The following is a 141,943-nucleotide window of genomic DNA, read 5'->3' on the forward strand; positions in this document are numbered from 1 at the left end:
GGTGGGTAGGCCATGGGCTCCCCGGCACCCCCTCCCCTAAGAAAGGGAAGACACGAAACCTGGCACTCACACGGCCTGCCCCTGCTAGCCACTTAATCAATCCACTGTAAAATGGGGGAATGAGCTGGAACAGAGAGCATGGGGGACAGGCAGGGACAAGAACCAGGAAGCAGAGAAGCTAGCAGAAGCTGGCAAGTCCGGTCACCTCGGAGCTGGGAAAGCAGGCAGTGCAGACACCCCTCTCACTTGCCCCCACATCGTCACCACCCCCTGCACCTACATTGGGGAAGTCCAGGCCCAGCTTGAATTTTTCATTCAGCCACTGGCTTCTGTCATAGTCCGGAGCTGTGGTGGAGAAGATGGAGTGAAACAAATCCCCAGAGCCACTCTCATTGGGCCTGGGGAGGGGTTGGGGGTTGGGGGGTGCCCACCAAGGATCAGTGGCCAAGCTTTCCAAGAGGGGGATCTGGAATCGGGAACACTAAGTCTCACAGTCCAGGTGTGGGGGCAATGAACACTCATAATGTTCTGGAACCTGCATGAATAGGTTTACAAAATGTTTATGCAAGCCCTAAGGGGAACCCATCCCAAACCCCATACAGCACTGCCCTCTCATGTCCTGCCTCCTAAGGCCAGCTGCACCTGGAAGGAGTTAGGGAAGGGCAGGCCCTGCTCCAGCTGGGGGCAGGCGGCAGAGGGAGCTGCACGTGGCTAGGGCATGGGGTGCTGGGTACCAGATCAGCAGGAATAGGGCAAAAGTCAGACTGCGAGGTGGATGCCATTACCAGCCCCCATGGTGTACTTCTTCTCCTCATAGGGTGAGTCTGTGTACTCCAGGAGCAGGCGGATCGCGTGAGCAAGCTGCCAGAGACGCCGAGGGAGGAGGTCAAAGGAAGAAGTCCTGCCTTGCTGCCTCCCGCTGCACCAGGTAACCTCACAGACCCAGCCCCCGCCACCCGCGCGCGCGCGCACACACACACACACACAGGAACGTGCCCACAGGCTGACAGATTGCTATAAAGGACTGAGCTGCAGGGAGCTCCAAAGGAGCCTTCTGGTAAAAAGGGTCCTCAGGGCGCAGCACTTCCTGCCCCCTTGCGCCTCCATCCCACCCAGCACGGCAGCCCCTTTGCTCACCCCGCGAATGTCCCAATAACCCAAGATCATGACCATGGTGCTGGCGTTTGAGCTGAGTGTAAAGACTTCGCAGAGCTGTGCTCCCAACCAGCGGAGGAAGGGTGGGCGTGGCCGAAAGGGACCGCCCCTCTCTCGGCCCCGCCCCCACGACGCGCCGGAGGCCGGGTCACCCGCGGGACGCAGACCTAAGGAGGCTCCCTCTATCTGTCCGCAGCCGCTGGGGGTAGGGCCGCCTCTGAATGCCACTGGCCTCTGGCGCCCCTGGTTCCCCGCCGCCCCCTGGCTCACCGCGGCAATCCAGAGCTCTCTTTCTAGATCTGGAACCAGAGAGGGCGCTTGGAGATGCGCCTAAATCACAAAAAAACAAAAACAACAACAACAACACAGGTCTGCTCTTCCCCGCTAAACATCTCTCCCCTTCGCCCTTGGTCGGCCCAGATTCTGCCAGCTCGGGGAGTCTGCCAAAGTTAAGGCCAAAGAGCTATATCCCTCAATTCCGGAGTTCAGGCCAGTCTGAAAATTCCTCCCAGGACAAGCCCCAGAGAACACACCATCGGTGGGTGGGAACTACCGCCCAGGACAAGGGCCAGAGAAAAGGAACCCTGGTCTCAGTGTTTCCTTCAGGGCCTGGGGAGCCCCAGCCCTTCAGTCCCCTGGCTGAGACCCCTGAGCTCAAGTGGAAATGAATCAATGACCCTTAGGACCCAAATTGTGAATGGAAACCCAGCCAAGGGCAGGGTTAGGAGGTGCAGTCCCAGAGATGCCCTGCCAGTCAGCGAGATGTCCCCACGTGGCCAGGACAATGACAGGGAGTTGATGGTGTCACACACAGAATGTGACTGAAAGAGGGAGGGGAGTCCTCTGCCTGGCCAGGCACCCGTCCTGCCACAGAGGGGAGACAGAGGGGGTGGCCTGCAGGAGGGTGGAGGTCTCCCCACAGGATCACAGTCCGGCTGGCCCCCAGCAGACCCTCAGCCCTTTAGTCCACACATTCTGGCCTGACCCTGGCTTCCCACCCATGTGTGCTTTTCTGTGGCTCAGGGAGGCTCAGGTGGCCTCTCAGGTTCTTCTGTGATCTGTGATCTGTGACAACAATGTCCTACTGGCCACCTTTCTCCGAAGGCAGGAGACTATTTCAAACTAGGTGAGTAGGACAGAGCTTGGCCCATGGCTCATTTCCCTTTGTATAAAGGGTATTGCAAGGCTGCAGGGTTGTGTGAAAATGGAAGAAGGGAACTTTAAAAAACAAATGGGTTTACAGTTAAAGCACAGAAAAATGCATTACCGAAGCTTAAAATAGGTAACACTATGTTAGGACAGCAAAGAGTGAACCCAATCTTGGCATAAGGATTTCCAAGCACCGTGATCGACAGACAGTGCAGTGGGGAAAGAGGACACAGAGGCTTCAGCTGATCGCTATTCAATCTCCGAAGTCAAAGGTCTGTCCATCTGTGCCACGCTGGGGAGCTGTGGGGGTGTCACCTGAGCCCAGCAGAGCTCAGCCCCTGCTGCATGTGCTCCCCACAATTCACCCCTGCCAGTCCCCAGTGTTCCAGGTCTGGGTCCAGGCTCAGGAAGTAACCTTTGGGGTCAAGGTGAATTCCAGGTAGGTTTGGCCGCAGGGAGGAGATGGGGGCCAAGTACCTACACACATGAGCTGGCCTCTAGGTGGGTCTGTTTTCATAATACATTAAGGAGTTGTCACTTTGACTTCTATACATCTTGAGCCTGGAACAGCAAACATTACTAGATTCCACTGAGACATTACATTTTTGAAGCTAAACAAGAAGCAGGGTAAGAACATGTAAAATAGTAGAACATTGTTCCCCTGGCTTTCATCCATGCCGTAGCTCCTGGATTGACAAGGAATCACGGAGATGCTGTCGCCCAGTAGGCACGTCAAAGAAGACAATCCTGGCCGTGAATGATTGGAAGGCTCAGGGGAAGTGCCAAGAAAGATGCCTTCAATTATGGGACACATTTCCTGTGGAAATACCCAGATCACTGAGAGGCAGAGAGGAGGAATATGGGGGAAAGAAACGATATCTGTCAGGGAAGGACCCTGAGGAGACGGGAGATGCGCCCAGAGCTCCCAAGGCCCCTTCCAAAGAAAGAGGACGGTTCTGCAGGAGGAGGAGGAGGGCTCACCTGGGGGCACAGGACCCAAAGGATCAGAGCAGTGAATGCTGGCGGTGGTGCAAGGCAACGGGGAGCAGTGGGGAGCAGGGAAGCTGGAGAGTGGCTTGAAGGGAGGGAATGTGGCCAATGGTTGCCTGGAGAAAGTCGGTCTCAGTGTTGTCAGGTCTTCTGGACATATATGTGTTCTCCTGATTTAAATTATTGAAAATTCGAATATTTTTAAGAACACATCCAGTTTGGAAGTCTGGTCTCTGGTATGACTTCTGAACAGCAGTCTGCAATTCCTTCAGGTTCCGCTGCTGACATTTTGTCCTCTCAAGGTAAAGGAGCAGAAGTCCTACATAAAATAGCCTCAGGATTCATAACTACATATTAGTAATCAATGCCAAGCTAACTAGAATTTAAATAAAAATTTGGAAGAAAAAGAAATAAATCCAAAGGAAAAAAAGACAGAAATGCCAAAGTACAGTGAAAATACCGTACACCATGGTAATATTTTTAAGTCATTAATATTATATGTAAATTTAGGCAATCCAGGACGCAAGAATACTACTTAAACTGAAAATAAGAGAATAAAGAGAACCATTTACAAGATGATGTCACACTGGAATTTAGAAAGAAAATATTCTACGGGCTTATCTTATTTTGTATAAGGAAAGACAACTAGGGCCTCCAAAATTTAGGAAAGGAACGGCATTCGAGGTGAAACATTTAGAGCAAGACCCAGAAGAAAAACACTGAAGTAGAAATCATTCCACTCGTGAAACCTTCAGTTAATTCTCTGATACCGTGGAGCAAACACAAATACAGCAAACAAATACAGCAAATACAGCAAAAAAAGAAAGAAAAGCTCTGAATCATGTAGTAAGAACCTAAGGAAGAAAAATAATAACCCAGAGGACACTTGGTTGTCAGGAATTTTCTGAGGAACTTTTCAAGCTTTCATAAAGGACATGGGTTCCAGAGCTTGTCATAAGCCGCACTCAGGTATGGCATGAGAACTTTAACTTGGAAAGGACACAGGTGGGGCGGACTCTGCCTCACAGTCATTTGGCGCCTAAATTCTACTACTAGGGACCACAGCTTGGAGAACAGAATATCAAGTTTTTGGTACAAATGCCTTTGTGCTCCTGCAGAACTGACTGAAAAAGGGAGAGAGGAGGGAGGAGAGGGAAGTAAGGGGAGAGGGACGAGAGAGCAAATGTGGAAAAGTTAACCTCTGGGGTACACAGGACTCTTTTGCACTATTCTCCTTTTCTAGAAGTCTGATGTATCCATACTTAAAAAACAACACATTGACAGCATTATCCAGGACACACAGATCTACATATATTCTTTTTTTTTTTTTAAGATTTTATTTATTCATTTGAGACAGAGAGTACAGAGAGAGAGAGAGCGCGCGCGCATGAGCAGGGGGAGAGGCAGAGGGAGAGGGAGAAGAAGCAGGCACCCTGCTGAACCAGGAGCCCAAGAGGTGGGGCTCAATCCCAGGATCCAGAGATCATGACCTGAGCTGAAGGCAGACAGATGCTTAACCCGCTGGGCCACCCAGGCACTCCTGGATCTACATATATTCTTTGCCAAAATAGAAGTTTCATCAAGGAAGACCTACCCTAACTACTGGTAGCACTCTGATGTCTTAAGATTTTTTTTTTTTTAATGCCAGTCTCCATCCCCTAATGACTTGTGTTCAACCAAAGGTGATTTCACCCCTTGGAGGACATTTAGTAATGTCTGTAGACATAGCTGACGGTCACGACCAGGGCAGGCTGCTGCCATCTAGCGGGGTATGGTTTGGGAACGCTGGCAAACTCCAGGCTATGCACAGCACGATGACATTGACGAAAAACTCTGCACTCAACATGTCAAAAGTGCTGAGGGGAAGAAACCCTAGCTTGATCCTGGGTTGAAAGCCACAATTGAACAAACACTGTCCCAGCAACGCCAGCAACCGAAAGGAGACCAGCTGGCAGAGAGGGCTGTCTCCAACAGGACATGCAAACAGTCCTACCCTGGGGGCAGGCACAGCAGGCCCCAGGGTCAGAAGGATGACAGGTGACAGACAGGAAGACAGGGACTGCACTGGGCAGCCTGGGTCCGGGGTCTGCAGGGCGTAACTCTGGCTATCAGACAGCAAGCCCCTCCGAGCTCTCTGCCCATTGTTCAGGGTCAGGCAGCCCTGAGTCCTGGGCCAGGATAGTAATTCTTCAGGAGTTTGGGGGCAAGCTGGGACATGAAGAACTGAATTTATTTTTCAAATGCATCCACCATGACTGAGAAGGTTGTACACACAGTTCCTACAATTAATGTCCGGCTCTCAGTGTCTATACTGGGACCGACTCTGGTTCTCACGGCTCGATGGCGTGGCCAAATGTGGAGTCTAGAAGCACGCCATGGACTGCCTTAGACATGGACATCCGGGAAGGAGTCCTTGTGCAAACAGATCTGTTCCCCCAGTTTCCCTACCATGCTGGCCTCCCAGGGACACTCATGCACCTCAGATGGGCAAAATGTACAGGCAGAAGAAGGCCCCTTAAAGCCATAATATGGTGAAATGGTCAAGGAGCTGTACCAATGAGAAAGGTGGTCTCTTCCCTCCAGCCCTCCTCTCAGCCTGTCCCGTGGAACACAGCACGGGCCCTCCTAACACGTTAGGCTTTCACTTTTTGTGTTCCTTAGGTGTTGCCAACATCTTCATTGAGAATTGTGATGATATTGTGTATTTTTTTGGTTACATGGTAGGAAGCCGATAACGGAAACACCATTAAGTAATTATGTGCATTAAAAAAAGGTGCTCTCGGCCACCACCTCAGTTTTCACTGTGACCCGGGAATTGAATCAGCCGTGGGTGGATACTGGTCCCACAGAGTTCTCCACAGGGACACTCACAGTGGTTCATCAGGCAGAAACCTGCATGGCCAATACACGATTAGCAAATGTAACAGGGGAAATCCTCAAGGGATTTTTAGGAACCTGCAAAGCCAGCCTACTCTGACCCTGGGGAGCCCCAGGGGCCTGCGGTATTGGAGAAAGATCCACTTGCCTTCCGGGGGCACCGCAAATCAGAGACCCTCTCTGTGGACCAGTAAAACATCCCTGACCGAAGCATAACACTCTTCTTGCCTTTTCCTTCTAGTGTCTGCTCCGGGCTCTCCCCGAGTCCCAGCAACAAAATAGAGGAAAACATCACCTTCTAGAGCATCAGAGTAGTGTGAAGAAATGTAAAAATTCAGAGCAAGCCACAGGATTCCTGCTCTAATGGTGTCAGAAAGAGGGAGAGGAGGTCTCCAAACAGCCACCGCCCTCACGGGACCCCACGGGGCAGCCACGGCCCGGGTCACCAGGCAGCGTAGGCAGTGGCAGGGCCTGAAGACAGTCCCGGTGCCCGGGAGGGGAGAAGACAGGACATAGCAGTTGGGATGAAGGCTTTACTGGGGATCAGGCAGGGCCGGGAAGAGACCCCGCTGGGGGAGCCAGGCCTGAACCCCCGTCCTCAGGCAGCACCTGGGGGAACTCAGGCAGAGCCCGAGGGCCAGGGATGCGGTCGGACTCCACACACAGAACCACCACTCAGGGAAGAAAAGTGTGCAGGAAGGATCATGTCTGGGGGGCACTTGGGTGAAGAAAAGTGGGGTGCTGTTCACCTTTAAAGGTCCTGGACAAATTTGCATTGGGGAAGGTAAAGGGGCCCAATAAGGCTGAATACAAGTTACCAGAAAGAACAGGAGGGGAAGAAGCAAGACGGCTGGTTCCGGGGATTCAGGGCGGTCCAGCTGTGCTCCGGGGCCCCGGCACAAAAACCCAGCACTGCTTCTTGCCAGCATCTACCCTCACGCAGTCCTACTTGCTGCCCCACACAGCCCTACTTGCTGCCCCACACAGCAAGCTTTGAGTATACCGGGTGTGGGAGGAAGCGGCTGGACTTCATGTAGGCAGAGATCTTCTTCAGGCCCTGAGGGTGGAAAAAGAAGGTCATATCTCTGGTCTGCTACCCCACAGAGGCAACCTTAGGTTGAGACCCTTCCTTGTGAGGTCAGCGCTGACACACAGCACAGTCTGCCTGCGGTCCCCTGCTCTGGGACGTCACCCCTTCCAGTTCTCTGTAACTAATGGGACACCTGACTAAGATACAAGACTCCACCCGGAGCCTTAGATCCCCCCCCCCGAGACGATGATGGGTGTGGAACCCCCACCAACCGCCCTACAAGACAGGGCCCACTATCACAATCCAGCAGAAGGGAAGTAGAGGCCCAGGTGGCTTCAGTGGCCACCTCAGGCTCCTGGGCTCCCAGGTGGGAAGGGCTGGAGGGCAGCTGGCTCTCTTGCCAGGGCCCGGCTCCTCCTGCTGGCCTCTTTCCTCCCCTGTCCTCCAGGAGACCCTGTCCCTTCCGGATCACAGACATCCCCCAATTGCAGAGGGAGCTTCCTGGCTTCTCAGGGTTTGCCACACAGGGAATCCCAGCAGAACAGGGGCCTCAGAATGCACCCATAGAGCCTGCAGGGGAGGCCAGACCACGCCCAGTGACTCAGCAAAACCTGCATGAAGGGGGAGACGCTGGGAGCATGGAAGTCAGGCCAGGCCACACTCTTAATTACTCCTCTTAAAGGTGAAGGTCCAAACGATTGGCCTGACTGAACCCAATGTCATGGGCACCAACTACCTCATCCCCAGTCCTGCTGCAGCCAGGGGGGCATGTGGCTCTCAGGGGTGTCTGAGCACCATCTCCCCAACACACCGAGGGCCCAGGGAATTCTAAAGCATTTGAAGCTCTTGACACTGCCTGACCCAGGGGCCACAGAGTGCAGCCCACAGCCGTCCTCTGTCCCTCCTGCTAGCTAGTCCCTGGAGCTCTGGCATCAAGCCCAAGGCCAGTCACCCAGAGAAGAACCAGCCCAAAAAGCACATCTCTTGCTGAGGAATGCGAAAGACAAACACACTGCAGGCTGAAACTCCCGTTGGACAAATGCCTCTGGCCCCACATCGCTCACAAAGCACAGTCTGCTGCCCTCCAACGAGGAATGAGGGGACCAGAGCCATCAGCTGAGGTCCAGCCCCTGCTCCTCCAGCACTCACCTGGCCACATACACTGCACATGGCTGGGTGTTCCTCGAGTTCCCTGAATGCTCTGAGCCCTGGGACAGTGGCTCCAGCCCCGGGTTGCCCTGGCATCCCCACTGTGCCTGACACAGAGCCTCACACCTGGGAAATGATCCGATCAGCCAACAGGACTGGCTGATGCCTGCCCCATCCCTGACCCAGGATCTCCGTTGATGGGAAAGAAGAAGGGCATGGACACGGGGAGGTAAGGAAGGGGCCCAGCACAGAAGCCTCAAGACAGACTCCCTCCACAGGGGCCCCACCTAGGCACTCACAGCCCAGGACCAACAACGTTCCTGGGAATGTCAGGGCAGCCCCAGACGGGGATCAGACTGCTGAAAGCTGCCTGGGGATACCTAGGAAATGCCTTCTGTGCCCCTCTATGTACTGTCATCCCTACCACGGCTCTGCTCTCCTAACGCCAGCTCCATGCACACTCCTGAGCCTTGGCTACGTCCCTGGGGTCCTGATCTCTGTGACCCAGACCTGAATGGACCCACGGTGTACTGGTCCAGGAAAGGGAGAGCCACTCTCTGGCGTCTACAGCAAGCAGCCGCTACCAGGGAGCCCAGGACAGCCGGCCCTGCCTCCGTGACCCGGACACATGACTTCTCCTTTCTGCCTCAGTGCTCTAATCTGTACTGTACGGCAGGTAATGCATTTTCCATGTAAGAATGCCATCAAGATTTCATTTCACACACTCTACATCAGATGTGAGCCCAGATCCTGGTGTAAGCAAACCCTCAGTAAATGCTACTCAGTGTGGGGCACCTGGGAGCTCAGGAGGCTGGGCGTCCAGACTCTGCTTCACTGGAGGGTCTGCTTGAGGCTTTAATATCCCTCTCTCTCAGCCCCTCCGTGCCCCTCTATCTCTCTCAAATAAATAAACACATCTTCTTTAACGTGCTACTTATTCTTTGTTTTCACTGTAAGGTAGGAAAGTATTAGAGAAAAGAGAGGATGGAAGACCTATCATCAGTGAGGAGGCTCAGGGAATCACCTCAACTCGGGCCATGAACTCCTTCAGGTTCGGGAATGCTTCCAGAGACTTCGGCTCAAATATGCGGTGCAGGTCAAGGATGTCATAAGCCAGGAAATCCACATAAGTGAGCTAAAGAAAGGCAAAGGCCAGTGAGCACCTAACTCTGAACCTGGGGAAAACCATAGCTTCCCACCCCCCCCAAAGCCATCCCCTTACCTTCTCCCCAGCAAACCAAGGCCTCGTCCCCAGAAACTGTGAGTAGAGCTTCATCTTGTCAGGGAGGCCCTCCAGGTACCCAGGCTTCAGTTTCTCCTGAGGCACAGAACAGCCATCACCACCCTCAGACTCAGACTCCCATGGCAGAGAGGCAGGTGTCCCCCCGGGCTGTGCCTGTCCCCCAGCTGCCAGAGGTGAGTGGCCCTGGCCCCTCACTGGACGGGGCATCATTGCCCAGGTGATGATTTCTCCAAGCCGTGTTCAGCAGATTCTACTGGGTCCCACCTCCCATCTGTGGGAGGCTGTGGGAAGGCAGAGAACCCGAATTGTCACCACTCATCTCCAAGAGGCAATGAAGTAATCAATTGAAATGGCCTGGGGAAACAAGTTCCCAGTTCTGCCTGCTGGGGGGCAGATAGGAGTGGCCCTTGAGCAGTCCCTGGAAAGGTGTGGAATTTGAGAGACGGAGGAGAGGGAGGTACAAAGCCATATCTCCCTGCTCTGCTTGTTGGCCAGTTGTGCTCAAGCCTGGGGCTGTCAGGAAGACAGTGCTGAGAGAACAAGCAACTGTCCAGTAACTGAATTTCCAACCAAGCTGGAACACTTCCAGAGATTTGGGCTCCAATACAGGGAGCAGTTGGACTCTTCTTAAGATTAGCAAGAACTGAGGCAGAATTTCATCCCATGCATTGCCACTGCAGTGACAGTATAGGGATGGCTTGGGGGAACAGTAGCTGCACAGGGTTCAAATGGCAAATAGATACAAAGTTGAGGGGACACAAGAGTCCAGTGTCCTGTCCAAAGCCTGCCCATCTCAGCTCCCAGGGACGGGACTCACAAAGTCAGGGCTGTAGCAGACCCTGGCCAGCTCATTGGAGGTGTCCATAGCTTGGTTCTCCAAAATGTCCACGCGAATCTTCTCCTCTTCTGTCTCCCCACCTACAGCCAACACAACAGTCACTCACCCTCAGCATCCCACCCAGGCAGGCCAAGGGGCACCCCACCGTTCCCCGCATCCTGACCCCAGCCCACTCACATAGGTTGTGTTTGCGGGCAATGTAGCGAAGGATGGCATTGCTCTGGGTGATCTTGTGAGCCCCATCAATTAAGTAGGGCAGCTGTTAAGGACAACACGGGCAGGTGGGTAGGCCATGGGCTCCCCGGCACCCCCTCCCCTAAGAAAGGGAAGACACAAAACCTGGCACTCACACGGCCTGCCCCTGCTAGCCACTTAATCAATCCACTGTAAAATGGGGGAATGAGCTGGAACAGAGAGCATGGGGGACAGGCAGGGACAAGAACCAGGAAGCAGAGAAGCTAGCAGAAGCTGGCAAGTCCGGTCACCTCGGAGCTGGGAAAGCAGGCAGTGCAGACACCCCTCTCACTTGCCCCCACATCGTCACCACCCCCTGCACCTACATTGGGGAAGTCCAGGCCCAGCTTGAATTTTTCATTCAGCCACTGGCTTCTGTCATAGTCCGGAGCTGTGGTGGAGAAGATGGAGTGAAACAAACCCCCAGAGCCCACTCTCATTGGGCCTGGGGAGGGGTTGGGGGTTGGGGGGTAGCCACCAAGGATCAGTGGCCAAGCTTTCCAAGAGGAGGATCTGGAATCGGGAACACTAAGTCTCACATTCCAGGTGTGGGGGCAATGAACACTCATAATGTTCTGGAACCTGCATGAATAGGTTTACAAAATGTTTATGCAAGCCCTAAGGGGAACCCATCCCAAACCCCATACAGGGGGTCCAGCAGTGTCCTCTCATGTCCTGCCTCCTAAGGCCAGCTGCACCTGGAAGGAGTTAGGGAAGGGCAGGTCCTGCTCCAGCTGGGGGCAGGCGGCAGAGGGAGCTGCACGTGGCTAGGGCATGGGGTGCCGGGTACCAGATCAGCAGGAATAGGGCAAAAGTCAGACTGCGAGGTGGATGCTATTACCGTCCCCCATGGTGTACTTCTTCTCCTCATAGGGTGAGTCTGTGTACTCCAGGAGCAGGCGGATCGCGTGAGCCAGCTGCGAGAGACGCCCAAGGTCAGAGATGGAAGTCCTGACTTGGTGCCTTTAACAGCTGCAGGTACCCTCACAGACGCCAGGGCCCCCACCCGCGAGCACGTGCACATACATGCTTCGGCACCCCCTCCTCATCTCCCCGCTGCCCGCTCCCCTCGCCACACACACACAGGGGATTCAGAAACGCGCCCACCTGAGAAAGACAGACCGCTGGAAAGGACTGAACTGCAGCCAGTCCTGAGCAGGAACATTCTGGTTGTATTGGGGTCTACCGCACAGCATTTCCTGCCCCCGTTCATCTCCTTCCCACCCAGCCCGGCGGCCCCCTCGCTCACCCCGCGGATGTCCCAATAACCCAAGATCACGGCCATGGTCTGCAAGCGCTTCTCGGTCTTAGCGTAACGCCTAGGCCGAACTAGGCTGGAATTTCATCCGGTGGGGGCGGGGCCTAGTTGCACCCCTAGGCTCCGCCTGTGCCGTGCCCCGCCCCGGCCAGCCTCCACCACCGGAGGCTCCCGGCGCAGGCGCTTTGTGGGGAGACGCGCTCTGTCTGCCGCCGCCGGGCAGATGCAGGAGGGGTCTGGTGGGGAATGGCCTCCTGGCCTCTGGCGCCCCGGGTTCCCCGACAGCCCGCAGCTCCCTGTCCAGTGCAGAGCTCTCTCTCCAGGTCTGGGAGCTGGCGGGGCGCTCGGAGGGGAGCCTGAATCACAGAAAGCTCACACCCTTCTCCCTCTTCTCCCTGGGCATCACTCCGCCTCGCCCCTATGCCGCTCCTATGCTGCCCAGATCTCAGGGATGAGGGGAGCCTCTGGCTGCCAAGATAAAGCCAAAGAGCGGTGTCCTTCAAACTGGGAGTGTAAAGCAGCGCCTGTCCCGGGAAGCCCAGGACGCAGGCCAGTCTGAAAATTCCTCCCAGGACGAGCCCCGGAGAACACACTATCAGTGGGTGGTAACTACCGCCCAGGACGAGGGCCAGAGAAACACTGGTCTCAGTGTTTCCTTCAGGGCCTGGGGAGGCTCAGCCCTTCGGTCAAGTGGCTGAGACCCCTGAGCTCAAGTGGAAATGAATCAATGACTCTTGAGACTGAAGTTGTGAATGGAAATCCAGAACCAGTCCCAGCCAAGGGCAGGATTAGGAGGTGCAGTCCCAGAGATGCCCTGCCAGTCAGCGAGATGTCCCCACGTGGCCAGGACAATGACAGGGAGTTGATGGTGTCACACACAGAATGTGACTGAAAGAGGGAGGGGAGTCCTCTGCCTGGCCAGGCACCCGTCCTGCCACAGAGGGGAGACAGAGGGGGTGGCCTGCAGGAGGGTGGAGGTCTCCCCACAGGATCACAGTCCGGCTGGCCCCCAGCAGACCCTCAGCCCTTTAGTCCACACATTCTGGCCTGACCCTGGCTTCCCACCCATGTGTGCTTTTCTGTGGCTCAGGGAGGCTCAGGTGGCCTCTCAGGTTCTTCTGTGATCTGTGATCTGTGACAACAATGTCCTACTGGCCACCTTTCTCCGAAGGCAGGAGACTATTTCAAACTAGGTGAGTAGGACAGAGCTTGGCCCGTGGCTCATTTCCCTTTGTATAAAGGGTATCGCAAGGCTGTGGGGATGTGTGAAAACATCCACACAGGGTTGGATGGGAAGGTTCTCTAGAATCTTAAAAGGATTTAGGTGAGGGAGGTCTATCCCAGAGAAGTTGGGCTACACAGATCCAGGCCCCTCCTATTCTGTAAACATGTTGCTATGCTCTTGATTTGTCCCTTTGTTGAAAGTCCTAACCCTGCTAGCTCTTCACTCAACAAACATTTCAGTACCTCTACGTGCTGGACTCTATGTTTGATTCTGAGAATGAAAGAAAAAATCCCAACCCTCAAGAACCTGTGCTTTAGAACCATGCTGGGCATGCGGTATCTACCAACCACATGTGGGCCACTGGTGCAACTGACAAACTCAGCTTTTCATTTCATTTCATTTTAATGAGTTTAATTTTTAAAACTGATACTCTGGGGCACCTAGGTGGCTCAGAGGGTTAAGCCTCTGCCTTCGGCTCAGGTCATGATCTCAGGGTCCTAGGATCGAGGTCCTCATCGGGCTCTCTGCTCAGCAGGGAACCTGCTCCCCCACCCCACCACACCCTCTGCCTGCCTCTCTGCCTACTTGTGATCTGTCACATAAATAAATAAAATCTTTTAAAATAAAATAAAATAAAACTGATACTCCATTTGGTTATAAAAAGCATTAAGGTGTGTTTGAGACATGCTGGGTGTGTGAATCAATTTTTTTCAACTGTAAATATTTTGAAATCTAGACACAGGTCAAATATTTCCAGTGAAAATTTAGGGTCCAATTTGAGATATGCTCTAAGTATGAAGTAGACATAACATTTCAAAGACTTAAGGGTGGGGGAGGGGAGAAGCTTGTAAAATATTTCATTAATGATTTTTAAATTGATTTACATGTAGAAATTATATTTTGGATATATAGGGTTAAATAAAATATATTTACTAAAGTTACTTTTTTTTTTCTCTTTGTACTTGTTAATGTGGCTACTAGAACACTTAAAATTACACAGATGGCCAGAATATTTCCACTAGATGGTGTTGGTCTAGAGCAAGAGGAGGTCGACAAGGAGCCACCTGGTATGGCAGTGCTGGGAGGTGGTCCTGGATCCCACAAAGAGAATTTTCGTCAGGGTCTCCTGACACAGCAGGCAGGTGTCAAATGCCAAAGCTCAGCTCTGTTAAAGCCATCCTCTGAGGGGCCCCAAAAGTGTAGTCTGGGTTCAGAAGGAGAATCTTAAGTCATGTGTACCTTACCACAATTTTTTAAGTGTGGTCTGAAGACTCGCTCTCTGAAAGGCAGTTTTTTTTTTTTTTAATATATCTTCTTTTTTTTTAATTTAAGATTATTTATTTATTTATTTGACAGAGAAAGAGAGATCACAAGTAGATAGAGAGGCAGGCAGAGAGAGAGGCGGAAGCAGGCTCCCTTTTGTGGGACTTGACCCTTGAGGCTCTCGGACATCTCTACTAACTGAACGAGCAGAAGGGATTAAGAGTCCCTGGCTTGGGGTGCCTGGGTGGCTTGGTTGGTTGAGTGGCTCAGGTCATGGTCCCAGGGTCCTGGGATCGAGCCCTATAAAGGGCTGCCTGCTCAACGGAGAGCCTGCTTCTCCCTCTCCCTCTGCCTGCCACTCTGCCTGCTTGTGCTCTCTATCTCTCTGTCAAATGGATAGATAAAAATCTTAAAAAAAAAAAAAAAAAAAGACCTCCTGGCTACTGCTGATGGCTCTTACAAAAGGTACTCAAATACCTGTGTGTCCCTTCCCAGAGTATTTATTATAGATCTTTGACAAAGAAAGAACCTCAGGTATTTTCAGTCCCCTTGCTTTTGGGGAGCTCCCATCAGAGAGCCGGAGAAAGCTATGGCTCTGGGGCCAGGAAGAAGGAAGGGAATCTTGACTGGCTGTCACCTGCAGGTGACACAGGGCCCATCCTGAGGAAGGGACTAGGTCCTCCACCTCAGCCAGCTGCCCACGGGGTTCCAGGGAGGCCTGGAAAGAGATAACTGGCATTTCTCAAAACCCCGTGGATGGATGGAGCCAGCCCGGGATTGCCCATGCGCAGGAAGAATGGCTTCTTGGCAGGGTGAGGTGTCAGCAGGGCAGAGCAGCCAGTGAAGGGGGGCAGTCCTTATTGCAGTGGATCCTAAAACACTTCCTTAGAAGGATGTTGCAAAGGATAGTGCCTTGAAACATGTCATTGGATTTTTCCCTTGTGAATATGTTTGGTATTCGTTACATTTTGTGGGATCCTGCAGGAAACGTTCTTCTAAGGGGTTATTCCTGGAACAGGTGGCTTTCCCCAAGCCACTGGTTCACTTTCTCACTTTTATTTTTTACAGGCACAGAATTACCTAACAAATTGTACTTCATTCTCACCTTGAGTTCTAGGCAAGTCATTGCCAAATTCTGTCATCTGGAAAGAATACAGGATCTCATGATGTTCATTCTGGGTAAATTTGGGCCCTGACTCACTGCTGTTTCTTGTCTCTTTATTTCATTTTTCCCCCGATTCACTCACTTTCTACAATTTTGTATATCTTTTTATAAGACTCTTGGGGAAAAAAAAAAAAAAAAGAATGAGAGAGAGGAAGACCAGAGTAGGAGAGAGACAGTCATGGACATCTGAGAAGTGTAATTATTGTAAAAGAAAGCAACGGTCTGAACAGTCACCATCAGACACAGCATTGCTTTACTATCTGGGCCGAGAATTTTATTTTTTATTTTTTGTAAAGATTTTATTTATTTATTTATTTGACAGACAGAGATCACAAGTAGGCAGAGAGACAGGCAGAGAGAGAGGAGGAAGCAGGCTCCCTGCTGAGCAGAGAGCCCCATTCGGGGGGCTGGATCCCAGGACCCCAGGATCATGACCTGAGTGGAAGGCAGAGGCTTAACCCACTGAGCCACCCAGGTGCCCCAAGGGCTGAGAATTTTAAATGACTGTGATGGACACTGTCACTGCCCTCCAACCAAAGACCATGAGAAATGCAGAGAAGTAGGAAGTTGGGTTTATTGGTCCTTGAAGCCAAGGAGAATGCGCTGAAAACCAGAGTGTCTCAGGAAGAGAGTGTGAGAACCTCAGCAGAAGATCCGGGTTCTGCTTGGGTGATGTGAGGAAGGGTCCCAGGAAGCGGGGTGGTGGGGGGCTGTCAGAGAGTTGGGGGGAGTTCTATGGTTGGGTATCTTGTCACAGTGCCCTTTTGTTTGTGATTAGGTAAAATCATAAAGTGGTCTTGTTTTGTTTTTTCATGGTCTCAGAGTAACTGGGATGACCTGTCCAGTAGGGGAATAGAATGAAGAGGTACAAATTCCAGTTATCAAATAAATATGTCACGGAAATAAAAAGTACAGTATAGGGAATATGGTCAGGAACATTGTAATAACGTATGGTGACAGTTGGTACCTATGCTTCTCATGGTGAGCATTTCCTGATGTATATTAAATGTCAGGTCACTATGTTGTATGACTGAGAGTAATGTAATCTTGTATGTGGACTATACTTTAAGTTTTAAAAATAAATAAGCAAACAAGAGAAGAACAGGGTCCTATTGGATCTGAGCAGCTTGCAACGACACTGAGGTCTACACTCCATGCACACTCTTCTGAGATAGCAAGGGCTACTTTCTTTGTTTCTCAGTCCTCCACCCCACCTTTGGGCCAATGACAAAGTCAGACCCCAAGACATTTATTTATGAAACCCAGATTTCTCCCAATGCTGACATTTTCCTAAGGTCAGAAGAGTGTGCATGGAGCATGGTTTATAGTTAAACCAGAGCTCATTTTTTTCTTCTCCCTCAATTATAGGATGAGTGGTTGAACTGTCAGTGTGACAGTGGTTGTGCAGTAGCATTGAAGAGCATGAGGCATTGGACAACTGTAAAATCGGCTATTAACGGAAACAAAATGACTGTTGGTCCTAGCAATAGGTCTCCAAGCCAAAAGGCACAGTGCTAATTTCCTTTTCAAGGAAGCAAAGGAATTAAGTTATCCTCTTTCTAATAGGATTGATGTGATTCGGTTTTGAATTGACATAATGTTAATCTCGATCCAAAGTCTTGAGCAGAAGCTGTCCACTTCCAAAGCAGCATCTTCTAGAAGGTTCCTAAGAATCTCAGTTTAAGATTTCCAATAGAATGGACATGCAGTCCTCAGGAAGAAGTGTTGTATATCTTTTGAGCTGGTAAATATTAACCTGAGGATCAATACTTTGCAATTCTAATGTTGGGTCAGTTAATAGGATACTAAGATCCTCGAAGCTCTAGGGCAGTTTAACTCGGGTGTCTTTTCCAGAACAGGAAATCTCCTGCTGTTGATCACAGGTGAGTGGTTTGGAAAGGTAGCTCAGACCTGTTAATGATAAAGCTAGAGTTATTGTCTGAGTCCCTTGTAGAACGGAATCGTATTTCTTTCTTTTTTTTTTTTTTAAAGATTTTTTATTTATTTATTTGACAGACAGAGATCACAAGTAGGCAGAGAGGCAGGCAGAGAAGAGAAGAGGAAGCAGGCTCCCTGTCAAGCAGAGAGCCCGATGCGGGACTCGATCCCAGGACCCTGGGATCACGACCTGAGCCGAAAGCAGACGCTTTAACCCACTGAGCCACCCAGGTTCCCCAGAATCGTATTTCAATCATATCCTGTAATAGACTAGAATCTAAGATTGGGGGGGCGGGATTTTCAAACACATGAACCAACCTTTTATTGATTTATAAGAATATAACCTTTGAGTCCCAGTGGGGGTTGATCTTATACACATTAAAACTAATGGTAGTATTTTAGGCCGTGGAGTTTAAGGAAACTTTGTTAAGTTCAGCTTTTAGGATTCCATTAGTTCTATTTTCCCTAAGGACTATGGATGACAAGAATAGCAAAAGTTTTGAGATAAAAGGCAAACTTTATAGAGTTCCTTAATACCAGTACCAGTAAAATGAGTGTTTGTCATTATTAGAGAGACAAGTGGAAATTTCCCGGGGTGGGAGACAAAATCAAGCAAAAAAAAAAAAAATTTTTTTTTCTCCAGTTAGTATCATAGCTCCCTGGCAAGAAAAATCTTTAATCTTCTGTGAGAAGAAAACAGAAAATAACCCAAACATATTTATAATCCATTGCTAGAGGAACTATATAAAGTTCATCTGCAAGTATGAAGTGCTCTCAAGACTTTGGTTCTTGTCCACATCCTACCTTGACATGATATTTTAAGACATCGTCAGCAGTGTGACATGTCTTTAAAATATCCTTGGCAATACTTTATAGTACGCCACGGATGTTGGTTTAATATTGTTGCTGGTGTATTTCCACTATTATGAATAATACTGTGAAGCATCTTTACAAAACTCCATTTAAAAGCATTTGGTTTGGGATGCTGAGGTGGCTCAGTTGTTAAGCATCTGCCTTTGGCTCAGGTCATGATCCCAGGGTCCTGAGATCAAGCCCTGCATCAGACTCCCCTCAGCAGGAAGACTGCTTCTCCCTCTCCCACTCCCCCTGCTTCTGTTCCCTCTCTTGCTGTGTCTCTCTCTGTCAAATAAATAAATGACATCTTAAAAAAATATATATTTGGTGCTACACATCAGCCATTCCAAGAGCACAAAATTCATCCCTATGCAACTTTTCCCACTTCTAAATTTTTCCATTTTCCAATTTTCCAAATCAGGGATTTATCTATGACAGTAAAAAAAATAGCCCCTTTGTTGGGGCGTCTGTGTGGTTCAGTCAGTGGAACATTTGACTCTTGATCTCAGCTCAAGTCTTGATCTCAGGGTTGTGAGTTCAAGCCCCACACTGGGTTCCATGCTGGGTGTGGAACCTACTTGAATAAATAAATAAACTTTTTTTTTTTTAATCGCTAAGAGAGTGGATCTTAAATGTCACCAGGGGACACCTAGGTGCCTCAGTCAGTTAAGTGTCTGACTCTTGATTTGGGCTCGGGTCATGATCTCAGGGTCATGAGATTAAGCCCCATGTCAGGCTCCACACTCAGCATGAAGACTGCTTCTCCTTCTCCTTCCCATCCTCCCCTTCTCTCTCTTGCTCGCTCACTCTCAAATTTTAAAAAAAGTTCTCAGCACACACAGAAGAAATGGTAACTCTGTGAGATGATGGAGGTGTTCATTCCCCTTATTGTGGCAACCGTTTCACAATCTATATCTGTATCAAACCGTCACGTTGTACACCTTAAAGTTCCACAGTGTTATACACCAGTTTTATCTCAGTGAAGCTGGAGGGAAGGATCACAAGAAGGTCTCAGAACCATGGGCAGGAGGAAGAGGGGGAATCTGGAAGCAGCTTCTCGCTGTGGCCTGAGTTCGAATCCTGACTTTGCCCTTTACCATCTGGGGCATCTGGGGCGAGTTACTAAATCTCTGTGCACCTGCATCTCCTCTTCGGATTACCGTAGTACATGCATGCCTCATACAGTTTGTTCATTCTCCAGATTTTTACCAGGCATCTAATTAATGTGCTCGGCACTCTTGTAAAATTCAGCAGTGACCAAAACAGACAAAAGTTCAGACTTGACAGAGCTTTCATTCAGTGGGAGTTGTTCGGGAGATTAAATCTGCTAAGACACGAGAAGCCCTTAGAAGCAGGGCCTTGTACACAGTAAATGTTCAATAAATGGGCACCATCTTCGCCCATGCCTGGCTCTGCTGGCCTCTAGCTACGGGGCTCCCAGCATATTTGGTTGTATGGGTTCCCACCCAAGGTCCCTTGAGGCTCTGTTGTTCTTTGAGAATTGATCCCATATTTGGCTGTGGACCTTCCACCTAATACCTCTGAGAACAACACAGCCTCTGCCCTGACCGAGGGGTCAGCTCCTCAAACCCACAGAGGCTGGAAATGGTCTTGTTCCTGCTTTTTGCCTGAGGGCACAGAAACCTAGCACAAAAAGGCAGCCCCCCGCTCCCCAGCACCCTGGGACATCCCTTTCCCCTGGCCTCTGCTCCTGGACACCTTGAGGAGTGATAACTGCCCTGCCAATTTAAGTGTGGCCAAGTTGTTTAGGAAAGGGCACTGTCCCTCTTGAAACAAGGGGCCCGTTTGCATTTACTAATAATCCCAGCCGACGGTTCTTGATTGCCCGTCACATGTCTACTATACACACTTTCTCACTGAACTCTCAAAACGTCTCTTTGAATGACATATTTCTTCCCCCATTTTATGGATGAGGAAGCTGAGGCCCAGAGAAATGAACTAACCTGCCCAAGGACACACAGAAAGTCACCAAGGAACTTTTTGGACTGACTTTACCCAGGACATCACACTGCCTACAAAAGGTTGCAGGGTGAAACCACAGGACGGAGCATCCAACAACGATCCAAGGCTGCTTCCAAACCCAGTGGGAGCTGACACTAGGCAGCCTTGGCAAATAAACTAAGAGGCCCTCATATGCCCAGCACAGCGGATGTTTCTTAGATGGCTTTGTGCCTTTATATTCATTATCGGCAAGAATCTCAACTTCTCCAGGGTGCCTGGGTGGCTCGGTTAAACCTCTGCTTTCGGCTCTGGTCATGATCTCAGGGTCCTGGGATCGAGCCCCACATCAGGCTACCTGCTCAGCAAGGAGCCTGCTTCCCCTTCTCTCTCTGTCTGCCTCTCTGCCTACTTGTGATCTCTGTCTCTGTCAATAAATAAATAAAATCTTTAAGAAAAAAAAAAGAAACTCAACTTCCCAAGGCCAGAATATTTCAATGTTATGTAGATCTTATAAACACTTCAAGAGGTGTAAGCATGACAACAGATGTGTCAGAGAGAGAGACCATAAGTCAGAAAGAATGTGCTGGAAAGCTTCAGAGCAGTGAACCGGGGGTCAAAAACTTAACTGAGTTGCAAGAGGCCCCTTGTAATAAACCTCTGGGCTTTTGGATAACATGAGATCAGTGGCGTTTTGAATACAAACAAATACAAAGCAAGTATGCAGAGGAAGGGTGGAAACAGGCGCTCAAGGCAAGAGCTGGGTCTGGCAGGAGCACAAAGCAGGGTATAGGCTGGGCCCCAGGAAGCTGGCCATGTTCTTGCGTGCATTTGGGAGGTCTGACCTGGAGCAGGGGAGAAGCGGGGGTCTCCAGGCAGCAGTACTGGTTGTGATGCTGGTGGTGTGGTTCAGGATGCTCTGTCCCTGGTGGAGCATCAGGGGTTGGGGACCACGCCAGAGGAGGGGCCGAGAGAGCTGGGGTCTCACTGGGCAATGTGAGACTCCAGGCAGACCCCAGCCTGGCTGAGAAGAGCCCTATAAACATGCGGGCTTATGCCAAAGAGGTTGGGAGGGAAGGAAAAGCTGTGGCTTCCTGGCATGGAGGGGTCAGGACACCCCTCCCACCCCCAGGTCCCTGAACCTTCAGCTAGGAGGCCAACCCCCACCCACCACCTGCTGGGTGGGAACCTTCTCAGGCGGGGGCCTGCCTCTCGCACTGGCGGGGTCTGAAGGCAGAGGCAAGGCTACTGAGTGCCGTAGCTGGTGGTGGCTGGGCCCAGAAATGTCTGCTCTCCCCTCTGAGCTCACCCCCTTCACCACAGAAGGTGCAGTAACCCCTTTACTCTGGAGGGGGCGCAGGCTAGAGAAGGACGGGAGAAGAGCCGGGGTGGGGGGGGATTGTCTGGCTTCGGGCAAGCCACGCAAGAAGGCTGGGGAAGCCCGACACATCCCACGTTTAGTAGGCGGTGCGGTTACCCGGAGGATGCAAGTTTAAGTCAGTCCTCTGGAAGGCCTAAATCGTCGCCCCTTTCCTGGGCAGGACGGCTCCCAGCAAGCGCCCCCTGGTGGCCGAACGTGCAGCTCCCCGGCGGGGAAAGGCCCCACTTCAGCCCTGCAGGCCGGGAACCCGGCAGGCCCAGCACTGACAGCCCGGCCGCTCTGTTCTCCGCGCCCCGACCTGCGGCACCGCTCTGGGGAGGAGCGCGCCTGGGTCCGCACGACGGGGACAGCCCTTTAGGCGTCACCTTGAAACTGCCACTCTTTAGGTTTTCGGGTTCTCTGCTCAGGTCCGTAAGCCTCACCACCGCCCCCCAACCCCGCACCCCGGGGTTGGTTCAGAGACGCGGCCTCCCTGGTGAGACCCTAGTAAGTGGCATTCGGAAGACAGTGGCTGTCCTTTATTGACTAGCTGAAGGCGAGCCCCTCCACACATGTTTAGCTCCCATGAGGCGGAGAGTAGTACTAGCCTTTTTTCACCAGTAAGAAAACAGAGACTGCTTGTTTGTCCTGGCTTGTTTTCTGTTGAGGTGAAATTCTAATAAGGTCACATTAAACATTGCAAAGCGAGCAATTCAGTGGCTGTCAGTGCATGCACTGTGTTGTGCAAACATCTCTAGTTCCACAACATTGTTATCACCCCAAAAGGAACCCCACACCCATTAAGCAGTGAGTCGTCCCCCATCATTCCCCTTCCTCAGACCCTGGCAGCCCCCAGCCTGTACTTTGTCTCTTTGAATTTACGCATTCTGGCAATTTTGCATAAACAGAATCCTCTCGCTGACCTTTTGTGTCCAGCTTCTTGCCCTTGGTGTTAACCCATGGTGTGGTCTGTGTCAGACCCTCCTTTTGTGGCTCCCTGCTGAGCAGAGAGCTCGACACAGGGCTTGATCACAGGACCCTGGGATCATGATCTGAGCTGAAGGCAGAGGCTTTAACCCACTGAGCCAAACAGGTGCCTCAAATCGACTTAATATTTAAAGAAAACTATTGGGGCACCTGGGTGGCTCAGTCGGTTAAGCATCTGCCTTTGGCTCAGGTCATGGTCCCAGGGTCCTGGGATCAAGCCCCACATCAGCTCCCTGCTCAGCAAGGAGTCTGCTTCGTGCTCTGCCCCTCCCCCCTGACTTGTGCTCTCTCTCTCTCATTCACTCTCTTTCTCTCAAATAAGTAAATATTTTTTGTTAAAAAGAGCCTTTAAAAAATAAAATAAAACAAAGGAAACTATTAAGAAAATAATAGCATGGCGTTTGTGGATAGGGCAGCTAAGACTGGCAAACACAAAGCCTGTGGTTTGGAGGTAGAAAAACAAATGCACGCCAGTGTGTCACTCTTCTGTGGCCCACATTGCCTCCCCTCCAGCAACCCAAACCAGACCCAACCCTGATTCTGCAAGAGGCCAGCTAAAGCTCCTCTATCTCCTGCATCAAGGTGAGCAGGTTGAGGCAAATCTCTTCTAGATCAGAGAGCCTTCCTTGTGTCTCCCATCCTAACCCCACCAAGCCCAAACTACCTCTGCAGGCCCTGCTATGGTCCTGTGCACCAGAACGCCCAAATTTGGGTCCCTGGCACTCCCAGGTCAGGTCGTGGGCTAGCCCCACCCTGACCTCTCCCCACAATTTTGGTTTCTAATGTCTTACTAGAATAGAGAGTACAGAAGTTCAAAGTCTGCAATTCGATATATTTTCACAAATTCAACACTCTGGACAGCCACCTCCCAGACAGAAACAGAACATTATCAATCCCCCTCCTCCCCCAGACATCCCCAGAGGTTTGTACTAGGCTTAACCCACTGAGCCACCCAGGCGCCCCTGATCTGAGGATTAAATCAGGTCTTATCTGCATATGTAAATTCTCAATAAATGTTAGCAGTTGCTACCCTTGATGGCTCAATTCAGGGCCCCAAACTCCCTGCCAGGGCCATTCCCTGACCACCCATGGGGAGCAAAGTGGAGCGGGGCTCAGGATCTTGAGTAGTAAAACCAAAGGGCCAGAGTGTATGTCTCCAGCCTTGTCCAGAGGAAACCACGTCCACATCAGCTGGCCCCTGAGCAGCTCTCCTGCAGGAGTCCTGGCTTAGCCCAAGCCGTAGCTCTCACTAGGAAGATCCACACGTGAGCCAACCTGTCTACTGGGTTGGCAGAGGGGGGCCCCACAGGTGCCCACTGCATGAGTTAGTGGGTGTGGGTGTCTGGAGAGGGTCCCCCAGCCCAGCCAGAGACCCAGAAGCTTCAGAATGCAGAAGCCAAAGCTGTCCTCACGAAGGTCTCAGTACCGCCACCCAATGGACAAGTTGATACTGCAAAGGGCTACCGGTCAGGAGCAAGTTCAAGAAGCTGAAATCCAGCCTATATTCTGCTCACCAAGGATCTGGCCCTGGCATGGTTACAACCACCGGAGGGAAGGATGACCTTTTCCCTATCCAAAGATGCCAGCAGTTCTGTGAGCTGTCAGGGTATGTCTACCCAGAGGGCCCACGGTTTCCTAACTCAAAGGCAACACTTGGGTGGGCATCTACCCTGGATTTCTGCATGACCCTGGTGCCCAAGCAGTCACGCAAGCTGCCTGGTGCACAGGGACAGGACATGGCAGAGGGGGAGGGAGAGAGCCATGCACCTGGATTATTCATGGCGGGGGCTCCAACGCCCGGCAGGCCGCCCTGGGGGAGCCTTGGCATGATACGTCCACTCCCATAGCAGCGCTGAGCCCCTGACAACTCTGTGGGCCCTGAGCCCAGTTCCACTACAGAACAGGATTAGGGGTGATGCAGAGGGGACTGTAGCTTCTCCTAATGTATAAGCTTCTGCAGGATGCTGCTGGGAATCCCAGGCCCAGGTCGGGGACCTCCTCTACGGGCAGGGGCAAGCGCCAGTGGCCTCAGTGGAAACATAGCTGCACGCACAGCCTCAGGCTGCTGGTGCCCAGGGACTTGAGGACCAGGCTGCCACCTCTGTCAGGCAGGATATGCACTGATAAGAGCCCCTGGGTGATCAGGGAGCGAAAGTAGACTGTTCTCTGCTCACCGAGCTGTGCTGCCCAGCATGAGGCTGTGTTGACCCAAGGAAGGGGCATCTTGTTCTAAACACACAAAGGCACCCTATAAGCCAGCATGTCTCTCCCTGGGGCACAAGGAGGGGGCGCAGCGCAGACCAGGGTGTTCAAAACCCTGGTTCCAAGTCACTGCTTGCCAAGCCACTGCTCACTGACCTTTGGAAAAAAAGTCCTATGCTCAGTGCTTTGATTCCCCTATCACAAGCTGGAAAGTAGCTTTCTTGGTCTGGGGTACATCTTCTGTGAGCTGAGTTAGTGGAAGTCTGTTCCTGGGGACTGGTTTATCTCTGGGTGCTGTGACAGATTCAGCGTCTGAGCTGCAGGACCACCCGCCCCCGGCAGTCTCTTGAACCCCATCTCCATCTCCATCTTGACCTCTGCTATCCTCCCACAGCCCTTGGTGAGGACTGCAAAGGAGTCTCCCCTCCCTTCTCCTCCCCTCTTCCCACCCTGCCTGGGCACCAGCCACCCTCCCAAGCAAATGTCTTTCCGGACTCTGCGATGTGAGGGTAATGGATAATCTCCATTATCCACCATGGATATCTAACTTTTTTAAAATTTCTGCTTGGACTCCATTTATTTCAAAATAATTTTGGGCTGCTGGCAGGAGTAAGCACACCCCTGTCTAACTCATAAGACTCTTGCAAAAATTAAACATGGGAAATAATCAAACACAATAAAGGTGGGATGTTGTTGCTGTTTCTCTCCAAAAGGACTTAGCCCACCCTTCTCTGGCGCCCCAGTGGTGACTCTTTAACTTTCCAAGTCCTCTGGGCTGAACTCAGGTATGATGTATGATTGTCTCCTCCCCCACTGGCTTCCACTGTGGCTTTGAAAGTTCCACCAATGCACGGAGGGTTTTCTATGTGCTGGTCAAGTCTGCTAAGAGTTTTAAATGCAGTATTGAATATCAACTCAGTAGACCCTCATGTCCCTATTTTTTTTAAAGATTTTATTTATTTGAGAGAGAGTATGTGTGCATGAGTGGGGGGAAGGGCAGAGGGAGAGATCAGACTCCCCACTGAGCAGGGGGCTCCATCCCAGGACCCCTAGATCATGACCTGAGCCACCCAGGAGCCCCACCCCCATTGTGTAGATAAGAGAACTGAAGCTCAGAATTCCTATAATTTATCCAAGATCTCACAGGTAACGAGTGAAAGAGTCGTACCCCGAAATGGTGATTTTTATCCCAGGGAACACGGACTCAGAGGCCTCGCTGGCAGTGTGTGGATTGGGTCAGGGGTAAGGCTTGTGGCAACTGGAGAGCACCCCACCACCTGGGGGCATTCATGTTCCCAAGTTTCTGCCACCCTTGGATCAAGCACTAGTCCTAACTGCCTCCCTGCAAAAGCTGCTCTCCAGGCCCACTGCCACCGCTCAGGGCCTCATCACCCACACCTGGGAGGTTGCAGGAGCCTCCTCCGTGGCCTTTCTGCCTCCAGCCTCTGCTCCCCAGAGCCAGACCCCATCCTTTCCCGGAGACCCTAATCCTACAGAGTCCCAGCCCCGCAGACACTCAGCACTCTCAGGCCCACCACACAGACCATCATAGAGTGGGAGGAACAAGGACTTTGCACCCAGACAGTTCTGGGTTCAGATGTCAGCTCTGCTATTTGCTAGTTGGGTCCGCTGGGGCAAGGCGCTTCACCTCCTCGGCCCTGGGTCTTCTCTAGGAGGAGCACCATGATGAGGGCCAGCACGTGGCCCGCAGGCACACTAAATGCATGTGTAACCGTGAAGATCTCAGCCCCCTGGCAGCCCAGCAACTGTTTGCCTCACTGGTGGACACACAAAGTGGCAGACAGCTTGGTACTCTCTCCCCTTCCTATGTCACTGCCAAACCTGGGAAGTGAGGGAGGACTGGGGGACCTGCCCAGCTCGTAAATGGAACACTCAGGTTCCAAACCCAGGGCGGTTTCTTGTCTGCAAGATGCAGACGGAAACTCCAGCTGCACGTGGTCTGGCGTCTGCCTGGAGAAGACAGGCGGCGGGAGCAGGTGCTGGGACACGATGCGGCCTACCTGGGAGGCAGGAGGGCCGAGGGGCCTCCAGTGGAAGCCGAGCGCCTCCCCAGACCCCAAGCAGGCCTTCAGGATAGGGCTGTTCTCAGCCCTTTACAGACCCTGCATCTGATTCTCAGACCCACCCCCAGATCACAGCAAACTAAAATGCACCCGAATCCCTCATCAGATAGAATACTTCTTTGCTTTAAATGTAAAAGGGCTTTTATAAATTTACTTTTGAAAATACTTGACTATGAGTAAGTCATTTAATTTACTCTTGGCTGTGATTTCTCTTCAATCATCCTGCATCTCCTGGAACTCTTGCCAAAAATCCAACTTACAGATTGTTTTCAAATATAATGACATATGTATGGGTACCAAACTTAAGGGATATTAGAATTGACATGCTACTTTCTGAAAGCATTTGAGTAAACCTTCACCATGCAGTCTATTTAATATTTTGTAGCCCCCAAATCTTTTCTTTCAGGGCTCTAGACATTTCCCAGGCCTTGGCAAGCCCACCCCAGGCCCTGGGGAGGACCGCTTTGTTTTCCGAGCAGAGCCAGCACAGTTGGAGCCCTCCAGACCAGCAGGCCGCCCCCGCAGGAATACCCACCCCGGACTGTTCAGGGCATCCTAATCTGGACAACCTTATTCTCATCTTGATAACAAAATAATTAGCCAAACGTTGGGTTAAATGTGATTTAATACTTAAACCGTCATTGGAGTTTCAGAGAAATGAATTTACAAATGAGGCAATACTTTGATAGGGCAAATGATGTGATGTTGTTGTTGGAAATTAGGATGACTGTCATCCTAACCAAATCCTACCACCCCCCTCTCCTGTGGGGGGTATAGCCAGCACCCGTCCCTCCTCCCACAACCTCCCCCACCCACCCAGAAAGGGCCACTTGGAAGGTGAAAGTTTTGTGACTGACCAGGAACAGCCCCCCAGTGTAGACTTCATGGAGGACTGGCCCTGCAAGGCAGACTGGATGAATGGTTATTGCACTCTGGGACTTTTATTATTATCATCATCATCATGACTTTGGTGGGGGCCTTTTAAAGCAGACCAGTTTTTTAGTTTTGTTTTTTATATGCCCATCATGGGGCTCAAACTCATGACCCCAAGACCAAGAGTTGCATGGTCTACCGGCTTAGCCAGCCAGGGGCACCTAAAGCAGGTCAGTTGTTTGTTTGTTTCAAGATTTATTTATTTATTTATTTATTTATTTGAGAGCAAGAGAGTGTGCCTGCACCTATGCATGCACAGGTGGTGGGGGAGGGGTGGAGGGGGAGACAGAATCTCAATCAGATTCTCCTCCTCAGAGAATGTTCTCTGACTGTGGAGGAGCAGCGGGTGCCTCCCTCACAGAAACGTCCGCACACACCTGTGAAGCAGAGCCTGAGGACGGGCAGGACATGACTCCAAGAAAAGGGAAGAGGGGAAGGAGGTGGCAGGACCACATGGGAGGCTTTGGGGAGGTAGAGGGCAAGGAAAGGACTTTAAGCTCGGTTTATATATTTTCATTCATTTCTATTGATAAGCAATAAAAAATATATATATATATATATACATATATATATATATATATATCTCGGACATGGTCATTTCATTCATGGGCATCTAGACTGGGGGAATATCCATAAAGCCTGTAAAGATAATACTAGCTACTACGTATTGAGCACTTATTATCTTATATCCAGAAATAGGATTGACTGAATGAATCCAAAATCATCCCATGAGGACAGTGCTATTATTATCCCCATGAAATGGGTGAGGACCTAGAGAGAGGCACAGAGAGGGGAAGTAGCTCACCCAACGTCACACAGCCAGATAGCAGTGAAGCCAAAATGCAACCCCTGGCAGTCTGATTCCAGAGCAAACACCATTAGCCATGACATTAGGCCAAGGTCATTCTTAACAAAGAGTCATGATGGTAAATGATGGTGAGGCTTACCATGGGACAGCATACAGTAATTAAAACGTATACAGGCACACCTCATTTTATTGTGTTTTGCTTTATCACACATGTAAAAATACTGTTTTTTTTACAAACTGAAGGTTTGTGGTGACCCTGCCTCAAGCAAGTCTATCTGTGCCGTTTTTCCAAAAGCTTTTGCTCACGTGTGTCTCTGTATCACACTTTTGTACCTCTCACAAATTTTCAAACTTTTTTTTTTGAGAGAGAGAGAGAGAAGCACAGCAGTTTGGCCGGGGGGCGGGGGGGTAGAGGGGTAGGGTGGGAGAATCTTAAGCAGGCTCTACGCTCACTACGGAGCCCAACACGGGGCTCCATCTCATGACCCCGAGATCACGACCTGAGCTGAAATCAAGAGTTGGACACTTACCCGACTGCACCACCCAGGTGCCCCTAAATTTTTTCATTGTTATTTGTCACAGCACTCTGTGACCAGGGATCTTTTCTGTCACTGTTGTAACTACTTGGGGGCATCCCAAACCATGCCCATAGAAGATGGCAAAGTTAATGTGTGTGTTCGGACTCCTCCAACCACCGGGCTTTCCCATTGCTCTCCCTTTCCCTGAGACACAACAATAGTGAAATCAGCCAGTTAACACCCCTACAAGGGCCTCTATGTGTTCAAGTGAAAGGAAGAGCTGCACGTCTCACACTTAAAATCAAAAAGCTAGAAATGATTAAGCTTAGTGAGCAGGCGTGTCCAAAGCCAAGATAGGCTGAAAGCTAGGCCTCCTAGGCCAACTAGCAAGTTGTGTGTGCAAAGGAAAGTTCCTGAAGGAAATAAAGAGTGCTGCTACAGCGAGCCCATGAATGATAAGAAGGCAAAGTGGCCTTAAGGCAAAAAAAAGGAAGCGAGCAAGCAAAACAGGCTTATTGCCAATATGGAGAAAGTTTTAGTGATCTGGATAGAAAGATCAAACCAACCACAACATTCCCTTCAGCCAAAGGGTCTTCTTTGGGGCTCATGCAGCTGGTGACTTCCCATGGAAGCCAGGGCTCATTTCTCATTCCAAAGGCCCTAGGGCCCTTGAGAATAAGGCTTTATCCACTCTGCCTGTGCTCTATCAGTGGAACAACAAAGCCTGGATGATAGCACATCTGTTTACAACATGGTTTACAGAATATTTTAAGCCCACTGTTGAGACCTGCTGCTCAGGGGGAAAAAAAGGGGGATTCCTTTCATATGACTGCTCACTGACAATGCACTTGCTCACCCAGGAGCTCTGATGGAGACGAGCACAGAGATTCAAGCAGTCTTCACACCTGCTGACACAACATGCCTTCTGCAGCCCAGGGACCGGGCAGTCATTTCCATCATCAAATCCTATTATTTAAGAATTGCATCTCATAAGGCTGTAGCTGCCGTAGCCAGCGATTCCCCTGACGGACCTGAGCAAAGTACACTGAGAAGCTTCTGGAAAGGACTCCCTCTTCTAGAGGCCGTGAAGACTGTTTGTGACTTATGGGAAGAGGTCAAAATAACCACATGAACAGGAGTCTGGAAGAAGCTGAATACAGCCCTCATGGACGACTTTGAGGGGTCCCGGACTTCAGTGGGGGAAGCAACAGCAGATGCGGTGGAAACAGCAAGAGGGCTGTTATCAGAAGCGGAGCCCGAAGATCAGCCTGAACGGCTGCGATCTCTTGATTAGACATGAAGAGATGGGGAGCTGCTGCTTAGGAATGAGCAAAGAAAGTGGTTTCTTGAGATGGACTCTATACTCTGGTGAAGATGCTGTGAAGACTGTTGAACTGACAACAGAGGATTTAGAATAGCACAATAACTTAGTTGATAAAGGAGCAGCAGGAGAGGGGGGCCTGGGTGGCTCAGCTAAACGACCAATTCTTGGTCTTGGCTCAGGTCGTGATTTCAAGGTTGTGAGATCAAGCCTTGCATGGAGCTCCAGGCTCTGTGTGGAATTGCCTGGAGATTCTCTCCCTCTCTGCCCCTTCCCCTGCTCGCACTCTTTCTCTCTCTCTCAATGAATAAATAAATAAAATCTTTTTTAGGGGTACCTAGGTGGCTCAGTCAGTTAAGCTCTGCCTCCAGCTCAGGTTGTGATCCCAGGGTCCTGGGATGGAGTCCCGCATCAGCTCCCTGCTCAGCAGGGCGTCTGCTTCTCCCTTTCCCTCTCCCTCTCTCCCTGCTTGTGCTTTCTCTGTCAAATAAATAAAATCTTTAAAAGAAATAAAATATTTTTTTTAAAAGCAGCAAGGGGTGCCTGGGTGGCTCAGTGGATTAGGCCTCTGACTTTAGCTCAGGTCATGATCTCGGGGTCCTGAGATCAAGCCCCACATCGGGCTCTCTGCTTAGCAGGGAGCCTGCTTTCCCCTCAATCTCTGCCTGCCTGTCTGCCTACTTATGATCTCTCTCTCAGTCAAATAAATAAATACAATCTTAAAAAAATTTTTTAAAAATACAAAATAAAAAATCAGCAGGGTTTCAGAGGACTGACTCCCAATTCTGAAAGATGTTCACCTAGGGTGTAATGCTATCAAACAGTACCGCTTGCTACAAAGAAATGGGAGAAACTGGGGCGCCTGGGTGGCTCAGTGGGTTAAAGCCCCTGCCTTCAGTTCAGGTCATGATCCCAGGGTCCTGGGATCAAGCCCCACATCAGGCTCTCTGCTCAGCGGGGAGCCAGCTTTCTCCTCTCTCTGCCTCCCTCTCTGCCTCCCTGTGATCTCTGTCAAATACATAAATGAAGGGCGCCTGGGTGGCTCAGTGGGTTGGGCCTCTGCCTTCGGCTCAGGTCATGATCTCGGGGTCCTGGGATCGAGTCCCGCATCGGGCTCTCTGCTCGGCAGGGAGCCTGCTTCCCCCTCTCTCTCTGCCTGCCTCTCCACGTGCTTGTGATCTCTCTGTCAAATAAACAAATAAAATATTTTTTTAAAAATACATAAATAAAATCTTAAAAAAAATGGGAGAAATTGTTTGTGAAAGGGTGTCAATTAATGTGGCAAACTTCATTGCTCTTAGCCAAAGAAATTGCCACAGCCACCCAAACCTACAGCGGCTACCATCCTGATGGGTCAGCAGCCATCACGTCCAGGCAAGACCCTCCACATGTCCAGGCAACACCCTCCACCAACAAAAAGATTACAACTTGCTGAGAAGTTCAGGTGATGGTAAGCATTTTTTTAGCAATAAAGGTTTCTTTTTTTAATTAAGGTATGCATTGTTTTTAATATATACACCATTTTATTTTTTACATATTTTATACATAGGCTACATTTTAGAGAGAATGCTATTGCACACTGAAGAGACTGTGGTATAGTGTAAACATAAGTTTTATACATACTGGGAAACCAAAAATTAATTCGACTCACATTATTGTGATATTTGCTTCCTTGCAGTGGTCTGGAACCCAGCCTGCAAATCTCCCTGAGGTATGCCTGTATTTATAAAGCATATATATTTTTAAAAGATTTTATTTATTTATTTGACAGAGATCACTAGTAGGTAGAGAGGCAGGCAGAGGGGGTGGGGGGAAGCAGGCTCCCCGTTGAGCAGAAAGCCCAATGCAGGGCTCAATCCTGGGACCCTGAGATCATGACCTGAGCCAAAGGCAGAGGCTTAATCCACTGAGCCACCCAGGCGACCCTATAAAGGATATTTTAATGAAATGTGGAAGGACTTACGTTAAAATATCTTAGGAACATGAAGTTATACATATATGATCTCAACTCAAAAATGCTCTCTTAGAAAAGAGCTGAAAGGAATATATACATATGTATTTAAGATATATAAAGGGGCACCTGGGTGGCTTAGTCAGAAAGCTCTTGATTTCAGCTCAGGTCAGGATCTCAGGGTCCTGAGACCGAGCCCGTCAGGCTCCACACCAGGCATGGAGCCTGCTTAACATTCTCTCCCTTTCCCACTCTGACAGGATCCCTACCCCTGCCCCCACACATGTGCTCTTTCTCTAAAGAAAAAAATATATAAATAAAAATAAAATAAAATATGTAAACATATCGCAGACATGCCAATGATCAGCAAATAGTTGTTGAAACTGGTAGACTGTAAGCGGGCTTTTTTCTTCTTCCCATTTTTCTATAGTTTCCAAATTCCTCTAAATGAAAGTCATTTTCTTTTCAGACAGGAAAAACTATTATGGCTTACTGTTGTAAAATTATTTGCTCTCAGTAAATGTTTAAAAGCAATTCTTGGGAATCTAAAAAACCAGAAACAAGTCATTTTTTAAGAAGAGGGAGAGGTTGCTAAGGAACTCTTCAAAACTGGTCCTATTCTGAGGGCTAGGCCTCAGCACACACTGAGAATGTTACAATGAATGAGAACATGTTATATGGAAAAGTCACATTCCTTGGGCAGACGAGGCCTGGGGTTGGGGTGGGGAGCCCAGGGCCCTGAGCCCCCACCTTCCGATCCAGGACAGCCAGCGTGGGACAATCTCTGGCTAGGCATTCTGCTCTCGTGCGGCTTTAGCATCTGGAAATGGCTAGAACGAATTCGTGAATGAGGCCTTCTGGAGCAGGCTGGAGCCCCGGTTCTGGCCAGGCACAAGCCTGGTGGCTGGTGGCCCTCAGGAGGCAGGGGCAGCAAGAGAGCTTCTGCCCAGAGGCGCCTGGTGAGTCTGCCAGGGAGAGACAGGGCTGGGGCCCAGCAAGCTGAAGGGAGGGGAGGAAGCCAGCCTCCTGCCCCCTCACTGGGCCCTTGGTTACTCCCGCTCCTGTCCCAGGGCTGAGTGCTTCTGAAGCGCCAGCCCTTCTAGCTCCCACTCAGCTGCTGTAGACTTCTCTGTCACCGACCCGAAACCCTGTGTGGCACAGGTCACATTCCACTTTCCCCCTTACTTGGGCAGCACATTCCAGCAACCTCTGTGCCCACGCGAGGAGGTGACCCGGAGACTGCACGTGAAACATGGACTGGAGCCAAGTCGTTTAAGCCTGGATCCCAAAGACAGAGGCCTGTCCCATCCCTGTAAGATCATGTGCCGGGGAGCCCGCAGATGGCCATGCCACACCTTCCCCATGAGGAATCAGCACCCCTGAGGGTAGGACCTGGAAACGGCATTTTAAACAAGTCCCCCAGAAGAGCCTCCTGTCCCAAGTTTGAGAACCACTGGCCTCAAGTCTGCTTTTGAGTGCGGATTCCCACATTGACCCTGTGGTCCCGAGAGGCTGGAAGTAAGGAAGTAGGAGATGGAGGGGATACCAGTCCTCCAACTGGTATGACAGGAATGTGCCCCAGACCTGGAGCCAAGTGCCCACTTCAGAGGGGGCAGGCTGGACGGGGGCCTGGGGCAGCAGCTGTGTCCCCGGTGGGCCTCGCCTGCCACCCAGCTTCCTTAGTCCGTTTCCATGGGCACACACACACACCAGCCAAGCACAGTCGCTCCCCTTGGGACCTGCTGTCTCTGGATCTGTGATGCTCCTGGATCCTCCCTCCACCGCCATCCCTAGAGTTCTCCCTCTCTGAACAGAGATCCCACCTGCCTCATTACTTAAATAATCTTTATTTCTCATGCACTAGGAAAGATGGGATTGTATGAAACACTGCATTTCACAGCAAAGGCCTCGGTCCAAAACACAATGCAGAGGGCCAGGTGGATTCAGGTCTGGTCGAAAACTCTGGGGACCGTTGTGGGACTCCCACCCCCAGGGCTGGTGACAGATGCAGGACCCTCCAGCTGCAGTGGCCCCAGACACAACACAGGGCAGCTGCCCCCTCCCACAGAGGCACAGGAAGCTGACACCAGAGGAGCATGTGGACCAGAGAAAGGACAGAGGAGACTGCTAGGCAGTGACGTGGGGGAAGCGGTGGTCCAGTGCCTCCGAGGCGAGGCCCGAGTCCAGGCTGCCAGGGCTGTGACTGAGCTCTCCGCCCCGCCATGCTTGCTAGAGCTGCCTGAGCGCCACAGATGCCCTGGCAGATCTGCAAGGGCCCCACCCACCTGGCTCTTCAGCCACACACACAGGACAACATCTGCCCAGGTGGGACCCCAAAGGCTGGAGGGGCCAGCCCCCTCAACCATCCCAAGCCCCTGTGGACACCGAGACACCCACAGGACAGCCAGGCTTCAGAAGTTCCCGGGACAGGGCCACAGGCAGGGCAGCCATCAAGTCCCGAGTCAAAACAAGGGCAAAGCAGACTCTGGGCCCCACCTTCCTGGAGATGGCACAGGGACACATACATGTTGGAGACATGCAGGACAGAACAAAAAAGAACAGACGCATGCAGACATGACGGAGGGGAGGGAGGGGAAGAGAAAACATGGTCGAGGTGCTGAGAGGCGGGGGACACAGCGGGCTGGGCTCACTGAGGCCCCGGGCTTGTTGTGACCCCGCTCTCCTCGGGGATGGTCTCCAGCATCTCACTCTGGACTGCCTGTGTGATGAGCGCCAACTCCTGGCACAGAGTCTCATAGCGGTAGCCCACTCGGATGTCCGGCACGTTGGTGCGACGGATATCATTGCCCTCGGGGCCCTCCTTGGTATAGTTGGGTCCCAGCCAGTGGCTCTTCACCTGCAGTGAGCAGGGCTGTCAGGCAGGGCTGCAGCCCCGAACCACCCCAGGGCCAGCCCCCGGGGACCTTCCCAAGTGCACAGGGGAGGAAAAGGGCCGGCACCAGGCTCCAGGTAGGGGGGTAGTACCTTGTGGGAGAAGCCGCTCATGAGCACGCTGTTACGGGCCAGCTCACACATATCGCAGGAGCTGAGCTTCCACACCTGGGTGGCGATGCTATACTCCTCCATCAGTGGCTCCTGCACAGGCCAGGGGCCCTCAGGAGGGTGCACGTGGGCCTGCCATCCAGTCCCCGCCCACCTGTCCTTGCACCACCCGCTTCTGGGCGGGATCTGCCACAAGATGTGCCACACTCCACCAGCGGGGGGCAGCACCAGCTCCGAGACCCAGGGGGCTGCATGCCCTTCGCATCCCAGGACCACCTCCCAGGCTCTGACCTTGGTGAAGTGGAACTGCAGGGGATCATCGGTGGACAGCGAGACCATGAGACCGCGGGACAGGTACTCGGGTAGCGGGTTCCGGTGGTAGCTGAGGAAGAGACTGTTGTTGCTGAGCGGAGACATGGCGATGCCAATCTGGGCCAGGTAATACAGGTACTGCAGCACTGGGGCCTGGGTGGGCAACAGTGGGGGAGGGCCCATCAGGTGGCTTCAGGTCAGGAGGACACCTGGTTCTGGAGGGTACAGGCTGCAGGAGGAGGGGGTGGGGAGCCTGGGCTGGGCCTGACGTGTAGAGGTCATTTACAGCCAAGATCCGAAAGAGGCCCACGGTGTGGAGGCTGGGGTGTGCAGGGGGCCAAACTGGGGGTTTGGTGAGGAGGAAGATCAGTTGCTCAAGAGGCTTGAAGGGCTGAAAGGAAGGTGAGTGACCAGGAGGGGAGGCTGGGGGTGCAGACCCTGACCTTTCGCAGAAGCAGCCCGTGAGAAATGTTCTCGGCCAGCATGAAGGCCGACACCAGGTGGTGGATGGGCCCAGCTTCCCCACAGTGTGGCCTCAGCACAAACGTGTGAAAGCCCCTCTGCCTGGGGGTTAGAGAGAGCGTGTCAGCGCCCGAGCCCCGGCTCCCAGGCCCTGACCCGGTGACCCTGTGGACCTGGGACAAAAGGCCAGGGGCAGATTCTTGGCTATGAGGGCTGAGCCCGGAAAGAACTTGCTGGGTCCAGGAGTGGGGGCATGGGTGGGTCAGGGCTCCGGGGAGCAGACGCCGTGCTGGCGGGACGGGCACCTGCGCAGGTGGTTCAGCGTGGCCATGTTGGCAAAGGTGTAGTACAGGTAGTAGGCGTAGGGTGGGTTGTCCTCCTCTACCCATGCTTCGGGGAGAGGGCTCTCCAGGTTGAAGACGTGATTCTCGGGCTTAGACTCATCATCCACACTGTCAAAGCCATCCACCTGGCACGGGAGCCCGGGGTCAGGCCCAGAGCTGCAGCTCCCCCAACCGAGGCAGGCCCCCTTCCTCTCCCCTGCCCCGTGCAGCGCCCTCACGTGCTCCAAGAACAGGTGCAGCTCCGGGTGGCTGGCAGGGTGCACGGTGGCCTCAAAGAGCGGCAGGAAGATGTTCTCCAGCATCTCCTGGAAGTTGGCCAGCTGACCCTTGGTACGGTACACGTCGCTGCAGGAAAGACGGACACACACAGGATGTGCGGGTCAGTCAGCATGGGAGCCTGGCCTGCACTCACAGAACCGCTTCTGCACGATGCCAGGTGGGCCAGGCTGGGCGGACCACAAGCGGAACCAGGGGGCTCCCCTTCCACTCTGATGTGGCTTGGCAGGGAGGCCCTGCCATCCCAGGTGGGCAGGAGGCAGGTGCCATCCCCTTGAACTCTGCCTCCGCATGCTCCCTCCCGCCCCAAGGGACACTCACAAGAGGCGGGGCACTTGCACGAGCCAGCGCACGTTGGGAGAGTGGACTCGGTGCTTCACAGCCCAGCACGCCAGCTTGTCCCACTCGTCCCTCGAGCGCCCATAGATGGAGAGCCGCAGCTCTGCGTTCTGGTATTTGCTCTCCTCCAGGTCTGACATCACCTCCTGAAAGACATGCGGGGGATAAGGAAAAACCATCCCGCTTATCCACTCATGACACCGGGCTCCCGTGAAGTCAGGGGAAGGGCTGCCCAAGGCTCATGCTGACCCTGCCCATGGGCCTGGGCGGTCCCTCCTCCTCACCTTGATAATGTGGGCAAAGTACTTTCCAGAAACCCTGTTGTCGGTCTTGATGAAGATCTCTCGGAGGACAGACTCCCCAATGGGGTTGTATTTGGCATTGAACTTGTCGAATCGATGGAAGGTGTTCCTGTCCTGGGGAAGAGGGGTAGGTCCAGGTCACCCATGCCCGCTGGCCACACTCTGACCCAGCCCCTCAGCCCTGGGCCACCAGGACGGACCGCGTGCATGTCCAGCGTGTCCACACTCAGGTCATATGCAGTGAGATTCATGCTCTCAAAGACCTCCCGCAGCGTCTGCTCGCGGCCCTGCTCCACGTGCACAATCTCCTCCAGGTGTCGCTTCATCGCACGCTTGATGAAACGCAGCAGGTGCTTCTGGTTCATGCAGGACGAGGCATGGATGTGTGTGTCCACCTGGGGTGCAACGGCAGGTGAATGGCCACTGGATCCCCCGGAGGCCAGTCCACCAAGGGAGGCCGGGCGGGGGTGCAGGGCCGGGCCCGGTGGGGAGGCCCCACCTTGCGGATGTTGTAGAAATCCCGGTGTGGCACCTTCTTCTGGGCGGCCAGCTCCTTCATCTCGTTGAGCAGCACATGCATCTGGAACTTGGAGCTCAGGTACTGGAGCCGGCGATAGCAGAAGGACTTTCTGGGGAGGGACAGAACACGGCTGAGGCTCTGGGCCACGTGCGGCAGGGGAGAGGGTGGGGAGAGCACTAAGGCCGCTCGTGGGGCAACAGATGGGGGGAAAGTCTGGGTTGGTAACTGTGAAAGGGTGCGAGGGGACGGCAGGTGTGTGTGGCAGGGCTGGGGCGGGATGGTCCAGGCTGGAAGGGAGCGGAGAGTCTGGGCCTGGCAGGAACTCACATGGGGCCGTTGATGATCAGAGCCATGAGCACATTGACGTCCGCCACAAATTCCTGCAGGTCAGGGTACGGCAGCTCCACCTCCAGGCAGCTGGCAGGTGCGGGGAGCTTGGGTGAGGGAGCAAGTCGTGCCCTGTGGGCCCTCCCCAGCCAGTGCAACCCCCATACAGCTCCCCCCCCACCAGCACTCCCCACACCCGCTTACTGCTCATCGGGTTCCCTGCGGGTGTAGACATGCACCACGCCCTGCACCATGCGCAGACCCAAGCCCAGGTCCCCAGGCATGGTGCTTGGCTCACAGTACTCATAGGGGTGCTGCTCCAGCGCGGGGGGGTGCACCGGGGCATCTGCGGGGCAGGGAGGGCAGAGTCAGGGCTCTTCTGGACCATCTGCTGCCCCGCCCAGAGGCCCCATAGAGGGGGAGAGCTCCTGCCCCTGCCTCCACCCACCATGAGCCAAGAGGCTTGCATGAGCCTGGTGGGAGGGCAGGGGGTGAGAAGCAGGCAGGGTGGAGGTCCCCAGGGAGTTGGGGACATAGGGGTGCTTGGAGCAGGGCAGGGAGGGGGGGTCCCACCAGCAGACACAGGGGTGTCGGGGCCCTGCTCGTAGGTCCGTGTCTCCAGAGGCTTCTCAGCCAGCTGCTGCAGGTACCGGCGAGTGGTGGGGCAGAAACTCTGCAGAGAGAGGGCCATGTACTTCTCCCGGATGAAGAGTGCCCGCACCACGCTCTTGGCTGCGTCCAGCAGGTCTGTGAATGGCACCTAGAGACAAGGACCTGGGGTCACTCTCCCTGTTCTCAGACCCAGACCAGGCTCACCCTTGCCTCCTCCCTGAAGCCTTGACCCTGGAAAGAGTGCATCCGCTAGCTCCCAGCCACAGATCCCCTCCCTCTCCTGCTTTTGGAAAGAGAAATGCCCTCTCTGAGCCACACCTAGCTCCCAGGCTGGGGGAGCCCACTGGGACACATGGGGATGACGGGGGTAGAGAGACCCAAGGCCCTGCCCACACTGACCCCACACTTCTCCTCGCCGGAGATGGTGACCCGCTGAAATTCCCGCTCTAGCACCACATCTCGCTCCCGCAGGCCCCGGTCGCCTTGCCCCTCACCCTGCTCCTTGTAGAGCCTAAAAGGGGTGAGCACAAAGGAGGGGGGCTGGAGCCCGCAGCAGGACAGGCCCCAGCCCCACATCCCCACATCCCTCCGCGCCCCTCCACCCTCCTCACTGGAGGTCTGAAGCACTGTCTGTCTTCAGGAAATCTTGCTTGGCCCGAAGCAGGATGTCTGGCTCCAGCCTAAAAGGGAGAGGCACAGGAGGTCAGGCCAATGACAAGGGATGCCCTGGCTCTCAGGTCCCTGCCCTGTGCTGGCTGCTGTGTACATGTTGTTCCTCAAGGCCCCCACGTTATGGATGAGAAAGCACACCCCGAAGCTGAGGGACATGTTCTAGGCCACACAGGTGGGTACCACACAGAACCAGGACCCAACAGCCGTACTCCAAAGCCTGTACTTCAGACCCCTGCTCTATGCTCCCTCTCTAGTGGGTCCCTCAGGGAGGACGGAGTGGGAAAGGGACAGAGACGGGGCTCTGAAGGTGTCCCAGTAGAGACAGAGGGACACTGGGCAGACTGCCCTGTGCCCCCTCCATGCCATGGCTGCCTGCTGGACTGTAGGGCTGGGGCCTTACTTGACATCCTGGCTGATCTGCCTCTCCAGGCGCTGCCTCCGCTCCTCCAGCTGCTCAATGGGGCTCTCCTCCGGAAACTCGTATGGGGCGCTGCGGAGCTCACTCTCAGCCAGGGAGCGGCTGAACAGCTCCTGGTAGGAGGGAAGGCAGGGTCAGTATGCCAGGCCCTCCCTTGCAGCATCTAGGGCTGGGGTGAGCGCAGCAGGAGCTGGAGGTACCTGGGGGAGGCTAGGGGTCAGGGCACAGCCAAGCGTGGAGTAAGGGGATGGCTGAGATGGAGGGATGTGGGGAGCAGAGACAGGACATGGGGACAGCAGTAGAGGGACACGGGGTGCGGTGCCAGGTGATACCTCGGCGATCTCCTTGCATTTGCCATCCATGGACGTGCGCAGGTCAAGTGGGAAGTGCTTGAGGCAGGGGGCAGGGCCTGGCAGGGATCGGGCCGACTGCAGCGGAGGGGCCCCCAGCCCACCCCGAGCCTCTGTGGAGACAGCGATGCCAGGGTCAAAGGGTGGAGGGCAGGGCCTGGGTGCACTAGAAGCCCGGGGCCCCCACGTGCCCCAGGCCTGTCCCAGAGAGAGGCCAGAGCCTGCAAGGTGGGCGGTGCCTCCTCAAAGGCCGAGGAGTGAGCCTGCCTGTGGCTCCCAGAGGACCTCACCTTCACCTTCTGGCACAGGGCCCCTCACCATTCCAGGCTCAGGTGTGGGGGTTCCTGAGGCAGCCTCTAGAGTTAGAGGATTCACTCACTCCAGGGGTAAGAATCCGAATTCTGCACTACGAAGTGCTGCCTCAGTGAGCAGGCGACCTCCTACTGGCAGGCACACACACACACACACACACACACACACATACCCCGGGTGCTCATGAAGGACCCAGTGGCCGAGCCAGCAATCCCCAGTCCACAGCTCCCAGAGCAGGCAGGCCGGCCCTGATCAGACCTGCTTCTGGACCCAATGACCCTCCTCCCGGAAACCCGGGGCCTGTGCCCGACATCCCAGACCTAAGGAGCACAGGCAACATACAGCTGCCACTTAGCTCTGACCTGGGCACCAGAAACCAAGAGAAGAGGACAGGAAGTGGAGGGCCTGGCTGGCAGCAGGAACCCTACCTCCTCCCCAGGGGTGTGCCCTCTCCCCCAGGACCCTGGGCTGCCAAGATGCAGCCTGGCCCCAGCTGGCCCCTCCCACTGCTGGCTGCCCCTCCAAAGGAGCTGCCACAAACAGTCTGCGCCACTCAGAGGCCCCAGGATCTGGGCCGGAGGCCCCAGGGAGGGCCCAGGGAAGGGAGGATCAGAAGCCAGGGCCTCTCCACATGGAAGGCTGAACTCCTCAGCTGCACCACCAGGACACAGGCACTAAAGGCCCTGAAGCTGCTAGTCTGGGGGGTTGCCTGAGCTCCCAGGCAACTCAGACCCTCCCTCGGCTACCAGCCCACCCTTCCTCCCCCTGCAAAGCTCTCCACACCAAACTCGGCTCTTCCAGCCCGCTCAGAAGGGGACTGCCTTCCAGCACCCTCCTTTCCCCATCTTAGGGATGGATTGGAGGCTCTGCCCAGGTAGTGTGCCTTAAAGTCTGTGGGCTCACTTCACGATCCTCCAGAGTTGGGTCCAGAGGCTGGACAAAGGGAAGCAGACGTGCCTGCCTTAGAACCAGGACCCAGCCCCCGCTCTCCCTGGTGCCAGCCTGGGTCCTACCTACAGAGTTCGGGCAGCTCCAGCCAGCAGCCCTAGGCCCCTCGCCCTCTGCTTTGCTGAGTGGAGCAGTAGCCAGTCCCCCAGGACAGCTCAGGGGCCGGCACGGGCTGTACCAAGTGCTGCTGCATGCAGGGGAGACCCTAGGATGACAGAGAGCAGGGGGCTAGGGAGGCCCAGGGGAGCCAGAAATCAAGGGAAGGAGCATCAGAGTTGGGAAATAAAAGCAAGCTCAGAAGGGAACAGCTTTAACCTATACGGTAAAAAGGCCCAGTAAAAAGGCCTGGCCTACAGGGGAGCCCCCAGGGGGGGTGGAGCAGGGTAGGCTGATACAGGGAGGGCCAGGGCTGAGCCTCCCACCCTCTGGAACAGTGAGCAGGTAGGGTCAGGGCAGCCCAGGAGTAGCGGGGGGAGAAAGGGAGGTCAGCAGCCCTCATCTCTGCACACAACAGCCCCAGGCCAGCCTTGTTTTGCTCACCAATGTCCCCTGTGTCCCTGTCTGTGGGGTCCCAGGGGACAGACAAAGCCTCTTCCAGGGAGAGAAGCTGGCAGGCAGTGAAGGAAGTGACTCAGTCCAGGTAGGGACCAGGTACTGAGCTTCTCTGCTGCCCATGGGGCCTGATCCATGGCTCCCCAGACCTCCAGTCTTCTTTTGAAGCCTATCATTGGGAACAAACTGTCCAGGAGGAAAAGTGTGGGAGATAAAGGACTAGAATCTGGAGGACTTGAGTCTGACTCAGTTTCCACTTACTAGTCTGTCTCTGCCTCCCGGAGGCTTCAAGTTCTGTCTATAAAGGGGTGATAAGCAGGGCCAGCCCTGTCTATATCCACCAACCGCCCAAGGCTCACAGAGATATGGCTCTGCAAGTGTTGTGTAAAACACCATTATCTGCGATTATGAACTCCTGGGACCCTCCAAAACACCTACCACATAGAGTCCAACCTACCAGAGAGGCCTACTGAGGCCCTGTGCGGGCCAGCACAACCAAACCGTGAAGGACAGGAAAGAGAACAAACTTGATGGGAGAAGAGACTGGGGGCAGGGAGGGGGACACTATCTAGTCCTTGGAAGAGGGCAGAGTAGGAAGAGGAAAGAAAGATGCGCACCTGCTCCATACCCAGAGTATAAGACAGAGCCCCAGGTCCTTGCCTGCCCAAGAACCCTGACCTTACACAACTCCTCCCTCCTAGCCCCCAGCAGGAGAGGCCACCCACAGAAGTCCAGGGCAGCAGGAACTGAACTGAAGGTCCTAATCTCACCCTCCCGTCTGAGCAGGGTGGCCCAGGATGTCGACAGAAACACTGGGGTGACGAGGACAGGTTCCAGCGGCCAGAGCCCTTCCTCCAGGCTGCAGGTCCCCGCACAGGGTTCACTAGAGGTGAGAGGCTCCATGCTCCCTGAGCCCAGGCCTAGAAGACCCAGCTTCCTGCCTGCTGTTCCCTTCCCCAGAGCATGCGCACTGCACCACACACACACACACACACACACTCCACCAAAAGCAAGAGGGAACTGCTCCCACCAACCAAGATCTTGCCTCCTCATCTACCTTCTGACCAGGAGTCCCTCACTCCCTGCCAGGACAGCCTCAGTCGAGAGGCAGAGACATGCCCAAGGCTTCAACCCCTAAGTCTCAGATGCTCTCACCGAGTGACCACCCAAAGATTATAGATCTAGCCCCAGGGGACAAACTCTCTGGAGGGCCCAGATCTAGGCATGGAAAACACAGACCCTCAGAACAGCCCTGACTTCTGGGCAGGATTTTCAATGGCATAAGAAAATACAGGAGATGGATGGGCAGGCTATAGGTACAGATAGCTGCTGAGGGGAGGGGGGGAATCCGCTGGCTTGACCTGGTCACCAAAATGGGGGGTGGAGGTGTCCTTCCTTAGCCACAAAGCCTGGGGGCAGCAGACGATAGGTAGATATCCCTCAGCTAGCAGACTCAGGCAGACTCAGGAGATGGACACAGCCACACCACGCTGCCTGCTCCGAATGGTGCAGAGATGCCTCCCAAAGCGGGAGCCAAACCAAAGGGTGCAGGAGCACACAAGCAGGCAGCGGCCCCAGCCCGAGCCCCCGAAACAGGCCTGGCCCAAGGACACCCCGTACTTCTGAGGAAGTCCACAGAAAAACCAGGAATGGACCAACAGCAAATGATGGATATGGTTGAGCCCCCAGCCCCCAGGATGCCCAGTAGCAACGAGTGTGCCCTAATATCAGAGCACCCTCCCCAGGAAGGGGATTCCAGATCTGGGGTCCTAGAAATAAGAACTAAGCACTAAGCCCGAGCCTGCCCATTAAAGACACAGCCGCCAGCAGTGTGGCCAGCCCACAAAAGCAGCCAGTCCCACACATCTCCCTCTCCATTCACACACGCTCCACATGCACACGGTCTTAGCACATCCGCACGCTGACACGTGTGCAAACACACCTCTTGCTGCACCCACACCTGCGCCCACTCCTTGTTACCGAGGGCAGCACCCCCAACACAGAAGCTGTCACCTTCCACCCCACCTTCCAAGCCAGCTGTCCCTGGGACGGAGGACAAGGAGGGGCATCACCCCAGAGCGGGTGCAGGTGCAGCCCCTCCCACACACACAGACAGACCAGTGGCCTGGGCTAGCGGTGGTCGGGTAGAGCCGGAGCCCTGGGCTAGGAAGCCCACACTCACCTGGTACTGCAGAGGAGGCCTGCAAGCTGACCCGCTTCTTAAAGGGATATTTGGCCTTGGGATTGCCGGGGCCAGATGGGTTGGATGCCATGGCTCCAGCCGTGGAGATGGCGGGGGGAGTCCGAGCCGCTCCAGCTGGGCCCGGCTCTGCCACATCCAACCCCTTCCTCCGCCCCGCCCCCAGCGGGAGTGACTGATGCAGGAAGCAGAAGCCCCGCAGGCGGAAGAGGCCCTGGCCACGATTTCTGATGTTGTCTAGGCAACCTCGGGGAGGGGGGCCTCCATCCCCGCCTCTTATCCCCTCCCTTCCCTCCTCAGACCCTGGAGTGACGCGACTGCTGCTAGCTGGGCCTGGGGGGCAGAGGTGGAGGGTGGAGGTTAGCAAACAAGATGGGGAAGGGCCAGCCCCCAGCACTTCACTGACCCCTTCAGAAGCCCTTGCCCCTTGCCAGGGCTCTGGGGCACAGGAGTCAAAGTCCGGGCTAGCTGGTCCAGCCGGCATGGGAGAAAAAAATAACAATAAACAGGAATCCAGCCCGAGCTCCCCCAAACTCAGAACACATTGTCTCAGAGCAAGCGTTCTCCGTGAAAACCCAGCCCCTCTGGGGCACAGTCCCTTTTTCTCTTCTCTATCAGACTCCCAGCCCCAGGGGTAGTCCAGCTCTGGGAGGATGGGGGTAGAACCGAGAATCCTGGCCCAGCAGGGAGGAGCCTGTCTTGGGAAAATTCCACTGGCCGGCAGAAGCTACCTTCTAGGACGGCAGGGAGACCAGGAGGCAGGGGCTTCTGGTGGGGGTTGGGGGGCGACGGCTAGAAAAGAGACTCCAACAACTTCAGACTTTTCTGTCTTTTCGCACTCAGGCTCTGCTCTCCCAGGCCCGCCCCAGGAGGAGACGGCCACCTTCCCTAGGTCTGCAGGCTGTGCTGAGACCCCCACCCGCTTGTCACCCTGGCCATGCACTTCTCCGTCCCAGAGACCCTCCCCCCAACAGACGCGCACATACACTCACCTGAGGTCATGCTGCCCGAGCCTGCAGGGGTACCGAGGAGGCTGCCCGCCAGGATCTGCCCAGCCGGGAAGCGGGGGTCGCAAAGGAGGGGAGGAGGGCTGGGACCCAGATCCTGGCCAAGTCCCTCGGAGGACCCCTGCCCCCGGCACGGATATGGAAGAAGGAAGGCAGTCTTTCAAAAATGCCCGAAGGCGGGAGGTGGGCCCTGGTAGACCTCGGCCGCTGCACGGACCTTTCGCGAAGACCCGGGAGTCCCGACCCCCAGCTCTCTGCTCAAGAGGCTAGTAGGCCACGTGCTTCCCAGAGAGCAGGACCCGGAACTCGTCTGAGCTTTTCTCCACACACTCTGGGTGTTCGGGATCGGACTACCGAGGCTAGACTGCGGGGGAGTCACGCAACAGGTGCGACCCCACCAAAGCCTTGCTAGAGCCAAGGAGCTTCTCCGACGCCTGAGGCCCCGCCAGATCCGAGGCCCCGCCCCCGCCGGGCAGGCCCCGCCCCCGCCGCGTTCCGCTTCCCAGCGCCACGTGGGCAGCCGCCACTCAGCAGTTGGCCGGCCCAGGTCTTGGGTAAGTCATGTGCGTCAGCTTCCTCATCCGTGAAATGGGGTGGTGTAATCGCACTCAGGGGAGTTACTGGGAGCATTGTTAAGCACCTTTTCGCGGTGCCTGGCATAAAGTCGGTGGCTAGTAAAAGATAACTAGTAGTGTCTCAAGATTAAATCACTTAAGTCCTATCCCGGCATTCTCACTCTAGGTAGACCGTTTTCTTCTGGCAGGCGTAGATAAACAGGGTGTGCCCTACAACTCTGGCTCCCCTTCCCGCATTTACTTATATATTTATTGGTTAAAAGCTTAGACTCTGAAGACAGAATGCATGGATTCAATTCCATACTCCTCCACCTACTTTGTGATTGACGTTGGTAAAGTTACTGGTCTCTGCTCTATTTCATCGGAAAATGACTGTGTGAGACCCTGCTTTGTATGGTGGTGGTGAAGATAAATGAGTTAATGTTAAGTCAAGTCCTTAGAACAGTGCCTGGCCTGTAATTACTATTCAGTTAATGTCTTATCCTGGCTATGTCCTTGGCCTTGGTTCCCTGTTGACAACCTCACACGGTAATGATCCTCCTCACAGCCTATAAAGAAGTGGAGTTTGAGGGGCGCCTGGGTGGCTCAGTGGGTTAAGCCTCTGCCTTCGGCTCAGCTCATGATCTCATGATCTCAGGGTCCTGGGATTAAGCCCTGCCTCGCATTGGGCTCTCTGCTCAGCAGGGAGTCTGCTTCCCTTCCTCTCTCTCTGCCTGCTGCTCTACCTACTTGTAATCTCTGTCAAAAAAAATAAATAAAATCTTAAAAAAAAAAAAAAAGTGGAGTTTGGGCTGTTTGGGGGTACTGCAGACACCCCACCCAGCTAGCACTCCACTTCCAAGTGACAGAGAATCCTACCTAAAGGGAACTTGAGGGGGGTGTGCCTAAGACCACTAGTATCTTCAGTGTGTTAGCAGCAATTAGTCTTTTTCCTATTTCTCCACCTTGTGGGAGCCCTTTGTCCCCCACACCCAGCTGTACTAATGCTGTTTGTCCAGCTCCTCCCAGTTCTCACCACCCCCACAGACAGATTCCTTCCCAAACTCTTGCCTCCTCCACCTCTCCCCAGGCTGGATTCTGGACCCTGAACCCTATTATCCCTGTATATCTGGTTTCACCTCTATTGATCTCTGCCTGCTGCTCCTCACCATGGACAAGCTCAAAAAACCATGGCCTCCACAGACCTGGGGGTGGGGCAGTTCACCTCACAAAGAAGCTACACAAGAAGGGAAATTCCATGTTTACCCATCAAATTAACAAAGATTAAGGGGGAAAAGTCCTAACGCAGGCAAGGGGGTCGTGAGATGGGACACACACATACTACTGGTGGGCACCACGAGCAACGTAACCTGTCTGAAGGCCATTTGGTCTTCAAGCGTCTTTAAAAAGTTCATTATTACTTGACCCTGTAATTCCACTTTCAGAAAATTGTTGTGCTGAAAAGAGCTGCCAGAAAAATATGCACAAATTTGTTCATCACTGCAATGTTTATCACATAGAAAAAAAAAAGTTGGAAACATTAAGGTCCAACAACAGGGGGGTGTTTCAATTTTGTCAGATGCACGCAATGAAATACAACCATTAAAAATTGTTCTTGGAGAAATTCTTAATGAGGTGGAAATGTTTATAATGTAAGGCTTGGTTTAAAAAAATGAACATAAAAATCTGTACATACAGTATGGCCCTAAATATGTGACATATATGCATAGAAAACAAACCACCAGAAGGTTTCCAAGTGGTTATCTGTAGGCAGTAGAATGGGGAATTATATTTATTTCCTTCTTTATACTCATCTGCATTTTAAAAATTGTCTACAATGCATATCCATTACTTTTATAATCAAGGGCATAGAAAACACAAATCTGTAATAGCCTCCACACCCCACCCCCAACAGACTCTCCTGGGTCTTAACCCCAGAATAAATTGGTCTTGGGATCTTTAGGAATTTTGAAGCCATTATGCCCTCAACAATGAGTAACAAAATAAATCTCGAAATTAAAAATCAAGCAGCAGGTAACCATGTAGAAGGTCATCTATATTCTGACAAAATGCAAATTTTTACATAGTTTTAAGGGGTGGTATCTTGTATTGGGCTAGGTCTCATTAGGATTCCCCCTTGATTCAGTCCTACCTACCTAATCAGTCCATAGGTGGCAATCCCTGCCCTCCTCCTCACCCAAGCAAACCGGTTCACTAGTCCCTTCGTGCTCCTCCCCAGTCCCACTGCAACACACCCTTCACCTGGTAACCCTCCCCTATTTCCAGGCCATTTGGTACACCATCCCTGCTTGGAAGTGTGTGCTGATTACAGCTAAGCATCGATCTCCCCACCTACACAACACCAGAAAAAAATCTCAGCGGGGTTCATGGTATACGTAGAACAGTTTGGGAAATGAAGGAGTGAGTCATCCCCCTTGGCCTCCAGCTTCTTAATGTTGTCTTTGAGCCTCTGGGATCTGCCCTAGCTCTAAACACAGCTTCCTCCCCTCCTACCCTATTCACCAGACTGGTTCCTTTTAAATGGCCCTCCCTGAGCCCTAGGCCCTCACTTAATTCTCTGGTGAACGCTTCTCTTAGACTCTGGCCTGCAGCCCACTGTGACGTCAGCTTCCCCCCAGGCCAGACCACTCTCTGCAGACACTGGGCTTGGGAGGGAATGCCTGCAGCCTCACACAGGTTAGAACTTGGCTAGAACAGTGCCTCAAAGCATCCCCTATGCCCAGATCCTTCTCAAACCAAGCTGCTCAGCTCTCATTTCTCAGCTTGCCCAGACAGACCTGTCACCCCTGACCCCATTCCCCCAACACTGTTTATAGCACCATGCAGCTGTACCCAGCTGTACTTGTTTTTGTCTTCAAATGGTTTTAGCCACGCCCTGCCCTGCCACTCCAGGCCCTCACTGGCTAGCCCCAATGCTGCCCCTTCGCCATCCTCAACTGGCCAACATATCCCATTTCATCTTTCCTGAGCACAGTTTGCACCTCAGGCCTCCATGTCTTCTCTCACGCTTTCCTCTCCCCAAAATGCCTTACCCCTATTTCTATGTTCTGCTTCTCTAATCCAAGTCTGTTCATTTAGTCACTTCCTCCTTTCTTCCACAGAATTTTTCAGTCTGACAGTTAAAAATGTTTATAATTGTCTTGCCTATCAGGGGTGGAGGTTGGGTTTTAAACAGCTCTGAATTCTCCAGCAAAGTGTTCCTTTCATTAAACTGTTTCTCTGTGGGGCGCCTGGGTGGCTCAGTGGGTTAAAGCCTCTGCCTTCGGCTCAGGTCATGATCCCAGGGTCCTGGGATTGAGCCTCAGCCCCACATCGGGCTCCCCTCAGCGGGGAGCCTGCTTCCTTCTCTCTCTCTGCCTGCCTCTCTGCCTTCTTGTGATCAAATAAATAAATAAAATCTTTAAAAAAAAACAAAACAAAACTGTTTCTATGTGAATTTACCCCTCCTCTTCCTTTGGACTGGAAGGTCCTGAAGGCAGTTCCTCATTCATGTGCCCTCAAGTCCACCCAGGACAAGGCTTTACCCACAGTCCCCACCACTGAAGGTAAGACAGATCCTGAGATCTCCCCTTAGCCCAGCAAACAGGACAAAACTTGTTGGGAAATGGTGAGTCTTTTTCCACTCATTTGGTTATCAGGCTGTGAACCAAGACTCCTGAACTCTAGCTGATTCTAGCTTGTTTATTAAGGTGAGGATCATCTTTCTGTGCTTCTAAATGCGAATAGCACCTACATGCTTTACCTACTCCACTAGGACACTGAATTCAAATTAATAAAGTAGAACAGCCACAGGAAAGGCACAGGAGCTGACGACGGGAGGCAGGAGGTCACTGGCGCCAGGATGGGTCAGCACAATTAGAGGCCAGGCATGGGTCAGGAGCTCCCTTACCAGCTTGGTAGTGGGAATGGGAACCCAGCAAACTAGGAAACAAGTAGAAGCAGCACAGAAGTTTGCAGGGGTGGTAGCTGAAAAAGGAATAGCTTGAACATTTTCCCTATGCGTGAAACAAGTTCATGGTTCTTTTCAAAATGCAATTGCTACTGTTAGCAAGCTTATGCATTTGTCTTTTATGTCCAAGTGTTCTTTTACTGGCTGCTTATATGGGGGTAGTAGAAAGATCCCCTGATGTATCTGTTTATTAAGCTTACATGACCTTGAACAAGTTACTTAACCCTCAAGCCACAGTTATCTGGTATGTAAACTAGTGACAGAGCACTTACCTTGAAGTTAGCATTAGAATGAACTGATAGGAGCCACACAACTTGTCTAGCACAGTTCCTGGCAGTCCCCTGCTCCGAACAGAGAAGATTTCAGCACAGCTCTGGCCTGGGTGTGGGTTACCAATATTGTGGGTAGGCTAGGGCAGGGCTAGGGAGGTATAATTACTGAAACTTTATAGCCAAGATTCCAAGACAGTCACAATTTCAAAGACACTCTCCTGTTTTCTCTTAAGTCAAGGAGCATTTGCCAAGTTTTGATTGGGAAAACATGATCACTATGGAAGGCACCTTGGCGGCTACCTACTTCTCCATCAGCCCTGAGTGCCTGGGCTCCAGGCCCAGAGCTTCTCATCCAGATACTCAGATATGCCGCTGAAAGGCGGTGGAAGGAGGAAGATGCTCATGCTCAGCAGTGGCTCAAGGCACCTAGTAGGTAGGAGCCCCAGGAGCTACCTCCCACTTTTTCCAGCCCAGTGGACAGGCCACTGCAGCACATTTCCACACGAAAAGGAAAGAACACGTTAAACCCTTCAAACTCAAGTTAAATCCTCAAGTCCTTGGCTGAACATTAAAATCACCTGGGGGAAATTTGGAAATCTTCATGCCTGGATTGTGTTCCAGACCAACTAGTTCAGTTTTTTCCAAACTTGCCACATGATGATAATCACCTACATTAGCTATTTTAAAATAGTTTCTCAGGCTCTGGAATCAGCACCATTACCAGAAAATAATGATTCTAAAACACACCCCTTTAAAAATATACAGGATATGTTAACATCTTTGAAATCTGAGTGATCTTCTAGGCAGCAATATCTAAGATTTGATGACACACAGAAACCAGCATCTCAGATGATCCTCATAATCAGGCAGGTTTGAGGGAAAAACAGTTCCCTAATACTTTCTAGGGCAGCACTTCCTGAATTTTAACATCCTTAGAGTCACCTGCAATTCTGTTACAACGCTGGTTCTGAATCAGGTGGGTCTAGGTTGAGGCGTGAGATCCTACATTTCTAAGAAGCTCCCAGATGAACTGTGCTAGGCCTTGTGCCACATTTTGGGGCCACATTCTTAAGTATCTCCTTCTGAGGAAGTTCCACCAGCAACTCACTTAATTAAACTGAAATAACAGGCATAAAGAAATATGACCCATGGAGGGAGTCTCTGATAGGTCTGAGAGGCAACAGCAGGACTGCACTCTATCATTTCTCCCCAGGAAGGGGCAGCAGGGATGAGGGCCAGAGGGAGGGCCATCCCAACCTTTGCAAAGCCAGAGGCTAGAGTCCAGTACCCAAAGAAGCAGACCCCCAGTCTAAACAGCAGCAAAAGCTCACTCGCTAACTGAAAGTGGCCTCAGGTGGCTTTAGTGGGTTGACAGGAAGCAGCCCCATTCTGTCTACACATACCCTTTTTCCTTCCTTCAGTCACCAAACCTTTACTGAGGGTCCGCTGATAAACTACAAAGTCAGAAGGATTCAAAGACGAATCACATCTGGTCCCTGACCTCCAGGGGAAGGAATTCAGCCCAGGGGGAACCCACGTGCAATGCAAAACACAGTATGAAGTGGTAAGCACTAGTACCAGAAGCACACAGAGAGAGGGATGAGCCAACATAAAGAACAATATGCTAATAGCTTCCTGGTGCAGCAGGCACAGGAGGAGCTGGAGGAAACATTTCTAATCTTTCCACAAAGGGCATCACCCTAAACAAAACTCCTTGCCAGGACCAGCCTGGTATGATGCTTTGATGCCTTGAAGCCCTTAAAACCAAGACTCTTACAATCTGGAGCCTCAGGATGGGCAGAGTTTCCTGAATTTATGCCTCTAATCTCTAGCACTAAGATGCAAGTGAATCCAAGGAAGTAAGAGACTTTCAGGGGATCAGCCCCTCCAAAGAATGGGGCAGCCGTGATCTCATTCCAGAGAGCTTCAGTACCTGCCACCTATCCTCCTGTGCCAGAATCCCGCAGATCATTTTCCTAGTACAGAATCCCAAGTCCTTGCCCTTTGTCATACTGAGCTCTTAATTGGCTTTGACCCATCACATTGCTAGATATAAAGGCTACAATCCCTAGACTAAGTAGATCTCCAGCTGGGTAGGGAGTCTCAGCCAAGACAGGCAGGGCACAAAAACCTAGAGCCCACTCCCTCACCTAGCCCCCTATAGGACCAGCTTTTTAGGAGGACTACAACGAAACAGATACTCAATCCCAAGTTACTTTTTCCTTATCTTCCATCTCATATAGGAAACTCTAGAGAAGAAGCACAAGGGCCGGAAGCTGCAGCCGAGAAGACAGCAGAAAGATGGGGAGTGGAGCCAGTGCTGAGGACAAAGAACTGGCCAAGAGGTCCAAGGAGCTAGAAAAGAAGCTGCAGGAGGATGCTGACAAGGAAGCCAAGACCGTCAAGCTGCTATTGCTGGGTGAGCGAGATGGGAAGCTGAGCCAGGGAAGGAGAAGGTACTGCTCCTTCCTGCTTATCCTGGATGGTTGGTGGCTTCTAGCCCACCCCATGGGGAGGAGGGGCAGCAGGTCATTTTTCTTCTCCCCAGCTGGTCTCAGGCTAGAGGATCAGGGCTCTAGGGCTGAGCACAGCCACCCCAAGGAGATGCAGAATGCCAAAGCTACCCTGGAATTGTTCTGCTCTTCCTTGAACCAGGATTGTGCAAGGGCCGGGACAGAGTCATTCATCTCCAAATCTAAATATAATACCTCACAGCTTGGCAAATACAGTGAACCCTGGGCTTGCAGACAGTTACCCAATCTGCAGTCAGAGAGCTCTGAGTCAAGGACTCAGGAGAGGACAGTGGACTCAGAAGTCCTACCATATAATCAGTGCCATGTAGTCCTGGGGACAGGCCCACTGGTGCTTGCCAAGTAAACTGGTTCCTTCTCCTTGCTTCCAGTACACAATTTGTATAAATTTTAGAACCAGGGAGCCCTGAGGGAGGAGGAACAAAATCTTTTTCTAGGGCAGTCCTTTCCTAGCTTTCTGTTCAAGAGTTGCCTTGAGAGCCCCTGCCAGATCGGAAGTTTATCAACCCGATGACCTCCTAAGCAGATCACAGGTCTGTGCTGAAAAAAGAAAAGCACTTCTGTTGGTCATTCAGAGAAGTTGGTCACAGCCATAAATAGAACCAAGACAATGAAGAGTTTGGGACACCTGGCTTAGGGGGAAAACCTCCAGTAGTAGGACAGAGGTAAGTTAGAGCAGGCAGCATCTGTGCAACAGGACATAGCTGGCTGGGTTGTTTTGAAGCCCATGAGGAGCCAGGGAACTGGAGCCCCAGGCCATGGCATCTCCCCTTCCCCGGCTGCTCTGTGAGGATACTGCTGTATGCTGGAACAAGATTCCAAGGAGCCCAAGAAGCTACAGAAGGGGAAAGAGATGACAAGGCCACTAAGAGATCTTTTAAGCCTAAGCAGCTTTCTTCCACATTCAGGATAAGCAGCTTAGAGGGAACAGGCGCAGGCTAAGTGGGAGGGGGTTAACCCATCAGGGCCACGCAAACTGGGGAAGAGGGTTGAAGGGTATATGGAGGGGGAACGGAGTGCAAATGGGAGGACATTAGGACACTAGGACATTTTAGCCAATAAAGGAAAAAGCATGATGATGAAAAAAACGGTATTTCAGTGAAGTTATAAAGCTCTCTGCAATCCTGCCCCAAGATCACTCTCCTGAGTAAAAATAGACAGAGGAGAAATGTGTTAAAGGAATTCCCCTGAATCTATCAGTGGTTCTCAATGAGATTTTGCCACCACTCCCTCTACCTCCCCCGGACACTGGGAAATGTCTGAGACATTTTTAGTTGTCACAGTGGAAGAGAAAAGTGCTATTGGCCTCTTAGCGGGTAGAGGCCGGGAATGCTGCTAAACACCCTAAAATGCACAGGACAGTCCCCACAAGAAAGAATTGCCCAGCCCAAAATGTCAGCAGCGCAGAGACTGAGAAACTCTGCTCTAAATCCAGACTGAATGACCCGAGTTCAAGGCTGGCAGAAACTGAGAGCAGCAGTCATCCCTATGTGTTCTCCCCTAACAAGACTCCCAAGCAAGTCCTAGCTTGGACTTCTCACAGGCCACCTACTGGAGGGTTGGGGAGAACCGGTAGAAAACTGAAGCATAAGCATTTCTCCCTGCAGGTGCTGGAGAGTCAGGAAAGAGCACTATCGTCAAACAGATGAAGTGAGTAGGAACAAAGCCCCAGAAGACAGAGGTAGGGTGAAGAAGTCAGCAGAGCCAACAGAGGCATGGAGGATGAAGGGCTCCTTGGCCTCAAGAAACCCATATGTAAAGGATATAAAGAACCTGATTCCCAATGCTCCTCATCTGCATGCCTTCCCCCCATCACTCTCCACTTTGGGACAGCAATAGGCATGAGATCGGGTTCTTATGACCCTTTAAATCCTTCCAGATTCCCAATCCCTTAGGTCTGGTTACTCAGGTCCAACTAAGAGCTGGGTGTCTGTCTACTCCTTGCAGGATCATCCATCAAGATGGCTATACGCCAGAGGAATGCCTGGAGTATAAGTCCATCATCTATGGGAATGTGCTGCAGTCCATCCTGGCTATCATCCGGGCCATGTCCACACTGGGTATTGACTATGCCGAACCAAGCTGTGCGGTACGTGGTTAACAATATGTGGTTAAGAGTGGGAGGAAAGGCTAATGAGAAGAAACAGCAGCCAACAAGCTATGAGGAAACATGAGTCAAAAAAGAGTTTCATGTAACTAAATCCCATCCACTGAGCTTCTGGTCTTTTTACTTCAGTCTTGGAGAAGTATGCAATCCCTACCTTTAAAATAAATTACAAAAATCTGCTCTCAGCTTTGTCTGCCTTTTTGTCTTATTTTACCATTTAAATTGTTCTCCTTGGGCTCCTTGCCCTGGCCATGGAACTTTTATAAGCTAAATCTCTAGTTCCAGTTTTTGCTTTTTCCAAGATTTGAATCATTGAAAGAAGGTGATGGTTTCCTGTCTCCCATGTTGTCTATTTCATGGTCAATCTGGTCTTTAAACGTCCAACCTCCCTGGAGCAGAGGACCCACATTTGTGGTGGTACCCTTTTGGACAAAGGCTGGAAGATAGAAACACCAGAGGAAGCTCCTGGAACCTAGGTTTTCCCATAGGCATCCCAGGATGGGATAAATTGCCACTCTTTATATTCCCGAAGCACACTCAAAATTAATTAGTGTTTTCTTAGCATCTTCACTGGATGCTGTCTCCATCTTGGGCTTTGGTAGCAAGGCAAAATGCTCTCCTTTCAGCAGTATTCCCAGAAGCCTCCTGGAAAGCCATTACTCCTGTGCCATTCTCAGCCAGGTCTCTGCCTTACAGGATACTGGGCGACAGCTCAACAACCTGGCTGACTCCACGGAGGAGGGCACCATGCCTCCAGAGCTGGTGGAGGTCATCAGGAAGTTGTGGAAGGATGGTGGGGTGCAAGCCTGCTTCGACCGAGCTGCAGAGTACCAACTCAATGATTCAGCATCTTAGTAAGACTGTGACTAGGGATGGGGGTGGGATGAGGTGTAAGCAACCAGGTCTTCCAGGAGAAATCACAGCCAGCCTAAAATTTCAGGCTGAAAGCTGGAGTCCGAAGGACTGAATTCAGCCTGGATACCTGTTTTGCTTAGGCTTGAGCAGTGTTCTACTATGCTTTGAATGTGATGCCTTTAGAGACACACCGCCGCAGTCGTCCTACTCTGTATTGTTTTACACTGGCTCACTGCAGCCTACAGAGCTGAAGACCCCCAGAATTCAAAACAAAGGTGCTCTGTTTAGTAGCCCTCAGATTGCTGTCCTCTTCATCAATTCATACACACAGCGTCTCCTTTCAAAACCATGAACGTGAAGACAGACCTGCAGTTCTGCCATGGGCTCTCCCAGGAGGCACTTGATTCATGATGGCCTTTCCTTGGTGCCATTTTCTAGCTGGTAACATTAATGTCACCTAGACTCAGGCCACTTACCAGAAGTGAATGCCTCCTTCACCCATACATAGTATCTTATGTCAGGGTGCCAGGGCATGGAACACAGAAACTTTCAGGGGCAACCAAAAGAAGTTGGTCAGGGGTTAAAAAGAACCAACGTTGCAAAGCTGGTTCCAAAATGATAAGGTACACATCAGTCATACCTCTAATGGCATGGAATCTATCATAGATGGGCATGAACTTTGCAGTCAAACAGACCTGGATTTAATACTTTTTCTGTCACCTAGTTCTGTAACACGGTTCTCATTTGCCGTTCACAGAGCACTGACTCACCAAGGCCCAGGCACTGCCGTGTGCATGACGTACACAGTCTCATTTGACCTGCACAGTAAGCCTCTGAGGTAGAGACTACTTTGTATTAGTCCCATTTATAGATGAAGAACTGAGGTTCAGAGAAGTTAATTAACTTACCCAAAGTCATATAGATAAACGGCAAAGGCTGGATTTGAATCCAGGTCTATTTCACAAAGTCGAAGGCTTTTTACAATACACCACAATGTCTCTTGACCTTGGCCCCAGTCACTTAACTCTTCTGAATTTTTCCTTCATTTGTAAAATGGGATATGAAACTTAAAGGTGCGAGGTTAAATGAGAATTTAAATGTGTGAATGCCCGGCACACAGTAAGCACTGTTAATTTTTCTTACCTTCTTCTGTTATCTCACTCCGTATTTGCCTTCTTCCTGTCTTTTAAAATTTTTTTATAATAACTGTCAAACATATCGGAAAGCAGAATAAGATAACGAATCTGGCTATCCACTGTTAACTCACAGCCACTCTTGTTTCACCTCCATCTCCTACTGGATTACTCTGAAGGGAGTCCCACATAGTCCCACATCCTAAAAATTTCATTATGCATCTCAAAAAAAAAAAAAGACTTAAAGAAATAACATAATCATCACACTTAAATATTTAATAATTCCTTAATGTCATCAAAAACCCAAGTCAGTGCTCATTTAAGTTTCCCAGTTATCTCAAAGGTTTGCTTCCCAACTTGATTCAGGATATAAATAAGGTCTCATGCTAGGCACCGAATCACATCTCTTAATGTCTCTGAAGTCCCTTTTAGTCTACTCTTGAGTCTTGATGGAACTTTTGGCACCCATTTAAACCACCAAATCTCACTGAAGGGTCTAGAAAACCTTGCAGCCAGGCAAAACTTAAGGGAATGTTATCTAACTTGACTTAAATGCGACAGAACCCCTGCCTCAACTGGGCATGCCTCTCAGCCCAACCCACACTCCCTTTTGTAAGGACACATGAAGTTTGAAGGAATGAACCTGAAGTTTAACAGTATGGATTCTAGTCCTGGTTCTATCACCAAGTTAGCTGTATAACTTTAGGTAAGACCCTTTACCTTTCTTGGCCTTGGCTGTGGAAAGTTTATGTCAATTCCAAGCTCTTTTCCCTAGCTACCTGAATCAATTAGACCGGATTACAGCCCCTGACTACCTCCCTAATGAGCAAGATGTGCTTCGATCCAGAGTCAAAACCACAGGCATCATTGAGACCAAGTTTTCTGTCAAAGACTTGAACTTCCGGTAAGTCCACAGTTCCCTGGGGTACCACAGATACAAACATGGTTCCAAGTACACCTCAGATACCAAAAAAGGGCAAAAGGACATGATTCTTGGCCTTCACTAAAGCCCCATCTGAAGGACCTCCCTATTTCTCCCCCTTTCCCATCTCATTGCCAACTGGCCCCAAAGTGGCCACCTCTCTGGGGTAAACACCAAGTCCATGTGCTGTTTTTTCCCCTCAGGATGTTTGATGTGGGAGGGCAAAGATCAGAGAGAAAGAAGTGGATCCACTGCTTCGAGGGAGTCACCTGCATCATTTTCTGTGCGGCCCTCAGTGCCTATGATATGGTGCTAGTGGAAGACGATGAAGTGGTAAGTAGCCTTTGCACAAAGCAGCTTTCATAGTTCCCCTGCGACCCTTCCTCTAAGCTTTGCATCACCAATTCTTCAACTTGGATGATTTCAAGACAGTCTAGCAGTCCTCCAGCAGCCAAATCAATGTCTCAGGCAAACAATTCTAGAAAAACCTCCTCTTTTCCAGGTTCTAGGTTAGCACTTTAGAACTCCAGATTTATTGGGAGTGAACTTGGTCTCAGATCAGCCATCCAAGAATCACTTGGACATCACACAGCTCACAAAAGGAATCGAGAATTAAAGAGACAAGGGATCACAATGGGCTTGGTAAAGCACAGGAGTTACACTTAAGACTCTCCCAGGCTGCCTATGGAAATAAAGGATAGGAGTTGAAAATGAACAAGCAGAATGACAATGTATGTTTGTATCTTTGTGCAACATGATAGAGGGGTTGGACTACTCATCTCATTTGGAAGCCTAAATATGTACTGTCAACAGGACTAAGGAGAGACTGGCAAACCAGGTTTCTCATGTGCCACTTAAATTGGCAGCTGGAAGACTACCTGAGGATGAGTCTCTTGAGCCTGCAGATTTTAACAGAGGCTCTGCAGGCCCAGCGTCTGCCCAGCCAGTTACCTCTGGAGTTTGAGACAGAGGATATCACTGCATGGAAACGCTAATGGAGGCCCACAGCTATGGATATCAGACAAAGCACCTACACTCCCATTCCTTGCTCCAGTTCTTCTCCCTTCTCCTTAGCAGAGTTCAAGTTCACATGAGAGCTCTATGAGTATCTTCTATGCAAATTCATTTTCAAGATCTCTTCCATCTTTAGCCCTGAAGTCTATGAGGTTTTAAGGGGTTCTGCAGGAGTATTAGCAATGATAAAAGGCCACAAAAAGTAGATTTGTTTTCTTTCCTCATTAGATGAAAAGACTGAGCCCAAGCCAACTAATAGCATACTTCAAATCCTAAAGACCTGCTCCCTGAAAACAGGCTGGTCTGGGGAACTGGCAACATCTAGACTGCGCAGATACACAGCACAACTTCTCAAAGTGGCACTCAGAGGAAGCAGGCAGAAGCACTGTGGTGTGGCATCGAGAAATTTTCTAGCCCTCACCATTTGACACCGAGGCAATAACCCCTATTATGTTTCTGCCCAAACTGAGATCCAGGACTCTGTAACAGAAGCCTATCAAAATCATCCTGAGGGGGGAATAAAGTCATCCTGGAGACACAACCAGGCACATGAAAACTCAGGCCTAGCTTCAATTGTGTATTCACTGCACCTACCGGCATCGAAGTCCCTGGCAATGCCCTGGCAGCCTAAGCTCAGCATAACATTGATTGTACAACTCTACGTCAGCCACTGTCATGGACACTCCATATACGATCTCATCAAACCTCCATAATAACCCTGATAGGGAAACTGAAACTCAGGAAAGCTTGGTAATCTGCCCCAAGTCACACAACTATGACAGAATGATTAGAAGGGCAGCTACATCATCTGGGCTCTATCCCACTACACCAAAAGGAGATAAGTTCTTCCTCTTAAATTTGGAGCATTAGTCTCTCCAAGGGGAACAGGAACAGGAAGGAGAAAATATACCCATTAGCTCAATCTGAAATCTCTGATGGTGTTTCCTCCTCCTAGAATCGCATGCATGAGTCATTGCACCTCTTCAACAGTATATGTAACCACAAGTTCTTTGCGGCTACTTCCATCGTCCTCTTTCTCAACAAGAAAGACCTCTTTGAGGAAAAAATCAAGAAAGTCCATCTCAGCATTTGTTTTCCAGAGTATGATGGTAAGTATCAAGGGCTGGAGACAAGGGTAATAATTTCTCGGTAATGATTGGTGAGCGCCTGGTTTCCTATACCAAGGAGACACGAAGGAACCTGTCTTTAAGGAGTACTAAGTCTAACTCCTTTGCTTTCCTGGGTTGATGATCCCTTATCCCTTTAATACTGAGTTCCTCTTATGTGCCTTGTGATATCCAAGTGATCCTTGGATGTCTAATCTGAGAAACTTGGGTATTCAGTCACAGGTTTAAATTCAGATGTCCCTGGAACAGAACAGATGTTAGATGCAGGAGAGCCGCCGACTGTTCAGATGATACCTACCAGAAATCAAGGGTGGAGACACCCTCTCCTCGATTTCATTGTCCAACTCAAGTGATAAACACTGGAGTGCAATAAAGGAGAGGACCCTCCCTCTAAAAATAGGCCCCCAACTGCAGTTGTCCAACACATTTCATGGATCAAATTGGTCACCTAAAAAAGTAAGCAGCTAAGAAGGGTTAATTTATCCCACTTCTTCACTATTTTTTCTGGGAAACCAGGAAACAACTCTTATGAAGATGCAGGGAATTACATCAAGAGTCAGTTCCTTGACCTCAACATGCGAAAAGATGTCAAAGAAATCTACAGTCACATGACCTGTGCTACAGACACGCAGAATGTCAAATTTGTATTTGATGCAGTTACAGATATTATCATCAAAGAAAACCTCAAGGACTGTGGGCTCTTCTAATCCTCATTTCTCTTCATGTACACATTCCCTAAACGGGCTTGGAATTTGGCTAATTTCAAGCAGAAAAGCATAGATCAATATACCACGGCATGAAGAGTGAATCCATTCTCCTTTAGAGATGGACTTATACGTGATCGCAACTATGTCCCGTACGTTCCTTTCAAATTGGGATAGCTAGTGCAGTTTAAAGAGCACAACGCCGGAGTCAGGAGACCCAGGTGCCAGAACTGGTTCTTTTACTACAAGGTATAAATATTTCATTTCTCTGAGCCCTGAGTCACTCATCTATAAAATAAAGATAACTTCTCCACCAGTTCACAGGGTTATTCTAATGATCACAAACATAAACTGAATGTAAAGAGCATAAAAGCTGTGTTGTTAGAATCACAGAAAGAAATCACAGAAAGAAAAGCAGTCACTTAAGAAATTCAAGGCCAAGTTTTTAGATGAACTATCCCAAGGAAAGCAGCAAACCTTCCCTACATTCTGCAAAAGAAAACAATTAAAAACAAGACCTCAATAAACATACCATTTTTTACAAACAGACTCTATGTAGCTTAGCTCAGAGATCTGAATCACTGGATTGGAGATAGGAGTTTCTAAGGCACATGTCCAAAATTAACCATCTTTATTAAGCAGATTATCCCTCCGCAACACCCCCCCTCAAAACTGCCATTATCTCTGTAATTGTCTCAGGTATACAAGACACTTTTTTTTTAAAGTAGGCTCCATGCCCAGCGTGGAGCCCAATGTGGGGCTTGAACTCATGACCCTGAGACTGAGACTTGAGCTGAGATCGAGTCAGACGCTTAACCAACTGAGCCACCAGGTGCCCCTCCGGTATACAAGACACTTTCTGAATAAACTTGGAAGACTTCAGCACACTCCCACTTAGAGTATTAATGATTTTATTGCTACCACTTATTAGTCACAGAATTTTTTGGTAAGTGTATTTATTTAAGCAATCTCTATACTGAACGTGGGGCTTGAACTCACGACCCTGAGAAGAAAAGCTGCATGCTCTTCTGAGTAGGCCAGACAGGTGCCCCTCAATCACAGAATTTAAAGTAAGCAAAGCCAAAATTCCCACTTCAACTGCTATTGTTTCAGAACCCAAAAAAAGCAGCAGATCTTGCTTTAGGCACTGAAAATCTCTGCAGCTGAATCCATGTGATGCCTGGCTGAAAACAACATCTCCCAATACAGAACAACAAGTAAATTATTTCTTTGAACCTCTCTGAGGGGAAACGAAGCTTGCATTTATCTTGACAGGAGGTGGTGAAGTCAAGTACAGATTTAGCATTTACAACTACTAGTGAGGAAAGCTCTTGGCATCCAAGATTTAGTATATAAAAGAAAGTGTCAATTAAAATGAAACTGCTCCTTGCCAGAAACACATATTCACACTTAAGCTGCTACTAGCAATATTGATACTAGAGAGCCATATGAGCTTGAAATACACTGAAGAATAAATTTGGGGCTGTTAAAATTGGATTCATTTAATAGTCTTTCTGATTCCATGAAAAGAAATCAACTTGAGAGAATTACCAGAGAAATAAGGGAAAGTGACTATTGCTGGTTAAAAAACTTCACCAAAGAAAAAACCTGGGCAAGTCTTCATGCATCCAAGAGCTGTTCGGGGACTACATTCCAAACAGTATATTTCAACTATACTAACCTGTTTGTTTTAACTCAATATAAGGGGTTATGATTCTTGTTTTGTATCATGGATCCCTCTAACAATCCAATGAAACCTATGGCCCTCTTCTCAGAGTATTTAAAAATGCAAATTCGGAGTATGAAAAGGGAAACCAACATGGTAGGAATACAGTTCTATCTTCCAAGCCCGGAAGCCCCAGGTTAATAATCCTCACTATGGCTAAGATCTTGTCTATTCAGGCCCCAAATCTAATGTATCTAGCTTATTCCATCTACAATTAGGGTAGCCCAACCTCGCCACAAATTGTACCAGACTGTTTGCCTCTTTCATTATCTTTCCTTGATCTCTGACTCCAGGCAGGACTTGGTTATAGGCCAAACTGTAAGTGCCCACCCGTCTACGTGGTTATGGATGTTCATGCAGTACCAACCCTCTAGTCCCAGCATGAAAACAGAGCCAGTGGGCCTCATCTTCTGGTATTCTACTCAGTCCGCTATCTTTATTTTTTGTTTTTGCTTCATTTTAAATTTACACTACAATGCTGAATCTTATGCATCCTCAGAAATTCTTTTTTGTAACAAGGTAGGTCAGAACCAGTTAAACCCTACTTTCCCGAACTGTGATCTTTATTCTTAAAATGAGCAAACTAGGAGGAATTTTAAAATAGTCCAGGCACTGGACTATTCACTAGCAATTTATGGGTAAGAAACTGAGGCCCAGAGATGTGGAATGTCTTCATGAAGATCAAACTGCTGGGAAGTAGAACTAGAACTCCAAAACAGGTCTTCTGAATCCCAAGCCAGTGTTCTCTATATGCACCATGCACTGAAAGCCCACCATATACTATAACATCAAAGTCAATTTTCTTATTTCCCTAAGCTCCTCCCACTCCCAACCAAATTCTTGGTTATTTTTAAATCACGCCATCCTAAATCATAGCTATTTAACAGTATCATCTCCAAACTGAATACAAATCAGCCTCAAATCTGAATGTGAATTTACCATAAAACAAGAATATAAATAGCTTTATTTGTTGAAGGTGTAATTAATTATCTGTTGATATCCTTAGAGGGCAGAGATCTGAATGCAGTTCCCTTGCAGTGCGCTGGACACTGATGTCAGTAAACCAAATGTGAATTAGGTTCCACTTCTTGTGAATCTGATGACAGTTGCTTTTCTTTTTCTACAAAAATACAGTATGATTAACTCAAAAGGACATATGTATGATTCCACTTACAAGAAGTATCATAGTAGTCAAATTTATAAAGACAAAGTAGAGTGATGGTTACCAGCGCTGGGAAGAGGGAGTATGGGGAGTTAGGTGTTTAATGGGTACAGAGCTGCAGTCTGAGACGGTGAAAAAAGTTCTAGAGATGGATGGTGGCGATGGCTGTGCCACATAGTGAATGTACTTCAGACCACTGAACTATGTACTTAAAAATGATTAAGATGGCACAGTTTATGATATGTATGATTTACCACAATAAAAAAATAGTGGGAAAAATACAATATAATTGGCAATGTGCATTTATGTTCTATAGGTAAAAGCAGCACAAAAATCCAGTCTTAAAAGCAATATAAAAGACACATTTACTTGTAACAATTCCTACTCTGATTAAAAAATTCACTTCCATGTACCCCAAACAGTCCAAATCAGGGTAGTCCCATCCCCTGGAGAAGAAATAACAGCATTCAAAACCCGCTCTACAATTGGAGATGTGCCGTAGACCAAAGTGTGCCGGCCATGCTGGGTGGAGAAGGTGGTGAAGGGTGAAGAGCTCTTACCTCCCACTGCCCTCTCTACCCGGCACAGCCCCCGGAGCACAGATTCCAGGAGGACTTCAGTGTTGGCCCAGGGCCCCAGCCTCTGGTATTCCTGCTAGGTAAAAGCATGAAGACATTTCTGTGAGGTCCAACAGACAGTGCAGACAGCAGAAGGGTACGTTTCTGCCTTTCTGGCCATGAAAAGCAAGCACTAGTATGAACAGAAATGAAGAACTGGATTTAAACACAAAACGAAATGAAGACCTTTCTTTTCACCCGGCTTGACAAATTTTAGAGCCATTTATAGTTGAACTTCATTTCAGGCATTCAAAACAAATATGGGAAAAGTGACGCTGAGAAGAAAACCGGCTACAATGAATACATCTGCTGGTATCGCCTTAAAAGATTACTTGTTTTGCAGTACAGTACATCTTGAGTGTCATTGAGAATATTTACAAAGCACTTTTAAATATATTATTTCAACTGGATCACACCCACAGTACATCATGGCTGGAAGGAATAATTTAGTCTATCTTTAGGTAACAAATGAGGATTTAAGACAAAGATTTCATAGCTGGTTGAAGCAGAGAAAAGACCAGAGCCGGGTGTGACAAACAGCTCTCTCTGTAAGATCCGAGAGGTCTCAGGACCTTTATCCTCCATAAGCAAAAATGGAAAGTTAAAAAAACAGTTAATTTCTTGTGATTTGAATTATGTCTGCTGGGAACCTTACTTAATTTAAACAAGCCTCTAGGTAAAAATGTTTGGATAACCGAAAGGAATATGGGGTGGGGGGTTAGTAGAGGATAGGTGAGAGATAAACCACATTTTACAGAGTATTCCACCTGTCAAAGGTCTTACATCTGTGTATCCCAGCAGCATATTTACTAATACTGAATTATTTCTGCTACCTTATAGATTCCCATTAGATTTCAGGGCAACATTAGCAGCAAGCATACAAAGACTTTTCTATTTGACTCCTTAATCATTCCCCTTCCCTACTCCTTCCCCAGCCTTGTCTCAAAAAGATTTCCCAGTCTATAATCTAGAGCTAAGCTTTGCTCTTTATCTACCAACTGTAAATGAATATTCATGTTATTACATATATATAGCTAGACCTCTATCATGGGATTTTATCTTTGATGTTTCTTTCAATTTTCACTGAATAAATGCAGTAACACAAATGAAACAAATGTTTGGAAACTCCAAGTCTCTTGTTTTGTCTTAATTTTGTATAAAAACTAAATACTCTGTAACAAAAGTGTAGGAATATTCTTTGACTAAACAGTTCTCTCACTAACTTTTTTGGTGACAAGCACTGCAAGTCATGTACAAAAGGTACAAAAGCTGCTTCTTACTTACTGGCAAATAAAAAATAACCTCAGTTGTTTACTAGTTGACTTTTAAGTTATATGTCTACTATTTATGTTGATCTTTAAAAAAAAATGTATTTATTCATTTTAGAGGGGCAGAAAGGAGGGAGAATCTCAAGCAGAGTCTGAGCAGGGCTTGATGTCTCAACCCTGAGACCATAACCTGAGCTGAAACCAAGAGTCAGATGCTTAACTGACTGAGCCACCCAGGGACCCCATTTGTGTTGATCTTTAACATAAGGTCCTATTCAGTTATTGGCAAATGTTGGCCCCAGTTAGCTCTATCAGAACCACACAGGAGTTTATTTAAAAATACATGTTCTCAGGACCTGTCTCCAACATCTTAATTTAGTAGAGTTTAGCCAGGGAATCTGTATATGTAAATTTTGTACTTCAGATATCTACTATTATAACCTTCTGGATTAGCTTTAATTCCTAAGAAGACTTGAGTCAAGCCAGGTATGTAAGCCTGACATAGTATCAGGAAAAAACTAGCCTGTCCTGACTTGTTCTAGAGTATGCTCTCCTAGCAGAAGTAATTCATACAAGTTATGAGAAAATGCTGGCGGGGAGGGGGGGGAGGGGAGTAGTTAAAAACGAAACAAAGATAAAAAACAAAGATCCTGACCATCCAGAAGTTTGTTTCCTGGTGCCTCACCTAAATCTTTCACTTCCTGCGGGTTGAAGCAAGACCAACTTTTAATTTCAGGCCTCAAAGCAGCCTGGTGCGCTCTTGTGCTTAGACAGCCATAAAGCTATGTGGAGAGCTGTGGCTGGTCCAGGTCAGAGCTCTACTTGTACTATGAAGCCTGAAGAACACAAAAATGACCTGGCAGTACCGGGAAACTGAAATAACTTTGTTCTTAAAGTCAGTGTAAGATATGAAGGAATTCACAAATAGTAAGAAGAAAATCAGTGCTCTTTTAGGTATGTTTAAATGAGTAGAGGACTGTGGTTTTTTCAACATCTGGAAGGGGAAAAAGATCAACCAAAGGGAGGTTTTTAATTGGAGGGAAAGACTAACTTTACCTTATATGTAACTGCTAATACAGCGACCAGCTCTTCAACAGGTTGTTCCAGAACCAGGCTAAACAAATGCATACATACATGAAGTAACTAGTCAGGCTTGGCAAGGAATTTCCAAAGAAAGTCACAGCTATGAATAGGAGAACAGTGGCCAGGATATAAGACTATAAGGTGGGCAAATGAATTAGAAGAACCAGCAGTTATTTTTAAATGCTCTAAATAATGTGCATGTAATAAAACACAAACAACACATAAGAGAGTAAGAAACAAGGCAAGAAGATAGTTTTTTAAAAATTTGGTCCATCTATTCTTAGAATGCAGCACCTGGTAAAAAAAAATAACAATCCATCACTGGAAATAATCATAAACAATACACTGAACTAGAGATTTAGAATTCAAACTATCAAGATGAAATGTCATCCCAAGATCCACTTTGAATAACTGTAAAAGTTCTTGAAAAAAAAAATTTTTTTTAAGATTTTATTTATTTATTTGAGAGAGAGAGAGAGAGAGGGAACACAAGCAGGGGGAGTGGGAGAGGGAGAAGCAGGCTTCTCACTGGCCAGGGAGCCGGATAGATGCAGGGTGCCTGATGCAATGCGGGGCTCAAGGCTGGATCCCAGAACCCTAGGACCATGACCTGAGCAAAAGGCAGACACTTAACCGACTGAGCCACTCAGGTGCCCCAAAAGTTCTTGGAATGTTCATGCCAGGAGGTGCAATCTGTTCCAAGTCTGAATTTATATGGTTGGGGAAGACTGGCCATTAAGGAGAATACTTCCTCTTTACACAGAGCCTAATGAATGGCATTTTTTTTTTATAGCCCAAGGTTTTAATCAGGTGAAGATGTGACTGTCAACAAAATAAAGCTATTGCTTGCAGTCCTTCCTACTAGAGTCTATTTACTGTTCTTTATTCATTAAAATTTAATTTTCTTGTATGTGCTGGTTTCTTAGATGGTCCAAAGCCTGGCCACATGAATACTGAAATGCGGTCCATCACAAACCTCCAGCATTCTCCACAGAAAAGATACGAGGCAACTTTTAGTTTCTTTGATTACAAGTATCAATCCTTTTTCTCCAGGCTAGTACACATGATGTTTCACCCCCGCACTCTGGCTCTGCTATTAGAAAAGATCTTTATTTCAAAATAACAACAGTGATTTGCAAAGGCAATGATCAGAATCACCTTTTAAAAATTATAGATCACTAGCCCACCAGCCAAGAGTTAATCACTGAGATGGATCCTGATGATTCTGACTTAAGGCATATTTGAAAACCACTGACTTGAACTGTGTGCCCGTGTCCTCAAGGAATGTGCATTTAAATAAGTTACATGGAATGGTAGGGTAGGAGGTGATCTTCATGTAAATATAGAACAAAGGTAAATGGTATAAAAGCAGAAAAGTGGAAAACTACCATTTTTCATGAACAGAAAAGCTAAAAAATGAACATATCAGACAGACATATTCGAATGAAAATACAAAGTGCATTTCAAAGTATAATTAACTTACTTAGATTATTGTTATTTTGGATTATCAACAATATCATCCCATTAGCTCTGACTGTAGAAAGACTACAGTTAAAACGATATTCCACCAATTCTCATTTCCAGATGATCCTATATCACAGAATACAGTGAGGAAAAGATATATTCAAAATGCACAAGGACTATCAACTTATGTGGGCATAAGTTAATCATCACCAACTGAAGCTGATCGTTTTCTTTTAGATCCAGTTTTCCCAACCCTTAAAAAAAAACTGTTTAGATAATAAAACCAGTTATACCATCTGCATAGTTATACTTTTCCAAAAAGAGTAAGAAAAAAATTCCAATAAAGGCACTGAACTGCTGTCACTTGCTTTTCTGAACCAGCTTTGATGATCACCAATCTTTCTGTTTTGTTTTAAACTAGTAAAAGATTACATCAAAAGATGACACAGAATCCAATCCAAAAAGACTGGACCCCAAAAGGCACTGCTCAAACTGCTGATTTGGAATGCTCAAAATGCATTCTCTTTATCTGCCTTCCCCCAAAGGCCCACTCAGTATTTAAGGACATTTGCTGTACATTATACAAAAGGACCTGCAGGCTGAGGTGAGTAAAGCTCTCCACAAAACCAAAATGTAAACCTGGAAAATGGATTATGACTGCATGTCACTTACACAGATAGGACATAAGACCCTCAGTCAGACCAAGCTTCAACAATACCATTACACCAAAAGACTAGCCCTTCAGAGAACCCTCTACCTAAACCCATTCTCAGACAAAGGCCAAAGCACATTCAGTGGGAACAAAAAGAAACAGAAGAAAATATTTCCAGAAAGGACTAGTTACAAACAGGAACAAACCTGGACTCTTTACTCACCATTTTAATACTGCTGCCAACTATAACAGATTAAAATCTGTACACACAACGTTGTGGAAAAAGTCCCAAAATGCAATAGTTTCGGCAAAAGAAGGTACTAAGGATTACTACAATTAACATTGCTACAATAAAAACAATGGCAAACACGGATTTGGCACCACATTTACAAAGTAAAAGCATGCATTGTTAATACACTTTAGATGTTTCCCAACAGAAAAAGCCATGGAAGATGGAAAACAAGGGGCATCTTTTTTTACAGAACTCCCTATGACTGAGACAAACAAGCAAGAACCAAACTGGTCAATTTAGTAGATCTGTAGCAGCAAAGTCACTGTTTCTTTTTGGAATTTAGCAATTCGCATTTCTAATCAACAGCTGACCTGGCTGTGTCTGTATCCAAGAAGCTAACTTTACATACTACATCAGCATTTACCTAATAATTTGGTAATCAGCATAAATCAGGTTAACCTTAAACCATAAGCTTAAACAAAAGTTAGAGAGCTAGAATCTTATTACAGAACTCTCCAATGTAATTACCATTTAGAAACCATAATGGTACTTTGAACAGGAGAGTAATGTAAATTTCATCCAAAAAAGCTACAATCATAGCCCCAATAACCGTAAAGAATTAAGTAATTATGGAAATATTATGCTCTGACCATACCAAAAGTTAAAAACAAAGAGTTCCTACTAAGAGGAAAATTTTTAAGATGATCTGGCCACATCATGTGCATAGTTAAGATTATATTTTAATAAAGATTCTTTTGCAAACAAATAAAATTTAGTCACGTTATTCTCTCGATGAAAAAAAAACCAAACCTTTAAAAATGAACTACTGGTGGTCTGTTAAGAAGGAAAAAAAGAATAAGCTACATATTAAAGTTCTGGAATGCAGCACCTCAACTTCACATCAGCCCTAAACATTTGAGATTATGAAATCCAAGTGATGTCTTGATGATCAAATCATACTTTACAGCTGTTCCAATTCCATGTCTGACTTTAGCATCTCGTGTCAATTAAGAGTTCCCTAATACAGAAGATTGTGCTAAAGAGTGCTAAGATTCTGCATGCTGCTGCCATTCCCTGGTCCCGTTCATGCTTGTAGCTGCCCAATGAGACAGCAAAAGAAGTCTGGTCTCAACACTCCACACTGTAATAACTAGAAAAGAAGAACATCCTTAATTAGAAAAGTTTACACAGTCAAGAGACATCATTATAGCACTAGAACTAAAATGTCTGAAGTTTTACCTTTTATTAACATCCACCTCTCTTCAGTAAAGTCCACATTCCTTTAAGTTGTTTTTAATGATGACATCTGTAACAGCATCAAAAACAAACTGCACATTCTTGGTGTCTGTGGCACAGGTGAAGTGGGTATAGATCTCCTTGGTATCTTTTCTTCTGTTCAGATCTTCAAACTGGCACTGAATATAAGCAGCTGCTTCTTCGTATGTATTAGAACCTGAATCAGACACCCAATATTCTCAGTTCAAATCATTACAGCTGCCTGAATGTAACTATGTCAGGCCATCACCACTTACTTATACAAAGAGAGGGATTATGACCCAAAGGAATATAAGACAGATTTACTTCTGTAATCACTAGGTTTTTCTCTAATCACTAGATTTTTCTTGAGAGCAGACACCAAGTAAAACAAAATCATCACACAAAAAGATCTAGGGAAACAAAATTTTTTCTTTTTCCCCTTGCATTTAGATAGTTCAGCTAAAAAACCTAGAATGCATAAAAGGAAACTAGAAAAGCAGGAAGATGAATTGCTAGAACACAACTGTTTAAAAGGTCAGAGAGCCCATGCTCCTTGGAATGATCTTGAAATAAAACAATTCAAAAGAGTTAAAATGCTTCTTTTCAAAAGCATATCAATTTTAAAGGGCTTAGCTTCTGAGTCTTATGGCAATATGATGAAAGGTAGTAAACTAGTACATGTAAAAGGGAAAGGGGCCTGAATTATACACTTTAAAAATAAATAAAATGTGTTTTTGTGACATATAAATTATATCTGAATGAAGCTATCATTTTTTAAAAGGTGTGGGGTCTCAAAAGTAAACCTTACTTTCAACATTTGTAATTAACACTCTTAACCACAAGCTTCCTACACCATCTCATCTACCTGTGAACCTTGAGAATAGCCCTAGAAATTGACTACAGAACCAGGAAACCTTGACAAATTAAACACACAAGACTTTATTCCTGTGAACCAGAGGCTGTTTTCAACAAATAACATCTGTGAAGTGACACTAAGCATGACAACAAATACCAAGTGCTAAGTGGTTAAAAAAAAAACAAAAAACTAAACAAAGAAAAGTTTAAGAAAGAAAGGAAGGAATGTTATTTAAACAGAATACTTAGAATAATAAAGAAAGATAGCTTGGTAGGTGCCTGAAATAAGTTTTTTGAGATCTGAGAACTTCTGTAAATTCAAGGAGAGCTCTGGAAAGAGAATTGTGTCTGGTAGGAAGAGATAACTGATACTTGGGCAATGAGGACTGTGGGAATGAAGTCAATGGAAGGCAGGCTTAGAAGGTGTTCCCCCCAAACTCGTCCCCAAAAAAGGATATGACATTGAGGGCTCTTTGCTATGCGGAAGATTCCCAGTTAGAACATTGTCAATCCTTTTACTTAAGATTTCTCTCCACTTTAAAACCTGGCTACTTTCTATGAACTCACCTAACTCTCACCTCCCTCCCAATCCTGGCCACATTTCCAACGTCCCTGAGAAAACAAAGGCCAGGGGGCTTAAACTACATCTCAACTCTTGAGCCTACCACCTCACTTATAAGTCACCTATATCCCCACATATTTGTACCTATGGTCTTAGAGTGGTCTTCCTGGCAGTTTCAAAATTTAACTCCTCTACCAAGATTCATTTAAGCTGAAGTGAAATTTCTGTAACATACAGTAAGACATTTTAATGTGTACAATACAGTGGCATTTAGTATATTCACAATGTTATGCAACCAGCACCTTTCTCTAGTTTCAAAACTTTTTCATCAACTAGAAAAACACCCCATTACTATTAAGTAATCATTCCTCATTCCCCTCATTCTAATGTTGGGTATGGCAGGCTCCAGGCTCAGGGAATGCAGGAGGAACAACAGAAATGACAGCCGGTCCGCAGTCTTCCAGAGGGCACCCCCCCACCCCGCGCCAATCCCCACTGCCTTTCCTTAACCCTTGACTCTCCTGCCAAAAGGATGTATGCCCAGGTCACGTCTCCATAGGTAACCCGATACCTATGTGGGGGGGGGGCACAGAAGTATCAGGACCCCCCCACCCTATACCCTCCGATCACCAAATACCCTACCATATATGAATGTGAGCCCATGCCCTGCCTTGGCCCGATAAAAGACCCCCCCCCTCCCCGCCACCTCCCTCCCAGTGCGACTTCCCTCACTCCCCTTTCAGAGTTGAGGAACCTCACCCGAGGGTGCCCACCTCCTCCTCCCGGTGCAACTTTCCTGGCTCCCCTTCTCCCGGGCCCTGAAACTTTGCCGGAGAGTGCCTTTAATAAATCTTGCCTTGTGCCTACCTCGCCTGATGTCATGTTTATCTCGCCTATAAAACCTTACACTAACCACCCCCCCTCCTGGTAACCACCAACCAACCTGCTTTCTGTCTCTATGGTATATCATATAAAAGTAATCACACAAATGTGACCTTTTGTGTTTGGCTTCTTTCACCTCACATACATTTACGAGGTTCATACAAGCAGGAACATGCATCAGGACTTTGTTCCTTTTTATAGCTGAGTGATATTCCATTGTATGGAATTCCATCTGCTTACAAATCTTGCTCCACCAATTATATCCACTTTTTACAACTTCTCTTTTACTATAAAAACTTACCACTAAGCCGATGAACATTCTTCAATCTTTCCTTCCTCTGTAATCCAAGTTGCTTAAGAGCAGGCTACATTGGGCTCATTTTTCTACTTCCCACTCAGTAACTCACAGCCCTGGCTCTACGCTCACTGACAACCGCTCTCAGTAACACTCATGATCTCCTTGACTGCTAATTCCAGAGGCCATTTTCCAATGTGTATCTTACTTTATTTGTCTGCACACAACATTGCTGACAACCCCTCACTTCTAAATTTCTTAGTTTTTGATATTCTGGCTCTCTCGGTTTTTCTCTTTGCATCCAGCATAAACCTTTCTTTCTCTCCTGCCAACAGAGTCTGCTATTTCTCTCTCATTCTGCAACATCAGTCGTCGTCATCTCATCCATTTCCATTTTGTATTTATACAATATCTCAGATGAACACATGTAACCCTCAACATCCCACCAAGCGCCAAGGCCACGTATATATCTGCCTATTAGATACCTCCACCTGAATGGTCCAAAGATGCTTCGAAATCAACATTTCTAAATATCAATTCAGATCACAGCACCAGCAGCCAATCAAAGCAGAACTCTGGTAGTAGTACTCTTCCCACTTCCTTACCCTAGCTATACTCTTTCACTTTATTACAGAAAGCTTTACAGCATCTGCTCAGCTAACAAGAGTTCTCCTTCCCTGAAAATACCCAACTCTGACATAAAGGTTATACTGGCATTATACTGGTTATACTGGTGCAACACTGGCATTCATGTTTGTGTCCCAGACTTTGACTGACTGGGCTAAGGATTTTTGCTGGCCTTAACCTTGGCCAGAATCTCTCTCCTAGGAATTTAAACCTGGGGGCAACCAGTTTCAGCATAGTCTGGTCTTTATTTTATTTCTTTTTAAGATTTTACTTCTAAGTAACCTCTATACCCAATGTGGGGCTCAAACTTAACAACAAAGAGATCAAGAGTCACATGCTCTACATGACTACTGACTAAGCCAACCAGGCGCCCCTACCCTGGACTTTTAAATGCAGGAGAGATACTGTGGCAGGGCCATCTTGCATCACATAAACTGAATAGCATAGAAAGCTGTTAAGCAGAGAGAGAAGAATAAAGAAGATGCACAGAGAGAGGGAGAAAAAAGAGGAGAAAGAAGTGCTTCTAGGGTCCTTGACAGCTTTCTATTTCCTAGTTCTAAACTCATTTCTTTTAAAGATTTTATTTATTTATTTGACAGAGACAGCGAGAGAGGGAACAGAAGCAGGGGGAGCAGGAGAGGGAGAAGCAGGGAGCCCGACGTGGGGCTCGATCCCAGGGTCCTGGGATTAAGACCCCCACCTGTATCTTAAGATATGTCTGCATTCTTGCCCTTACCTTCTAGGATATATCCCAGTATCTTCACACCCCTGCCAAAAAGTTTTTATTTGCATCCTAAGAGACTCCTTACTAATTCAACTCCCTTACTATCTATCTTTACTGCCATTTATTGCACATCTTTCTAAAGCACAGTTTCCACTACCTCATGTACCCCAATCAAAATCCTTCAATAGCTCCCCACTATCTCAGCATCAGATACAAGGCTCTCCATGAGCATCCCCGCCCATCACACCAACGACTCCTTCCTACCACATTAAGCTCTGATAATACCAAATTCCTTCTAGGTTCCAAAACATATCATGTAATTTTTTTTAACAATTTCATTTTTAAAAACAATGAGGGGCCTAAACTCATGACCCTGAGATCAAGAACTGAGCTGAAATCAAGAGTCGGACACTCAATTAACTGAGCCACCCATGCACCCCTCATGTCATTTTTTTTTACCTCTGTATTTTCATATATGCTATTCCTTTTCCTAAATGCTTTTAATCCTGTTTGCCTGGTGGTTTCTAATTCGTCCTCTCATTATCTCACTACGAGTGTCATTTCCTCTACAAAAAAGAGGACACTGAACCCACAAGCAGTAACCCCTTCTTCTGCTAGTGAACATTTCCTACTATAATGAAATTCTTTGTGTCCCTCTCTCTACAACTTGTGTCTTAAGTGCAATGACTGCATCTTATCCTTGCACTTTTTTGAACATACATAGACCAGATTTTGATCTTTATCTTTCTCTCTTTTCCTCAAAAAATGAGGAGGACAGAAATACAAAATAAACACAGTAAACTCAATTATGTATGGAATAGCACTTTAGACTTAAGGGGCCTTAATCACATGCTTAACGTTAATACCACTACCAGTGAACACTCTCCATAACGATATACATGCATTGTTCAAAATAAAAGCAAGGGGTAGGAATGTCACTAAAGTGTTCATCTAGGCTGTATACCTCCAACAAAGTCGTTCATGATCCCTTACCCGTGTATTCTGGATAACAGATAGTTAATGGACTCCTCTTTATTTTTTCCTCAAAAAGGTCTTTCTTGTTGAGGAAGAGAATGATTGAAGTGTCTGTAAACCATTTGTTGTTACAAATGCTGTCAAACAGTTTCATGCTTTCATGCATTCGGTTCTGAGGGGGGAAAAAAAGGGTGTCAATAGCAAAAAGTAGAAGTGAATGAACTATTAATGAAAAAAAAAAAAACAAAAAAACAACAGACCAACAAGTTTTAGAAGCACTGAATGGCACGGATGGAAATAAGCTAGACAGATACCACAAAAGCTAAGTCAGTCCTCATTTTCCTAATTCTTAGAGGCTGAGAGCTGGGACGAAGACTGGCTAACAAGAGAATCTAACCCTGCCCACATATATAGTCAATACGTTGTCCTATCTCTTAAGAATTAGTAGGGCACGGATCAATATTTTTAAAATCTAACTCACAGGGGGAAAAAATAAGGAATCAAGATTTGGTTCAATGAGCAAATGGATACACAAATGGATACACAAAATCTTCCCCCGGCTACATGAACCAGGCTTTTTACCAGAAGATCCAACATACCATCTCCTCATCCTCAGCCAGAACAAGGTCATAATCACTGAGGGCCACACAGAAGATAATTGCTGTCACTCCCTCAAAACAGTGAATCCACTTTTTTCGTTCTGATCTTTGGCCACCTACATCAAACATCCTGAGTAAAGGGAAAGAATGCACAAACTCAGCAAGGTCGCAAATTAACACCTCTCCCTAAACTGAAATGGTTAGGGAATCTCCCACTATTGCATATTCAAAACCCCATTTACAATATAAAAGACAAACGAGGAGCAGATAAAATGTAGTCAATCTAATACACTGTGGTTAAAAGTAAAAGAAAACAACATGTAAAAATAAAATCTAGGAATAATTAAAATTCTCGTTTTAAATAACTAGTTGCACCTCCTCTCTATCAAAGCTTGTATGGGGTGTGCCAAAAGTCAGCAGAATAAGCACTGAAATGGATTAAAGGGCAGGGGGGGAGGACAGGAAAAACGAAGAGCTGAATAATACAACTTAAGGTAATAACAAGAATACTAACTAATATTTATTGTTTACCATGATGCCAGACATGATCCTAAACACCAAAAGTATACTAACTCATTTGACCCTCACAACACTCCTGTAAGTACTATTATCTCCAGGGCACAGATGAAGAAACTGAGGCACAGGTATGTTAAGTACCTAAAGGCACACTACTAACAAAGGGGGACTGGGGCTCTGAACCCAAGCACTCTAACTCCAGCACCCAGGCTCTTAGTCATAACACCACTCTACCCCTCAAAATGTTTTAGCTCTTTAGTTAAAGAGAACTATGAAAAAATACAAATCTCCAACTTTCATTGTGCTTCCAAAAAGTTTGTTTTCCTTACTTTTTAACTTTCTTTCTTTTTTTTTTTTTTAATTAAGGTATGGTTGAGATATGTTTTCCTTACTTTAGGGAAAAAATATTTTAGAGATTAATTATGGGGGAAAAGTAAATTATATTTCAGGGTAGGACTCTAAGAACCCAATTATCTAAAAACAAAACATAACCAGTATTTTCCAACTCTACGTCTTACTTGAACCTAATTCGTAACAACAAAGCCTCAGCTGTTCACAAACTTTATGTTCCAATCCAGATTGGTTTTAGTCCACCACTCCTGTCTGGGGGGCTTCCTGGATATCCTGCCTCAATTGCTGTACTTCTGTCAACAGTCCTCATCTACCGCCTACAGTAAGAGAACGCATGCAGTGCTTTGTCTCTTGGCTGGTACCAGCATCTGAGGAGGAATGCATACAAATGAGTAGATACTCTGAAGATAGACGTGACGAGGACAAAATTTTAAAAGGTAAACTTTGCCAAGCGGTTTAGTATGTCAGATCTAAAGTGACTCGAGGTCTATTTCCAAAGAATTTTTCCCTGGAGACTGAGAGAAATAAGACATAACTGAGTAATTTCTCAATGTATGCTTGAAAGAGAACAGTCATCTTATTTCTTTATGACCCAGCCTTTCCTTTTGGTTGATCTAGCAGGGTTTTTTTCAGCCTTTGGTCATGACACCTGGAATGATGCAGTCACAAGCTGGCTTTAATACAGGGTCCTATTATATGTTTTAGGAAAGCAAACATCATATATATCACTATAGAAGTCGTTCAAGGGGAGACAGACACACTGGTATACCAATAATTTCAGTTCACCCCTCCATTTTCTTTTACAAAGTCCATAAAACTGGTAGAATACTGTGACATCCCCGAGGTGGACTTTCAGCACATTTAACATTTACAATATAATTCACTAACAGATCAACATTTTATAAACATTACCTCATAACTGAGAGGCAAGTAAGCAATTACACAATGCCTTGCATATAGTAGATGCTCAATAAATGTTTGAATGAATGGATAGTGGTTCTGCCTAGAGAGAAGAGGAAAAGGAAGAAGTGATAGTACTTCATAACAAGATATCTACATACCCACAATAAAGCCTGTGCAGCACTTTAACTACATCTGGCTGTTGATCCTGACATAAGAAGACCAGTAGGATTTACCCAACTAAAGATCAATTTATGAGAACATCCATAAGAATGCTTACCATACTAAATAAAGCTCACCACATTTAATTATAAATGGATTACTAATCTTACGGTACACAAAAAGACATCTCATTCTTATGGTGCAAGGGTGATATATCCATATGGCCTTTGCTACTCTAGTTAAATAAATTGATCAGTGCTAAAGATAAGCAGCACTTCTATTCTACAAATATTTAGCTGAACTGCTATTTTCCTGCACCATGTTTCTGACCTATTTGGTTTACTAAGATTTCAAGACCTCGAGTGGTATCTAGAAATACCTAAACTTTGTGTGGATTTCACAAATCCTGTGAAGCAACTATTTTCAGAGAGAAGAACACAGAGAAGCTCTCAGCTAGAAGTTACATTTGCGTGCAACAGTGCTGAGTGAAACAGACCACATATGAACATAAGGAGTCAGCTGGAACAAACATCATATATTGAAGGGGAAAGTTTACTCCTAATCTCAAAGGTCACAAAAGCAGAAAGCAGGAAACAAAAGGACAGTTCTAATATTTACAAAAGACCATTAACGCAGAGACAAGCTGAAGTCTGTATTAGAATGACCTATGCTAGTAAGAAAGTCCTTTGTATTTTGTACTAGAATTTTCTCTCTCTAAAACAACCACTTGTTATACCTCATCATACTTCCCCAAAATACCTCTATCGCTGTATCAATTTTCCAATCTATACTACAGTAAGAACTTAGCTGTACATGATACTGTGCACGAATCAGTCCAAGAGCCATGACAATATTAGCTCCATTCCATTAAACCTAAATGTGCTTCAGGAAGGATCGACACGCTGGTAAGTAAAGCATTTCTATTTTAATATCAAAATGGCAGAACAAAGCAACATCACTAAGTATATCCCTAGTATTGTTGTTACCCTTCTAAACAACAAACATTCAATACCTGTTTTGATGATTCCAACAAAAAAGCAGCTGAAAAGAATAAAATTAAAAATAAAATAAATTGGTAACTTTTGATATTTACAATTTAATTTTGAATTTAAATTCCTCCAAATGGACAAAAGTATTCGATGCTATTTTGGACAAAGAAGAAAGGCTTGGGCCCCCATTCAGTTAAAACATTCAAATACTGACTAATGAATATGATGGTAAGTTTTAAACCAAAGAATATTGCCTAGAGAAATTTTACCCTGATTGAGAGATACGAACTAAAGGGAAGATATTTGTCTTTCATACATCTAGCAAAAAGGCTAATGACTTACTTGAAGTACAGGTCTTTGAAGGTGAAATGCGTTTCCACAATGCCTGTGGTCTTTACTCTTGTCCGCAGGACATCTTGCTGAGTTGGAATGTAGTTGGTTTGGGATATTCTATCCAAATCATTTAGGTAACTGAATAAAACACGTATTTGTTACTATCTGGTGAAGTCAACCATATATACAGCAAATCAACAGACTAAACTAGTTCCTTGCCCAAAGTGGATTCTGAACCTGTCACTAAAGTGGCAGAACAAAATCAGAGCTTCAGTATCACAGAAATGATAATGAGAAAAAATACGAACCTAACATAGGACAATTAAAGTAGGTTCTATATATGCTACACAAAAGTGGTTTTAATTCTACCAAAATTAAGCTGTGATGGCCAGTTAAAAGCAAACAAATATGGAAATGTTATTATTATAAAAAGATTTCTGGGGTACTGGTTGGCTTAGTCAGTAGAGCATGTGACTCTCCATCTCCAGGTTGTGAGTTCATGCCCCATGTTGGGTGTAAAGATTACTTAAAAATAAAATATCTTGGGGGGCGCCTGGGTGGCTCAGTGGGTTGAAGCCTCTGCCTTCGGCTCAGGTCATGATCTCGGGGTCCTGGGATCGAGACCCACATCGGGCTCTCTGCGCAGCAGGGAGCCTGCTTCCCTTCCTCTCTCTCTCTGCCTGCCTCTGCCTACTTGTGATCTCTGTCAAATAAATAAATAAAATCTTAAAAAAAATAATAATAAAAAAAAATCTTGGGGAAAAAAAATCTTGGAGAAAAAAAGAAGATTCCTGAAACTTAATGCTAAATACTGAATCAACTATGTATTGCGCAGCACAAAAACCAAACCAAAAGCCCTCAGACATTTAAAGTTAATGTGTCATTTGTGTGTTCTGATATTTGATAGGACATTTGACAATGCTGTTTGAATTACTAAAATTAAAATAAGAACTATGTTCATGGGGCGCCTGGGTGGCTCAGTGGGTTAAAGCCTCTGCCTTCGGCTCAGGTCATGATCCCAGGGTCCTGGGATGGAGCCCCGCATCGGGGTGCTCTGCTCAGCAGGGAGCCTGCTTCCCCTCCTTCTCTCTCTGCCTGCCTCTCTGCCTACTTGTAATCTCTGTCTGTCAAATAAATAAATAAAAATATTTTTTAAAAAAAGAACTATGTTCATTAGGAATGAATATTTCCTGTTTTCATTCATAAAACAGAAAAGTTGTGCATTGGTATTTATTTATTTATTTTTAAAAAGATTTTATTTATTTATTTGACAAACAGAGATCATAAGTAGGTAGAGAGGACAGCAGAGAGAGAGGGGGAAGCAGGCTCCCTGCTAAGCAGAAAGCCCAGTTCGGGGCTTGATCCCAGGACCCTGAGATCATGACCCGAGCCAAAGGCAGATGCTTAACCCACTGAGCCATCCAGGCGCCCCAAGTTGTGTTTTTTTAAAATCTAAGTCAAAAACAAATTGTAAACACTTCCAAAGAAATTTAATTTATTCAGTGAAAGAATTAAAAGACTGCTTCAAAGCTAAGTTAATTTTTTTTAAAGCTCAACTAATTTTTGGTAACTTTAGGACTCCTAAAGATTTTTTGGTCAGAAAACTGAAGAACAGGTTGCACTATTATAAGTGCAATCATTAACAAGTTTCTATAAAACTAAGTACCACCATTAATGTTAAGGAATCAGTCAAGCCTCGATCAAACATTATGGAAAAAACCTATATAAATCACATGTTCTCTAGTATAGTTACAGGATTCAGAGCTTAATGAATATATGAAAAAAAGTAACAATACACCTTTAATTATTATTGGGAGAGTAACTGAAACTACCAACATATGCAACTAAAAAATATTTTAAAATGTGGGCAAGAATATTGAAATGTTTCTGAAGTTAATTTTTCATTCAAGAATAACTAAGTTTTTCAAATATAAATTAACTCTTTCCTATTACAACTTAAACAATAATGAAGGGGTAGGATAGAGAATATTGTTGAAAATACCGTAACGCCTAAAAGTGTCCCCAATCAGTACAGATATAGATACAGGGACTTACCAAGTCCCCAAAAGGCACATTATAAAATACATTCTGAATATAGGTCTTTATAAATAAATATGTTGTAAAAGAAGCAAAAATAGGACAACATGTAATAGCTTTGCTCAAGTATTAATTACAAATTCTCTCAAACTATGTAACACTTAAAAGAATTTCCTTGATAAACAGATGCTTTGACTTCCTTCCAAGACTCAACATTCTCTTTCTGTACAAAGTCTATTATTGTGATCTGGCAAAAGATCTGTTAGTGGTGACTGGTACCAAAGACATTCACAGTGCAGCCCAGCCACAGAGCTGGGTGCATAAAAAAGGATATCACAATTCTAATTTCCCTTATGAGCTGGAAATCAATGCAAAGTTCTTATGTAGAGGGAACAGCACTGGAGGAGATCCAGGATCCAGCTCCAAAAGATTTCTCTCCTCTTTCACTCACTTATTATAAACTACCACAGAGCTACTTTTCATGGTGCCAATTCTCCCATTTACATTCCAAGAACCAACGTTTTACTCCGAGTCATACAAACTGATCAAGGGCCATATAACCCTAAACTGAAATCATCTTTACAAGGGATGCTACAGAGTTCTAAGAGCATCTGTTAAATGTTTTGCAGGCCCTAAACTTTCTTAGGGCCACCCAATTATTTCCTGTTATGGAAAAATTACTTACTATGAAGCAGAATCATTGAGCTGATACTCCCTGGATCTGCTGAAGCAAGCTTGCACCCCACCGTCTCGCCATAACCGTTTAATCACTCCTGCTAGTTCTGGAGTCATGACTCCTTCTTCAGCACTGCCAGCCAAAACAAATAACTGCCGGGCATCATCCTGAAGAAAGGAGTTAAGAAAGAGAGACAAATGATTCCCCACTTCTTAAAGACTTGACAAGAGTCTCTCCAAACTCAAGCACATTATATGTTTCATTATTTTAAGAGAAGTATTACAGAGACCTTTCCAGGCAGGGCAGTCCGAGAGAAGCACAATGAAGTTGTTTCCCCTACTCACTCCACTGTAGTTAGAAGTGCAGAGCTGAGCTGAGGAATGATTTCGGTCTCCCTACCACATACCACCATCTCTTAAAAAGATCTCTTCTGACTGGCCTACAGATCTCTATCCTGCTTACTCATGAATTTTTTTAAAAGATTTTATTTATTTATTTGACACAGAGAGAAGAGGGGGCAGGCAGAGGAAGAGGGAGAAGCAGGCTCCCCGCAGAGCAGGAAGCCTAACATGGGATCACGACCTGAGCCAAAGGCAGATGCTTAACTGACTAAGCCACCCAGGCGCCCTTACTCATGATTTTTTGACAGAAAAACTGATAGGTTTTTCTGATAGGCATATGTAACACATTCCCATTCTGTTAAAGAAGCCTACAATAAAAAGAGAAATGAAAAAACTAGCCTAAAAGAGGTAAAATCTAAACACGTCAGAGGGAGTAAAATATTAATCGAGTTTAAGGAAAAAATATTCTCTTCTCCCCTCTTCAGTTCAGATAGAGGAACAGGAAGAAGAGGAGACTGAGTTATTTAAGAAGCCTGGAAGCCTAGTGAGGGAAATAAATCCCTCAGGGAAAAAATCAGTTTCTAGATTCCCCAAGGAATAAAAATCCTGTAAATAAGGGGAGGGGGAAGACAGTAAGAGGAAAAGAAAGTTACAAAGAGATTTGATCAAAACTCATGAGTCAAAAAGCTGTGTAAGTGGCTACAGCTTTTAAATCTAAAACGTGAGCTATAAAGAGGACAGAAAAGGGTTACGCAAACTCCGATAATTTTGCTTTATTCTACCCATCCTTACTTGTCAGGTAGTTTAAAAATAAACCCAAAGAAGGTCCCAAAGAAGGAAAAGAAAAAGGAAAGGTAAAAGGGAAGGGAAGGGGGAAGGGAAGGGGTAGTGCTCTTAAGGGAGTCCTGGGGTGCCTGGGTGGCTCAGTGGGTTGAAGCCTCTGCCTTCGGCTCAGGTCATGATACCAGGGTCCTGGGATCGAGCCCTGCATCGGGCTTTCTGTTCAGCAGGGAGCCTGCTTTTCCCTCTCTCTCTGCCTGCCTCTCTGCCTGCTTGTGATCTCTGTCTGTCAAATAAATAAAATTTAAAAAAAAGGGGGGGGGGGGAGTACTGAGAGCTCCCTTTTCCTTCTGCCATGTGAGGACACAGTGAGAAGCCTACAACTGAACAGGGCCCTCACCTGACCATGCTAGCACTCTGACCTCAGACTTCCAACCCGAAGAAGTGGACACAATAAACGTCTGTTGTTTATAATCTACTAAGTCTGTGGTATATTGTTACAGCCTTGCAACTGGACAAGGACAGAAAATGTCAACTGTATTGGTGACAAAGTAGTGTGAGGACCCAAACATTAAATAACAACAAATTTGACAATGGAAAGAAAAGAAAGGAGGGATGATCAAGAGATAGAAAGGAGGACAGTGAGAAATAAAAAAAGAAGAAATGGAAAGAAGGCATAAATAACTGAGATGAAGAAAAAGCCCAACAAAGAGAGGGAAGGGACTAAATGCAGTAGCATGGACCAGTTACTGGATCGAGTGAACAAAACAGAGACGTAGAGTTAGGTGACAGAGAGGCATGAGGAAAGGGCGGAAAATAAAAACACTGGAGAGAGCGTGGTGGGGGCGGGGAGCAGAGGGAAGAAAGAAAAAGAAGGAAACAAAAGCAGGAGGTAGAGAAATGATGGAAAGATGTAAGACAGAAATGCACTGCTTATTCTTAGATTCCCTATCCTATTTCTCCCTCTCAGAGGCTTAGAAAAATAAAGTCTCTAATTGTGATGCAGCACTTTTTTTTTTTTTTTACAAAAACATAAAAGTCACGCCTCACACATTTCCTTGTCCCCTCTTCTGCTGCTCTTCTCTCCAATCATTTTACATTTACATTTTACAATTTCACATTTTACGTTTACCCCACCTCCTCTCTTCCCTTATTTCACTTCCAGGATTCCTAGTCGAATACCATCCAATTATAACCATTCTTTTATGATTTTTCCCAGCAACAATTTCCCCACTTGTTTCCTGAATATTAATCTGCATTAATAATAGCTTGGTAATTGATAAATTGAAAGCAGCTATGAGTTCCTAAGCTACCTCACAGACACATGGGCTTTGCCTTCCCAGGCAGCCTCCCAAGTCACTTCCTTTTATTGTCCACAGCACCTAAGAACAGCATCCTGAACACAGCTGATGACTCCCTTAGTTCTAGGAAATTGTTCTATACATTCCCAGCCTTCTCTTAGGAGTACAGCTGGAGATACAATAGATCTCCTGCCTTCATTTTGGCCCTCCCCCTGCTGCATCAAACATCCTAATTTATAAACAAGAACTTCATGGCATACTAAGTATTATAATTAATCAACACAACTTTTTTTTTTAATTTTATTTATTTGACAGAGAAAGATCACAAGTAGACAGGCAGGCAGAGAGAGTGGGGGGGGGGGAAGCAGGCTCCCTGCTGAGCAGAGAGCCCGATGCGGGACTCGATCTCAGGACCCTGAGATCATGACCTGAGCCGAAGGCAGAGGCTTAACCCACTGAGCCACCCAGGTGCCCCAATCAACACAACTTTTAAATATCTGACAGGTACAAGAATTATCCTAGGACATGATATAATCCAACTGCATAGGTTATTGTCCAATGTAGTACAGGGATATGGTATTTTTGAATACCTAAAAATTGTCCTTAAAATTTTGACTTAGTGTTCATGTCCTTTTCTTTTTTTTTTTTTTTTTAAAGATTTGGTTTATTTATTTGACAGAGATCACAAGTGGCCAGAGAGGCAGACAGAGAGAGAGGAGGAAGCAGGCTCCCTGCTGAGCAGAGAGCCCGATGCGGGGCTCGATCCCAGGATGCTGAGATCATGACCTGAGCCGAAGGCAGAGGCTTAACCCACTGAGCCACCCAGGCGCCCCAGTGTTCATGTCCTTTTCAAGTATATTTTAGGAGACTGAAATGTGCCTTTTATCTTTACATCGCAGAAAGCAGAGCTATCTCTTTTAGATTATTTCAATTTACTAGCATTTACTACTATTAAATAAGACTGTGCTATAATAGAGTGAATAAAAAATGGCTGTCACAGAAACCTACAGGATATCCACACAATCCCATTTCCTTGACTCCTCTTTGTGGTGGTAATCGAGTATCTCCTAAAGCAGATAGCTAATACTTCTCGAAGGAGCACACAGTACTTGGCTACATCTTATCTTGTTGTTTAAATTCATTTCCCTAAAAGATGAAACAAATTTTGCTTAACCCATCTACTAAAAGAAAGTAAGTGAAGAAGAAATAAACACTTACTGCTCTGGCAGCTTCCCCAAAATCAATCTTTAGCCGTCCCATAGCTCTTATGATTGCGATGATGGACTGTATAGTATTGCTGTAGACAACTACTTTATATTGTTTACATTCTTCCTCTGAATAGCCATCCTCATGAATGATTCTTTAAAAAGAAAACCACAAATTACCATGGACCTAAAAAAAAAGATACTATGGACTTTCATGCATTATGAGGAAATGTGGTTTTATAAAAACGCCATGTTCCAACTTACTTCATCTGTTTCACGATGGTACTTTTACCAGATTCTCCAGCACCTGAAAGAAAAGAAAACCAGACTTTGAATTCACTTGTAATCAAACACAAAGTATGAAATCAACATGAGTGATAATCCTAGATTAATGTAAACCACAGGTCCTAGGGAAAACTTTAAGTGAGGCTTTCTAACAAGAAAAATTACTAAGCTTTCCCTATTAGAGTTTTTTACTTTAACATAATTTAGCAGCCAAATATAATTCACTAAAAGTAGCCCAGAACTTACTTGATTTTGTGTAAAGTAGGCATGTTCAAGGAGATATGGCAACATAAACACCTCTAGGAACTCATCCTCTACGTGAAATATCATGATAAAGAAACTGAACATAGGCAAAAGTGAAATGACTCATTTTTTGCCTATTCACTTTAATTAATTTCTCCGTCAATATTCATGGATCTGAGGAATGTTCCAAGAGCAATCCTCTCAGTCATGTGGCAAGAGTTCAAAATAGAAGCAGAGAAAGCACTGTCCCCACTGCTTTTTCACTGTATATGCTCTCAAGACCACATTTCCTGGTCTGTCAGCTGAAATCATTTTAATGACCACCAACTGTCAGGTCAGCCCTTGGAACTCCTTGACATTTCACCTGCATTTCCCCAGTCAATTCACTCTCCATCTTCCAAGATGACTACTTCACACCACTTCCTCTCCCTCTCTCAAACCTTACAAACTCCTTCTCGCTTCTGACTCTCACCTGATGACCCTGCCTCTCTTTTTTAGAAAAATTAAAGCACTCAAAAACCAAATCCACCAATCTATCTGTAACCCCCCCCCCCGCAATAATATTCTCTACCTTCAACAATGGATGAAGAGTCCCTGCCAGTCTCTAAGACTAATCCCTCCAGTTGTGCCTTAAACTACCAGATTTTACCTACTCAAGGTCTTGGCTACTGTAACTATTCCAAGTCACTCATATGTGAAGTTTTCTCTTCCCATTGGGGAACTTTCATCAGTATAGAAACTTGCTTGCTGCATTATCTTGCATTTTAAATCAACACACACCCCCACTCCAACCTTTCCTTGACTCCACACATATTCCTCTACCACTCTATTTTTCTCACCTTCTCTTTGCAGAAAACTCCTCTGAGTTGTCTATACTCATGTTCTCCAATTCTCTCCTTAACCCACTCCAATCAGATATTCCTATCCACCACTCTCACTGAAACCACTTCTCATGGTCACCAACAAATTCCATTTTAACAAACCCTCTGATCACTTTCAGGTCCTCATCTTACTTGACCTCTTGAGCAGAATTTGTCCAATGATGACTTCTTCCCTTGAAATATTTCCTTCAGTAGGCAGGCTTCCAGACCCCACAACTTCCTGGTCAGTACCCCTACCGTACCCCTCAGTCTCCTCCCTCCTGTCTCTGAATCTTAAAGGTTCTACTATTTGAGCACTCCTTCCTTGGGCCCTTTTCTCTACCTACATTCATTCCCTAGCTCATCTCATCTAATCTCCTGGTCTTAAACACCATTCATAAACTGATAATAATAGTATCTAGTGTGTACTGAATGCCAGATGCTGTTATAAGCACTCTGCTATTATTAATTCATTTAATCCTCACAATAACCTGGTGAGGCAAACACTTATTTCCATTTTATAGGTGAGGTAAATGAAGCAGAGAGATGACAAGTTAACTTGTCCACAATTAAAGTCAGTAAGTGGCAATGCTGAAATTTGTATTCACACAGTTTGGCTCCGAAGTTGTTGTATACTGCCTTGACGCTAATGATTTCCAAATTTATTATCTCTCACCTTGGCTCCAGAGTCAGACATCTAAACCACCTACCTGATAAATCTCATTAGATTTCTAAGAGGCATCTCAAACTTAAAATTCCCCAAATTGAGCTACTGTTTCCCTATGCTTACCCCCAAACATGAACTGTTCCTCCCTGTTTTCTCACCTCAGTAAATACCAGCACTCACCCACTTGCTCAAGCCAAAAATGGTAGGTCACATGTAACTAATACACAAATGGAATGTGGCACCAGTATCAATATATGCTAAATATTAATGAAGCTTAATTTTTTCCCTCAATACTGCATATACATTTTATTTATTGTTGGTTAAGATTCTGTGTTATGGATTTTTATTTTATTTTTTCAGTGTTCCAAGATTCATTGTTTATGCACCACACCCAGTGCTCCTTGTAATACGTGCCCTCCTTAATACCCACCACCAGGCCCTCCCAACTCCCTCAGCTTAATTAAAAAAAAAAATTAAAAAAAGTATAAATACACCTGTAACAGTTTTTTCTTGTACCACATGGACCATCATGAATACACTGGAAACCACAAGCCTTGATCACTGTTAAAGCTTCCTAAAATGGTCCACCACTTGAGACCTTGCCTTTCCTATAGCTAGTTTTCCACTCAGTAGTTGCACTGAACTTTGTTTTAAAAAAAAAAAAAAAAAAATCAAATCATGTCACAACTCTGCCCCCAGGTTTGGACTACACAGGTCCACTTAACACTTGACTTTTTTTTTTCTTTTTCTTTTTCAATAAACACAGTACAGTATTGTAATATTTTCTTCATAAGTTTCTTTTCTCTAGCTTACTTTATTGTAGGAATGCAATATATGATACATTTAACAAACAAAATATATGCTAACTGACTATATTATGGTAGGACTTCCAATCAACAGCAGGTTATTAAATTTTGGGGAGTCAAAACGTTTTACAAAAATTTTTCAGTATGTGGGGTGTGGAGGTGTTGGCACCTCTAACTCCATGTTGTATCTCAACTGTACACTCAAAATAAAACCCATAGGCAATAAGGTCAAACATGCTCTGGCCCCTGCGTATCGCTTTACCCTCAATTCCTATCATTCTCAATGTCATTCTCTCCGCTCCTGTCAGACCAGTTTTCTTGCCTTTCTCCCAACGTAACAAACTGGTTCTCAATGAGCTAGATCCTAATTCATGCTCTTTGCCATTTACTATTCCCTCTGCCTGGAGTAACTTTTTTTTTTTTTTTAAATAGAGGTTTCAATTTTTATTCTTTTTTTTTTAATTTTTTTATAAACATATAATGTATTATTAGTTAGCCCCAGGGGTACAGGTCTGTGAATCGCCAGGTTTACACACTTCACAGCACTCACCATAGCACATACCCTCCTCAATGTCCATAACCCCACCACCCTCTCCCTACACCCCTCCCCCCCGGCAACCCTCAGTTTGTTTTGTGACAATAAGAGTCTCTTTTGGTTTGTCTCCCTCCCAATCCCATCTTGGTTCATTTATTCTTTTCCTACCCCCCTAACCCCCCCGGAGTAACTTTTTTTTTTTTTTTTAAAGATTTATTTATTTATTTGTCAGAGAGAGAGAGAGAGGAGCGAGAGTGAGCACAAGCAGACAGAGTGGCAGGCAGAGGGAGAAGCAGGCTCCCTGCCGAGCAAGGAGCCCGATGTGGGACTCGATCCCAGGACGCCGGGATCATGACCTGAGCCGAAGGCAGCTGCTTAACCAACTGAGCCACCCAGGCGTCCCCGGAGTAACTTTTTATAAGACTTTCTTCTTCCCTCAAAAGAGCCTTCCCTGACTAATCTAAATAGTCCCCACCCGATCATACTCTCTCCCCACTCTAGGTTCTATTTTTTCAAAGCATTTATCACTTCTTCACATTACAATCTGTTCATTTTCTATCTCACTAAAATATAAACCCCGTAATTTCTTCCTTGTATTCCAGGGCCTAGGACTGGGCGTGACATAAATTGGCTACCCAAGAAAGTATTGTTGCTTAATACTTAAAGCTTAATAAGCATGATCCTTTACTAAATATTTCTCAACGCTACCAACCCAAACTGTCAGTTAAAATAAAATTCAAATAATTTAAAAATTCCAGGTATCTACATTTTTACAGACTCAAAAAGGAAGTATTTATTTGACTTTATCTCTGCTCTTATCATTTAATAATAAATAGGGGTAGCACTAATTATTTATGTTAACTAACACACAAAGAACTTTTTAATGATACTGCTAGAAAGAAGTGCTTTCTCCAGAGGTGCCTGGGGAGCTCAATCGGTTGAGTAGCCAACTCTCAAATTTCGGCTCAGGTCATGATCTCAGGGTCCTGGGACTGAGCCCTGTGTCCTGTTGGGCTCTGTGCTCAGTAAGGAATCTGCTTGAAGATTCTCTCTTCCCCACTTCTGCTTTCCTGCCTGCATGCCTACTCACTCTCTAATAAATCTTTTTTAAAAAGTGCTTTCTGCCATGCATACCTACAAAAAAAAAAAATTGATTCAATTCTGAAGAGAATACAAAAGCATACCAGCTATATTTGAAATACTAGTTTAAGACACAAAATTCCTAGATGATCCCATGTTAGCACCAGTTACTAAATTTACTATGAAAAGCAGAGGTCAATGAACTAATGTTCACATTCTTTTACATATTGAAAACAGGATTTCTACCATTTATTTTGGACTAAATGAAATAATCAATGAGTCTACTACTCTCAGAATCAATTTCTAGGGGCACCTGGGTGGTTCAGTGGGTTAAAGCCTCTGCCTTCGGCTCAGGTCATGATCCCAGGGTCCTGGGATAGAGCCCCGCAACAGTCTCTCTGCTCAGCGGGGAGCCTGCTTCCCTTCCTCTATCTCTGCCTACCTCTCTGCCTACTTGTGATCTCTGTCTGTCAAAGAAGTAAATAAAACCTTTAAAAAAAAATAAAAAGAGAATCGATTTCTACCCATTAAGTTTATCCTATGAAGGTGCTGATTTCAAAGAATTATGTTGCCCTGCCTCTCTCAAGTTTTTTCAAGGTTCCCTGATGTCCCTTTGTCCTTCTCTTTACTATCAAACTACATATATCCACCCAAGGTTTTACTAGGCATCCAGTTTCACCTCTTAAAGGCACCTCATACTGAATACAAAACTAAATATAAGATTTATCTTATCGGGCATTCCAGGGCATTTTATAGAAATAAAAAATGAACTGGAGGGGGAAAAAAAAAAAAAGAACTGCTTTATACCAAGTCTTTGACCCATGCAGCTTCCAGATTATCAAGAAGTGCTACCATCTTACCTTTCTTCCAAGTACGAAATCTAAGAATCATCTGGAACCCACTCACTCTTCTCGCCTTACATCAAGCTGTAATGAAATCTCTCTTCCTATGCATTTCTCAAATTAATCCTTTCTATTCTTCACATGGCTGAGCCTGACACTGCACCTACTGTATGTTACTGCTCTAATTTTTTGAAACTTCCAGCTCAAAGCCCCTCTTCTTATCATTTCCAAATGGCACTAATAATTCTCTAACATTTTCTATAACCCTTTATTATTAAGTCTGAACTCTTCATTTTTTAAAGATTTTTTTTTTTTTAAATTTGACAGAGATCACAAGTAGGCAGAGATGCAAGCGGCGGGGGTGGGGGGTGGGGGGGAAGCAGGCTCCCTGCTGAGCAGAGAGCCAATGCGGGGCTTGACCCCACGACCCTGGGACCATGACCTGAGCCAAAGGCATAGGCTTAACCCACTGAGCCACCCAGGCGCCCCTGAACTCTTCATTTTTACTTCAATCCTCTGTGCTCCAAAACTTCGGTAATAAGTTCCCTCTCTAATAACATCTCGCTCTTAGGTTTTAAACTGCTTCTCACATCTCATCTCCCTCTCACAATACATATTATGTGATGTTTGGAACTTCTTAATTTTTTTTTTTTTTACATCTTTTAACCTATCTTCTTTCAAATTTCATCACAAATTTAAGGAGAAATTCATTTGTCCATCTTCAATCTACCAGTATAGTAGTATTATGGAAACAAAGAATGGAACTGGAATTCAAAGGAACTGCAAAGATACAACCTATGGCTTGGAGAGGCAGGAACTGATGATGACTTCAGGCAGGAGAGAAGGAAATGGGCAGGGGACAGGATTTACAGAGGAAAAGGTCTGAAAGGTCCCAACAACAGGAGGGAAAGGAATCAGTTCGACTTAGAAGACTCATCCTTAAAACAATATATATCTAAATGACATCTTACATAAAGAGGAAGAAAGGATAAAGGGGGAAGCTATAGAAATTTTTGAGAGAAAAGGGGGAGAAATAGCCAAGTTAGATGGTCTTCTCAATAAAAGAGGGCAGGTAATCTGCAGAGGATGAAGGGGTAGAATTAACTTAGAAAATCTTTTTTTTTTTTTTTTTGGTGAAGATTTTATTTATTTATTTGACAGAGAGAGAGACAGCGAAAGAAGGAACACAAGCAGGGGGAGTGGGAGAGGGAGAAGCAGGCTTCCCGCTGAGCAGGGAGCCTGATGTGGGGCTTAAACCCAGGACCCTGGGATCATGACCTGAGCTGAAGGCAGACACTTTACAACTGAGCCACCTAGGCACCCCTAGAAAAATCTTATTAACAATCAAATAGGGGCACCTGGGTGGCTCAGCTGGTTAAGTGTCTGCTTCCGACTCAAGTCATAATCCCAGAACCCAGGGGTGGGGCACCGTGTCAGGTTCCTTGCTCAACAGGGAGCCTGCTTCTTCCTCTCCCTCTGCCATTCCCCCTGCTTATGCTTGCTTGCTTGCTTGCTTTCTCTCTTCCTCTGTCAAATAACTAACAAAAATCTTTAAAAAAAAAAATCAAATAGAATGAGTAAGAAGTATGTGTGCAGGTAAGTATGATCACCAACAAGGTCTGATGAAAAATAATTCACCAGTACATAGTCTATTGTAAAATCATTATATTTACCTAAAAACGTCTTAAATTTTATTTTTAAAGAGCTACGGGACAGCAGACACCATCATGTGTTCTCCCTATTTCTTCCTGCAATATATACTACATTATAGGTATGAAAAACAAGAGATGGTTATAATGTCTCTGCAAAATTTTTACAGGCCAGAGAGCTGCTAATATAAGTAAATCATAATGAGTAAACATATTCAACTTACATATACACTGATGTTATTTTTTTTTAAGATTTTACTTATCCATTTTTGCAGGAGAGAGAAAGAATGAGCGTGTGCATGACCAGGGAGAGGGACAGAAGGAGAAGCAGACTCCCCACTGAGCTGGGAGCCCGATGCAGGACTTGATCTCAGAACTGAGGAATCCTGACCTGAGCCGAAAGCAGAATCCTACCGACTGAACCACCCAGGGGTCCCATAACACTGATTTTAAAAACTGATGCCAGGCATGCCTGGGTGGCTCAGTCCGTTAAGCATCTGCCTTCAGCTCAGGTCATGATCCTGGAGTCCCAGGACAGAGCCCAGCGTGTGGCTCCCTGCTCAGTGGGGAATCTGCTTATCCCTCTCCTGCGCCCCGCATCCCAGCTCTTGTTCTCTCCTTTCTCTCTCAAATAAATCTTTAATAAATAAAATACATAGAAATTAACAGGAAAAGATGGCTGATACTCAGAAACATTGTGTCACCCAGTATCTTCTCTTTTTGCCTCTTTCGCTTTGATTAAAAGAAAACTTAAAGTCAGTCCAAGGGAACTACATTATGCTTTACCCTCCCTGCCTTCAGGCACAATAAACTTACTTATCTGTAAAACAAGGGTCAATAGGAGATGCTTAGACCAGTACCAGCTATAGTAAATATTCAATAAACGTTACCTAGTTATTATTTGTGAATGCTGTTTTCACTGGAATACCACTCAGTAATGTTAAGTCCCCAAAAGTTTAACTTAATAAAACCTCTTTATAGATATTGAGGTTGGTTCAAATTCCCAGCAGAAATGATATAACTACTTATCAGCTAGTTCACAATAATAAACCCTAGATGAAGTCTGGATTCACACGCTAAAACAGCAATTTAGACCGTAAATGCCACAGCAAACTATGTCAAACCATTAATCATTTTCTCTACCCCACCATGAGGAACAAAAACAGTCTCTTCCTTAAATATATTTTCAGCCCTTAGATACTCCTAACTACCTCTACCTCCTCTCCCACATTCTCACCCATCTGTACTCCTTATAGCTTTTCCTTGAGTGTTCCTCAAAGGTTTCTATACCACTATCATGAGTACTCGTGGTTATTCCAGGAGCAACTGAAACATCTTTCCTTTTAAATACTCCTTTGTTTCTGTGGAGAAATCCTGAAATTTCTAAAAGCACACATTATAACTAGGACATAGCCCTCTTTCTGGAGGTCTGCATAGCTAAGTCCCAATATGGCACTATTTTTAGATAACACTCTAGCCAGTGCTAGACCAAGGCATTCTTCTTGGTCTCTCCACAGCCCACCCATGCCCCCACCCTTTACCAGACACATGGGAACATATGACAAGAACAGGCCTAGAGAGCCTTCCTCCCACAGCAGGCTGAAAGTCTGATAAGCACATATATTTGATTTTTCTAACTTCACTTAAAAAGATTTTCTTAGTCAATAATACCACGCAGTAATAAATTCAATGAAGAGTAGATTTTAGTCCTAACTCTACCATGACTAGCTGTGTGATCCTGAGCAAGTCACCTAACTTCGCAATGCCTATCTCCTTATATATAAAATATGAAGGGCTTTGGCCTAGATGTGCCCTATGGTTGCTCTCTAACATTCTATGACTACAATTATTATAATGCTAAAAACAGATGAAATCTCTACTTCTGACACACAGAGGCTTCAAATCAAACCACAGATCCACATCTTCATATTAATCCAACTATTCAAAATAGCTGCCATTATACAGTGATCAGCATGCTCTCCAATCATGCACTCCTGATCAAGAGGGCACAAAGAATACAAAGAATTAAAGAGTGCAGCAATGTAACGAAGAGCTGCCTGGCTGCCAACCTTCTATATTCATGCTTGAAGGCGTTCTATAATTCCACAGTCTTTTTTTTTTTTTTAAAGATTTTATTTATTTATTTGACAGACAGAGATCACAAGTAGGCAGAGAGGCAGGCAGAGAGAGAGGAAGGGAAGCAGGCTCCCTGCTGAGCAGAGAGCCCGATGTGGGGCTGGATCTGAGGACCCTGGGATCATGACCTGAGCCGAAGGCAGAGGCTTTAACCCACTGAGCCACCCAGGCGCCCAATATAATTCCACAGTCTTAAGCTAACAAAATATTCAAGTTAGACTGCTGGTCCTAAGAAAAAATGCGAGTATCTCTAACAAAAGATCACAGCAGCACAGTCCATGCTATTTCCAATAATAAGCTTATCTATCACTCCCACTGATTTCTTCTTATCTACAGGCCTAAGTAACTAAGGGAGTAAAAATTCAGATTAAAGTTAAAAATGACAATTCATTCAAAATGCCCTTCAAAGTACCATACTTAATACAAAAACCAGTTGCTCCCTAAATGAGTAAAAGAAAAGGTTAGCAGAATTACAAATGGGAAAACATTATGGAGCAAATTAAAGAAAAAAATTTTTTTTTTAACCAAACACGTCTCTTGTATGTGCCTGGAACTGCTGGACACAAATATAAGTTAAGGAATGTGTGGTCTCATGGTGAAGTTAGATCTATCTGTGAAATCAGCAAGTTTCCGTAGCCTAAAATATCAAAATAATCGCTTTACCTAGGCCACTGTCCCTCTTAAGCATGCCAAGCCTCTACTTACAAACATCCTTGAAACCTTATTCAACTCAAACTTCCAACTCCTTGCCAAAACCATCTCCATTCCCTCTTAAGGGAGATATTACTCCTGATGGCTGACACAGATTCTTCCCTTTCTGCAGAAGTCCTAGAGATTAACTTCCAAAACTAAGTCCTAAACTGTCCTTCCCAGACTCTTTTTATCTCTAGCCAGGTCTGGCTACTCTAAAAAAAATTATTTGACTATCTTTCCAGATCCTAATCTTGCTTTTCATAAACTAATTGGTTTTCTTGATTTTTACTAAAATGATAATTAAACTCTTTCTCGTATGACCTGAAAACCCTTCCACACCTGTGTACTTCTTCCCCAAGGGCATCCTGACAAGGTTCGACCTGGCCCTATAGCCAGTGTCAAACACCACAACACTAATACTTGGTCAAATTACTGTAATTACTTGGGTTTATACCTGTTTATGACTCCATTAGTCCTAAACTCAAAAAAGCACGCTCCTCGAAAGCACAAAACAATGCCTTCTTTTTGTTTCTACTACCTCCCCCCCCATATCTAGGACAGAGTAGGCACATAATAACTGTGGGATGAACAGCTTGAGTTTCTATGAGATTCCGTAGTTGCCTAATCACATTTTGTAAATGCCAGCTGCCATGAATGGAATTTTCAATGTGGGCAGTTAACAGAAACAGAAGATTTCCATTCCTCTGCTATCTTTATTCAGCGCCACACCCCTTCCTGGCAGAGGTCTTCAACCCCCCCCCCAACTACACCTGACAATACAGTCGAACTCACTCACAAACTCCTATTCTCCTTATTCCCCTCTAAACCTCTCAAACCCTACCCCAGCTCCCTTGCACCCACCATCCAGTTCAGTGAAATAAACTGCTACAAATCTGTCCTGAACATCCTATATCCCAACACCTAAAAGAGTGCACGAAACATAGTACTCAAATACTTGTTCAGTGACTGAATAAATGAATGAATATATTAAAGGTAAAAGCAGTACGTTGTGATTGGGACAGAGATAATGGGTCTCTACTGTGAAAAAGATTTTTTTCCTTTGGAGACGGAGAGCGGAGGAGCAGGAAAGAGGAAGAATCTCAAGCAGGCTCCTAGCCCAGCATGGAGTCGGATCTGGGACTGGATCTCACAACCCTGATATTAGGACCTGAGCCAAAATCAACAGCTTTACAGACTGAGCCACCCAGGTGCCCCTGAAAAAGTTTTCTGGGAAGCAATCACCTACCAAAAGCCAAAAAGACTTAAAGCACATATAAGAAGTTTTTGATAAAACTTAACTGATACAGGGGTGCCTGGGTGGCTCAGTTGGTTAAGCGTTTTACTTCAGCTCAGGTCGTGATCTTGGGTTCCTGGGATCAAGCTCTGTGAGGGCTCTGTGGTTAGCCAGGAGTGTGCTTCTCCCTCTGCCCCTCCCCCAGCTAGTGCTCTGGCTTTTTCTCTTTCTCTCTCTCTCTCTCGCTCCCTAATAAGCAAAATCTTAAAAAGAAAACAAAAAACAAAAAACACCTTAACTGATATATTAAACATAAATTCAGAATATATGCCTGCACATAACCCCTGGAGAAATCCCTCCTTAGCTTCCTCAGTAGGCAATCCCCCACATAACTGAGTCACGCCTCCTCTGTGACTAGATAGGGGTAAACACCTGACACAGAAACCACTCAGTCATAGGCTAACAAAGGGCCTACATCCTGTGTGTCCAAGCTCCAAAAGATGAGTAAAACCAATCAGATTGATTATCTGAGGACTCTGCCCTAGAAGATACAGAAAAAGTCATCCTGAACTTCGAGATCACAATATGTGAAATCCTAGACTAAAGCAGCTCTCTTCGCCACATAGCTCTCCTCAAAATGTTATCACTTGAGAATATGAAAAAGGTAACTTCAGTCGCTAAAGATCATGTGTTCTCTTGGGGCAACTGGCCAATCAGAGGGAGAATGGGATTTCTTCTTCACTTTTGTGATATATAAAAAGAATGCTTAAGGGAGCAGTTATTTGTGAGCAAGAAGAGGAATTATACTCTGAATGCCTCAATGTTCTAATTTTGGCCTCTGGTGAGTAAGTTTCCTTTTATTTCTTTAAAAGCAGGGCACCAATAGCCATTTTGGTGCTAACGCTAAATTATATGGTATGTACATCGTACATGACTGAAACTATTTTTGCAAAGGTTTATTTCTTTCTAGCTCTGCCTCAAAATTTTCTTGTGATAGAAATATAAAATACTCAGTTTTAAACCATACAAATAAATTTTTATATGTAATGGAGTGTCCTCCAAAGTTAATTGTGATGTTACATCCGTTCACCAAAACCCATATATCCCTAAATTTTACACTTAAAAATGTTAGAATCATATCCCTACCTAAGTCTCCCAAACAATGATGGCAGCATACAGCACTTTTCTACGCATCTATTCAATCAAATGCAAATACCACATTTTAAAAATTCACAAATAACAAACCATTATAAACTGAGTTGCCAGATCATAAGAATTCCTACAATTTCAATTTCCCTTACCATATAAATGTTCATCAGTGCTGTAAGTCAAAACCCAAAAGTTTGGGATTCATACATGTATTTACTTTTACTAACCTTTTGTTAGAGCACAAATCAGCAGTGGAATGAGAGAGGAAAATGCAAAGTCCCTAAATGATTTCCCCCAAATTATATCTATATTTATTTCTAGCTATAAAATAAAATATGGCTTTAAAGACTAAAAGTTCAAATCAACACTCTCCTACTCCCCTGCACACCTTTCCAGCCTTATCTCCCACACTCCTCCTATACTAACCCTTTATCCCAGGCAAATCTAACTATTTGCTCACTCACACTTCTGAGCCTTTGTACATATTACTCCCTCTGTCTGGACGCACTTCACTCTGGTCTTTGTCCTAAGAGTTCCTATTTGTCCCTTAAGGTCCACGTCAGATATCACCTCTTCTGGGAGGACTTCCCTGACATGTTTCTTCATCCTCCTCCCCAAATCAGCTACTCCTTCTGTAACTACATTCCACACATACTAACCATTGTTTACTCCTGTATCTCCACAAGTTTAACTGCTTAAGAGTTGCTTTTTTTTTTTTAAAGATTTTATTTATTTATTTATTTGACAGAGAGAGACACAGCGAGAGAGGGAGCACAAGCAGAGAGGAGAAGCAGGCTTCCCGCCCAGCAGAGAGCCCAATGCAGGGCTCGATCCCAGCACCCTGGGATCATGACCTGAGCCAAAGGCAGTTGCCTAACGACTGAGCCAGCCAGGTGCCCCTATCTGCTTAAGAGTTTTGTCTATTTCTCATTTATCTCCAGGCTAAGAAAGTACGTGTGCACATAAAAGATGATCAGAGATACCAAATCATAAATAAGTTAATAAATGAGCATCCCTGGGGATACTGCCAACACTGAAAACCAAAACGCTCAATAAAAAGGAGCTGTAACTAAATGCAATGCAGCGTCCTACATTGGGTCCTGAAGCAGAAAAAGAACATTAGTGGGAAAACTGCTGAAATCCAATAAAGTATGTAGTTTAGTTAACACTAATGCACCAATATTGTGCAATGTTGACAAATGTACCATAGCTATGTAAGATGTCAATATTAAGGGAAACCAGGTGAAGAGTATACAGGTACTCTATGTACTTACATCTCTGCAACTTTCCTATAAATGTGAAATTATTCCATAATAAAAAGTTAATTAAAAAAACTTGTAAGGGTGCCTAGCTGGCTCAGTTGGTTAAGAGTCTGCCTTCGGCTCAGGTCATTATCCCAGGGGCCTGGGATCAAGCCCCATGCGGAACGGGGAGCCTGGTTCTCCCTCTCCCTCTGCTGCTCCTCCTGCTTGTGCTCTCTGTCAAATAAATAAATAAAATCTTTAAAAACAAAACACACACACACACACACACAAACTTGTAAGTAGTCTAGAAAAACTCAAAAAACTATAAATATTGATGAAGATGTGAAGGTGGATTTTAGTTATTTTAGTCATTACCATAGTAACAAAAATGAAAGGGTAAGAAATCTATTTCTTATAAGATAAAAATAAATATTATATACTTATATAGATATAACATATATAATACAAGATATTATATAAAAATAGTATCTTTATATAAGATAAAAAATAAAAACAACAACAACCAAAAAAAAAAAAAAAAAACCACCCAAAACAAAACCAGAAAAAAAGCAGAGAAGAGGGTGGCCCAGTCGGTTAAGCATCTGCTGGCTAGGTCAAGGTCCTGGGATACAGCCCTGAGTGGTGGGCTTCCCTGTTCAGCTGGGGAGTCTGCTTTTCCCTCTGGCCCCCCTACCCTGTGCTCTCTCGCACATGCTCTCCCACAAATAAATAAATAAAATCTTAAAAAAAAAAAAAAAAAGGAAGGAAGAAAATTAGTTTTTAACCACCTGAAATGAACCAAAATATGTGAGGATTTATTAATGCTGAGAAATGGTGAAAGAGATTTATATCATTAAACTGAAGTCATTCAATGTTTATTTTCAAAAATACTTAACATTGAAATAACTGCCATGGAAAGTTTAAGACTGCATTATCCTAACACATACATCAGAACTACTTTATCTATGTAAATCATGGTAGTGATTATATCCTTACATCAAACAGAACCCTGTTTTGAAGTTATCAGTTCTGATAACTTCAGGAAACAGAGGGGGAAATGTTCCATCAAAAGCATGTCACTCTAAAACAATCCTATAATTTACATCTGTAAAATATAATTCCCAAGGTCCTGGGAAAAATCCATTTCCATACAACATTCTCCATTTAATAAAAAAGTATAAAAACTAGGGCTATCAATACATGACTAAAACAGAAATCCAAATTCAGTGTACGATCTCCATAATAAGCTCTTAAAATTCAAGTGATTACTATTTTGATTTTAAAATTCAACTACTACGGGAAATTACAAGATGACAAGAAGCAAGCTACCTTTCTAATTAGCTTTAAAGAAGTCTGATTCATATGGTCCCCATGTCACCAGAGTAGTGACTATTATCAGCAGACCACATAAATAAAAGCAGGAGAGGGGCATCTGGGTGGCTCAGTTGGCTAAGGGTCTGCCTTTGGCTGGGGTCATGATCCTGGGATTGAGCCCTGCCTCTGACTGACTCCCTGTTCAGTGGGGAATCTGCTTCTCCTTCTCCCTTTGCCCACTACCAAATAAATGAATAAATAAATAAAGTCTCAAAAAAAAAAAAAAAGGGCAGGAAATACAAGCACAATTTCAATACAAGAGGGTAGGGACACCTTGGTGGCTCAGTTGGTTAAGCCTCTGCCTATGGCTCAGTATGGCTCAGTCATGATCCTGGGATAGAGACCCACATAGAGCTCCTTGCTCAGCAGGGAGCCTGCTTCTCCCTCTGCCTGCCACTCCCTCTGCTTGTTCTCTCTCTCACACAAATAAATGAATAAAATCTTTATAAATATGTAAATAAAAAAATAAGTGTATGTTTTAATCATGGTGAGACACCCCTAACTATACAGCAGTAGATTTACATGAGCAACTAGAAAAAATTTAGAATACTATCTATTTCAAAGTTAAGCAACAAAATTTTTCTAGATATAAAACACTAACAATGATCCCAAAAACTCAAAGTCTTTTTGTATGAATATTAAAAACATTTACCCATTTGTGAATTACACTTGGTAACAAAAAGAAGTCCATAACAGCAAAATAGTAATGGAACAATGAACACACTAATATCTCCACTAGCCCTTAAGAAATCTCTTAAACTTTTTTTTTTAAGATTTTATTTATTGGGGCACCTGGGTGGCTCAGTGGGTTAAGCTGCTGCCTTCGGCTCAGGTCATGATCTCAGGGTCCTGGGATGGAGTCCCGCATCTGGCTCTCTGCTCAGCAGGGAGCCTGCTTCTCTCTCTCTCTCTCTCTCTCTCTGCTTACTTGTGATCTCTCTCTGTCAAATAAATAAAATCTTTAAAAAAAAAAAAGATTTTATTTATTTATCAGAGAGAGAGACAGAACAAGCAGGGGGAACAGGAGGCAGGCAGGCAGAGAGAGAAGCAGGCTCCCTGCCGAGTGAGGAGCCCAATGCAGGACTTGATCCCAGAACCCTAGGATCATGACCTGAGCTGAAGGCAGCCACTTAACCGACTAAGCCACCCAGGCATCCCACAAATCTCTTAAACTTTTAAGTATCTTCCAAGTCCAGTTGAAAATCAAAGGAAATCCACTAAAGACTATACCCTCCTGAAATTTGTTTCTAAGATTACCAGGCCGTTATTCAGGTACAAATCAAACAAATTTGGTCTTTCTGGTTCTTCTTTGTTTGGTTTGTTTCTGATACATTCATTTCTGTTACAACTTACTAATATCAAGACATGAAAAATAGGTTACTTCATTTACACAGAGAACTGTATCAAAACTGGGGCAATTAAACAGTGCTCCAAAGACAGTGTTATTCAGTTCAAGTAGCTTCAATTACATGTATGATACAGATGACTGCTAAGCAGGTAATAGATAGCCTGGAGAGATAAAGGCTTAAAGGTAACTCTAACTTTCTAAACACTGAAAAAGAATTTTACCAAAATGAAGACAGTTAAAACTGGAGGGAAAATCAAACACTACAACAGTTTCTTCTCTCTATATTCTCTTAAACATTTACATTATGTGCACTTTATAAATTTGAGTCTTTCAGGTTTTCCTAAACAGCGTTATTACATTAAACTAATTTCAGTCAAATTCAAGAATAAGAGAAACAACACCACAAAAATTACTTAAGGTGTAAGTGAATTAGAGGATCCCAATTCTTTTTTTTTTTTTTAAAGATTTTATTTATTTGACAGAGATCACAAGTAGGCAGAGAGGCAGGCAGAGAGAGAGAGAGAGGAAGGGAAGCAGGCTCCCCGCTGAGCGGAGAGCCCGATGCAGGGCTCGATCCCAGGACCCTGAGATCATGACCTGAGCCGAAGGCAGAGGCTTTAACCCACTGAGCCACCCAGGCACCCCAGAGGATCCCAATTCTTTGAACGCAACTTAATTTCTGACATACCACCACCAAAAATATCATAGAGAACAAAACATTAATCTTATTTTGCATAATAATGTTTTCTCAAGATCTGCTAAGGGGAATTATCAAGAAATAAAATCTGAAGATAGCACAGGAGTAAACCATTCAATAACTTACAAAACTAAATTATAGTACTTAATTCTTTTTAATATCACAAGAGTGATATTTATTAAAATTCCTTGAAAATCTTTGAAAAGAATATATTATTTGAAAAAAAATCATTTGTCTGAAACACCCTTGAAAAGAGTAGCTAAAATGAAAAGCTTTCACAGACATTATCATAATAACAGAAGTTACCTATACTGAATACTTATTGCTAAACATTTTACATATATTATCCTATTGCATATTACAAAACAGATATCATCACCCCCACCTTATATATGTGAAAATAAGATTCACTGGCTAAGTTATATGCTCTGGGTCTCACACCTAGTAAATGAAGGTGAGAACTGAATTCATTTCTATGTGACTCTGAAAGCAGTACTCTTACCCATTCATTATACCAGTGCTTCTCAACTTTTGTCACAAGATGGCACACACTGAAAATGATAATATTTCTTTTTTTTTCAAAGTTTTTTTTTTTTAAGATTTTATTTATTTGACAGAGATCACAAGTAGGCAGAGAGGCAGGCAGAGAGAGAAAGAGGGGGGAAGCAGGCTCCCTGCTGAGCAGAGAGCCTGATGTGGGGCTCGACCCCAGGACCCTGGGATCATGACCTGAGCAGAAGGCAGAGGCTTTAACCCACTGAGCCACCCAGGCGCCCTGAAAATGATAATATTTCTAAGGCTTACTAAAGTAAGCCAGAGGGGCTTGGAAAAAATAATATGTATTTTCTTCATATCATAAAATTATGACATGAAAAAATAATATGTATTTTCTTCATATCATAAAATTATGACATGAAAAAATACAAAGTATTACAGATGATATTAAATACTAATTGGCATAAACCTTCCTAATATTTGCAACTGCCATGTTTCCAAAGTTTAAAGAAGAAATCATACTAAAAAATGTTCAAATATCATTTCAACTGTTGCAAAATTTCAAAAAGTTATGAAAATGATATAAAATTTCAAAACTATAGGGGCGCCTGGGTGGCTCAGTTGATTAAGTGTCTGCCTTCAGCTCAGGTCATGATCCCAGGTTGAGCCCTGATCCTCAGATTGAGCCCTGCATCCCCTGGGGAGCCTGCTTCTCCCTCTCCTTTTGCAGCTCCCCCTGCTTGTGTGCTCTCAAGCTCTCTGTCAAATAAATAAATAAAAACCTTAAAATTTTTAAAATAAAAAAATGAAATTTCAAAACTATAAAAAAATTTACAAACAGCACACTTGTATACCATCCTATGTACTGCACTCCAGTTGGGAAGCTTTGCATAATATAATTTTGTCTTCCTACATAATACTGTGATTAAACATTAATTTGACATTATCAAGATCTTCCCAAGAACACACCTAAAGGAAATTCAAATCAAAGGTAATCAAAAAACTGTAACACTTAAGTATTCCTTAACTAATTTAGCCCACCCTGGCTTCTTAATTTGAATTTCTATCGTGCCATTATCTGTAACATTATTTTTTATTTAATAATAACAATAATAGCGAGGTGCCTGGGTCTCTACCTTCAGCTCAGGTCATGGTCTCAGGGTCCTGGGATTGAGCCCCGTAGCTCTCTGCTCAGCGGGGAGCCTACTGACCCCTCTCTCTCTGCTGCCTCTCTGCCTACTTGTGATCTCTCTCTCTGTGTCAAATAAATAAATAAAATCTTTTTTAAAAAAATAAATAAATAATGACAATAATAGCTAATATTCACTGAGCCAATCCTATGTGCCAGGCTGTATTCCACTTTACATTATTATCATATTAATCCTCATAGCATCCCTATAGTGCCTCTACTTTCTCTATTTTAAAGATGAGAAAATGGAGCAGAGCAAAACTGACCAAGTAACTTTCCCAAGGTTACAGCTGGTAAATGGGAACTGGAATTTAAAATAGTCTGACTTCATAGCTCATGTTGTTATCACTATACTAAACTACATCCCTCAAAAAAAAAAAAAAAAAAACCAGTAATATCTAATGAACACCTGTTATGTGCCAGGAAAAACATAGGTAACTGAATATATCTCAACTTAGACTAAGTTTAACAGTTTTAAAGTGATGAAGTAAAAATGACTTGCATGTGCATCAAAGGAGGTATTCTATAGCAAAAAAAAAAGTTATCCGTATACTTGAAGAGTGTGTTCTGCTTAAAGAAAATAAGGGATGACTTTAACTTCTGTGCATTATGATACGGTTCAAGCAAAAGCATCTGTGTCTCCAACTATTTATATTTGTTGACTTAACTTGCTCAAGAATATTAAAAAATCTTACTTAAAACAATGAAATTGGTAGAAATTAAAAGCAAATGTTTTAGTACTTTGATTTTTACTTACCGCTTTTGCAGTTCGCTAAGTCATCATGTGTTTTATTTTGTCTTTAATTAAATGCACTATTTATAAAATCCCGAATAAAGATTTTTCCAGACATTTGCTTGCCTAAATTCTGCCTGCCAAATCCTCCCATTTGGAAGAAAGCCTCACAGTTTATAACTGTATTACAATAGGCTAATGTCCTGAGGGGATCTCTGATGGGCTAATGTAAAACAAGGCAAGATGAAAATACACCTTTAATTTCATAACCAGTCAATCAATACAGACAACATTAATGCCTTGAGTATTATGGCTTGTGTTAAACATCTAGAAGAGCCCAAGGAGCAATCTCCAACATTAAGTGGTTTACACTAGTAAATATTTAAGAAGCATCTACTATGTGCCACAGACCATGTTCATCCACAAATAATACCTGTTAAACAGAGAGAGGCAGTCTAGAATTACAATTTGAATCCATGTGTTATGACAGGTCAGATATTCAAACCAAAAGCTCAAGCTCCAATGCATAACTTTCCCCCTATATCTAAAGAGCTGTTCCTAGGGCTTCTGCAATCTACAAACCACTAAATATGTCAACATGAAGATACTGGCATGGGGACCCAGCACAACCTGGAGTACAAAATAACCCTTGAGTTATGGTGGTACATTCTGTTCTCAGAGCTTTACACCATGAAAATTTGGCACTTCTCCTAAAGCAACTTCTTTTTCTCAAAAATTGTTTTAAAAAGTTCTATTAAAAAAAAAAAAAGAGGTTCTATTGCTTACAGAAACCATTACTCCTACTTACTCTTCTCTAACAGAACTGTAGAAAATATTCATAGTAAAGAAACTGTGACTTAACTAATTGGTATGCTGATGCCAGGGTACTTTATATGATTTACTGTCTCCAGAAACCAGTTTCAAAAACGTTTAAACTAATCGTGCTGAGTAAAATGTATCTGACTGTACCTAAAAGCTGCTCAAAACGAATGTCAGGTGAAATAAACAGTAATTTTCTGAAGCCAATGTTTTTAGTTTGGAGACAGCTCACCAGAAGTCTGTCACAGCTTTTTTAATATATCAAATTTCATAATTTATTCTAAGGTAACTCCATTCCCACTGTCCATCATACCTAGCAAACTATTCAACAACTCCCAGTATGTAATCTATTGTCCACTACATCTTTTGCCACAAACCTCAAACTATCCAGTCCTTAAATTTCCTCAGCTCACACCACCTCCCCTTTTATAAAAACAAAGGAAGGAGTTATAAAACCTCAAGAGAGCAAAAATGACAGAAGGTGGAAAAGGATAGACAGCCTCTGCACCAAAGCTCTTTTCCTTTACACCTGAGACTTGTCAATTATCTCAACCACACACCTTCATGTTCCTGGTTAATCCAAGGTTCCTCCACTTACAAACAATTCAAAATGCCCACTTGCTAATAAATGACAGGGTCCTTACGTGACCACTCTGTACCTGCCCCTCCATTTACATTAATCATTCAAGCATCCCAACTTCATTCAAGAGTATCACCATGTTCCAAACTCATAATCCATTATACATGCCCCACACACTATAATCCCTTGCAAAACCTTCCCTAATATCGGCTCTTCCTTTACCAGCTTTTCGCGTATTCCTAATACAGTCTCACTGTCCTCCTGCCCCATACTCCCAAGCTCTATTCACTAAAGGCCAAATCCAGCTCGGAGTCACACCCTCCCTCCAGCCCAATTCCTACAATCCTAAACCCCAACCCCTCATCACGCCCTCCCAGGCCTAAACCACCAACACAACACCCCGCCCCGCGGCCGTCACGCCCTCCAGATCCCTTCGGGGTCCTTTCAGCCGGCCGGGACTGACTCCCCCCACCCCCCGCTCCCGCAAGGGCTCCCAAGTGCCTAGGCCCTCCGGTTTACCCCGCCAGCCCCGCCCTCAGCCCCTCACCGAGCAGCAGCAGCTTCACTTCTTTGGCCGCTTTCTCTCCGTCCTCCCGCAAGTTGCGGTCGATCATCTTGCTCCGCTCCACCGCCGCCTTGTCCTCGGCGCTCAACGTGCAGCCCATGGCGGCGGCGGGAGAGGGAACCGAGCCCGGGCTCACTCAACACCGCGGAGTCTGCGGCTCGGCTGCCTGAGACACCGTCTACTGCTGGGCGGCGGCCCTCTCCGTCAGCTACTTGAGCGCCCGAAGGAACAGGATATCCGGCGTTTACGACACTTCCGGCAACGCCCCACGGCGGTTGCCGCTCAAAACTCTCCGCTGGGGTAGAGAAGGAGTGACGGAAGGCGGAAGTACGGGGAAAGGACGGGTGAGTCCGAGTGGAGTAGCGGTGTCTCGTCGAGGACCTGGTACGCGCGCCTCGACTTTAGTGCCTCTTTTCCTTTTCGGCTGCCTTATTTGAGTTAATGTAGAAAAAGCAGGGACTGGCTTCCCCAGCTGGTGGCGCCTTCCTGAGGTCACACAGCAGGCTTTGGAAGAGGGGTGGGGATTCCCAGATTAAGAGTCCACAGCGCGCACAGGAATTTATGCTGGGAATTTCTCACTGGCCAGAAAAGCCCCCTTGATCTTTGAATGTGGAGACCCGAAGCCCCTTCCCAAGTGTACAACACTCTGCCGGGGTTGTCTCAACCCGATCTACAGGATGAAAACAAACAGCAGAGCCTAGGGCCGGCCACGCTTCACATCTTGAGATCTGTAAGGCCGACCATGCCTAGGACCTTAGCATCTCCTCCTCCCCTCTCCTTTGTCCTCCCGTTTCTTGCTCTCAGGATGTATCCGGGTCCTTGTGCCGTTACCTACGAATTGCCTAGCGACTGTGTTGACAGAGGGCCACCTGAAATCGCTAAATATTCTATTTCCTGAAAGGTAAGCGTGTAGTTCTCCACAAGATTTCCGTGATACCTTTCTTCAATATAAGCCACTTTAGCGCGGATAAATGATTCCGCGTTAGGGGCTTCGGACTTCTACCAAAATCAGTTAACCTCGGGCCCACACCCCAAAACAAACCAGTGCCTCCTGTGAATCTCCCTACTGAAATTTCCTGTTGTGGTACCACCTGAAAAGGGAGGGTCTAGTAAGTTTGTCTGTCAGCTCTAGCATCACCTGAAAATAAACCTCCATGAAAGCCCCAGCCTCCTAGCCTTTTCATTCATAATCCTGGGTACTACCCATGATAGTGGCCCTGAATTACCTTTACTGCCAAATAGCTGCACAAATACCATCACCATACATTCCAGAGAGGAGAACTCTTGTTGTCCCCCAAACCGTTCCCTGGGATTAAAAACTATTTCCCTAACAGAATCTAAATCTTAGCATATAAGGTCCAAACAGAAAGGTCTATATTATGACAATTCATTAATTAGGGATTTCTTGAGAGCCACCGTAAACAACTTCATCCACTATAACTTCATAATGCCAGTTCTTGAAAGTTTGAAAAGCCTCCTACTCATTCCCAAATGACTGTTAGAATAAAAAGGATGGCTTTGCCATAATCAATACTTGTGGGGGAATAGGGCAAGAGGAAAGGATAGAACCAATATTTATTGAGTACCTATTTGCCAGGTATGGCTAGGTGCTTCCACATGGTCATCTCTTTTAATCCCCACAACAACCCTGTGAGGTAGGTAATGTTACCCCTGTTTTTACAGATGAAGAAATAGGCTCAGAGAAATTAAGCATCTTTCCCAAGTTCACACAGTGAAAAGTAGATGTCTGCCTCCAAATTCACCCCTTTTTTCTACCATGCCACTGTAAGATGTTACCTGGGGAGACCTGACAACAGAAAGTTTTCATCTAGGCTTGGAAGTTACCCCATTACCACCCAGGTGCAGGAAAAGTAACTGACCAGTCAGATGTCTCAACCTGTTGATTCTTGAGCCCACTAGAGAGGTCAGATTTTGTCCAGGAACAGCTTTCACAGCCAAGAACTACATAGTAAACTTTACCAAGTGGTCCTGGTGATTGGAAAACAACTGGAAGATGGTCATGGCAGAAACTGTTGGGAGAATTGTCAACATAATAGGAATTTTTATTTCCTTCATGATCCATTCAGGGAAAAATAAATGGCAAATGAACCAGCCCATGTCAAATTCCGTGATAAACACCAGTGAGTTCAGTGTCAGGAAATACAAGCCTGAATTAGAGATATCCTTGTACTTAAAATTTTCTTTTTTAATGTATGTGAAGGAAGGGTTGGAGGGCAAGGCAAAGGAGAAGACAAAATAAATTAACAAAATGGCTGCCAGACAATGTTTCCTGTCCTCCCCTCTCCTCACTCCCTCTCCCCACCCCCAACTCCCCCATGCAAGCACCTTTCCTGTTTCCACTGGACTCACACTGCCACCTGCTGGCAATGCTTAAGGCCTACTAGCTGATCCCTGATGTTTGAAGAGAACCCCTTATCTACAAATGAGATTTCTCCCTTCTGAGTTTATCTTAAAAGGGAGGAGAGCGAGAAGAGCATGTTTTTCAATCACGAAAGATTCTCCTTGGTAGCTATACTATCTAAGGGATTTCATCAGTGTAATAGGTTCTAGACTAAAGTAAGTCTGGTGGTAGGAAGACAGAAACCTGTAAATTCTCCTACATCTAAAGGGGGAAAGCTGTTTGCCCAGTTTCTTAATAAATTCTTTTCTGCAGCTAGAATTTCATTTACAACCCTCACACATTCCACAATCCACAGGAAGCTTCCATGTAGGTATCTTGCTGCAGTGGACTGAGCTCCAATGTATTCTCCAATATATTTCTCAAACATTCTTTAATGCTTTACCGGATATAAGTGCTCTGTAAAAATACAAGGTACCTGATAAAATTAGACTATGAACTCCTCAAAGGCAGTGACTGTGTGGGTCCCAGAGAATACTAGGTATTCAACTATTATGCACTGAATTGAACTGAAATAGTAAATGTTGATATCAGTATAACTTTTTATAATAAAAAGTATTTATTGGCCATTCAAAGGGGAAACTATCCCACTCCCACCAGCCCGTCTTCCCGTTAATGTTCAGTTAGCCAGGAATTTGTTCAAATACAGATCAAAGCACCCTCTTGTCCTGCCTCAACCCTTGAATGTTACTTGATTCAACTGAGGGAAGTGGATGGACAGGTAGTCCCAGATGGGTGTTCTGTCCAGTTTGCAACTATTCCCCCTCCCTTGCAAATACCACCACTGATACCAACCAACAAGTTCCTACAGTCTCAATTAGTGAACATCTGAACCCAACTCTCGTGCCCTCTCTCCAACCCAGGACTGCAGATAGGAGAGAGACTTAAGTCTTTGTCACTGAAGCTAATTTTGAGAGCAATGGATGGGAGTGGGAGGCATTTAATGGACCATGGAAACCCCACCCTTCCCATTCCCAACCTTAGTCTCTTGTACCCGATAGTCCAGGGGGCTGGAGGTGGGTCACTGCCGTGAGGAGAGAGATCAGGGAGGCCAATCCTAGGAAGAAAAAAAAAGATTTACAGTATTATTGGTCAAGATGATTTTCTGGCTTCTCTGTATGCATCCACCTTAGCAATTCAAATGCTAACCCCCACCTTCAGCCACCCAAACCCCAATCTCTCCACTTCTTCATTCTGAAAAATAAGGAGAAAGAGCCATCTTGTTGTATCCTTGCCTTTGCTGAGATCAAGCTTCTCCCAAGTGCAGGAGAGAGACAGCAAAATAGAACAGAAGGGCTGTTCCCAGAGGGTGGGACAGAGCTGCAGTCAGCTTTTCTGCCTTCTCCTCTTTGTACCCTGCCTCCTATTTCCCCTTGCTTCTGGCCAAACTCAGGAAAGGAATATACCCAGCTGGCCCTCCCAGTTTAAGGAAACCTCAGGTCTAAAACTAGAAAAAGATCCATTAACTCAAATGGAAACACTTAGCTGTACTTTGTTTAGTTCTTTTTAAACCTAGCAAGGAAAGGAGAAGGTCATTTTCTTACCTTGCTTGAATACAATTACTGCCCTGGACAATTACACTGAAAAATGAAATACCCTAAGGGATTCCCAGGATAACTCCAAACCCGGCCTACTGCTCTATATCCTCCAACTCCTACCCTTGGAGAGTTTCCCTGCTTCTGAGGCATGGAAAATTCACTGGTTGAAAGGCGTCATCTCACCTTCGTGACCCTTTATTCTCATTACCATCTCACCAGGTTCCCTCCCCCAGTAGTCAAGGATCATAGCCATGTCCAAGGCTTTTGCCACACGTTCATCCATTTGGCATTGTTCCTGACCCAGAAAACACTAAGCAAAAGCTGTGTGTAGAGACCCCAGCCCCAGCCCCTGTTAGCCGCGAATAGGTGATCCCACAAGGTGTTCCTTCAGTTATAAGCGGCCCCAGCCCCATCTCCCTCCAAGTGGCTAGAAGCCCATCATGATTCCAGTCGAGGTGAAGGGGCGGGACGGAGGTAGCTGTCCGACATGATGATGTCGCTGGTGAGTTGTTGCTCCAGGAACTCAGAGGTCTCTTCAGCTATCTGGCCTGGAATTCGAAAGTCCACAGCAGGGGTCTCCTGCTTGGGGCTGGGGAGGGGTCGGGAAACCCAGGACTCAGTGGGACAGCCTGTACCCTGAAGGAACTGCAGAAAGTTCTCCTCAATGGAGCCCTCCCGGCTTGGTAGCCTCAGCTCCTCCTCTGGAGCCGGCTTGAAGAAGCAGACAAACTGCTTGCTGAGCTCCCCTCGGATCTGCCGGTTGAGACATCCATAAAAGAATGGGTTGGAAGTGAAGCAGAAGTAGCCTATCCAGGTCACGACATTCTCCACCTGCCCAGTCGAAATGGGCTGAGCACTCAGGGCAACGTAGAGGTGGAAAGAAAAGTAGGGCAACCAACAGAGCAGGAACTGTCCCCCCACAGCCAGGAGGACCACTGCAGCCTTCCCTCCCCCGAACGTCCGGTGCGGGGTTGTCTGCGGGGCCCCCGAGCTGGTGACCATAGTGGAGCGGCTGCTGAGAGACTCAGAGCGTTGCCGGGGTGTCTCCATCCACGTGGGCAGCGGTCCGTGCTGCATGGCCGCCACTCGGGCTACTCGGAACATGCTGCAGTAGACCACAAGGATGAGGAGCAGAGGCAGCAGGAAATAAAGGACAGCAAAGACCACCACGAAAAGCTGGCAGTAGGCACTGCGGCTCCATTGGAGTGAGCAGCCTGGGGGGACGCTGAGAGCTCCCTCCTCCCGGGAGGCCCTTCCCAACACTGGCACAGAAGCCATGGCCAAGGCTTTCACCCACACACCCACCAACACAGAGGCCACCAGCCCCAGCGTCATGCGCACCTCGTAGCGCATGGGATGGACAACATAATAGTAGCGCTCCACATTGATGGCCGACACCGAGAGAATGGCCAGGCTGACGAAGCATATGCTCAGGAACAAGTAGAGGCGGCAGGCGACCTCCCCGAAGAGGTCATGGTCAAAGAGGGCAGAACTGGAGAGCATGGCCAGGGGCATGAGGGTCAGGGCGGCCAGCAGGTCCACCAGGCAGAGGTGGAAGACGAAGACAAATTTTCGGAGGGCAGGTGTCTTGGCGATAACAGCCATCACAGCGGCATTGCCAGCCACAGCGATCAAGTCCAGTAGGAGCATGAAGAAGAGGGCCACAGATTCCGAGGCCACGTCCCGCAGCCCCACCTCTGGGACCCCACTGGCAGTAGAGGGACCTGGGGTTTGAGGGACCCTCCCCAGAGTGGAAGAGTTCCCTGATGACTGGGGGATGGGAGAGGACTCCATGGGGCCGAAAGAGGACACCCAGGGCACCTCCTGTCACAGGCCCATCCCCCATCCTAGTCCAGTGACCCTGGGATGGCCAGCCCAGGCCCAGGCTTAACAGGCTTGCCAATTTTGTGTGTGGGGATGGGGGGAGAGGGCGCCTCCTGCTGGAGCCTCCCGGACAGGCTCTAATCGCCAGCCTTCCAGGCCTGGCTGTGCATGTAATGGAACAGAGGGCTCAGAAGCTCATCTCTGCTTCCTGGCTCTAGTCTGTCTTTGGTGACCTCGAAGAAGCAGGAGACATGAGAGATTCCGGAGCCTCACTCACTCAGCACTCCACCTTCTGACTGGTCGCTGGTTCCTTTTTCTTTTCCTTTCCTCTGTTCTCCATGCCCTTTTCCTCTCAGGGACTGTTATCCAGAGATTCTAAATCCTCTGTCTCCCTCTCCCAGGGTCCTGCTGAGCTCCAGGATAATGCCCCAGTTTTCAAGTTGCTTATGTAAATTTCCTAATTTCTTGTCTCTCAGAATGGCAGGAGCTGTTGGGGCATAGAAGGGACATGAGATCCGGTTTCCAGTCCCAGGTCTGGGAATTACTGTGACTCTTTAGGATTTCAGTTTCCTCATGAAGGCATCTGTAAAAGGAAGGGAATAACGGCCACTTCATGACTGTTTAGAGGATCCTGTGAGACTTCATAACAATACCACCCATAAGCGGTAACATTTATAATGGTGGTTTCCAAATGCCCAACCCTGTTGTAAGCACTGTATGTAAATAAGCTCATTCGAACCCTCACACAATCTCTGAGGCAGGTATTACTCTCATCCCCATTTTGCAGTTGGTGAAACTGAGGCCCAGAGAGGTCAAGTAACTTCCAAAGGTGGCAAGGTCTGGGTACATACCCAAGCACTCCGGCTCCAGGATCAGTACTCCAGCCCACTTGACCATGCCCTCCACAGCAGCTGGAATGCAGTAGGCATTCAGTAAATAGTTGTTGAATCTGAACCGTCTCTAAAAATGTCTGTCAGTGCTCTGGGGCTACCACTGGGAAGAGATCACGTGAAAGGGGGGAGGACTGTGCTTTAGTCTCCTGTGACATCACCAGCCCCAAGACAAAGAGCTGCCATCTGGGGGAGGAAACTGGGATGTCAACCATCCAGTCTCCACTGCCCCCAAAAGCCGGAAGGGCATAGGTCACTTGAAAGGTGCCCTTCTTCACCCACTCATCAGCCACTCACAGCCACTGTGCTCCTGCAGGTGGGAGAGGAAATGCTCCTAACCTCCTACTCCTGGGTCTGGATATCTCTGCTCATTGGAGCAGATCCCTGGCCCAGAGTCCTCTTGGCCCTGGACTGTTAGCACACTCCAGAGCAAGGACGAAGAGGTAGGTGTCTGCTGGGGGCGGAGATAAGAGTGGGGAGGTCACTGTGATTGTGGAGATGAGTGACCATAAAGCAGAGAAGACAACTGGAAGGTATAGGGAGGGGAAGAAGTCTGGGGTTTCAGCATCTCTCATTTCTCCTGACCAAATGACAGATCAAATGTTCTATGTGTCTCATTATCCATATAAAGTTTGCATATAATTGAAATAATAATGAAATTTAAAATTTCATTTCCATATCCGATTCTTGCAGTCCAGTTTCTCCTAGTATTATGTGTGATGGTATGCAAATTTGAGGCAAACTATGGGCATACCAAGTCTGATGGGCTGTCTGTAGACAAGTCACAAGTTTCCTGGATCATGGTTTCCTCATCTGTAAAATGGAAAGGTTGAACTGGATGACCTCCAAGATTCCTGTATCAGATAACATTTGATGACTCTTGAGTTCCTGGGCTACCAAGGGCCTGGTGGTTACTCAGTTTAAAAACCCACACCTCTCTGACTACAATAAAGTGAGCCACGTGGGGCAGACCATCCCTGTTCCTCCCCATTGTGACAGCCTTACAATCACCCTTGGGTTTGGGCATTACCACTAACCGTGCACTAATTTAACTTCAAGCCTGCCATGAGTGCAGTAGGTGCTCAGTATAGCTTTGTGAGTTGTATCAAATTCAAACTGATCTATTGAGTCCCTGTCCCTTCGTACCAGCTTCAGACACACTCAGTAGGTCAGCTGTGTGCCAGCCAAGGGACTCTGCTCTGGAAAGGGTAACCTGGTCTCCAGGTGCCGCCCTAACTTTGGACAATTGCCTAGGGATGTGCCTCTCCCTGGGGATAACAGGAAGCTTGTTTCACAGTTAAAATGGCCACATAGACTCAGGATCTACAGAGAAGGTGAAGAGAGGGCTCAAAAGTGGAGACATCAGCTGCTCATAAGACAGTCTGCCAGGAAAAAGCCAGAAAGCTATAGGAGGGGAGGCATCTTTGCCCCTTACGCTTCATGCTGTGGCTTCCTCATCCCTTCCAGCTGGGAGTGGGGCCCAGAAGACGTGGCTCTGAGGCCCTGGGAGCTAAAGGAGTAAAGGCCCTCCGTGTCTGCATAGACATCAAGAGTCTGCCAGCTAGGCCCCCCTAGGGTCCCAGACTGAGGGAAGCAGACATGGTTTCCACGTGGAGATGGAGAGGCTACTGTGCAGCCATGATGAAGCCCTAGACAAGAAAGCACTGGACATTTCTCGTTTCCAGAGCCTCCTCAGCCTGGCCAGATCTCCACCCTGACTCCTAAATTCCAGGATTCCCATTTCCGTCATAACAGATGGACCAACATTCCTACTCCCCAGCACTCCCTCACTGACGGACGGGGGTTAAGGAGGGGAGGACTGTACATCATGGTGTCGGGGGGAAGCCCAGAGAGCCTCACTCCACTCCTAGCTCACATCATCATGCCTACTCACAGCTCTTGTCTTCCCCACTGCTTCCTGCTAGCAAGCCCTCCCTCACCTCCAGGACCTCTCAGTACCTGGCAGGCATTGCCCCCACAGGGGCTCAGGTCTGGCCCCCTAGCCGGCACATGGTCAAGTTACAAATATCCTTGTGCCAGGATGCAAGATGTGCATAAGTGCCCAGCCCAAGGCCAAAGAGGTGTCATTGGGATTCGCATGCACCTGTTCCCCAAATACGGAGCTTCCATCCTAGGGACCTGAGTACGGCCTTCCTTCAGACAAGAGCATGGCCCTTCTCAGCCAGGGGAGATCTCCAGGGGGCAACCACACCTCTCCCCAGTAGAGTTGCCCACGCCCAGGACGCAGAGTTGCCCATCAGCCTACATACTAAGGGACCTGTTCCTAGGATGCGGGGGACCCATCTCTATGACATGGAGTAAGACAGATGGGGAACCCTGCCTGTCCGTAGGATGTGGGTACTCCGTCTGGCAGGAGATCAACCCCCATCTCTGGGCTTCAGAGGTACCCACACCCCAGTACTGCCTTTGAGATACCTGGGAGCCCATCCCTCGACGAAATTGCCCACCAGAAGGTAGGGTGGGCTGGTCCTTGGGACACAGAGCTACCCTCCTGCAGAGTACCTCAGCACTCACCAGCAGGCCCTGGGACTGGCCCCCATTCCTGGCCTAGTCGGCAACTCCTACCTTTGCTGAGCAGCTCCCGGCTCCCATGTGATAGCTCCTCTCAGCTGATGCTTCTCCAGGGCTGCTGAAGCCTGAACCACTGCAGTGAGCGGTGAGAGGCAGCCGGCAGAGCGGGATGCTCAGGGAGCTTCTGGGTCCTAATGGCCTCCTGCTTCCCACCCAGCCCCTTGGAGCCACTTCTGAAGCGAGGAATCAGGCACCAGTGCCCCTGGGGCGGACACTTAGGGGTGGTTCCAACCACTCTCAACGTCTCTGGGGGTGCTGGAGTGGCATCTCAAAACCCTCATGGGGCCAGGTGACTGTGGTCAGGAGAGAACCGCCTGGCCCTCCTGATGAAGTATAAAGGGTACTCGGGATCAGAAAATCCAGGTTTAAGGCCTGGCCCTGGCACTTACTAGCTGTATGAACCCGGGCAAGTCACTTCCCATTTCTGACCTTGGTTCCTTATCTGTTCAAAGAAAATACAGGCTAGACAATCCTGAAGCTCCTGACAGCCCTGCCATTGTATACTTCTGTGTGACGTCAGAACAAAGATGCTCTTGCAGCAGGCCAGTCGGTGGAGATGCAGAGTACTAGGGTTAGGCCCGGCTTGGGCCAAGGTCCCAAGGTCTGGCTCCTTGGACAGCTGCCAAATGTGTACAGTGGACAAGTTCAAGAGCAGCATTCAGGCCTGGAGGGGAGCTAAAGGCCTCGTCCTAACTCTGCCTTTTCCCCCCAGAAATCACATTACTATTGTTTTCTTAGATTGTATGATTATTTGGTGTGGGCTGTGAGAACTGTTGGAGATGGGGGTGGGGAATCTAACATCCCCACGAGCCCCCACAGGTGCTGCCACCACAAGACTGTTCCCTGAAGACAGACCAGGCACCAGGAACTCGGGAAGTCTCAGATCACTCTGGATCTGTAGGACTGGACTGAGCTGCGGAACAATATCCGTAGAGGGGCCCAAGGCCAATGACAAGGCTTTGGGGGTGAGATGGAGGGGCATGGCTTCCCACCATGAAACCCTCAGTTCCCCCAGCTATGTGACTGACACCCAAGGATGGGAGCCTAACATTGCAGAGCTATAAGACACCCTACAGGCCAGAGCATCCATGTTTCTGAGACCCAGAGAGGTGAAGGAGTTGTCCAAAGCCATGCATAGCAGAACCATGAGCCTCATCCAGGAATTCGGGCATAATACCTACTCCAGAGCCCTCTGCCCTGAGACTTGCCCGTCCACAAACTCTTTCTGCCTCCTAAAGGGAAGGAAGACAAGACCCAACCCAAAGAACCATGAGAACAATGACTTACCCAGAAAACCCAGAGAGGGTAAGGTGGCTGCCCCAGGCTGCAAGTCAACCGCGAAGAGGCTAGTGACCAGCCCAGAGTCAAAGCAGTGATCACCAGTATCCCCCAAAACCCTTTCTTGAGCCCTGACAAGTGCCGAGTCCTTCACATACAGTACCTTCCTTCCTCACACGAGTTCTCTGAGGCAGCCTTTAATCACCTTACTTTATGGATGAGGAAATGGGAGCCAGAGGTTAAGTGACTTTCCCCAGATCACACAGATAGGAAGTGCCAGAGCCAATATTTGGAGCCAGGCCTGTTTGAAGCCAAAGTATTTACCCCCTCCTCCATGCCCCCAGGACCTCTTTGGAGACCTGACATGAGCCTCTGGGCTGAAATCCTAAAGCCTATTCCATAGAAGTGGCCATTGCCTTCCAGGAAACAGCCAAAACCAAAACATACACCTTAGTACAGGGAAATCAAATGAAAATACCCAATGTAAACCTGTAGACAGTAAAACCTGTGCTGACATGTTGGCAAGATTATCTTGAGATCGGCCAAACCCTCTGGAGTCAGGTAAAGCCTGATCAGCACCCATATGCTTCCTGCAGGGGCCCGACCAATGGTCCCCTTCCAAGGACTGAGAAAGAGCTAGAGCAGTCACAGACTCACCAGCACTATAGAAAGAGAGAGAGCATTATAGAGAGAGCACTGGATTGGGAAGAAAACCTTGATTCTAGTTGGGCTCTACTCTATAGGTTGGTGGTAAGGCCTTGGCTGGTGAGGTGGCCATCTGTCCCTTAGTTTTTCTATCTACCTTAGTTTTTCTATCTCTAAAATGGGCAACACTTCCTTCACACACAGACACACACACACCCAGCTTATTAAATAGGGATAGGAAGCCTGCAATATAAACATAGCCTTCTTTTCAGGCCTGGGGAAGCTAGTACAGTTTACCCTCACTGGCCAGGCAATGGGCATGGTAGCCTGAGAGCCAAGCCTCCAGGTCTTTAGGCTCCTCCCAGAGAGCTGTTAGGAAAGGTGGTTCATGGAGGCCGCAGATCCTGGAGCATCCTCTCAGTCGCTGGAAGCCATTTTGGCTTGGGAGTATGGAGAGAGAGGAAACTGTCTGTCCTGGCCCAGGGGTAAGTGGCTCAGTCGGGTAAGCATCCAACTCTTGCTTTTGGCTCAGGTCATGATCTCATGATCCTGGGATAGAACCCCAAGGGGCTCTGTGCTCAGTGGGGAGTCCGCTTGAGGATTTCTCTCTCTCCCTCTCCCTCTCCCCCTCCCTCTGCATGTTTTCTGTCACTCTCGCTCTCAAATAAATAAATCTTTTAAGGAAATAATAGTAACAGTGATGATGATGATGGTGATGATACTAGTTTTTGGGCGCCCCGTCTGGGGAGGCATTGCTGACGCCGTATCTCATTAAATGATCTCAGTCAGGGTTTGGGGCCGCTGTTGACACTCCCTCCCCGGTCCACCCTGCCGATCCCTCCCTTCAGAGTTTAACGTGAAGGAGGACGTGGGAAGACGGAGGTGGAGAAACTGGGGTGGCCCCACAACCCACATTAGAGATCCATTGCCCCGCAAGCAGCACGCATGCCCCGGAGTGGACTCCTGTCCCATTGGGGGCAATGGCGCCCCCTCTCGACAGTATCGTGGTGGGTCCCTTGGTGCTGAGGTCCGATTTCTCCATTCCAGATTTGCTCCTCAGGGCAGCACTGTCCCGCCCTTGCCAACCCACACCTCTTGACCTGGTCACGTCCACCCCCTGCCACTATTTCCTGTGCCCTCAAGAGGAGATCAGGAAGCTAACCAAGTTTCTCTTTCATCCATCCAGCCACTTACTAAGTAACTACCTATCGAATGCCTTTTACGCACCCAGAACGCCCTCCCAGGAGCCCCTCACCTACTTAGTGGCACCCACTACCCTCTTCTGTTGTCTCTGCCTCCATCAAAACCTGCTCTCAGGAAGGAGGCTGATAAATCCATTCACACTGATAGCAGCTAATGTGTTCTCTTTCCCAGGGATATTAACAATTTAACAGGGAACAAAGGGAAGAAGCTGAATGCTGGGATTCCAGCATCCACCAGGGGTGTCCCTGAGATCCCACAACACAGACTGTCCATTCAACCGCCTGCTCCCCCAGCCTGGGCTTGCCCCCCAGGACGCCAGCATCACATCCTCTCTGCACCCCCACATAACCACATGGACATCCAGCTCTCCCCCACGCAACAGCAGGCTCACAGCTGGGACCTCCCCACTGCAGCTTCCGGCTGCCCAGAGCGCCTGTGCCAACACAGCCATGCCTGCTCCCCAGGCCCCCACCCCTGCACCCAACATGCGGGGACCGGGCTGAGGGGGCTGCTGAGGAAAGCAGAGGTGAGAGCCTTTCCATTCCCTTTATTCCCCCACAGTCTGGCCTACACCCCCTGCCAGGAGCCAAGATCCAACGGTATATTCAGCCTGCAGCTGCCACTGGTCATGTGAGCCCATTGCTAGGTTACGGGGACCCAAAAATAAATCCTTCCCAACCAGATTAGAAACTGGGGGCCTTGGATGAACCAGGCTCAAAAGAGTGGCAGGAACACCCACAGTGCTTGTGCAGGCTAGGCCTGTTATGAGACTGGGGAACCTTCCCCATACAGCACACCCTTCATCCATCAGCTGGGGCTCATTGCTGGACCCCCAAAGAAAAATCAGAGAGTTCCAGGGTCCTTGTTGATTACACAGTGAATCAGTCTATGGTGGGGGGGAGTTCTTCCTCACTAACAGTCAGGGACTCCTTGGGCAATACCCTTCTCCCTCTTCTTCCCAGCCAACCTCCCCACCATCTGACTACCCCTCACCACACCCCACTCCACCCCCAGGGCCCTTGCAAGGCACCATGAACCATTGGCCCTGTGGCTTGTGAAGCCGTCTGTCTCAGTTGTCCTTTTCCAGACTTAGGAGGGGAGATCCGCCAGGACACACAGTCCTGGGCACTTTCACAGAATTTTACGACAATCTGCTGAGTTAATTTTAGTCACTCCATTCATAAATGTGGAAAGCGAGGCTCAGAGAGGTTAAGTGACTTTCTCAGAGCCACACAGTCGAGCAGCTGGGCTTCAAATCCCAGATCTATATTTACTGAGTCTGGGGAGGTGGCAAGGACGAGGACAGGGAAGCACAACAAAGGAAGGGAACTCCCTGAAAACCTTGCCCTGTGCTCTGATTACTGGATGCTTTACTCGCTCTGAATTGGGCACACAGTCTTCTGTTGCCCCGACCTCTGCATCGTCTGAGTCAGGCTGCAGCTTTGGGCTGTGTCACCTTCTCTGGGGCTGCCCAGGACCTAGTCAGGGTCATTTCCAGTGCTTGGGCCTGGGAGGGAGGCATATGCAACTCCCCATCGATCAGCACCCCTCTACTTCAGAACCTTGACTTGGAGTCAGGCTTGCGGAACTCAAAGGGTCATAGGAGGTCAGGTACTTATTTTACGATAAGGAGGCCCAGAGAGGAGAAGCAACTTGCCCAAGGCCACCCAGCTGACCAGCGAAGGAGACCAGAATTCGAGCCTCTGGATTCCTACTCCCTTTTTTGCCTGTCATTAGGGCAGACAAGCTGGGGTCCACCAGACCTGAGGCTGGGGTCAACCTGTGGTCTCCTTATACTTGGTGCTCTTCTTTAACCCACTGCATCTCCAAGGCCCGCCCAGCCCCCTCTTCTCTTCAGCAAAGTGCTCCTCTTCCCCAGCAATGTTCTGAGGGTGCCCAGAACCCCCAGTCACTTCCCTATACAGGTCCTTGCCTTCCCATTGTGCCCACTCCGATAGTCTCCTAAAGCTCAGGAGCACCCCATTCCCACCTCTTTCAGCTCCCAGCAGCCCAGACAGCAAACTCCATTTCACCCAATATAAGAAGTGTTTGTTGAGCACCTACTATGTGCAAAGCTCTGTGTAGGGGGTGCAAGGGAGGGGTACAAAAATGAAGGGAATACAAACCCTGCCCTTTTGGTGCTTACAATGTAGGATGGGGACAAAGCAGGTTATAAGCTTCCAGGGAGACTGCAAGTGCTGGTGGAGATTTAAAGGGGAAAAAGTGAACCTACTCCCTCAGGAAATCTGGGCAGCCTTCGTGAAGAAAGCGGCATGGGTCTTAAAGGAGGGTAGGATTTTAACTGGTGGTAAATGAAGGGCATTGAGAAAGAGGAGAATCAAGGAGGAAGGAGCTGGTCTGAAAAAACATGGAGACAGGCGAGTTTAGGGAGTATCAGAGCACCGCTACTTGCCCGGTTTGACTGAAAAAATAACCCACATGTAGGGAAGAATGGAGAACAGACAGGTAGGTTGCCCAGGCTGCGGTTAAGCCAGTCTGAAAAGCCAACACAGCAAAATTGTTTTGAGCAGGGAAATGAAGGGCCTCAGACGTGCCATCCTTCTGTCTTTTTGTTGAGTCAGTCAATAAGTATTTACTGAACTCATAAGTTCCAGAGAGAGGGGTTGAACTCCAGGCTGGGAATTTTCCTTGTCCTTCAGGCCTGGAGGGAGGAGGGAAAACAAACAAGTCACCAAGGACATTGTGTCCGTGAGCACACAACCCAGTCAGCTCAGAGGAGAGGGGAGGTCAGAGATGAAGCAGTGAGATCCTAGGACACTCGTGCCCCGAGGTGGGGCTCTCAGAACAACCTGTGTGTCCACTCTATGGGGAGGAGGTGGAAGGTGGAGAGGGAAGGTAATCTGAGTGCTTGGAACGTCTCCCCTCTGGATTCATGATGTCATAAAGCTGCCCAGCCTGATCTGCAGAGACACCCTGGACCACCCAGCTGCTCATCCCTGTGCAGGAATGAGGTCCCCTGCTTTAGCCTAAGAACAAAGAGCGGGGCTGGGTTCCCCAACTTGGGCTTCACAGAGCACCGCAGCAGTGCCTGGTCTCTGACATGGAGGTGGCGGTGGGGGGGGGGGTGCCCCTGATCTACATTTCTGGGGCAGTCCCATCTAAGCGAGGGGTCCTTGCTTAGGACCACTCCATGGAACCCTCAGGCAGCCCGATCCTTCCTTCTGCAGGCTGGACACTGCTGGGCACAGAGATACTGTGGCCTCTTTCCCAGACATTCTCTTTTTCTACAGGGCCCTTCCCATGGATTCCTGATCCACCTAAATGCAGGACCCTCTCCCACAGTCGACTCTTTTGCCCCTCAGTCCAAGGAAGGGCCAGGGCTCCTCGGGGATTCAGAGAGGTGGCTTCGAAGTGGCCCTGGGGAAGGGAGGTGCTGATGGTCAGCCTGAGGACCCTATTAGAGAACGGTGTGTGAAAGCTCAGTCTCTCAATGGCCTGGCCTGGAAGGGTAGCTCTGTAGGGTCTAAATCCGCCCGCACTGGGGCAGGGGGTCCTTGGTGAGTGAGGACCTGGGCTGGGAAAAGAAACCATCCCCCAGGCTGCCCTGACAGCCAGAAGCCACAAGAGGGCAGTGTTGGCTATAGAGACTGAAGTCTCCAGGGAACAGGCTTCTTCCTTGGAAACCCCTACCCTTTTTGTCTCTCCTGGAGGACTTGCTGTCCTGTGGGCCCCGATCTTTTCACCTCTTTGACTTCCCACAATGTCTGCTGGGAGGTCCAAGCAAGAGGGCCCAGCCCCCAGGAGAAAATCCATCCTACTCCTAGAAGGGGCTTAGGAAGAGATGGACAGCCTGGCATCCTGGAAGGAGCCCTGAACTTGAAGTCCAGAGACAGCCTCCGCATAAGTGAGCGCACTTGGGGCTGCTCTCCTAACTTCTCTGAGCCTCAGTTTCAATTGAGGGCTCGGGATAGGCTTGTAGATTCCCTAAGGTCCTTTGCAGCTCTAGATTTTGAGTCTGAGTCAGCGTATGTCCTTGAGAGGCATCTCTGGCCAGGGCCCTGACAGATTGAATGATTCAGGGCTCCGGGGGCAGGGGCCAGGTGCAGGAAATAGCAGTGGGCACTTCTACTTTCCACAAACCAGGTCATTCCCCCGGGAATCACAGTCAGGAAGAAATGCACTGCTGGAACTGGGAAGGAGCCCCAGAAAGAACTTCCCTCTAAGCAGACTCCAGCGGACTGATTTGTATATGACTGTGTCAATAGGAGAAAGGCTGGAGGTGGCCTGAGGGATGTCACCTGCTAGGCTCCGGCTACCCAAAAAGCCTTAGGGCCACATTGGGCTGCCTAAAGTGGAGATGGGAGAAAGCCTAGATCCCTCCCTCCCAGGCCTTTGCACCCCGGACTCCCCAGCAGTCATCTCCACTCTCCACCCCCCACATTGCTCTGACCTCTGCTTCCAGCTCCCTGCCCATACCCTCATCCCCAGGAAGCAGCACCCAGAGCCTGGATTCCAGGGGAAGGCCCTCGACCAGCCCCAGACAAGCCTCTTTGACCCCAGCCATTTTCATGAGGCCTGTAATTTCACACCAGGCCCCTGGACACATGGGCCAGCACCTACCCTGATGGGGCATCTGATCTGGCACCTGGGGCCCACTCTATGCAGCACAGGGTGTGTCCTGCTTCTTGGATCCCAGCCCCTTTCTTCCCTGGGGCCCCATTTCTCCCTTTCCTGTCTCTTCTTTGGCTTCCCTCTTCCGATCTCCCTTAAGAATTTGCTCTCAGTTCTTTGGAATCTCCAAGTCCAGGGCCGTCTTCACCATGAGCCTCTGCTGCCCACCTCTCTGTTTCTTTGCCTCAGTGAACACCTTTCCCTTTCCAGCTCTCTCCACCCTCACGTCCTCCTCTGCAGTGCGCACATTGAGAATCCGATCCATCCTTCTCTGGACTGAGGGTATAAATAGCAGAGGGAGGCCGGGCTGGGAGCCAAACTTGCTCGCAGCCTCTTCCTTACAGTCCCAGTGTTGGGCATCCAGGATCAGGGCTGGGAAGGGGCCCAGGCAAGGTCTCCGGGACAAGGGGTTGGAGGGTCAGGATTGAAGGCCACTGTACAGGGTGACAGACCCGAATGGAGGGGTGTGACGGCACCCTGGGAATCCGGGGCTTCCCCTGCAGCCCGGGCTCTCCCCACCAGCCTCTCCACACTGGCATGGTGACAGAGTCCCTGCTTCTACTGCTAGAGAAGGAGCTCTGGTCAGAAGACTCCCTGGGGCCACTGGAGGGCCCTGCCCCTTCCTCCAGGGCGCAGATGCGTGGGCCCAGGTGGCCGCCAGCAGCCAGCAGCTGGGGACTGGAGTGGAAGTGGTCCCCTCAGGAAACAGGCCGCACTCTCACCCCAACCAGCTCCCCGGCCTAATTAGACACCGGAACGGGCATTGATCGTCCCTGAGCTCATTATGTCACAGCTGGGGAACAGCTGGCCAGTTTTTTCCAGGCCATTAGCTGCACCATGAAGTGAAGAGAGGGAGGGGGGCGCGCAGGCAGGATCAATACCCCGTCTGTCTGGGGGGAAGCGGCAGTCTCCTTCGGCACTCGCTGGCATGTGTGTCTCTCCAGGCTTGGGCTGCCAGGAGCTAAGCTCCTTGGAATGCTTCTGCAGAAGCCCAGCTCCTTCCAGCCTGGGGTAACCAACCCGTGGCTCCCCGAGCTGACCCTGACCGGGCCCACTGGTACCCTTGAAGTCTCCTCCTCAGGGCATTAATGGGGCAGGAGAGAGGTTCGGGTTACCCATGTCGGTCTCAGAGGAGACCTTCAAAGTCCAGCTTCCACCTCCACAGCAAGATGACACCACCTGCAGCTGCTTCTGCTGGCCCCAGGCCCACCTCTCCATGCCCCTGGGCTCAGCGGGGTCTGGTTTCCTGTGGGGTGGGGAGATGGCAGGGGAGACTCTGATCCTTAGGGGATGGGGGTGGGGTGGGGGGAGGAGGGAGCAAAGAGATGATAGTTCTCCTTCTCTTTCCCTCTCCTCTTGGCCCCGGGAAGCAGGTCAGCTGGGCGGCACCCAAGCAGGAGGAAAACTATCCCCACTGCCTGACCCCAGGAGGCCCACTGTCAGAGGCGAGTTCGGGGTGAAAGGAACTGGCTTTTTGTTTATGGAGTCATAAAGTGTCAAGGATGGAAGAGACCTCCAAAATATCCTGAGCTACCCTCCAGAGGGAGGAAGGAAGCTCTAATGTGCATTAAGCTCTCCTCTGCCTGGCTGACTATGGTCAAGGGCTGCTAGTTCTCTCTGTTCCTCTCCTGCTTGTTCTGTACTGAGCTCTAACCTACCCCGAGGTCTCTCGGGCACATGTCCTCAGGGAACACATGGAAGCTTCGCTCACCAGGAGAGTCCTGAAGACTGTCGGACTCCAGACTCTCCTCCCCACTGCCTCCATCCCTGCCCCCAGCCCCACCACAGGGGTAGGGGGTTGGAGGGGGAGCTCCAATTGTGGGAAGTCCTGTTGGGTCCAGATACTGAGTTCCTGGGCAGTTTCCCTGCCCTGCTGAACAGAGGCCGGGCAATGCTCTCTGCTCCCCAAATGTACCATGGTAGCCTTGGTTTCCAGAATCAGCAGTTGATAGAGCATAAGAATCAGAAGTTCTGATTTCCAGACTTGAGATCCTGCTGGCCGGGCTCCAGCCTGAAGAGCCTGCAGACTCGTAATAATGAAAAGTACAGAAAAGGCAAAAGGGCCCTTAAAATGTAGTCCTCGTGTTACAGATGGAAAAACTGTGCCCCAGTGAGGAGAAGTGATGCCTTGCTGGTTAAGGCAAATCTGAGACAGGTTTGCCAATGACCAGGTTGTTGGTACTGGTCCCATTCCACCCCAGGACCTCAGCTCTAGGTTCCAAAAGCCACTAATCAAAGTCTAGTGGGTCACCCTTGACCCATCCGGCATGTCCCAACAAACCCAGCAAATCTGTCTCTAACACACCCAGAGTGCATCCTCTTTCTCAGGGATCTCAGAACACAGAGGGGACCTGGGGCCCATCAGAATGCTCCTTGATCACCCACTGCTAGCAGAATTAGCCCCTTCTCCACTAAGCCTCCATCGGGTCAGGAGCTGCTGCTGCTCCAGGGATCAAGCCAAAACCAGCCAGGCTTTGCTGTGTCTAATGTTCATCTGTCCATCTGTCCATCTGTCTGGGTCCAAACGGCGCTTAGGGCAGAGGGAGCCTAGTGATAACAGAGCACTCCTGGAACTTCCTCCAGCCTGATTCACTGGGATGGAGTGAATTAGAAGAAATTAAGCATTGCTCCTTCTGCTGACATTGTGAGGAAGGAAATGTCTATAGGGACTAGAAGATGACGCAGCAGCTGGCCTGGGTATCAGAAAGGACGCTAGATGAGCTCTTGGGAACAGTTTCCCCAAGCCACTAGCAGGATAGCCTCATCCTCACTCTCTTCTCTCGTGGCTCCAGACAGGGAGTGACATCCGTAAGCAGCAGGTGCAAAGACCCCCAAAGCCCTGTGTTTCTCCCAAGACCGTGTGGGCGAAGGGGGTGGCCGGATGGGCTGGAGAGGAACTCCAGCAAAGGAGGCTTTGCAGTGGACCACCGAGGCAGCAAGTTTGCTGCAAGCAGAGCAAGAGGAAAGCAGCACACCAAGGTCACCAAAGGGTCATGGAAAGGTAGTGAGAGAGGAGCCAGGGACAGACCATCTGTAGTCAGAGTGTCACGGGAAGGAGGGCCATCGTTAAAGTCCTGGCTTGAGGTCCCCCTGGTGTCGTTTATTAGCTCTGTGGACTGGGGCCAGTCCTGGCCTCTTGGACCATCAGCTTTCCCTGACCTGTGAAAAGGTACAGGGAACAATGAGAAGCGTGGGTTGTTGCTCTAAGGCCCTCACGAGGGAAGGTCGGTGGTATTGCCATCGATGGTCCCCTTTCCTAGGTGCCTCTGTTCTCAGTCCATTAGAAGGGCAATCTTTTTGAGAATAATAACGTCATGATGGTAACCAAGTGAATAAGTGAAAGAGATGTGAGGCCCCAAGGGGTAGTTTTACAAGCCTTAGTCGTAGTTTGCTGAGAGAAAGCAGATACCACTAATGATTATATTTGGTAACATGTTTTATGACTCTCGAACGATGGTTCCATGTACTATTATTTAAGCCACATGACATTCTTGAGAGGCACATATAATCATCTGAGGCTTGGAGAGGTGGAGTGCCCCATTTTTCCAGATCACTCAACTACTAGGTGACAATTCGGTCATTTATCCCAAATCCTGTGTGCTTTCCATAGCACTACTGCTTCTCTCCTCCCGTGAACTTCCACCCCCACCCAGGATCTCTCCTGCCTCAGACCAAAGGCACACATGTTCTTCCTGCTATGCTCCTGCCCTATACCACGTACTACTACAGCCTATGATGTTTTTAACTTTTGATTTTGAAATAATTGCAAACTTATAGAAAAGCAGCAAGAAGTGTACCAAGAACTCCTCTATGCCTTTCGTTGAGTTCCTTGATCTATGTCTCCTTTTTACACTTCCTTCATTGCGAGTACGACTCTCGCAACTCCCCTCCTGCTGTCTCCCCCGACCCTTTCATATACATACGTATGTAATTTCTGAACCACTTGAGGGTGAGTTGCAGGTATGGCGTCCCATTAGCTCTTTTTTTTTTTTTTAAGAAAAGATTTTATTTATTTATTTGACAGAGAGAGAGAGAGAGATCACAAGTAGGCAGAGAGGCAGGTAGAGAGGGGGGAAGCAGGCTCGATCCCAGAACCTTGAGATAATGACCTGAGTCAAAGGCAGAGGCTTAATCCACTGAGCCACCCAGGTGCCCCACCCCATTAGCTCTTAACTCTTCAGTATATATTTCTTACAAACAAAGACATTCTCCCACATAACCACAGTACAACAATTACAATCAGGAAACTAAGACCAAGACAAAACTCCCATCTATTCCAGAGGACCCCATCCAAATGTATCACTTGGCATTCTAATGTAAGATAATGCCTTCCCTTCTGCCCTTTTATTTACTTGTATCTATATTAATTCATCTGTTCTCATGCATTGAGTTACAACCTAATGATAAAATTATTTATTTTGACGCCTCCGTTGTCCCAGTCTTGGCCGGTAGGTAACCCTTCTATATATATATATATATATTTTTTTTAAAGATTTTATTTATTTATTTAACAGATGAGATCACAACTAGGCAGAGAGGCAGGCAGAGAGAGAGAGGAGGAAGCAGGCTCCCCACTGAGCAGAGAGCCTGATGCGGGGCTCGATCCCAGGACCCTGGGATCATGATCCGAGCCGAAGGCAGAGGCTTTAACCCACTGAGCCACCCAGGCACCCCCTATATATTTTTGACAGGTCCCATCATTCTGTGAGCACATCCTTACCTTATAGCACAAACAGATGCTCCAGGCTCATCTAGTACTTTCCAGGCTGATCAGTCCTGGTTCTTTGTAGTGGAAAATGATATTTAGAAGCCAAGATCTGGGTGCTTGGTGTCCTCACTGCTACTGGGTTATCACTGTCTCTAGGACCTCATAGACAGAGCTAGAAATAAATGTGTATACACACACACACACACACACACGCACACACACACACACACACACACACTGCTATTTATATTAAAAATGTGAGTTCAAAGTAGGTAACCCCATTCTGATCTAATACCATGGGGTTTATTCCCTTTCCAAAAATGTAATTCCTTTCACTAACTTGAAGAATATGGCTCCCATTATCCAGAAAATTTTATGTATTTTCTTAATTCCTCTACTTGCAATCAATTTCCTGAACACATACGTCATTTTTTCTGTTCTAGATTCACCAAGCATGCCAGTTGGCCCAGCCAAATCTTGCCCCCCACTCTCCTGACCACACCAGCTGCACTGCCTAAATCCTCCATCCAGATCAAAGGAAAGAGGACAGGAAAGGCACATTCCATAGTTTTGGTTTTTTTTTTAAAGGATTAGATTTATTGAAGAGCTTGTCTTCATCACACATTGAAATCAACTCCACATTCATTCATATAACCTAAAGATATCTGTTTCAATAACAGACCACTTTTAATGTGTTCAATCAAGTTATAGGGTCAATATTTATGAAGTTATTTCTGGATGAATCTGAAAAACAGATTGTAACATGTGTGCATTCATTCGGCATCTCTAAAGCTCTCTCATAATCTGTTTTTTATCCATGTTAACTTGGGGAGATGATAATACAGAAGCCCCTTGCCCTTAGTGATAAGTTTGGAAACAAAACTTCAAAGAAGGTATGTTTACCCAAACCATTTTCTTTTACCTTTTGCATGCCTTGCTTGACTACATTTCCCAGCCTTCCCTGCAGCCAGATGTAGTCACAGGACTGAGTTCCAGCAAGTGGAATGTGGGCAAAATTGATGAACCCCACTTCCAGACCGGGCCCATAAAACCTTCCACACAACTCTGCGTGCTCCCTGTCTCTTCCCCCATCTGCTGACTGAATACAGGGGATCCAGTGGAGGATTCCAAAGCCTGTAGCAGTTAGAAGAGCCACAAGACGGACAGTGCTGGGTACCTGAACCACCACATCAACGGAAGGCCGTCAACTGCGCATTGGTATTAAACTGTCACAGGAGTGAGAATGTCAACTTCTATTGTGATGAGCCATCAAGACTTGGGGGTTGTAAGTTACATCAGTTAGGTCACCCTAACCAATATAGAAAGTCAACGAATGGTCCAAATTTACCCTTTAGAAGCAATGAAGCTGGCTGGTTCAGTCGTAGAATGATCTCAGGGTTGTAAGTCCCAGCCACACATTGAGTGTACAGATTACTTAAAAATAAAATTACTTAAAAATTAAAAAAAAGCAATGAAGCATAATGTTCAATGAAACCTTCTGATCCCCACCTGAGGGTTCTTCCCATCAGATAAGACGAAGCATGCACTTGACACCTCAGGACACTGTAACTCTATCTTTTAGAAGCTCTCACTATTCTAAAAGTGACATTTTCCTCCTTTGCCCAAGTATATTACTAGCACCCCCCCACCGCACCCCACTTCTCCCTTTTCTTTTCCCAAGGGAACTGTGGCCCAGAGTTTGCTCTTTCATGGGTTTATCTTTATCAGATGGAAACGTCTGGTTTGTCTAACACCTGATCTCTGGCAGAGAGCATCGTATTGACCCCGTAGAGCTGAGTATTCCCAGTGAAAGGGACAGCCCTTTTAATTTCCTACAAGCGGATTCTGTGGTTGGTGTGGAGGTAGGGAGGCCTGGTAGTCTTGGGATGAACCAAAATACCTGGGGTGCAAGTTGATTTCTTCCTCTGAACACAGTAGGCCAGCAGCAGTATGGGTCACCTCCACGTCCTGCTTTTCATAGGCTGATAATTACTGGTTCAGCAAGTTAGCACAGCCCAGGTTGCTAGAAATTTAAACTTTCCCAGAAAGGATGTTCCTCACCCCTCTCCTTTAGGCAAGACATGTTTTCAAGTTTTGAGAGAGCGAGAGAAGTCAGGTAAAGTGGTGCAGGGAAGGTGGGGAACTATGCAGTTATACAGGGGGAAGGAAAACCCAGCCTGGAAATGTGGACACAAGAGACATCAGGAGATTTCTTAATATCACGGTCCAAATTACAGAGTCAGAGTCACACAGGCCTATTTCTGAGTTAGCCAAAGCCCCGAAGGTCGCCTCACCTTCGATTCACAGAGAGGGAATCGAGGACCAGAGAGATGAAGGAGCCCATCCAAGGTCACAGAGGTAGTCAGGGCTAGGACTAGAACCCAGACCTTTCAAGTCCCAGATCAGCGCTCTTTGCACTTTTCTTCTCTGCTTGCCTGTCTGATGGGAGCCTCTCAGTTCTAATGGTTGGAGCAGCAGATGTAATTAGGATACTAAGTGCTGAAGAGTGTGCTCCCTAAGGACCTATCTTTCCATGACCTTGGCCAACCCCCAAGCCTCCCTGAAAGCCTTTCCCAGCTTCTCCCATCACCCACCAGGGTCTGACACAAACAGTCTTTCTGGGGTGAGTCTCTCAATTCCAAGGTGAAGCGGGAGTGGAAACATCTCTACTTAGAACTCCAGAGTGTCTGGGAAGGGAAAGTCTCCAGACTGGAAAGGCATGGAAATTTCCCTGAACCCAGAAGCCTGCTTGGAATAGTATCAGCAGCCGCATCACCACTCCAGCCTGGCCTTGTTAGTGAGGCAAGCCACAGCCAGGAGATAATTAGCTTGCCGTTATTTATTCCCCACACTAATCAGCAGCCCACTGCTTGCACAGTGGAGAGGGCTCCCGCCCTTAGAGCTGTGGGGGTTCTCAGGGACCTTTAGTTACCAGCCAGGAAACAAGTAGCAGACAAAGGGCTGGGAAGAGGGGGAGAGGGAGGAATAGCCCAGACCACAGGACTGGGGCACCGCAGGCTTCCGCAGGGCGCACACTCTCCCTGGGGAGAGGCAGCCCTGGGATCACCAGGAGCCCCAGGCAGTGCGACACCCCTCTCCCATTTTGTTCTTGGGTTTGAGCTCTGGTCGATAAAGGGCGGCTGGCCTTCAGCTCAGTGTTCTGCCTCACTGCAGTCAAATTGCCTTTTTCCAAGGCGACTTTCAAAAAAAAAAAAAAAAGATGACATTTATCAAAGCCTGCTGAGTGGTGACCTTGGTGGGAGGGAGAGAGGGCGGGTATACTGTCCTTAGAATCAGGCAAAGAAAATAAAAACCCAGAGGGAAGGAAATGCTTTCAAACCTCAAAGTTTTTGGAACAATCACGAGAGAGATGGCTGTAGGTTTGAGGACAGACGCCGTGTGCTCATTGGCACCAGCTCCTGCCTCCCTCCTCCTCCTTACCAGCACATTCTCACCTACAGTCCCTGTCTTTCCAGCCCAAAGAGGAGACCAAAGGTGCTCCATTCAAATAACAATCGCTGGGTAGGGCTCAGACTATGACTTGATAACTTCCTGAGGTACCGAACCTTAGATCAGTAGCTGTTGCACAATGTCTCTACAGGACAGGCTAGGAAGCTGCCATATGGTTGGACGGTGGGGAGTAAGGGGAGGTGAAAGGTTTGTCCTGAAGCTGTGTTTGCGTAGCAGCACTCTGGGATTGTTTTCCATATATTTTACATCTGTTTGGAATGGATAGATAAAGCCCTTCCACACCTTTTCTTGTCCCCAGTTGCCACACAGAGGACTTAGGGGGCATCTGGTCAACCTCTGCCCCTACATAGGAGTCCTCAACAGTTTGCTTAATTCTGTCCTCTGGCCTCCTACCTTTTTATACACAGGCTCATACGTTGCCTGTAACCATGTATTGTGACCACTTGTGTCTCAGTTTCCTTCACCAAACCTTGACACTTGAGAACAGAGACAGTTTCTTATGTGTCTATCTCAGTATTGCATTTTTCTATTCCTAAACACTCACAGGAGTTTTTGCTATATGTGAATGAGGTGTGTGTGACAGAATGGATGAATACACACATGAAAGGACATCTGTGCAGAGTAGTCATCCTTCCCCTGCTTGAATGTTTCCTGCGATGAGGAGATCATTACCTCAAGATGGAAACAATCCATTACAAGACATTTGAAATGTCAGAGGATGTTTTTGCCCATGGGATGGAAATCTGCTTTTCTGACACTTCTACCCGGTAGCATAGTTCTTCCCTTTAGAGGCCCAGAAGAGGTCCTCCACCTAGCATTCCACGGATGATCTTCTTGAGATCCCTGTCCCCAAGAAATATGTGTAAAATTGTGTGTGTGTGCCCTTGTGCTTAGGGAAGGGAATCCATTGGTTTCACAAAGGAGTCTGTATCATCAAATTTAACAGCTACTCTGCATTTGCTTACTCTCTCTTCCTCATGAAAATGTACACTAGACAAATCAAGTGGCCTCAAAATGCTTGCTTTTGTAGATTTTTCCCTCCTTACTTTTCCAAAGAAAGCAGATCCCCCAGTTATTATGTGTCCTGAGCAAAATTAACTCTGCTACTCTAACCTCAGATAATTGGATAGGCATCAACTCACATACTCAAGTTGACCACGTATGGGTGGGGCACGCAGGAAGCCAAAGGAAAGGGCTTGATAGGAATTCTGCTCAAAAGGGTTCTCCATATTGGATGGCAGCAATCTGACTCATTTAAAGCCTTTTACAGGGGATATACAAATCCTACTGGTACCCACAGAAGGTGGGTACATCTGCAGTGACAAACTTCTTTCTGCCTTTTTTAAAAAATTTTATTTATTTATTTGACAGTCAGAGATTACAAGTAGGCAGAGAGGCAGGCAGAGAGAGAGGGGGAAGCAGGCTCCCCACCGAGCAGAGAGCCCGGTGCGGGGCTCGATCCCAGGAGCCTAGGATCATGACCTGAGCCGAAGGCAGAGGCTTAACCCACTGAGCCACCCAGGCGCCCCTCCCTAGCGACAATAAACCTCTCTGTGGGGGTCCTACAAACAACGTGTCTTCTGAAAACTATGAGGTATGACTCTTTGCGGAACCCTTCAACTTTTCAAAGTGGTTATTATGACTTCCTCCCAAAGTAGAAGGTCTCATTGTTAAGCCATCCCTCATATATGAGCTACCAAAGGATTCATATCCATTCTCATTCAATCCTCAGGAAACTCCTGTAATAGTGGTTCTCAAATTTGGGGGTACCAAGAATCACTGGGCTTCATCTTACATAGATTTCCCAAGCCCCCGTCCCCAGAGATTCTAAGCAAGTCTGAGGTGGGCCTTGAAATCCTCTTTTTCATCAGGTTCCTTGGAGATTCTGAGGCAAGCAGTCTGAGGCCCATCCAAGGTGAACACTGCCCTAAAGGGTAATGTTTCCGAAGTGTCCTGATGATCAAAATGCTTCCCAGACTCCTCTCATGAGATTTCCCGTTCCATGGATCAGAGGCTCTGGAATCTGTACCTTTTATAGGGCAGGTATTACAGCTTCCATTCTGTATGAGAAACCCGAGGCCCAGAGTAACTGATCCACAGCCATACAGCTAGTTGATGACAAGGGTGAGACTAGAACCCAGCTCTCTTGACACTCAGTCCAGTGCTCTTTCTACTGGGCCACAAAGGTCATACCGCCTACCTAGAGTCCTGACTGTAAGAGGAAATTGATAGACGTCTGCTAAATTGAGTAGAATCCACATACATACATTCGGGGTCCTAGAGGGAAGAAAGGATTTCTAAAGCCTATTTGCATTCTACTCCACCCAACCTCCCCCCAAGACAGACCTAGGGGTTCAACAGATGTTTGTGAGAGAATGCCTGATGATAGGATTACTGGGCTGTAGACCATGCCATCAGCTACCTCTGGCTGTGCGCCAGACTGTAAAGGAGCTGTCCAGAACTGAACTTGATACTCAGCTATGGTCTGACATGGAGCTTCTTTGCGGTTTTAAAGGAACTGCTGCCTGTTCCGGGAAGCTGGACCTTGCCCTTCCTGCTGGTCTGGTGTGCCCTCGCCCAACTAATAGGAACTGACTGTTCTATTGCTGACCCTGGGTCCTTCTCAACTGCCTCAGTTTCCACCATAGCTTTCTATTCATGGAATTCTGCTAGGCCCCTTGGGACACCTGGATGGCTCAGTTGGTTAAGCATCCAATTGCTGCCCAGGTCATGATCCCAGGGTCCTGGGGTGGAGTCCCGCATCATGCTCCTTGCTTAGTGGGGAGTTTGCTTCTCCCTCTGCCCGCTGCTCCCCCTGCTTATGCTTTGTCTCTCTCTCTCTAGAATGAATAAATAAAATCTTAAAAAAAAAAAAAAGAGAGAGAGAGAGAGAGAAAGAAAGAAAGAATTCTGAACAAGGACAAAGGGTGCAGCCCACTCCTACCCCCTCACATTTATAGAGCGCCTACTGCATGTTAAAGACCCTGTTAGGTACATGAACTCAATGAATCCCCACAACAACCCCATTAGGCAGGTCTTCTTATTGTGCCCATAAGTAATAGCTCAAGTCGCAGAGTAAGTGGCAGAGCTAGAACACGATCCCAAGAAGCCTGGCTCCAGAGACTGTGCTCTTAACCACAAAGCCACATGCCCTCTCCAGGTTAACTCAGCCCTGGTGTAAACCAGCTTGTGAACTTGACTGCTAAGGTGTCTTCTAGGCCTAGTGGTCTAAATTTCTGTCATTATGGTAAGGGGCCGGACTGTCTAACATTATGATTATTGGAATCAGCTAAAAATAGTTTATGTGGTTGACGAGTAGAAACTTCAAGTATAAACGAATAGCAAGGGGCACCCGGGTGCCTCAGTCATTAAGCATCTGCCTTTGACTCAGGTCATGATCCCATGATCCTGGGATCAAGCCCCGAATCGGGCTCCCTGCTTGGCGGGAAGCCTGCTTCTCCCTCTCCCACGCTTCCTGCTTGTGTTTCCTCTCTCGCTGTCTCTCTCCGTCAAATAACAAACAAACAAACAAACGAATAGCTGAGGACTCAAAAAGCATGATTAAAGGAAAAAGATTAATGCAAAGACTTAGTCAAATGGCCTTAGGTATGGGAGAAAAGTTAACAGTAAACTTAACATTTAGTTTATAATCCTTCCCCAAATTACAAAAGTACTGACTTCCTAAACTAGAATATTAACTTCCCAAATGTAATACAAACTAATCAAGGACTCCTATGATAAGAACTCGCTATTAAGTCTCACATTAGTTAGAATTTAATTTTAGATATAAAGCCTTTAGTAATCCAAAGAGAGGACCGAAGCTACAGGAAAATGAAGTATTTCCAGACTGATCACAAAACTTGCTTTTTTTTTTTTTAAGATTTTATTTATTTATTTGAGAGCAAGAGAGAGATAGAGAGAGAGAGAAAGCTGGAGAATGAGCAGGCAGAGGCAGAGGGAGAAGCAGGATCCCCGCTGAGCAGAACCCTGGGATCATGACCTGAGCAGAAGGCTTAACCGACTGAGCCACCCAGGCGCCCCTGATGACAATACGTGTTAATGAAAAATGTCCTAAACTCCCTTTGGAGGACCTCCTGGTTACCCAGGTCCACGTGGCAGGAACTCCGGGGAAGTCTTATTTGTAACACTGTCCTGGAACGAAGTCTTCCATCCCTGGGGCGACTGGTCAGCTGCAGGGTGAAGGTAGTGGTGGAACGCCGCCCCTGAAGGCTGAGATAACATTTTGTACCAGGAATTTATTTGTCAGCAATATTTCAAAGACACATCTACCTGATGACTCAGTGCTGGGTTATTTAGAGACATCCATATGTGAGTGTCAAAAGTCAAGAGAGTGTTCGTGATTTAGCCATCAGGCATGATCACTTGCCTACCGAAGGAGAATAACCCTGACCAAGAGCATGAGCTGTAAACTGAACAAACTGCCCTTGGATTTATTTGACAAGCCTGAAAAGCCCAGGACCCTGAAAGGGGTCTATGGCACCCCTCCACCCGCACCAATCATTCCTCCCCTGCCTAGAGTTAACATCCGGTATCCTTGGGGTTTCTCCAGATCAAGTGGAGCATCGAGGCACGTGGGCAGGGTTGAGGGGGAAAGGGGTGAGGAGTAGGAAAAAAAGGGAGTCAGATGTCAGTTGTCCAAAAAGAGGAAATGCTCGGCTCCTGGGCAGTAAATAATGGGTGGGCACACTAAGGGGCAGATTAAGAGGTTAAAAGCATCAGTGAAATGAGTGGTAGCTTATGAAGGTGGGATGGGAGGATGGCAATAGGAATCCTCCAAACTGAGCACCTTCAGGGACAAACCAAAAATGGAAACATCGGTGAACTGCTAGATATAGATACAGAAGAGGCTCAATGCAAAGCTAAGAGCTTACATTTTTGCCCTTTAAGCAATACTTCACAAAGGGACCCCTCCCAGAAATAGCTTAATTTTAGAGCCCCCTCTTTTTGGAGACCCTCCAAGAACTACAAAAATGGTGCTAATAGTAGTAACACCACTGCGGTTCTCCACAAAGTATAAGAATGTTTAAAATTTTTTAAAAAGATTTTTTATTTATTCATTTGAGAGAGACAAAGCAAGAGCATGGGCGGGGGGAAGGTTAGAGGGAGAGGGACAAGCACACTCCCTGCTGAGCCCGATGAGGGACTCGATCCCAGGACCCTGGGATCATGACCTGAGCCGAAGGCAGATGCTTAACTGACTGAGCCACCCAGGCACCCCAAGAATGTTTACAATTTTATTTTATTTTTTTTTTAAAAGATTTTATTTATTTATTTGACAGACAGAGATCACAAGTAGGCAGAGAGGCAGGCAGAGAGAGAGGAGAAAGCAGGTTCTCCACGGAGCAGAGAGCCCGATGCGGGGCTCGATCCCAGGACCCTGGGATCACGACCCGAGCCGAAGGCAGAGGCTTTAACCCACTGAGCCACCCAGGCGCCCCATGTTTACAATTTTAAAAGAATTTTTAAAGTTTAAATTTTTTTATTAATTTGTAAATATTTTTAAATTGTAAACAATAAACCAGTGAAGGAGATCTTGTAAATCTGAATGTATGCTCCTAACAGGCAATACCCGAGAATGTGGGAACAGGGCAGATAATTGGGCAAGGTAATTTATACACATGTTGACAGCAAGACCAAGGGATCTCCTGATTCTTATGGGAAAAAACTAGGATTTTTTTAAAGGGTAATATCTACAAATGATAATGCACTTTCATGAACGTTGACTCATTTGATCCCTAAAATAACCCTATGAAGTAAGCTCAAGTCCTGTTATTGTTCCCATTTTACAGATAATGGAATGAGATTTAGTAGAATAAAGTGAAATACCCAAAGTCACACAACCGGTATAGAGCTGTGATTTGTCCGAGCCCAGATCCTACACTTAGCCTTACTTCCATATCAGGCACTAAGACTAACATATAATTAATGTACTAATTTAGTGCAATTATTTATTAATGTTAATTCAACAAACACATTTTGAGTGCCTACTACTAGCCAACCCAGGGCAAATCCCTGATCTCAAGGAGCTTACAATCTAATGGAGTTTACAGTCCAATTTTTTTTTTAAAGATTTTATTTATTTGACAGAAAGTGAGAGTGTGCACACAAATGGGGGAGGAGCAGCAGAATGAGAGGGAGAAGCAGACTCCCCACTGAGCAAGGAGCCCAATGCCCGGCTAGGCTTGATCCCAGGACCCTGAGATCATGACCTGAGCGAAGGCAAATGTTTAACCGATTGAGCCACCCAGGCGCCCCCTCGTGGAGTCTTTAGAAGGAGTCAAAGGTAGCTTCTTAATAGGGTGCCTTCCACCAGTATTCTCCACTTCTGAGTCTGCTGGCCAGTACTAGTTATTGAGAAAAGAAAAAACTACTTCTAGTATAGAAAAAAGTAATTCATCGAGTCTCATAACCTGGTAGACCTTTCCAACCTCTTTTGCTCAAATGCTGAGCTGCCCAAACAATCTTCCAAATTGTATTTAGCAACACTGGGTTGAACCATTCCAGCAAGAGGAAATAAATACCCACTATAAATAACCTGTTTATCCTACCAAGGTCTTCTTTTTGTTGTGAATTAATAGATTGTTATTCTGGTCTAGAAAGCAGCTGTGGGAGAGTTAGCATCAGTCAATCCTCAGGGCCAGTGCCATCCAGTGGAACTTTCCGTGATTCTGTTCAATAGGGTAGCTAGCCACATGTGGCTATTGAACATTTGAAATGCATGGAGGGAAACTGAAGAGGCGATTTGCAATGTTATTTAATTTTAATTAATTCAAATGACCACATGTAGCTAGTGCCTCTGGATTTGAACGCCATAGCTCTAGATCCTTGCTACTCAAAGTGTGGTCTGCATCACTTTATTAGGTTACTAGAAATACAGACTCTCAAGTCCCACCCTAGCCCTCTAGATTCAGAAACTTATGTTAACCAGATCCACAGGTGCTCCATATGCACATTAAAGTTTGAAAATGGCAGGGTTACTTCTGGATGAGCTGAAAAAAATAAAAGGATTGACTGAAGACTGTATTTGTGGTAACCTCTCTAAATTGCAGACACCCACACTTGAGACTGGTGTCCAGAATCAGGGGCCTGCTTTCTTTTCTTTCCTTTTTTCTTTTTTTTAAATGATTTTCTGTATTTATTTCAAACAGAGAGAGAGTAACGAGAGGTGGGAAGGAGCAGAAGGAGAGGGAAAGAAACAGACTCCACTGTTGAGCAGGGAGCCCCACATGGCTGGAACCCAGGACCCTGGGATCATGGCCTGAGCCAAAGGCTGACATTTAAACAGCTGAGACACCCAGGTACCCCTAGGGGCCTTCTTTCTTTGTATCTTCCTCTCCTTCATTCCTTAAACAGAAAGGGGGAAAGGGAAAGAAACATGGAATATGGGGTCCAAGGAAAGTTAGTGTTGGATAGGGGGTGGGCGATGGGATGGGAAGAGCATGTCATTCTCAGGGATATGTATACAAAATAAATGATGAACTTCCCTTGATAATTACTGAATATGGATGATGGGTGTATATGAGAGTTCATTGTACTATTTTCTCTGTCTCTGTATAACTTGGAAATTTTCAAAATTAAAAAATAGATGTGGGGCGCCTGGGTGGCTCAGTGGTTTAAGCCGCTGCCTTCGGCTCGGGTCGTGATCTCAGGGTCCTGGGATCGAGTACCGCATCGGGCTCTCTGCTCGGCAGGGAGCCTGCTTCCCTCTCACTCTCTCTGCCTGCCTCTCTGCCTACTTGTGATCTCTCTCTGTCAAATACATAAATAAAATCTTAAAAAAAAAATAGATGTGATTTCAAAGATGATGGGTGTGGGGCACCCAGGTGGCTCAGTTGGTTAAACATCTGCCTTTGGCTCAGGTCATGATCCCAGTGTCCTGGGATCAAGTCCCACATCAGGCTCCCTGCTTGGTGGGAAGCCTGCCCCCCTGCTTGTGTTCTCTTGCTGTCTCTCTGTCAAATAAATAAATAAAATCTAAAAAAAAAAAAAAGATGGTGTGTGTCCTAACCTCCAAGATGGCCCCCAGTGAGCCTATCCTTCTAGTATTCAACCCTTTGTGTAGTCTTTCATATTGAATAAGGGCTGGTCCGTGAGACCAAAGTGGAAAGAGCAGACATGATACTAGAGAGGTAGTGATTTCTGCCTTCCTCTCTCTTGGATCTCGTGCTCTAAAGGAAATCAGCTACCATGCTGGGAGGACACTCAAGCAGACTTGTGGAGAGGCCTTTAATAGGAGCCAAGGCCTCCTGCCAACAGCCAGCAGTGAGAGCAAGCCATGTGAGCAAGCTTCTGTGGAGTTGATTTTCTTTTCTTTTCTTCTTTTTTAAAGACTTTATTTATTTATTTGACAGACAGAGAGAGGCAGGCAGAGAAGGGGTGGGGAAGCAGGCTCCCCGCTGAGCAGAGAGCCCTATGCAGCTCGATCCCAGGACCCTGGGATCATGACCTGAGCGGAAGGCAGAGGCTTTAACCTACTGAGCCACCCAGACACCCCTGGAGTTGATTTTCTAGCCCCAGTTAAGCCTTCCAATATGGCTGCAACTGCCTGAGAGATCTCCAAGCCAGAACGGCCTGCCAAGCCACACCCGTATCTCTGACCAAAGGAAACTGTGAAAGGCACTCAATGTATATGATTGTATTAAGCCACTGAGTTTTGCAGTAATTAGTTATGCAGCAATAGAGTACTGCAGCAACTTCATCTCAGCATTTCCTACTCCTTGAATACCCTCTCCACCCTATCACTAATGCCTCAAATGAACAGGAAAAAACCTTTCACACGATGCATAAACATGCTAATACCCCTTGAAGAGATAATACATTCACTTAAATTCAATGTAAAACATATGTGACAGATATAAATTCTTTCTTTTTAAAACTTAGCAAGCTAATGTATTGAGACATTCATTTCAGTCTTGCTCCTGCTGTTGTAAGAGACTGGAAAGAATAAAAAGGTAATTTCTCCCTCAGGATCTACCATCCCAAGAACAGCTATAGTCTTGAGTTATAAGGTCTAAGCTTTTCTTACATCTCCCTCACTCCATACCCAGCACGCACACCCCCCACCCCCTCCCACACATACTGGTTAACAGCTTCTTGATGCTGGGGCGCCTGGGTGGCTCAGTGGGTTGAAGCCTCTGCCTTCGGCTCAGGTAGTGATCCCAGGGTCCTGGGATCGAGCCCCGCATCGGGCTCTCTGCTCAGCAGGGAGCCCGCTTCCTCCTCTCTCTCCTGCCTGCCTCTCTGCCTGCTTGTGATCTCTGTCTGTCAAATAAATAAATAAAATCTTTAAAAAAAAAAAAAAAAAAAAAAAAAAAACAGCTTCTTGATGCTAAGAGGCACCAGAGTGGCTCAGCTGGTTAAGCCTCTGCCTTCAGAGGGTGTCATGATCTCAGAGTCCTAGGATCAACCTTGGGCTCCAGGCCCACTGGGGAGTCTGCTTCTCCCTCTGCCCCTCCACCCCACTCATGCACTCTCCCCCTCTCCCTCTCTCTCAAATAAATAAAAAAATCTTAAAAAACAAAAAAATACCGGGGCCTCTGGGTGGCTCAGCGGGTTAAGCCTCTGCCTGCCTTTCTGCCTTTCGCCCAGGTCATGATCTCAGGGTCCTGGGATCTGCTCAGCTGGGAGCCTGCTTCCCTCCCCCTTTCTCTGCCTCCCTCTCTGCCTACTTGTGATCTCTGTCAAATAAATAAATAAAATCTTAAAACACACACACACACACACACACACATCCAAAAAACCAGCTTCTTGGTGTTAAAAAAAGACCACCACCCCGACCTCTCACTCACCAACCCCCCATCCCAGCTTTATCTTGAGGATTAGGTAATAGAGAAAATATGTTGGAATTGCTCCATAACGGAAGGGGAAAGAGCTGGGATTGATTCAAGAAGAGGGCAAGTGGCCAGGCCAAAGGGGTGAATGACTCTCCCCAGGGTGGGAAAGATTTCCGAGTTTCCAGAAGTGGAAGCCTGTCCCTGGCTTGCACTGTGTGTGTGTGTGTGTGTGTGTGTGTGTGTGTGTATGTGTGTATTGCAGTGGGGATCACTTCATGGGAAGTCTGGGCAAGTGGGATCCTGGGGCCTGGTTATGCACCCCAGACAACGCACCCTTACCTCCACTCCTGCCCATCTGGCTTGCAGACTTTGGAAATGTACCCTTCGGTGGTATCCCAAGGGTGGGGGAATAATAACATCAAGACTGAAACAAACACAAAAACAAGGCTCTTCCCCAAATCCTTCCCCCAAATTTGTGAGACTTCACAGCCCTAGAGAGAAAAGAGGGAGAACCTCAG

At 47.1% G+C, this 141,943-nt stretch overlaps 6 protein-coding genes across 7 annotated transcripts in view; 1 reads left to right on the forward strand and 5 right to left on the reverse strand.

Moving 5' to 3' along the window:
• LOC308341885 (glutathione S-transferase Mu 1) overlaps positions 1-1,652 on the reverse strand; it is a 5,466-nt gene extending 3,814 nt beyond the window's left edge. Inside the window, exons 1-3 of the mRNA XM_080801963.1 lie at positions 1,138-1,652; positions 786-861; positions 281-345 (exon numbers count right to left, since the gene is read on the reverse strand). Of these exons, the coding sequence (XP_080658089.1) occupies positions 281-345; positions 786-861; positions 1,138-1,173 (177 nt within the window). The 5' untranslated portion in view covers positions 1,174-1,652. The remainder of the gene's footprint in view (positions 1-280; positions 346-785; positions 862-1,137) is intronic.
• Positions 1,653-4,608: 2,956 nt separating this feature from the next.
• Positions 4,609-12,052, reverse strand: LOC308341886 (glutathione S-transferase Mu 1). The gene is made up of 8 exons (XM_080801964.1): positions 11,915-12,052; positions 11,507-11,582; positions 10,992-11,056; positions 10,609-10,690; positions 10,411-10,511; positions 9,573-9,668; positions 9,375-9,485; positions 4,609-7,228 (listed from the first exon to the last, which is right to left on the reverse strand). The coding sequence occupies exons 1-8, from the start codon at positions 11,948-11,950 to the stop codon at positions 7,139-7,141; spliced, it is 657 nt and encodes a 218-aa protein (XP_080658090.1). The 5' UTR covers positions 11,951-12,052; the 3' UTR covers positions 4,609-7,138.
• A 22,266-nt stretch (positions 12,053-34,318) lies between these two features.
• AMPD2 (adenosine monophosphate deaminase 2) lies at positions 34,319-45,909 on the reverse strand. 2 transcript variants are annotated; one of them, XM_080800125.1, is made up of 18 exons: positions 45,434-45,909; positions 40,412-40,542; positions 40,062-40,192; positions 39,601-39,669; positions 39,389-39,500; positions 38,951-39,137; positions 38,582-38,723; positions 38,378-38,467; positions 38,030-38,159; positions 37,731-37,925; positions 37,513-37,644; positions 37,211-37,374; positions 36,832-36,958; positions 36,575-36,738; positions 36,251-36,371; positions 35,787-35,960; positions 35,478-35,588; positions 34,319-35,349 (listed from the first exon to the last, which is right to left on the reverse strand). In XM_080800125.1, the coding sequence occupies exons 1-18, from the start codon at positions 45,441-45,443 to the stop codon at positions 35,140-35,142; spliced, it is 2,400 nt and encodes a 799-aa protein (XP_080656251.1). In that variant the 5' UTR covers positions 45,444-45,909; the 3' UTR covers positions 34,319-35,139. The 2 variants fall into 2 exon arrangements, with proteins under 2 accessions (XP_080656251.1, XP_080656252.1); XM_080800126.1 differs by lacking the exon at positions 45,434-45,909 and adding an exon at positions 44,424-44,529.
• A 6,627-nt stretch (positions 45,910-52,536) lies between these two features.
• GNAT2 (G protein subunit alpha transducin 2) lies at positions 52,537-60,640 on the forward strand (the record flags this gene model as incomplete). The annotated part of the gene is made up of 8 exons (XM_080800127.1): positions 52,537-52,663; positions 54,383-54,425; positions 54,723-54,864; positions 55,579-55,736; positions 57,646-57,774; positions 57,996-58,125; positions 59,762-59,915; positions 60,450-60,640. The coding sequence occupies exons 1-8, from the start codon at positions 52,546-52,548 to the stop codon at positions 60,638-60,640; spliced, it is 1,065 nt and encodes a 354-aa protein (XP_080656253.1). The 5' UTR covers positions 52,537-52,545.
• An 8,178-nt stretch (positions 60,641-68,818) lies between these two features.
• On the reverse strand, positions 68,819-106,661 carry GNAI3 (G protein subunit alpha i3). The gene is made up of 9 exons (XM_080802976.1): positions 106,414-106,661; positions 85,473-85,515; positions 85,222-85,363; positions 81,591-81,748; positions 78,878-79,006; positions 75,618-75,747; positions 75,037-75,190; positions 70,081-70,294; positions 68,819-69,991 (listed from the first exon to the last, which is right to left on the reverse strand). The coding sequence occupies exons 1-8, from the start codon at positions 106,529-106,531 to the stop codon at positions 70,104-70,106; spliced, it is 1,065 nt and encodes a 354-aa protein (XP_080659102.1). The 5' UTR covers positions 106,532-106,661; the 3' UTR covers positions 68,819-69,991; positions 70,081-70,103.
• Positions 106,662-110,826: 4,165 nt separating this feature from the next.
• On the reverse strand, positions 110,827-112,182 carry GPR61 (G protein-coupled receptor 61; the record flags this gene model as incomplete). The annotated part of the gene is made up of 1 exon (XM_080802817.1): positions 110,827-112,182. One exon carries the CDS (start codon positions 112,180-112,182, stop codon positions 110,827-110,829), a length of 1,356 nt encoding a protein of 451 aa, XP_080658943.1.
• Between the last annotated feature and the right edge of the window lie 29,761 nt (positions 112,183-141,943).

This window comes from Martes martes (assembly GCF_963455335.1).
Source record: "Martes martes genome assembly, chromosome: 4".
Classification (NCBI taxonomy): domain Eukaryota; kingdom Metazoa; phylum Chordata; class Mammalia; order Carnivora; family Mustelidae; genus Martes; species Martes martes.

What these genes read in the sequence shown, in the direction of transcription:
- LOC308341886 (XM_080801964.1), bottom strand. Translation starts at nt 11,950, where the DNA reads ATGGCCGTGATCTTGGGTTATTGGGACATCCGCGGG. An exon ending in TGGGCCTGGACTTCCCCAAT is followed by an intron (nt 10,691 to 10,991) that starts GTAGGTGCAGGG and finishes TGTCCTTAACAG; the next exon opens with CTGCCCTACTTAATTGATGG. An exon ending in TCTGCTACAGCCCTGACTTT is followed by an intron (nt 9,669 to 10,410) that starts GTGAGTCCCGTC and finishes TCTGTGCCTCAG; the next exon opens with GAGAAACTGAAGCCTGGGTA.
- AMPD2 (XM_080800126.1), bottom strand. Translation starts at nt 44,514, where the DNA reads ATGGCATCCAACCCATCTGGCCCCGGCAATCCCAAGGCCAAATATCCC. An exon ending in CCGGCGAGGAGAAGTGTGGG is followed by an intron (nt 39,138 to 39,388) that starts GTCAGTGTGGGC and finishes CCTTGTCTCTAG; the next exon opens with GTGCCATTCACAGACCTGCT. An exon ending in ACTTTGCCCACATTATCAAG is followed by an intron (nt 37,375 to 37,512) that starts GTGAGGAGGAGG and finishes CATGTCTTTCAG; the next exon opens with GAGGTGATGTCAGACCTGGA.
- GNAI3 (XM_080802976.1), bottom strand. Translation starts at nt 106,531, where the DNA reads ATGGGCTGCACGTTGAGCGCCGAGGACAAGGCGGCGGTGGAGCGGAGC. An exon ending in ACCATCGTGAAACAGATGAA is followed by an intron (nt 85,364 to 85,472) that starts GTAAGTTGGAAC and finishes TTCTTTTTAAAG; the next exon opens with AATCATTCATGAGGATGGCT. An exon ending in TGGCTGAGGATGAGGAGATG is followed by an intron (nt 75,191 to 75,617) that starts GTATGTTGGATC and finishes TTCCCCCCTCAG; the next exon opens with AACCGAATGCATGAAAGCAT.